General features: G+C 41.3%; 1 protein-coding gene and 1 pseudogene across 3 annotated transcripts; both read right to left on the bottom strand.

Moving 5' to 3' along the window:
• Nucleotides 1-28366: 28366 nt before the first annotated feature.
• LOC120864702 lies at nucleotides 28367-29555 on the bottom strand (annotated as a pseudogene).
• Nucleotides 29556-39047: 9492 nt separating this feature from the next.
• Nucleotides 39048-115700, bottom strand: GRAMD2B (GRAM domain containing 2B). Of its 3 annotated transcripts, XM_040241740.1 has the most exons (15): nucleotides 115463-115526; nucleotides 69285-69404; nucleotides 68415-68455; nucleotides 66259-66372; nucleotides 63914-63980; nucleotides 62887-62990; nucleotides 58801-58896; nucleotides 56655-56726; nucleotides 56462-56542; nucleotides 53676-53787; nucleotides 52889-53011; nucleotides 52190-52277; nucleotides 48703-48807; nucleotides 44750-44843; nucleotides 39048-40488 (listed from the first exon to the last, which is right to left on the bottom strand). In XM_040241740.1, exons 1-15 carry the CDS (start codon nucleotides 115524-115526, stop codon nucleotides 40447-40449), a joined length of 1323 nt encoding a protein of 440 aa, XP_040097674.1. In that variant the 3' UTR covers nucleotides 39048-40446. The 3 variants fall into 3 exon arrangements, with proteins under 3 accessions (XP_040097674.1, XP_040097672.1, XP_040097673.1); XM_040241738.1 differs by lacking the exon at nucleotides 68415-68455 and having other exon boundaries at nucleotides 52190-52280; nucleotides 66259-66370; nucleotides 115463-115700; XM_040241739.1 differs by lacking the exon at nucleotides 68415-68455 and having other exon boundaries at nucleotides 66259-66370; nucleotides 115463-115666.
• Nucleotides 115701-119295: the final 3595 nt, after the last annotated feature.

The following is a 119295-nucleotide window of genomic DNA, read 5'->3' as shown; positions in this document are numbered from 1 at the left end:
TTCCTGAAAAATCTAGAAGCATTGGTTTTTGAAAAGTTCTTTGAAATGTTTACTGGAATCAAATTTATAAGTAGGAAAGAACCAATTTATAATACTCATTTAAAAAACCTAGGTATACGGTATCTGTTGAATTCAAATATTTATCATTCTTAGCAAAGTTTATTCCTATATAATTTACGATTTTAGTTGTCAGTTGGATTTTTCTTCTTTGCTTATGTGTAAATTTTTGCAGAGGCAGTTTTCTTCCCTGGGTAGGTTAGGTGTGAAAATAGGAGGACAGATTCAGTAACTCCTCAGCGTTTGCCATTTGTTGGTCTTTTCACTGGCAGTTCTAGGGTTTTCTGTTAGAGAATTCTGGCCAGGAATCAAGTATTATCAGATAGCCTTCACGGTGTTGCCCTGCAGGTGGCGCTGTTGATCAGAGCAAGCGCCTCAGTTTGGCAGGGGTGTGATTCGTTCCGACTTTTAAGTATCCAGGAAGTCACCATGGAAAAGGTTTTGCGTTAAACTCAATGTGCTAAACTTCAGGCTGGGCTTTTCTGAGCTGCTTTTCATTCCAGCACCATTGATTACCCGCCTTCCCTACCTCCATCTGATAACTGCGCAAATCACCTTTGCTGCAATTGATTATTGTGCTTAGGTAAAATGAGGCCCGAAGTGTCAGAGGAAAAATTTAATGGCTATAATCACAGAACAGTGTCTTTACATTAAAAAAAAAAGTATTTTTCTTCCTTCCCCTGCTCCCCTAGTAAGCATATGTGTGAGTTTACTCCATTTTTAACAACTCCAGGGGACATTGTGTTTAACTTAAACTGTGATCCAGGCACTTTTCAAAGCACTTAAATATAAACCCATTTAATTCTCCACAGTTCTACAGATTAGGTATTATGATCCTCATTTTTACTGATGAGGTACAGAGAGGGGGTAAGCAACATTCCCCAAGTCTCACTGCTGATAAATGATGGAACTAAAATTTGCACCCAAGCATTTTGGCCCCAGAGTTAGTGTCTGGTTGACAGGAGTTGCAGCCCCTGAAAGTGGAGCTCTAGCAATACCTCCTTCCCTGCCTGTTTCTCGATCGCTAGCTAATCTGTCTTTTTTCTTTTGTAATGTTCTTTATTTTTTACATAATCATGAACTTGAAGAAAAATGGAAGTAACTTTCCCCCCTCTAAACTGTGAGAGTGTGTTGTTGACCTGATTCCACATCAACTCCAAGCACTGCAGCGTTTATTTCCCACAAACTACATTTTACTATGTAGCCATATATGATTGATACGTTACTAACACTGATTCCATTCACCCTTTCATTTGAGCCAGTAGAGTCTTTTATAGCAAAGGGAGTCATGTCATATATACTTAGTTTCCTTTAGTCTCTTCTTGACTGTTACGGCCTGGATACTTTGGGAACTGCAGACCACTTACTTTGCAGGGTGACCTTCAACTTGGTGTTTCCTCATGATTAGGTTCAGGTTGTGCACCTTTAGCAGTTACACTTGCAGAAGTGATGCCATGTTCCCCTATTGTGTCCCATGCGGTGGTGCGTGATTGCGTTTTATTACTCGTATTACCATTGATAACCTTGACCAGAGTGGTGTCTACCAGCTTTTTTTCATTGTGAACTATTTCTCCTTTGTAAATTAATGTCTTCTGTGGGGAGGGACTTTGAAACTACCTGTGTGTTCAGTTCGTCCTCAAACTTTCTTTTATCCATTTAGTTGTCTCATCTATTTTCCTCTTTTATACAGTGAGTTATAATCCATTTGTTTTATTACTTCTTTGGATGCTCACAATGTACCTTGATGTTCCTGATTTGGCCAGCAGAGTTCCCCTTGAGCTGACGTCTGTGTTTTTTGAATGTGTCCTTGTTCTTTAGGCACTTGCTGGCTTTTTGAATCAAGATGTCCCAGGTCGTTCTTGTAATTAATCTACCCCAGTTCTGGTATCAGCCATTTCTCCCAGGAGCTCTGATTCCTTTTAGTCAAGAACCATATTTAGGGGAATTCCCTGGTGGTCCAGTGGTTAGGACTCTGTGTTTCTACTGCAACAGGCATAGGTTTGAACCCTGGTTAAGGAACTAGGATCTTATATGCCAGGAAGCACAGCCAAAAAAATAGAAAGGAATCATATTTGGAAGCCAAGATCTGGTGTAGGTATGACTAGTGACATGAAGATATCACTGCTGCTAGGTCCTTACAGAGGATAGAGCTGGGAAATAATGTACAACCGACTGTTGAATGAATTTGAACTGCACTGGTCCACAGAGACATTCCTTCACAGACAAAGGTCTGTATAGTCTACATGAGCTATGTTTTCTTCAGTAGTCATGTATGGATGTGAGATTTGGACCATAAAGCTGAATGTCGAAGAATTGATGCTTTTGAACTGTGGTATTGAAGACTTCTGAGAGTCCCTTGGACTGCAAGGAGATCAAACCAGTCAATCCTGAGGGAAATCAACCCTGAATATTCATTGAAAGTACTGAGGCTGAAGCTGAAACTCCAATACTTTGGCTACTTGATGTGACTCATTAGAAAAGACCCTGATGCTGGGAAAGACTGAAGGCAGGGGGAGAAGGAGATAACAGGATGAAATGGTTGGATGGCATCACTGACTTGGTGGACATGAGTTGGGGCAAGCTCCAGGAGTTGGTGATGGACAGGGAAGTCTGGCGTGCTGCAGTCCACGCAGTCGTGAAAGAGTTGGACACAGCTGAGCAACTGAACTGAACTGGTCCACTTAACGCTCAGATGTTTTTCAACAGAATTACAGTATTACACAGTCATATGTTGGTTGAATCTGCAGGATCAGAACCTCGTATACAGAAGGCCAACTTTAAATTATATGTGTATTTTTGACTGCAGAGGGTTAGGGCCCTAATGCATTGTTCAGGGGTCAACTGTATACACAAGTACCTCTGTGTTTACTTCTGAATCTATCTGCTTATACTGAGCTAGGAGTTCACATCAAAACTTCCATATCCAACCCAATATCACAGGGTTCATTTTAGTTCTTTTTTTTTGGTATTTGCAACTCTGATAGTAAGAAACTGCCTCTCATTACCCTTGATGTATTTCTCACTGGAATAGCTAATCTCCTATCTTTCTGAGGACACCTCCCTCACCTACTTCTGGTTTTGAGGATGCTGGTCTCATCTCCCACATGGACTTCCTTCTCAGCCCACTCACACATCCTATACATAGCTGTCCCCAAATGGGGACAGTCTTCCAGCTGCCTAATGGTGTTAGGACTGAACTGCTCTGGAAGAAATAAAGTAGACAAAGAGTAGATTTTAGCTCCTGTAACATACTACAAAGAATGGAGGCTCAACAAGGTAGTTTCTGTGACCTTTCCTGAAATGTCGAGTCCTGAGTCAGTTAAAATGATGCTGTCCCTCACCCTGCCTGCTTGTCTGGGAGCTGAGATGCCTGGGGCTTCAGCTGGATATATAAGTGGCACAGGTCTGGGAGGTGGAGCATCTGTGTCTTTAGCACAGCTCTGCTTCTAAGAAGCTGAATGTTCTTAAGAGGAGTAATCTGACCTTTCTGTGCCCTAGCTCTCTCATCTATAAAATGAATAGGCTGGGCCATGTGGTGACCATGGGCCAAAATTGGCTAAGTGCTTGATTTATACTTAGGTGTTAGCCTTCAGAAAAAAATTCAAATTTAAATTTCTTTGGAAGGAGGCTGTGCCTGCCAGTTAGCCACAGGTGGGCCACAGCTCAGATGATCTTTCCAAGTTTCACACATTTCCTTCCAGCCGAAAGGTTTTGAGGTTTAGGCTCTGGTGAATCAAGCCTACCCCTGTCTGACCCTTCTCGGCTAAAGGCAGTATTTATACTAAGAAGAATGGAAACAGCTTATAGACTTCCAGTCAAGGCCATATTCAGGGTATGGTTTTAGCTTCTCTTTCCAAGACTGCAAAGAATGAAAGCTCAACAAGGTAATATCTCTTTCCTACTTAACAGTCCAGATGTGGGTAGTCCAAGGTGAACTGGTGACCTCCTGGTGTCTGGGCCTGAAGCTTCTGATTGTTCTGCTTGATGAAAGGACTCATCGCTACCACATACTTGGGTAGGGGAGGGCACTCTTCCTCTTAAGGGTGTGACCAGGAAGTTGCACATGTCAATTGCAACATGTCACATCATGTGGCAGAACTTAGTCACATAGCATATACAGCTGAATGGGAGGTTGAGAAACAAACCTTTATTTTTGGCAGCTGTGTACTTGGACACAACTTGGGTGTTCTGTTGAGAGAGGACAAAATGATTATTGGGGGAAAATTAGCAACTTCTACCAGAGTGTTTGTTAAAAATACTCCCTTCTGCCCACTCTGGGGAATGTCTTCTGTCACATGTCATTTTACTTCCTTAGGCTCTGATGATCAGCCAATTAAGAATTCATTTAGATTCTGCTACGATTACTTAGGGCTATGTGTCATGACCCTTCATTAAAAAATAGAAGTCATCAGCTTCCAAAAGCAGCCAGTCAGGGAAATTTCAGAGTTGGTTAGAACAGAACGGGAGGTGGAAGAGAGAAGTTTCGACAAATGGGATAGTTGGAGGTAGAGTTGACAAAGACAAGAAATCCTGCAGAGAGCCGATAGCCAAGTGGAAAGTGGGTACCTGGAGAAGTCAGTGCTGGTTTAAGAAAAGTGGGAAAACGGAGAAAGGCTGAGAACCAGATGTGAGCTTCCTCTGCATTTTCTGGTGTGGCTCAGTGGATTTCTAATCTTTTGTATCAGGGCTGTCAGAAGGGCAGGATTCCATTCTCAGCTTAAACCACACCTCTTCTGAGGCCCCTGTCTTCCTCTGTAAAATAGGCATAATCTTTCTCCAATACTTCTTTTCCCAGCACTATTGTAAAATACAAGTACGATGCCAGATGTTAGAACTTTCTAGATAAAGTGTAATAGATGCATGGTGATACTGGAAGAAGCAGTGAGCTCCCTGTATTCTGTGTGCAGCTGGTCTGGGCCAGCCCAGGGCCACTGATTCAGTTAAGAGAAGCTCAGAGATCTGGACTGATGGGGGTCACCTCTGATTCAAATGTCATTCCTTTGACAAACAGGGTCTGGGAGAGACCACACAGTGTGGAGGTTAACCCCTATTTGGCAGGTCTAGACCTAGGCTGTCAGCATAGACACATATCTGGAAAGGAGTGAGGAGGATGGCATGGTCTCGTGTATGGTCAGAAAGATGCTCCTGACACGGGGCCACTCCTGTTGTGGTGGGATTGCCAGTGCTTTCTCTGATGAGCTCAGAGCCCCTTAAGGAAGTCTTAACCGAAGACTCTTGAGGGGAACTCAAGAACCGTGGCTGGAGCCGGTTGGATATTGGACTGCAGGGAGCCACACGCCCGCACCACCGAATCTCTCCTTTGGAGCTGGCGAACTCATATTCAAGTTGGCTTTCAGCTGTGCAAAAATCTTCTGCGTGAAAAGAGGAGACATTTTCTCCAGTTTAGGGATTGAGTTTGCAATTAAAATGAGGACATTCAGCTGTGAGCCAGGAAATGCTCTTTGCTCATAATCTCAAACAGCCTGTGAGAGGAGTCCTCATGAGAGGACTGTGAGAGCGTCTTTTCCTGTGTTCTTTTTGGGGGAGGAGACGACACGTGGCCTTGTCTTTTCTGGGGATAACAGGAGGGGACAGTGTCTCAGGGATGCATCTTGTTTTATTTTGAATTGCAACTTGGAGAATGGGATGTCAGTTTTATATTACTTCCCTCAGTTATTCATTTAAAGAATGTAACCAACTGTGGTAAGAATAACAAAGATGATTCATTGAAGGTTTTTCTTTCTTTTCTTGACTTAATGATCTGCCCTAACTTAAAAGAATTGTGCATAATAATTGCAGTGTTTCCTGGTGTTTTAAATCCAGACTCTAGCTGCCCCAAAACAGAGTGATCAAATGATTTTAACCTCTTGAAATTGAAAGAACCTCTGAGGAAAAAGTACCAGGAAACTTTCTATAGCTTAGGGAGACTGTAGGAATGACCCAGTGAATTTTTTATTCTCGTAGTTTGCCCTGCACAAGGAATCAGAAAAAGAGAAGATGAATTCTCACCTCTGCCTACTTCTGCAGTCTGCCTTAGCTGCCTACTAAGTGGCAGATCATTCCAGCATCTCCTGTGAGCACAGGTAAGCTGAATTTGTGTTCCCCATTGTATTTTTTGACCTCTGCACATTTAACAAGGACTTTCTCATGACCACACTCCCTCCTTTCCTCCTTGAGGGATTTCATTTTATTCTTGCTCACGAAAGCAGAGAGCTGGCTGCTGCTGGTATTCCCCCGCCTCCCTCTCAGCCCTCTCAGAGCTTCCGCACCACCGAGGGCCCCCTCCCTCCCAGGTCAAGATGTCACAGTCTACGTGCTGCTCTGGCTAAGTGGCTGAAGTCACGACATCCCCCCAGTCCCAGATCTTTATAAAGAACCTAGTCAAAAAAAAAAAGAACCTAGTCAGTGTGCTGCCCTCGTTCTCCCCCAGCAGGATTCATCTCCGTAAAGTGCATCCTCTGAAAAAGGGAAAAGCCCGATTGTTCCCTCTGTGTTGCCCAAATGGCTTGAGGGGCTTGGATTTTTAGTAGCTTCCAGAAACAAAAGAGGCTTTTTTTAAACTGGCAATTTCCTCCAGCGAAGTCTCCCTGGCTGACCTTTGTTTACAGTTAAGCAGCATTGTGCTGGCTGCTCTGTGGCTCTAAGTCAATCACTACAGGAAATTTGCTTTAGGGCTGTTATTGAACTTACAAGGCCTACCTCTGGTTTGTTATTTCTTTCTTTCTTTTTTTTTTTTTTTTTGGTCTGTTCCTTAACAACAATAAGGAAGGTTACAGAAAGTTTCATATTATCATTCTCACCCCAGTGTTAGATCTTCTTGTTGCATCCGCACGGTTCTGATGCACCGGTAATGTATTTTTTTTATTAATTAATTTATTTTGGGCTGTGCTGTGTCTTCACTGCTCTGAGGGCCCTTCTCTAGTTGTGGAGAGCAGGGGCTACTTTTTTTGTGGCAGTGCACGGGCTTCTCATTGCAGTGGCTTCTGTTAAGGAGCAGGGGCTCTAGGTTCACAGGCTTCAGTAGTTGAGGCTCGCAAGCTTAGTTGCTCCAGGGCATGTGGGATTTTCCCAGATCAGGAACCGAATCTGTGTTTCCTGCATGATCAGAATTCTTTACCACTGAGCCACCAGGGAAGCCCGGCACCAGTAATTTTTTAATGTCTGCTTCCCTCACTAAAGGAAAGCTCTGTGAGGGCAGGACCTTGCCGAGCTTAACCAAGTTTTCTGTCTCTCCTCCCACATAGTATGGAATCAGTAAATATTTGTTGAATAAAGAAATAAATGGATACTCTGTGGAGGGTTTGACTTCTATTTGTATGTGTGGGGAAGGAAAAAAAATTCTTCCTCACTCTTATGTTCTTTCACTGAGACCTGTGAATTAAACTGAGAAAAAGATTAACAGAAGAAAAGAAATACACATTTTAATATTATTTTGTGTACACAGAGGGGACTTTCCTGGTGGCTCAGAAGGATCTGCCTACAATGCAGGAGACCTGGGTTCAATATCTGGGTTGGAAAGATCCCTTGGAGAAGGAAATGGCAACCCACTCCAGTATTCTTGCCTGCAGAATTCCCATGGACAGAGGAGCCTGGCAGGCGATAGTCCATACAGTCCCTGGGGCCCCAAAGAATTGGACATGACTGACCAACTAACATGCATGTACACAGAGGCCGTCTTACAAATGAAGTGAACCAAGAAGTAGTTACTGTTGGAGACTTACATTCCATTTTACCAAAGGGCAATGAATGGTGGAGGATTGAAAAGATGAAGTTAAGGGGGTTTGGGTTTCTAGGTAGTAAGTTTGGGGATGTTGAGTATACGGGGAAACATAATGGAAGAAAGGGTTACCTGTCAATAGTAAGGTTTAGTTTCTGCATACTTGTCTGGGTGCTGTCTTAAGCTCTGGTGATAAATGTTGTTCTTTCCTTCTGGGTGTGAGAGAGGAGGACATCTTCAGAAGGCAAGTTAAGCTTTTAGGCTAATGGGGGATGAGCAGAGAGCTTTTTCTGCTTTTTCTCAATTGCCTTCAGCTCAAGAATTCTTATGCCAAAGTGGCATATTTGGGGGCGGCATACTGTGATCCCTTTTACGTGTTTGGTAGAATTTGGATCTGGTAGAGACAGCTCATTTCCTACTCCAGCATCCATTGTCTCCTTCTTGTGGAGGGTGCATGAGTGCCTGGATAAAGACAGATAGCATCTGCTAGTCTTTTACAGCAAGGTGTGGCCATGTATTAACATAGCTTGGGTTCCTGAGGACTTCTAGGTGCAGATGAATCACCTCTGGACTGCCAACTCCTAGGCTGTTTTGAGACAGAGAGATGACCGTATACCTTGTTTATGCTGTTGCAGTTACAGGGTTTTGTTTATGACTTGCAGCCAAACCTAATTGTAACAGGCATCTTGGCTTTTCTTTGCATTTCTGAGGAGTGATTTGGATTAGAAATCTGAATCTAGCTGGGATAATCATAGAAAACCATGCCAGTTAGAGTTGTTCTGAATCTTAGGACAGCCTCAGCTGAGGGTATTTTCTTTGGTGGTGGTGATTTAGTCGCTAAGTCATGTCTGACTCTTGAGACTCTATGGACTGTGGCCTGCCAGGCTCCTCTATCCATGGGATTCTCCAGGCAAGAATACTGGAGTGTGTTAGCATGTTCTCTTCCAGGGAATCTTCCCGACCCAGGGATCGAACCTGGGTCTCCTGCATTGCAGGCAGATTCTTTACTGACTGAACTATAAGGGAAGCCTATTTTCTTCATTAATTTATTTCATAAATATGCTCACCAAAATGGAGCATGTCCCCTCTTACCCTTTGGATTAGAAATGTAAATAACAAATCAGTACATTAAGTATTGACCTATTGATTTGTCCTATGAGGCTGAAAGTAGCTACGCATCTACGACTGGCAGCAAAGCAAAAAGTCTGGTATGCCCACCTTGGTATTTTTTGCTCTTAAGTATAAGAGAGTGCAACCAATCGCTTGCTTGTTCTTTTTTTTAAGATTTTTTTCCCCTATTATGTTTATGTCATTGGAAGCAACTTTTGTTTCCTGGTGTCCTTTATTAGATTTGAATTTCTTTATTGCCTAGTCTAATTTAGCTCACATGAGTAAGAACTTCTTGACAATGACACGTTTCCTTATCTTTTAAACTAGTTCTTTCCTACGTACACCTAGTTGTCTAAGCTGTGTTTCACGTACCTTAACCATAAAGGAACAAGGACATTCTGTCTCTTTTCAAGCAATGGTGACTGTGGTGACGTGCAGACAGTGGGGAGGAGGCAGTCTGGGAGCTATGCCTCTGGATAACAGGTTTGTGAGCCATGGCTGTATGAGAAAAGGCTTTCCCTTCAGTTTTCAGTTTATAATATGTTTTTTTTTTTTTTCCCCTCTAGAAATTCCCATTAAGGTTAGACAGTCATGAAGTTGGGAATTTTATCAATCTGATTGGAGTCATGTGACATGAAAATAAGCACTTTTAGCTCTGCGTGCCCCATGCCCTGAAAGCAGATTGGATCATCAGGTTGGCCTGGTGGAAATTTTTGTTCTTAATCTCTCTTTTGTCCATTCAGTCCATAGGCTCCAGAGCCACAGAAGCTGAGAAGATGGAGGAAAAGGTTCTTCTCCAATAGGAAAAAGGTTGGCACATAGGACAGACTTTCTAGAAAGAGGTGGGTAAGACTGGTGTGACCGGCCCGGAGTGAGGGAGGGCATGTGTGCTGGGAACATGGTGCACACTTTCATGAGACTAGGAAGAGAGCTAGAATTCTGACCCACGGGGATATTAGTTATAGATGTAGTTTTAAAAGCAAAAATGGAAGAAGTCTGTGTCCCTCATGATTTGTAACTTACTCTTAAATTATCAATACTTACGGTTTGGGTCCAGAGCCTTTTTGCTGCGGCAGGGTCCTTACCTGCCTGTTTCCTGCTCTGTCACTGCCTTTGTAACCTAGGGAATTAGACTAGCTCTTCCTACCAATGTAACAGGAAAACTGCCCCTTACCTGTGTATGGAGCTATGAAGCTTGTTTCCCTGGAACTGAGTAAAAATTCACAAGTGGGCCTTTTCCTGAGGGGAAAAGATCCTTTTTTGCTATTGGCCCATCTCCTGCCTTCTCTGAAGCCCAAATAGAGGATAAAATTGAATTTGTACACAGTGTTAATACTATTAGTTAAATTGTAACACCCTGTATTGTCTATTGTCTACTTTAATATTCTTCAGAATATCACATAACATAACTTGATATTTAGTCAGAGTAATACTCTGATTTCTCTGAGAAATTAATATGCCCCTCTGCCTTTCAGGTGGTAGATCAGTGGGGCATTTGGGGAGATACTGTGTTTGCTTTACATCACTATCCTCTTTTGGGTCATCATCACTCTTTTCAGTTGATAATCACCAAAAGGGAGACAGGCACTATGGTGTGTGCCCATCTGACATGAGTTACTTTCAGAGTTTCAGTGCTGAGAATCTCAGTATCCAGTCCTGACTAGTCAAACTTCATAGTGAAAGAGACAATGTTTTAAGAGGCATGTATGGCAAAAATGATTGGCATATTCTGGGTGGTACTTGATGGCAGTCTTACTCAAAACAAAAGCAAACAAAAAGCCAAGGACACTTTTTTTTTTTTTTTTTTTTTTTGCAGATGGGCAATTTCTCAGGGTTTAACAGGGTGTTAGAAAAGGGAGATTCTTTTGACGTTTGTCTGTGCTTTGGAAAGCTTAGCTTGGTGGATGGTGAGAAAAGGACACCTCCACATTCGCACACACCCAGTCTGAGGGAAAAACCCCACCCACAATCCCCACCCAGCTGAAATTTCCCACTTGATCCACTTTTTGGTGAAACCCGAGATCTGAGATGTGCCAGCTGCTTCCAGCTGTAGTCTCAGGAGCCCAGTGCATTCTGGGATTGGTGTGTTCGTGGGGATGGATGGGGGGGTGGCCTCATACATTGCAAATTCATACCAGACTCAGATTTAGAGGATTTGGGACCATTATTCTTGGCATTTATTTTCCATCATAAGGAAAACAAATCAAATTAATACAAATACGTTTTTGCTTTTAATGGATTTTCTTTATATAAAAGTTAAAGTTCCTGGTTGTCTGTCACATGCAGAGGGAGTAAGACACTTGAAATGTATTTTATTAAGCAATCTGAGGCCCAGAAAGAAGACAAAAGACCTGCCATTTGTATGATTCTGAGTCCAGGGACACTGTGATTCCCAAATGAGCGCCCTTGGGTGCAAAATTTGAATGGATAGATGGATGGAAGCCAGAGCGTGGATGTTCTCCACTGAATGGCTTCCAGGAGGAGACTTTACTTAGTTTGGGATAACTTTTCACTGGCCCTCGATATCTTGAACAATTTAATAGGTTTACTCCCAGGTGACTATAAAGAAATGGGAAGTTTGGGCCCCTGGAGCTCCTGGGTGTGAGGCATGAATGAGGAGCAGCTTTGGATCCTTATGTCTTTGCTTCCAGGGCACTGGGTGCTGGCTGCAATCCTGGCCACAGAGGGAATTAGACGAGGGTCCCGGGCTGCTGTGGAGGCCAGGGGTGCCTGCACTGACCTCCAGAGCTGGAGCCAGACAGCAAATGGCCGGTGGACTTGGTTCAGCCTGAGATGTGATGAAAGGCCCCGGGGGAGCCCTTGTGCAGCTTTCAGCTTTCGTTTCCAGGGCTTTCAGTTCTGTTGTCCCCTTTCCGTAAGGAGGAATTTTCTAGAAATGTTTACTTGTAGGAAAAAAATTTAAGATCCTGAGACATGTTGCCAAGTCTACTAAGAAAATCTTCACCCAGTGATACAGGACTATTTACCTGGTTTCTCATTCAGAATTTGGCCTTGCTTGGTTCTAGAGAATGGAAACATGCATCAGGTATTCTAAGATTTGAGGGACCTAATGAAATAGAGTTGATTGATGTTGTACTATTAAAAAGAATAGTGACCAGACATAGAGAATGATTTGTGGTTGTCAAGGGCTGGGGGTGAGATGGAAATAAAACAAGAAATAGTGATCATTTCAATTATTCCACATCGTGGGCTCAGGAGTCATTCTGGATGTATGATTTTTATTTTAGTTTTTTAGACTGCTCTGTAGTTATCTAGGCTTAAGAAATGCTGTCCTAATTTTGGTGGTTTATGAGTGTAGTAACTGTGCTTTGATGGACATCTCCTGAAACTATTATAGAGTGCCTTTTCTTAAATGCTGTATTCCCAGTGAAGCACATGCAGTCGTCTGTTAAAGACAATGTTGTGAATTTTAAACAGTTTCTGAAGGTATGAAAAATGTAGGCTTAGACAGGAGACAGCCTATAGCATAGTGCTCAGCAGCATGGCTTCTGAAACCAGAGCATCAAAGCCTTGGTTCCTCTACTAATTAGCTCTGACTTTTCAGAAGTTACTTAACTTCTCTGTGACTCAGTTTCACCACTTATCCAATGGGGTGGGGGAACGTGGTGGTCACTCAGCTGTGCTTTGCAGATCTCTGGCTTCAGGAAACATGACTGACCAAGGGCGCCAGCTGCGATACTCTGACATCCATCACCAAGGTGCACTGAGGCCAGGCCCCCATGGCTGCTCCTAGCCCACTGTGCATGGTAGAATGTGAAGACAGACCCAATCGTGGACCGCTTGGAGCTCCTTTCTTTGCCCCTTTGGCCTAAGGACTTCTTGATGGCTTTGCCTAACCCACCTTTCATGATGTTTTCAGCCAACCTCTCTGTCTCCTCCCTGGGCTTAGACTTACAATAAGGTCTGAGGGTTCTCCTTGCCTGGTCTGGCTCCCAGCCTTCCCCACAAGGTGACAGTGGGAACTGGTTGCCCGCAGGCTATGTTCTGGGTGCAGGTGCACACCCTGCTCTGGTGTTGGCACTCACAGTGCTCGTAGAAGCCTGAGTGACCCATTCAGAGAGGCAGAGCCCCTCAGAGGGATGCCTCTACTCTCTTTAAGTGGATGCTGCCTGGCTCCCTGACCCATCCTGTTTTCTCCTTATCAACAGCCATTTCTCATTTCCTTTGCTCTTTTTCTCCAATCATCTTTTATTTCCCCATTGTTTTATGACCTTTATACAAAGGGCCAGGCCTGGTCATCAGAAAACCAGAATTTTGCCTTCTGACAACCTCCAGAAGTTGTGTGTTCAGTTATTCTTTGGGCTGTTTCGCTTTTAATTGTTTGGTTAACTTTTGCCTTTTTATTACTGTTTCTTGCTTTCTTTTATTTGGAACTATCAGAGTATGAGATGCTCTGGTTGCTTGAGAATTCTGGAGGGTTGAAATCTGGATAAATGAGGTGATGTAAATGAATTCTGTAGGAGCAGAAATTAATGGAGCAAATGAACAATTACATTGAAATCTGGAAGATGTAGAAACGTTTTTAAGCTCAAAAATGCCCTGGATGCTTGGAATAGAATCTGGGTGTTTAAATCTTAATGTGTTAGGACTAGATTCATATGAGATATTTGATACCAGTAATACATGAATTGGTTTACATTACTGTCAAGGCTGTATATTGTCACCCTGCTTGTTTAACTTATATGCAGAGTACTTCATGAGAAATGCTGGTCTGGATGAAGCACAAGCTGGAATCAAGATTGCTGGGAGAAATATCAATAACCTCAGATATGCAGATGACATCACCCTTATGGCAGAAAGTGAAGAGGAACTAAAAAGCCTCTTGATGAAAGTGAAAGAGGAGAGTGAAAAAGTTGGCTTAAAGCTCAACATTCAGAAAACGAAGATCATGGCATCTGGTCCCATCACTTCATGGCAAATAGATGGGGAAACAATGGAAACAGTAACAGACTTTATTTTTTGGCTCCAAAATCACTGCAGATGGTGATTGCAGCCATGAAATGAAAAGGCACTTGCTTCTTGAAAGAAAAGCTATGACCAACCTAGACAGCATATTAAAAAGCAGAGACATTACTTTGCCAATAAAGGTCCGTCTAGTCAAGGCTAAGGTTTTTCCAGTAGTCATGTATGGATGTGAGAGTTGGACTATAAAGAAAGCTGAGTACTGAAGAATTGATGCTTTTGAACTGTGGTGTTGGAGAAGACTCTTGAGAATCCCTTGGACTGCAAGGAGATCCAACCAGTCCATCCTAAAGGAGATCAATCCTGGGTATTCATTGGAAGGACTGATGTTGAAGCTGAAACTCCAAAACTTTGGCCACCTGATGTGAAGAACTGACTCATTGGAAAAGACTCTGATACTGGGAGGGACTGGGGGCAGGAGAAGAAGGGGATGACTGAGGATGAGATTATTGGATGGCATCACTGACTTGATGGACGTGAGTTTGGGTGAACTCCGGGAGTTGGTGATGGACAGGGAGGCCCAGTGTGTTGCAGTCTATGGGGTTGCAAAGAGTCAGACACAACTGAGCAACTGAACTGAAAGTCCAGAGAGTAGTAATTTCACATTATTATGTGGACTTCAATTAGTTCTTATCAAAGATACTTTTGTAATGAATTTTTCCCCCCTTAATAGCAGCCTTGTATGTGCATTAAACTTCTTTGTAATGATAAGTTACTATGGCAACACCATAGTCACAAATACTGGCCATACAATTGAACTTAAACTTCAGGTCTCAGTAAAATTGAAGGATCGTTGCACTAAATGAATTTTGAAAGGTTAATGGGCCCAACATTTTGCCCTTAAGCAAAAGAGTGTTGTTCCCACAAGATCAAAATCAAACTTATTTCAGAATTTCTGGGTAAAGTTTGCATAACTTGAGGCAAAATGTAAATTCTTAAGCTACTGTTATATTTTACAAAAAATGCAAACTGAGTTATTTAAAGAATGGCTGTATTAATCTTGTCCATATAATAGCTGGTTTGTGACATGTGACATCACATTTATATCAATGAAATGTGATATAACATGAAGTCTACAATAATTTTAATTTTGAGAGTCTTTGGGGATTATTTTTTTTTCCCACCCTATTGGTTAGGAGAGTTTTCAAAGCACTGCAGTGTGGATTTAGGACAAGCTTATGAGGCAGTGTGTGGTAGGAAGAGGATGGGATTTTTGAATCAGAGCATCTGGGTTCAGGTGTATTCCCCTGCCATTAGTCCCTTAGTAAAGTCATTTAGTTTCTCAGAATTTAGCTTCCTCATCTATAAAATTTTAATATTGATATGGGAATAAATTCTTTTTTGGCCAGATTTTTCTGTGGCTTGAAGGCATATTATATATATATATATAAAAGAGCTTTGTAACAAGTTCCTGTTACTATTTGTGTGAGAAAGGCAATGTTCATGTAATTTGTGACTCATAAGGAGAAACCTCATATGTTCTTAATTGCATTCTATGATGAGATACTCAGTTCCAACACAAGTGATCCTTAATTAAGTAAAAATAATCATAAAGGGGGAATTTTGCATATAATATCCCTGGAAGGTGAGGCTCAGACAGATTCTCTTCCCAGATTCTCTTGCTCGTTATTTCATTGAATGCTCCCAATAAACATGCAGAACTGTGAGTCACTGTCTCCACTGTAGGCAATGAGATGAGTGCCAAAACGACAGGGAACTTTGCCAAACCTCAGTGTTAGTAAGTCACTGGAAAAAAAAATTGAATGTAGCAATTTGGGTTCCAGAGTCTATGGTCTCGACACTTGCTAACTACTTCTGAGCGCATAAGTCACTAGATTTAGATATTGGTATATCACTTCTTCCAGAACTCCTGGGAATATCAAGAATATCTATGTCCTTTGGCTGGGCCAGTTCTAATCTAAAAATAGAAAATTCTTCTTATTGTTGTTCTACTAGATGAATGTCACAAATTTCCATGGACTTTACTTGACATTGTAGGGGAGGAAATGCTTTTCCTCCATCCTCTTATGTTCAGTTCTGTGAGACCTGCAAATTAAATTGATAAATGGCAGTTTCACAGCAGAAAATCTATACAGATTTTACTGATATAAATAATTTTATGTGTATGAAGAACTTCACAGAAAAGAAGTGAAAACCCCAAGGAAGCAGTAACATAGTTGGAGTCTTATATACATAGATGAATAGGAGAAAGGGAGGGAGAGAAAAGGCACTTAGGGGAAAACAAATGAAGGTTTGGAAAGGTAAGTGGTCTCAGGAGACTAAGGGGAAAAACGCTAGTCGTCCAACAATGTCTGTTTGGGTGTGATGAAATTAGAATTCTTCTCAGGGAGTGGACTTATGACAATTGAGTTCTGTTGTGAGCCTCTGCTTTTTGGTAGATAAGAGGTTTCATGAACTCAAAAGCCTTCAGCACAAAGTAATTCTATGTCCAAATGGGATAGCATATTGTGATCCTTTTTAGTACATTTGACTGAGAATGAAGTTCTTAAGTTACCTAATAAATGTGATATTTAGATTTACTGTCATCTGTTGCAAATGTAAAGGAACTCATGGTTCACAACTAGCATGCATTTGGATTTAACCATTTTACTCATTTAGAAGACTAGATGCTCAAACCCATCACCAGAAATTTTAATTCAGGAGATCTGACGGGGTTTCAGGATCTGCCTCCCTGGGATGCTGAGGTTGGCATTGACCTTGTAGTTTTGGTGCGAGGGCCATGCTTTTATTTTTTATTTATGTATTTATTTTTAAGCTATTAGTCTCTGAACTTTATTTTTTAAAATTTTTTATTTTTTTATAATTTTTTTTTAAACTTTACAATACTGTATTGGTTTTGCCATACACTGACATGAATCCGCCATGGGTGTACATGAATTCCCAATCCTGAACCTCCCTCCCACCACCCTCCCCATGTCATCTCTCTGGGTCATCCCAGTGCACCAGCCCCAAGCATCCTGTATCCTGTATCAAACCTAGACTGGCGATTCATTTCTTACACGATAGTATACATGTTTCAAATTCCATTGTGAGTTTATCCCAGAGAAATGCAGAGTTGCTAAATAGAATGGCCCAATAATCAAAGAATTCCTCCTCAGACTGGGCCTGTAGTCACAGAATCAGATTGAGAAGAGAGGCAGATAAGAACACTTCTGTTGCAGCAGGCCTGTGCTTTTTCCAGTGCCAGAGTAAGTTAGGAAAGCTTGAAGATAGATGAAGCCTAAGTACCTGGGAAAATGAGCTGCTTGAGTTGAGTGTTTCAAACTCAGGCAGCGTTTGTGTCCTAGCTGTTCAAACTAGTCTCATCAGGGAATTGCAGCGTCTAGTGGTAAGGTCTGGTGCCAAGTTTCAGTAAATAAGTAATACTATTAAACATGAAATATAATGTTCATGGGATCCTAAATGCTTAATGAAAATCAAATTCATGCAAAAAAACACTAACTTCTATGCTTGCTTACTTCCTGAAACCAAGGTCTAGATAGTGTTGTACACTAGCTAAGTCGTATCCAACTCTTTGCGACCCCATGGATGACAGGCTACTCTGTCCTTCATTATCCCCTGGACTTTGCTCAAACTCATGTCCACTGAGTTGCTGATGCCATCCAACCATCTCATCCTCTGTTGCCCCCTTCTCCTCCTGCCCTCAATCTTTCCCAGCATTAGGATCTTTTCCAGTGAGTCGCCTCTTCGTATCAGGTGGCCAAAGTGTTGGAGCTTCAACTTCTGCATCAGTCCTTCCAGTGAATATTCAGAGTTGGTTTCCTTTAGGATTGATTGGTTTGATCTCCTTGCTGTCCCAGGGATTCTCAAGAGTATTCTACAGCACCACAATTGAAAAGCATTAGTTCTTTGGCACTTGGCCTTCTTTATGGTCCAACTTTCACATCTGTACATGACTACTAGAAAAACTATTATGTGTGTGTGTGTGTGCCTAGTCGCTCAGTAATATCCAACTCTTTGCGACCCCCTGGACTATACAGTCCATGGCATTCTCCAGGCCAGAATACAGCAGTGGAAGAAAAGGAATATCCTTTTCCTTCTCCAGGGGATCTTCCCATCCCAGGGACTGAGCCCAAGTCTCCTGCATTGCAGGCGGATTCTTTACCAGCTGAGCCACAAGGGAAGCCCTAGCTTTGACTATATGAACCTTTGTCGGCAAAGTAATGTCTTTGTGGTTTTTTTTTTTTTTTTTCAGAACTGATTTGGGTAACTGACTGAAGGAGTCTTGTTTGTAACCAAGATGAAATTCACAGTATGTTGTTATACTCACACTTAAAAAAATATATCTCTATAGGAATTTGCAAATTGATATAAACATACATTACTTCCAAGTACAATTCTCCCTTTCTCGCTGGAGGAAAAAGATTAGAGCCATCCAAGCAAGGCAACCCCTTCAAAGTAACTTGAACACAAACGATGTTGGTTATTTCTGGTTTTTAATATGCTGTCTAGGTTTGTCATAGCTTTTCTTTCAAGGAGCAAGTATCTTTTCATTTCATGGCTGCAGTCATGATCTGCAGTGAATTTGGAGCCCAAGAAAATAAAATCTGCTGTTGTTTTCACTTTCCCCCGTCATATAGGTGTGTATTAATAAAAACGTCCACATGACTAGCTCCCAGATTTGAAAGGAAACTGAATGGTCTAAAGTAAATCCCCTTGGTCAGTTCTAGGTGCTTGGCATCCAGAAAATTATTTAACCTCACTGGCTCACGTAGTGTTTGTGACATTGGAAGCAAAGAATGTGAGTGATTTATTTTGTTCTTTATGAACACCTGGGTTGATTTATTCACATTTATCCAAAGGCCAGGAAGTCTTTCAAATGTAAAAACCTGATGGTACTGGAATAAAAGAAGCTTTTGCGCAACAAAGGAAACTATAAGCGAGGTGAAAAGACAGCCTTCAGAATGGGAGAAAATAATAGCAAATGAAGCAACTGATAAAGAATCTCAAAAATATACAAGCAGCTGCTGCAGCTCACTTCCAGAAAAATAAACAACTGAATCCAAAAAAAATAGGCCAAAGAACTAAACAGACATTTCTTCAAAGAAGACATAGATGGGTAACAAATACAAGAAAAGATGCTCAACCTCACTCATTATCAGAGAAATGCAAATCAAAACCACAATGAGGTACCATCTCACACTGGTCAGAATGGCTGCGATCCAAAAGTCTGCAAGCAATAAATGCTGGAGAGGGTGTGGAGAAAAGGGAACCCTCTTACACTGTTGGTGAGAATGCAAACTAGTACAGCCACTATGGAGAACAGTGTGGAGATTCCTCAGAAAACTGGAAATAGAACTGCCATATGACCCAGCAATCCCACTGCTGGGCATAAACACCGAGGAAACCAGAATTGAAAGAAACACGTGTACCCCAGTGTTCATCGCAGCACTGTTTATAATAGCCAGGACATGGAAGCAACCTAGATGTCCATCAGCAGATGAATGGATAAGAAAGCTGTGGTACATATACACAATGGACTGTTACTCAGCCATTAAAAAGAATACATTTGAATCAGTTCTAATGAGGTGGATGAAACTAGAGCCTATTATACAGAGTGAAGTAAGTCAGAAAGAAAAACACCAATACAGTATACTAACTCATATATATGGAATTTAGAGAGATGGTAACGATGACCCTGTATATGAGACAGCAAAAGAGACACAGATGTATAGAACAGTCTTCTGGACTCATGGGAGAAGGCGAGGGTGGAATGATCTGAGAGAATAGCACTGAAACATGTATATTATATGTGAAACAGATCGCCAGTCCAGGCTTGATGCATGAGGCAGGGTGCTCAGGGCCGGTGCACTGGGATGACCCAGAGGGATGGGATGGGGAGGGAGGTGGGTAGGGAGTTCAGGATGGGGAACACATGTACACCCATGGCTGATTCATGTCAGTGTATGGCAAAACCCACTACAATATTGTAAAGTAATTAGCCTCCAATTAAAATTTTTAAAAATAGAAATAGATACAGTCTTCTCTTTTTCCAGGAAGACCACATTCTTGTTTCTATACATTGGGGCTTCCCTGGTGGCTCAGATGGTAAAGAATCCACCTGCAATGCGGGAGACTTGTATCAAACCAGGATTTGATCCCTAGGTTGAGAAAATCCCCTGGACGAGGGCATGACAACCCACTCCAGTATTCTTGCCTGGAGAATCCCCATGGACAGAGGAGCCTGGCGGGCTACAGTCCATGGGGTTGCAAAGAGTTGGACCCAACTGTATGACTAAGGACAGCACACCTCATTAGCAGACGTGGTCATGGGGAGTATTTGCTTGGAGCAGAACCAGACAGAAAGTTGACAACCTTTCACACAGATCTATTCAGGCCACTAAGGTTACTCACCGCTGAAGAGGCAGCCCTGTAAGTGCCATCATCTTATGACAGTTTCTATGTCATTTTATAGCTTCAGGGGCTTTTCAGGTGTCCTTATTTCATATTCATCACCACTTCCCCAGATGACATTTAGCAAACTTTAAAAAAAAAATTGAAGGATAATTGACCTACGCACTATGTTAGTTCCAGTTGCACAACACAGTGATTCAGTATTTCTAAGCATTATAAAATGATCACCGTGGTAAGTCTAGTTACCACCTGTCAGCCCACAAAGTTACTACAAAATGACTGTATACCTGTGCTGGGTGTTACATCTCCATGACTCATTTATTTTATAACTGGAAATTTATGCTTCACCTCTTTCATTTTTCCCCACCTCGCTCCCCTCTGGAAACTACTCGTTTGTTCTTGTATCTATGTCTGTTACTGTTTTGCTTTGCTGTTCATTTATTTGTTTTTAGATTCCACATATAAGTGAAATCATATGGTATGTCGCTTTCTCTGCCTGACTTATTTCACTTAGCTTAATACCCTCTAGGTCCATACATGTTGTTGCAAATGGTAAGGTTTCATTCTTTTTTTTTTTTAAATGACAATATTCCAGTGTATCTGTGTGTATATCATCTTTTTTTTTTTTTATCTATTCATCTATCAATGGACACTCAGGTTGCTTCCATATCTTGGCTAGTAAATAAAGCTGCAGTGGGGTGTGTATTTCTTTTTTAGAGTTTTTGTTTTCTCTGGAAAAATACCCAGGAGTAGAATTGCTGGGTTGTGTGGTAGTTCTAATTTTTTCCAGAAACTTCATATTGTTTTCTATAGTGGCTACCCCAATTTACATTCCCACTAACAGGGTGTGAGTCATTGTGGTGCTTGGGCTTAGTTGCCCCATGGCATGTGGAATCTTCCTGGACCAAGGATCGAACCTGTGTCCTCTGCACTGGCAGGTGGATTTTTCACAGCTAGACCACCAGGGAAGTCCAAGTTACAGTATTCCTAAACTCTGTTTGGCTTTTCGTTTTAGTTTTAAACTCTTTGTTAAACTTCTCACTGTATTCATTCATTCTCCGGAGTTTATTGAGTACCTTTACAATCATTACCTTGATCTCTTCATTATAATTGCTTTTCTTTGTTCTTTTTCTGGAGCTTTTTCTTATTCCTTTGTTTGGGATATTCCTTTGTCATCTCATTTTGCCTAATTCTCTGTTTTTATTTTTCTGTGTTAGGTGGATTGGTTATGCTTCCTAACCCTAGAGAAGTGGCTTTACATAGAAGATATCCTATGGGACCCAGCAGTACTCCCTTCTGGTTACCAGATTTATATGCTCTAGTTGCCCCATTCTAAATCCAGCTTGAACATCTGGAAGTTCATGTTTCACATACTATTGAAGCCTGGCTTGAAGAATTTTGAGGATTTCTTTGCTAGTGTGTGAGATGAGTGTAATTATGTGGTAGTTTGAACATTCTTTGGCGTTGCTTGTCTTTGGGATTGGAATGAGAACTGATCTTTTCAAGTCCTGTGGCCACTGCTGAGTTTTCCAAACTTGCTGGCATGTTGAGTGCAGCACTTTCACAGCATCATCTTTTAGGATTTGAAATAGCTCAGCTGGAATTCCATCACCTCTACTAGCTTTGTTCGTAGCGATGCTTCCTAAGGCCCACTTGACTTTGCATTCCAGGATGTTTGGCTCTAGGTGAGTGACCACACCATCATGGTTATCTGGGTCATGAAGATCTTTTTTGTATAGTTCTTCTGTGTATTCTTGCCACCTTCTTAATATCTTCTGCTTCTGTTAGGTCCATACCATTTCTGTCCTTTATTGTGCTCATCTTTGCATGAAATGTTCCCTTGGTATCTCTAATTTTCTTGAAGAGCTCTGTAGTATTTTTTCCCATTCTATTATTTTCCTCTATTTCTTTGCATTGTTTACTTAAGAAGGCTTTCTTATCTCTCCTTGTTATTCTCTGAAACTCTGCATTCAGTTGGGTATATTTTTCCCTTTCTTCTTTGCCTTTCACTTCTCTTCTTTTCTCAGCTATTTGTAAGACCTCCTCAGACAACCATTTTGCCTTTTTGCATTTCCTTTTCTTGGGGATGGTCTTGATTACTGCCTCCTGTACAATGTCATGAACCTCTGTCCATAGTTCTTCATGTACTCTGTCTATCAGATCTAATCCCTTGAATATATTTGTCACTTCCACTGTATAATCAAGGGGTTTGAGTTAGGTCATGCCTGAATTTTCTAGTGGTTTTCCCCTCTTTTTTCAATTTAAGTCTGAATTTTGCAATAAGGAGTATTTTGCAAGCTGGATTTAGAAAGGGCAGAGGAACCAAAGATCAAATTGCCAACATCTGTTGGATCATTGAAAAAGCAAGCGAACTCTAGAAAAACATCTACTTCTGCTTTATTGAGTACGCCAAAGCCTTTGACTGCATGGATCACAACAAACTGTGGAAAATTCTTTTTTTTTTTTTTGGACTCTTTTGTTGACTCTGATGGCAAGTCCATTGGAAAATTCTTAAAGAGATGGGAATGCCAGACCACCTTACCTGCCTCCTGAGAAATCTGTATGCAGGTCAAGTAGGAACAGTTAGAACTGGACATGGACTGGTTCCAAATCAGGAAAGGAGTTCATTAAGACTGTATATTGTCACCCTGATTATTTAACTTACATTCAGAGTACATCATGTGAAATGCCGGGCTGGATGAAGCACAAGCTGGAATCAAGATTGGTGGGAGAAATCTCAATAACCTCAGATATGCAGATGACACCACTCTTATGGCAGAAAGCAAAGAACTAAAGAACCTCTAGATGAAAGTGAAAGAGGAGAGTGAAAAAGTTGGCTTAAAACTCAACATTCAAAAAACTAAGATCATGGCTTCCGACCCCATCACTTCATGGCAAATAAATGGGGAAACAATGGAAACGGTGAGAGACTTTATTTGGGGGGGCTCCAAAATCACTGCAGATGGTGACTGCAGGTATAAAATGAAAAGACACTTGCTTCTTGGAAGAAAAGTTATGACCAACCTAGATAGCATATTAAAAAGCAGAGACATTACTTTGCCAACCAAGGTCTGTGTAGTCAAAGCTATGGTTTTTCCAGTAGTCATGTATGGATGTGAAAGTTGGACTATTAAGAAGCCTGAGCACCAAAGAATTGATGCTTTTGAACTATGGTTTTGGAGAAGACTCTTGAGAGTCCCTTGGACTGTAAGGAGATCCAACCAGTCCATCCTAAAGGAAATCAATCCTGAATATTCATTGAAAGGACCGATGCTGAAGCTGAAACTCCAAAACTTTGACCACCTGATGTGAAGAACTGATTCATTTAAAAAGACCCTGATGCTGGGAAAGATTGAAGGCAGGTGGGAGGAGAAGGGGATGACAGAGGATGAGATGGTTGGATGGCATCACTGACTCAATGGACATGAGTTTGAGTAAGCTCTGGCAGTTGGTGATAGACAGGGAAGCCTGGCATGCTGCAGTCCATGGGGTCACAAAGCGTCAGACACGACTGAATGACTGAACTGAACTGAACTGAACTGAGTGCTGCCCCTGCGTGGGCTGTATGGGCCCATCTACTGTGGTGTGGCTGACTACTGTTGGCCCACGGGTAGGTAGGGGTGGGCCCTGGTCTGGTTGGCTGCCAGGCCCTGCCTCATACATAAGCTGCTGGCCTGCTGTTGGGTAGGGTAGGGTCATGGCTTTGCTGGCTGCACATCCCAGGGAACCCTGGGGCTGAGGCTGGCCTATTGGTGGACAGGGCTGGGTTCAGAGGTAAGGGGGCTACGCAGTCTAGGGTTTTCAGGACTGGTTCTGACCCAGCTGGTGGGCAGGTAAGCCCTGGCACTAACAGGTTGGAGAGAGGACTCCAAAATGGCACTTTGCAGGACCAGTGTCCTTGTGGTAGAACAAGCTTCTCAAATGGCTGCTATTAGTATTTATGTCCCAAGGGGAATCCCATTTGCCTCCTCCCACTCTGGGAGGCTCAGAGGGGGTCTGATCAGGCTCCTTTCAGATTACTGCCTCTGTGTTAGGTCTCTGAGCATATGAGATATTCATGTGAGCCCTTAAAAGTGGAGCTCGTTTCCTACAACCCTCTGACTCTCCCAAAACATCTGGCCTTCAAAGCCAGATGTTTTGGGAACTTGTCTTCCTATTGCAGGACTCTGAGCTGGGGGGCCCAATGTGGGGCTCAAACCCTCTTTTGAGAAAACCTCTGCAATTGGGATTACCCTCCTGTTTGTGGGTTGCCTAGCTAGGGATGTGGACCTTGACTATACCTCATCTCTATCCCTCCTGCCCGTCTCACTGTGGTCCCCTCCTTATGTCTTTGGTTGCAGAGAATCTTTTCTGCTGGTCTTCAGGTTGTTTTCACCAGTAGTTGTTCTGTAAATAGTTGTAATTTTGCTGTGCAGGAAAGTGAACCTAGGGTCTTCCTACTCTGCTGTCTTCATCTGAAGCTAGCAAACTTTTAACCTTCACTTAGGCTCCATGCAAAAATGGAAGAGTCTAGTTCTGGTTGGAGCCAGGCATGTTCTTTCCTTACCTGACTAAACCCTTCTTCTAGAGACTACAACTTGACATAGGTGGATTCCCATCCAATTTAATTATCTGTCCCTCAAATGGAGAAATGAATCAATTGCTCAGAAAGGTTTACAGTTGCTTCTTAGGCCAAATTCATCTAATTTTTGGATACTGGTTTTCATATTATTTGTTCTCTGAAACTAATATTGAAAGTACAAGGAAAAAGATCAGGAGTCTTAAGGAAGCTCAGTCCACTCAAAAAGTCCATAGACTGTGTTATTTTTTTATATATATAAAACTTTATTTTTAAATAAAGTTTTAAATAAATCCATTTGGGCAGTAAGATCATACAGTCACAAGCCTACAAAACAGACTTGCCTTAAGTTGAATTTCACGTTCACATTAAAGAAAACAGTGTTGGAGGAAAGCATCAATATCATATACTACTCATTGTTCATACGGAAGGATGTAAAAATCCACTTGAAAACCTCTCTTAAGGATTCCTAAGAGTTAACAATGACAACAAAGGATGTGTATGGTGACCCAGAGCTTATTTGCTTCTTTTATTAAGATTGCTAGTCAGATTCTGCTCATGGGGAGGAATTTGAGCCCAGATGGAGACTGAGACTGTGTTTATTCCCCCTGTTTTTTATCAACAAGATTAGTCACTTTTATTTAAAAGAAACATTACAAATAAGTATGCAAAATTGAATTTCATGATTAATATACAAAAAGTAACATGAAATCCACATACAAAGTTAGTTGGTTACATGACAATAAAAACTGGCCAAACTGAGAACTTACTGCTGCACATTTTAAATGTTTGCAACCTAAAATCAAAACCATAGAATTAAGTTTTTTAAGGGAATTTAAGAAAATTAAATATATACCTTAAGTAGTACTAAGAAAATAAGAGTTCATGCCTATTTTAGTTACCAAAGGTAAATAAATTTTGGGGGAGATACAAGTGGAAATCACCCAGTATTTCATTTCTAGTATTTCTTTCTCCTTGTTATTTAGTTTTCTTTACTCCGGGATGGCTTCAGGATTTACACAGCGTTGTATTCTGTTCAGCAGCCACTCGGCTTTGATTGTGCAATCAGTACTCTGCTTTCATTTTTCTTCTGTCAGTAAACTCTACCTCTCTGGAATAGCTGTGTGGCAAACAAATTGGGTCACATATGCTTGTCTGCAAAGCCAACAGCGTATCACAATCCTCCATGCAACGTTATACAGATCAAGCGTCTCAGAGCCCCAGCGTTATCATGTAGCTGTTGTCCTTATTTCTTTGTTGAGCAAGAAATGGTTTAATTTCCCCGTGGGCAGCTTTAACCCTTGAATGGAAATTTGCCCCAGCCTTGAAAATGAGGAAGTGTGCCATGAAAGAGAGATGCAGCTGGCTTACTCACCGCTCTTCTCTCCTGAGGTAGCCAGCAGAACCATACAAAGCCAAGCAACCTGGAAAATTTTTTCACACTTCCCTGACAGCTGACCATCTTGGCTTGACTGCCCAACTAGGCATCCACTTAATAAACAGCGTTTTAACAAGTCCAGTGCTGGTGGGGAGGCAGACCGGAAACTGTGATTATCTCTGTTGTTTGAAAGGGTGACCCTAAGGGCTAGAGTCCTTGTTTAATCTATTGTAAAATAGCACATTCAGATGTTAATCTTGAAATAGGGAATGAATATTGATTGTCATGAAGTTTTGTTCTAGATTCAACCACACAAAGTTCCCTTCACCAAGGATGTTCCATCTGAGTGCCTAACCTGGCAACAACCTTTGATATAACATTATTCCTCTGTGAACCAGCCATCAACTTGGTGGCAAGACTGTTGCTCGGGACCTCTTCCAGGGTGGAGGGGAAAGATTTCTCTTTGGAATAGATACGTGTTCTCGATATGGATCTGCCTTCCTTGTCTGTGTTTCTGTCTTACTCACCATCACAGTGTTATGCCCAGAGTCCAAGTCCCCAAAACTGAGAGAATAAGACGTCCACAGCAATGCAAAAGCATAAAGGGGTTTATTACCAGCTCGAGCCAGGGCCCAGGTTTCATCCAGCACAGTGGAATCCGACAAAGACCCTGAGCTCTGAATCACATATACTTTTATACAGACGGTTCTTTGTTTCTGTAACAGCATAGCTGATTGGTTAAACCATACGCACGCGTGGGACTTTTAAACCTCGCATCCCTATCTGGATTGGCTCGGGTCTGGCGCAGGCGGGGGCTATGGGGATTTTTCTGATTGGTCGAGCTACACTGCCTGCGGGAGTTCCCAGAGCCTCAGCTTTTCTCGGGCCTAGCCTGCCCCTGAGTGTCTGTCCTGGCTTCCTGGCTTCCGTTTGGTCCTAACAATGGTGACTTCACTGCATGCCACATTGCTTTTGATCAAGAACTCATTTCATGATACAGAATTTCAGCAGAGGGCTAGTGCCCACAGAATCCACTGGTTTTTTCTTTTTCTTTTTTTTTGCCACCTACTCCATCACTCAGAAGCTGCTAGCTTAATAAGATAGAGCATAGCCTCGTAAAGGGCCTGTTAGGCTACCAGTTAGAAGAGACACCCTGAAAGCATAGGGTTCTATCTTACAGGATGAAGAAAGAAACTAACATATGCGTGCCTCTCCTATAGGCACAGGCCCAAGAGTCAAGGTTAGAGTTAAGTGTATCTCCTTTCAATATTTTTCAAAACTAATTAATTTTTTTTTTGGCTGCACTGAGCCTTCATTGCTGTGTGTGGACATTCTCTAGCTGTAGTGAGCTGTGGCTACTCTTTGGTGCCGTGCTCAGGCTCCTCACTGCAGTGGCTTCTCTTCTTGAGGAGCACAGGCTCGAGGGCACATGGGCTCAGTGGTTGCCTGGCTTAGTTGCCATGCAGCATGTGGTTCCTGGACTAGGGATTGAACCTATGTCCCCTGAACTGGCAGGCAGATTCCTAATCACTGGAGCCCCAGGGAAGTCTTCCTTTCACTATTACTATTTAATAATAATCTACTTGGGATTCTTGCCCCCCAACCCTGCAATTTTGAACTCTGCTGGTTTGGAGCAGACAAATGTTTGTCCTAATGGACAAATGTTTCTATTGAATTGGAAGCTAAGACTGCCAAATATCTGTTTTGGTTTGTTCATGCCATTGAGCCAGTACACAACCACCAGCACTACAACAAAAGGTGTTGGGGAGAAGAAGAAAGAGAGAGAAAGGCTCTGGGAATTCAGACCCTTCAGGAATAAAGATTTGAGTCACCTTGCCAGGTAAAGAATTCTGATCAGCTCAGGTTCTTTCTGAGGTCAAAGAAAAGATGTAAGTGGAAGATGGAAGGAGATTATCAATTTGTTTTTGTGATTACAAAGATGAAGGCTATTGCAGCTATGTGTATCGTTTCCTGTGTATATGTGTGTGTGTTTGTATGATTTGTATTAATATTTGTTTATAGTAACAGTTTTTTTTCTTTTTCCTATCCTTAATATTCTACACTGTTTTGTTGGAAGCTAACTTTACAATTTAGTCACTAGAGAGCAGAATATTCAGATGGCACTATGACCAAATTTGAGGGATAATGAAAAATAATTTTATTTATTTTAAATTAAAACTCTTTGGGGAGCTTTGAATTCTTTATTTTTCTCATCTTTGGTCCAGTAACATACAGAAATGTCTCCTGGAGTTACAAGACTTGGGGACAGGGCCAGATACCAGGGAGAGAGAAGGAGGTGGCTGGCGGTGCTAGAGCCCTGGGGAAGGGGCCACTCCTTCCTGTGGGGGGAGTTGGGACAGGTGCAGGTGTGGGATTGCTTCTGCTGCTTTAGGTAGCCAGCTGCCTTCTTCACACCCTCCCTGAGACCAGAGGATGGGGCACTGGGATCTCCCTGAATCAGCGTGTACATGCCATCCTGGTAACCCGGCAGAGCTGCAGGCTTGCCTTCTCCTTCTGCAGCCCTGGGTGAGAAGCTCTGAAGCTTAGCTCAGATCAGCAGGGGTGGGCCTTTCCTCCTTTTCCTCTCCCTGACCTCCTGTTTCCCAAGACCCCGATTTAGCCTGTATGACTCTGTCCACATCGATGCCAACTCACCGATGTGGGTAGGCATGAGGCCTGCATCTTCTTCCTGGGAAAAGCAGTCCAAGAGGGCAAGTTCAGCCTCACCGAGGGGGCCTCAGCTGGTGCAGTGGATGCCTCCTTGGTGCGTCCACAGTTAAAGGTGGGCAGAGCTGGATAGTGAGGGTGTGGGGTGGGGGATGGTCCCTTGGCACTTTCAACACCTCAAGGCCCCTCCTCTTCTGCAGCCCTCTTCTCTGAGAGTTGCTGGTGCAACCAGGACTCAACAAGGACCGGAGCCCAGGCTCATCAAGGGGATGGTGTGGGGATCAGAGAAGGTGGCAGGATGCACAGGTCCCTGGACACTTCAGAGGACTCACCTCCCCACCCCAGAAGAACTCATTGAGTTGGGAGCTGTCATTGAGCACAGATACGTGCACTATGGAGCATATCGAGTTCTTAGCCCATTTCTGAGGCACCTCAACCACTGAGGCTTTGAACCACCAAACACCTGTGCATGTGGTGGGTTGGGCTGGGAAGGGGGAAGTGAGGAACTCATAGAGGAGGTGGAGGAGGTTGGGCGGAGGAAGTAGTCTGGTCTCCAAGTAGCTTGTGGAAGGTGCTGGATCACAGAATTGGATACAACCAGCATCAGGACTTTGCATCTCATCATTTTCAGGTAAGGATGAGACTGCCTGCCTTTGCATGGAGTAGAGTTGCATCGTGTTAGAGACAAAGTTGTGTTTCTTTTGTGAGAGTTCAAGTGTCTATAGAAGGGATGTGTATGGATGCTGCATAGCCCGAGGGGTGCCTCATAGCCATTATTAAGGGATTCTTTCTTAGCTTAAAGCCCTTCCTTCGCCATCTGCTTTGTGCTGCTAAAGTTGCAACTTTTCAAACCATATTTCTGTTTTGCCAGCTGCTCCCTGTTAGATTCTGCTAACATAGGGCTCTAGGGAGAGCCTGTGAGGCTGGACAGGAAGAAGGGATTGCGCCTCGTTCCGGTTTCTTAACTTCTTCCTGTTACAGTGAGTGTTATCTTATTCTCCTGGCTTTGGCTTGGCACTGGCAATTTGTTCTGGAGCAGCAGGTGGATCCGGTTTCCAGTTTATCCAGCATTTGCAGAACCAGCCTCATTATGCCCCGTCTGACACATTACTGGCCCCTGATGTGCCCCTTCTGCAGAAGGCTGAATTTCAGCTCTACCCAGCCTGTCCCCAGCTTCTAAGCTCGGATAGTTTCAGCCACCTGACTCTTGTTCCCTCCAAACCTGGGTTTGCTATTTCCACGCTGTCTTTGTGTTCTGATTCCCTTACTCTCACTGTTACTGAACCAAACTTGGGTCCACTTGCCTGCTGCAGTAAAGTCAATCTAGTGATGAAACAGGTCGTGGTGAAGGAAAGTGCAGCTTTTATTGCACCAATCAAGGAGTTCAGGCAACTAATACTTAAAAGGCCCAAAGTCCCTAAAGGCTTTCAGGGAAAGGTTTTTAAAGACGGTGAAGGAGGGGGTCGTGAGGTGTGTGATCAGCTCACGGACATTCTTTTGATTGGCTGGTGGTGAGGTAATTGAGAGTCAACATCATCAACCTTCTGGTTCCAACGGGTTGGAATTCTACTGTGCTTGTGGGCAGCTTACAGTTAACTTCTTCCACTTGGCAGTGGTTTCAGGATCTGCAAAACAGCTCAGAGGACATGGCTCAGAATTTTATCTGTAGCCCTTGAGGAGGAACAAAAGGTCCTTGATTTTGTTTAATGGCTAAACTTTTATTTCATCTTGCTTGACTGTTTTCCCTTCCTTCTGCATTTTCTCAGTTCTCTGATTAAATTTACTCTTTGGAACTCAGGGAATGCCTACAAGGTTAAGGTTTTTCTACAGACAAGAGACAGGCAGAGGACATGGGGAGGTTGGAGTTTGTTCTGAGAAGGCTTCATAGGACCCTGCTTGGTTACATCATCAAGTTAACAATTCTTTTGAAGTATAATGGATTTACAATGTGTTAATTTCTGTTGTACAGCAAAGTGGTTGTTATACATGTATATAATTCTTTTTTTAAAATATTCTCTTCCATTATGGTTTATCATAGGACACTGAATATAACTCTCTGTGCTATACAGTAGCATGTTGGTTTTTATCCATTCCATACGTAATAGCTTGCATCCACTAACCCCAACCTCCCACTCCATCCCTCCCCCTACCTCCTCCCTCTCGGCAACCGCTAGGCTCTTCTCTATATCTGTAATTCTGTTTTTGTTTCAGATAGGTTCATTGTGTATCATATTTTGTGATAGTGTGGTATCATGTGGTATTTGTCTTTCTTTTTCTGACTTCACTTAGTATGATACTTTTCAGTTGCATCCTTGTTGCTGCAAGCGGCATTATCTCATTCTTTTTCATGGCTCAGTAGGAGTCCATTGTGTATATGCACTCCATCTTCTTTATCCAGTCATCTGTTGATGGCCACCTCATGTGAAGAGTTGACTCATTGGAAAAGACTCTGATGCGGGGAGGGATTGGGGGCAGGAGGAGAAGGGGACGACCGAGGATGAGATGGCTGGATGGCATCACGGACTCGATGGATGTGAGTCTGAGTGAACTCCAGGAGATGGTGATGGACAGGGAGGCCTGGGCGGGCTGCGATTCATGGGGTCGCAAAGAGTCGGACACGACTGAGCGACTGAACTGAACTGAACTGTTGATGGATGTTTAGGTTGTTTCCATGTTTTGGCTATGAACATAGGAGTGCATGTATCATTTTGAATTACAGTTTTGCCTGGAGATATGCCTAGGAGTGGGACTGCTGGATTATATGGTAACTCTATTTTACAGGCACCTCCATGCTGTTTTCCATAGTTGTTGTACCAACTTACATTCCCAGCAACAGTGTTGAAGAGTTCCCTTTGCTCCACATCCTCTCCAGCATTTATCTGTAGAATTCTTAATGACGGCCATCCTGACTGGTGTGAGCTGGTACCTCACTGTAGCATTCATTTGCATTTCTCTAATACTCAGCAATACTGAGCATCTTTTCATGTGCCTTCTGACCATTTTAATTTCTTTTTGGGGAAATGCCTATTTAGATCTTCTGCTCATTTTTGAATTGGGATGTTTGTTTGTTGTTGTTGTTGTTCAGTTGTATAAGCTGTTTGTATATTTTGGAAATTAAGCCCTTGTCAGTCACATCATTTGCAAATATTTCCTCCTGTTCTGTAAGTTGTGTTTTCATTTTGTTCATAGTTTCCCTTGGTGTGCAAAAGCTGGTAAGTTTGATTAGGTCCCATTTGCTTATTTTTTGTTTTTATTTCTATTGCCTTGGGAGACAACCTAAGAAAACATTGCCATGATTTACGTCAGAGAATGTTTTGCTTATGATCTCTTCTAGGAGTTTTATGGTATCGTGCTTATGTTCAAATCTTTAAGCCATTTTGAGTTTATTTTTGTATATGGTGTGGGGGTGTGTTCAAGTTAACAGTTCTTTCTACCTATTTCACAGTACTTGAGATCAAATTTCTCTGGTTTGGGAATTCTATTTCCACTCAAGATGGAGTAACACAGCTAGATTTGCTGTCTGTGTGTCAAAAGTTCAGCAACAACTGAAGTAAAATCAGTGACCCACTGAAGTGGTAATTAGTAGAAGTTGATTGTGCACACACCAAAAAGACAGCCCATGAACTGGGAGCACTCAAACTAAACATGGGATGAGGCTCATGCTATGAGGCTCAGGGGTATATTGTTATGGAGCAGCTTACATAGTGGAAAGGCAGTAACTGTTTAATTTTCAGTTATTGGTTATCATATTAGGCTTTTCCTAACCGATAGGGAAAATTGCTCAGGATATATACCTCATATGAACCTTGGGAAACACTTCAAAGTTTTGGCTATGATTTCCAGAAGCATGAAGAAGAAATGACCCAGGTCAACTGAGTCTTATAAAATAAACTACATTGAATTTCTCTTTTATGTCCAAACTGGTTTTGTCTGCTCAGGGAATTTTCAAAGAATCTCCATTTGATTTTGATTTTACCATCCCAATGAAGAAAATCCAGAAAAAATGTATAAACAATGGTTTTCAAGATGCTGGAGATTAGGTACTGAAGGACAGTTAATCCTGAGAGAAGAGAAACAATGGAGGTGAGATTGCTCCAGCTGACTTCCTGGAGAGAATGTTCAGGCTGCAGGAAGGGAACCCAGGCAGAATGAGGGTTGTAGAAATGGAGGTAGGAGAAAAACCCAGGTGGCTAGAATTGGCAGAGCAGAGCATTGGAAAGGAGAGCTTTCTTTGAGAGACATAAAGAGAATGAAAAGACAAACCACAGCCTGGGAGAAAATATTTGCAAATCACATGGGTGATGAAGGACTTCTATCTAGAATATATAATGAACCCTCAAAACTTAAGTAAACATCCCAATTAAAAAAATGGATAGAAGACTTCTTATCAAAGAAGGTATACAAATAATGTCAAATGGCACATGAAAAAACACTCAGCATCAGTAATCATTAAGGAAGTGCAAATTAGAGCAACAGTGAAATACCATAACACAGTAGAAAGTCTAAAACTGCTATAGTAGAAAGTCTACAATTTCAAAGACTGATCATGCCAAATGCTGGTGAAGATACAGAGGGGCTGGCACTCTCATGCCTTGCTGATGCTGATGTTCAGCGGCACATTTGGGGGAAAGTTTGACACTTTCTTAACAAGTTAAACATATACCTGCCATATGACCCAGCCATTCCCTCCTAGGTGTTTCCCCAAAAGAAGTGAATGGGTATATCTACACAGAGGCTTTATAGAAATGTTCTTAGCAGCTTTATTTGTAATAAATAAAAATTAGAAACAACCTGCATGTTTATCCACAGGCTGATGGGCAAACAATTTGTGTTATATATATATTTCATTATATGTATATTATATATATATATCTCAAAAATATATGTATTACATATATACCTCAAAGAGAGGTATATATATATATATATTTCATTATATGTAAAATATATATATTCACACATACAGTGAAATAGTATTAATAAGATATATATGATATTTCACTTATACATACAGTGAAATACTATTAAATAATAAAAGGAAATGAGTTATTGAAACATGCAAAAAGTAGATAAATCTTACAAGGATTACTTTGAATAAAAGAATCCAGACAAAAAAGTACAGACTCTAGAGTTCCACTTATATAAAATTCTAGAAAATACAGTAATATAAAGAGACAGAAAGCAGATCTGTGGTTGCCTGGGGAGGAGGCTGTGGAGAGGGGCATAGAGAGAGCTCCCAGAGAAATTACTTCTGGGCTGATAGATATGTTTCTTGATTCTGTGATGGTTTCACAGGTATATACTTAAAACCTGTATAGTTTACTATATACATACATTATATCTCAATAAACATGTTAAAAACTGGAAACACTATTTACAATAGCTAGGACATGGAAGCAACCTAGATGTCTATCGACAGATGAATGGATAAAGAAGCTGTGGTACATATCCACAATGGAATGCTATTCAGCCATAAAATGGAACACATTTGAGTCAGTTCTAAAGAGGTGGATGGACCTAGAGCCTTTTATACGAGTGAAGTAAGTCATAGGAAAACAAATATTGTATATCAGTACATATATATGGAATCTAGAAGGATGGTACTGATGAACCTGTTCGCAAAGCAGCAGTAGAGATGCAGACATAGAGAACAGACTTACAGACAAGAGTGGGGGAGAAGTGGGAGAGAGTGAGATGAATGGAGAGCAGCATGGAAGCATGCACGCTAACGTATGTAATCGAGAGCCAATGAGAATTTGCTGTATGACTCAGGGAACTCAAACTGGGGCTCTGTAAGAACCTGGAGTGGTGGGAATGGGCGGGAGGTGGGAGGAAGGTTCAAGAGGGAGGGGACATATGTACACCTATGGTTAATTCATGTTGATGTATGACAGAAATCAAACCAATAGTATAAAGCAATCATCAATTAAAAATAAATATTAAAAAATTGAAGAACTATTAGGATGCTGCTGGTTAGACAAAACTGCACAAACATTCCTTTGGCAGCCAGCAAAACTGTTACTCTCCTACTTCTACTGCCTTGAAGGCATCTGACTAAGGTCACTTTCATCCAGGGGTAAGCAATCCCTCGTGCTAGGTCCCGGGGAAGATTTCTGTGAGTTCCTACTGTGGCCCATGGCTGTGCAGACAAAAAGGAATAGAGTTCACAGTCGTAATCTTTGTATGGAGAAAGGCTGAAGGGGCAATGGGATCACTGCCTGGCCAGGACCAAGAATGAGGGAGGGCAAGAGCCTATACTGCTTGGGTCCAGAGATTACTGGCTATTCACAATTCCACCACTGTAATAAAACAAGTATTCTCATTACTCTGTATTTCCTTCCAGGGATTTGTCCACAAAGCTGAATGTTTTTATGTAGAAGTTGCCATATAATTTTGCACTCAGCTGTTTTCACTGAACATTATAACAGCAAATATATCTTGGTGGCTTTTAAAAATATTCTTTGAGGAAGAATTCTCTGTTCTCTACAGGAGACAGAATTAAGACCTAGAACAGCCATTTAGGAGATTAAAAACAGACACTGAAAAAGAATTTTGCCTTAGCAAGAGTAACTAAAACCAAAATTTTTTTTTTTAAAAATTGAGGTATAATTGACATATCCCATATATTAGTTTCAGGTATACAACACAGTGATTCGATACTTGTATATATTGCTAAATGATCACCACAATAAGTCTAGTTAACATCAGTCACCATACAGAGTTGATTTTTTTCTTGTGATGAGAATTTAAAATCTACTCTAGCAACTTATAATTATGCAATACAGTATTATTAACTATAGTCACTGTGCTGTATGTATATTACATCCCTATGACTTATATCATAACTGAAAGTTTGTACCTTTTGATCTCCTTCACCCATTTCAACCACCACTTCCACCCCACCTGACTCTGGCAACCAGAAAACTGTTCTCTGTATCTATGAGCTTGGTTTTTATTTTCAGTATTTTTTAGATTCTGCATATATATGAGATGATAGATATTTGTTTTTCTTTGATTTATATAACTTAGCATAAGGCCCTCAAGATCCATCCATAATGTCATAAAGGGCAAGATTTCATTCGTTTTATGGGTGTGTGTGTGTGTACACACAGCACATATACTACATTTTCTTTATCCATTTATCTTATATAGACACTTAGGTTGTTTCCATATTTTGGCTGCTGTAAATTATGCTGCAGTGAACATGGGGGTGAATATGTCTTTTTGAATTTGTGTTTTCATCTTCTTAATATAAATACCAAGAAGTGGTATTGTTGGATTCTATGGTAGTCCTATTTTTAAGTTTTTGAGGAACCTCCATACTGGTTGCATCAACTTACATTCCCAGCATCAGTACACAAGGGTTGGTTCCCTTTCCTCCAAACTCACCAGCATTTATTATTTCTCATCTTTTTGATAACAGACATTCTAACAGATATGAGGTGATATCTTATTATAGTGTTGATTTGCATTTTCCTGTTTAGTGACATTCAACATCTTTTTATGGGCCTATTGGCCATCTGTATGTCTTCCTTAGAAAAATGTCAATTTAGACAATAACTGTTTTCAATCCATTTTTGAGTGAATTTTTGTGTATAAGATAGAGGTGTAATTTCACTCTTTTGCATATGGCTGTCTTGTTTTCCGCTCACAATTTATTGAAGATACTGTCCTTTTCCCATTGAATCTTCTTGACTCCTTTGTCATAATTGGCCATATATGTGTGAATTTACTTCTGGGCTTTCTATTCTGTTCCATTGATCTATGTGTCTGTTTTTATGCCAGCATCATACTGTTTTGATTACTGTAGCTTTGTAATTTAATCTGAAATCAGGGGGTGTGGTGCCTCAATTTTTGTTCCTCTCTTGGTTGCTTTGTTTGGCTATTTGGAGTCTTTTGTAGTGCCATACAAATTTTAGGATTGTTATTTTTGTGAAAAACGCTATTGGAATTTTGACAGGGATTGCATTGAATCTGTACATTGTTTAGAGTAAGGCTTAGCATCTGGAAAAAACAAAAGTGCTGGAAATACTAGTGGTCAAAGACGCTCCATTTAATGTCTTTGATTTTGTTTTGTAAAGTCAAGAACTGGTAAAATCATTATTAGCAAGGACAGGCTTAAAAGAAGTGCATGAGAAGTATTATATCACTGAGCTCCTTTGTAAGAAGATCAGGTTATGGATCCCAAATGACAGTATTAACTGTTACAGATGAATAGAATTCTGACTTTAAAACAATGCTTGAGAGCAGAATTCACTGGGCTGTCTATAACATGTTAGTGTCCATGTTATAGGTATCCATCCATCCTTTAGATCACCAGAAACAGATAAACAAGGAAAGTATCATCCAAATTGAAATTTTAAGATACATAAATCAAAACAGCATACAACACAATTAACATATAGGTTGGAAAAATTTCAGTCTGACTCTATGAATTTATAAATTAGGGTGAGTTGTGGAAAGGAAGGAAAAACCATTAAATAATGTGTCTGGTAGGGAATTCTCTGGCAGTCCAGTGATTAGGACTCTGTGCTTCCACTGCAGGGGGCCTGGGTTCAATCCCTGGTCAGGGAACTAAGATCCCTTAAGCTTCAGAGCACAGCCCCACCCCCCAAAAAAAATGTGTCTGGTAGAAAACAAATTTATGATTATAAGGGAAAAGGGATTGGAGAGGAATAAATTAGCAGTTTGGGATTAGCATATATAAACCACTGTATATGAAACAGACAAACAACAGGGTCCTACTATATAGTACAGGGAACTATACTCAGTATCTTGTAATAACCTAGAGTGGAAAAGAATATGGAAAAGGGTGTGTGTGTGTATATATATATATATATATATATATATATATATATATGAATAACTTTGCTGTACACCAGAAATAAACACATTGTAAATCAGTTATATTTCAATTAAAAAAGAGAGACAGGAATGCATTTATTGTTTGAAAAGATTGCTCTTTCTGCATTTGTATGTATGTGTATGAATAATTTTTATTTTCTAAATAGGCTTAATACATAAAAAAATGTGTCAGGCACATAAATGACTAGCTGGGAAATGCCTTGGAGTGTTGGGTATATTTAGGAAAATATCTTCAATATTCACAGAGCTTGAGAGATCAGTAATCATGTCTCCTGTCCATATGTAAGACTGGTAATTTCTATCCACTTAAATAGTATGTTTTTAATCACAGATTCTCTATGTAAGTCTGTTTGAAGATAGGTTCATTTGCATCATATTTTAGATTCCACATGTAAGTGATATCATATGGTATTTTTCTTCTTCTGAGTTACTTCATTTAGTATGATAATCTCCAGTTGCATCCATGTTGTACAAATAGCATCATTTTTCGTGGCTGAGTAGTAGTCTGTCATATATATGGACCACATCTTTATCTGTTCATCTGTAGATGGATGTTTAGGTTGTTTCCATGTCTTGGCTATTGTGAGTGTTGCTGCTACGAACATGGGGTGCATGTATCTTTTTGGATTAGTTTTGCCTGGATATATGCCCAGGAGTCAGATTTCTGGATCATACGGTAGCTCTAGTGTTTTGAGGAATCTCCATACTGTTTTCCATAGTGACTGCACCAATCTTCATTCCCACCAACAGTGTAGGAGAGTTCTTTTATCTCCACATTATCTCCATAATGCTTGCCTTTTAAAGTGCTATTTTCTATGCCGATTTTTGACAATGCCACTCTAAACAGTGACATAATTTAAGTGCTCTGCTACTATTCAGTAGATGTCACTAATGTTCTGCCCTTAAGGCTTCAAAGAATATTCTTGTATGTACATCTTTGAGGAAATCTCTTATTGCTTTGGGATAAATTCCTGGATAGCCTTACTAATTTAGTGAAATAACTTTTAAAGGCTCCTCACACAGTTGCAAAATTTCTCTCCAGAGGTGGCTGACACTCTTGAATCTTTAATGGTTTTAACTATAAAACACTGATGTAGAACTTTGATAACACCGGACTGTCAGATATGCAAATATTTTAAGAAAAAATGAATACGGTTCCTACTAAAAGAGTATACTTCTTGCCCTACAAGGCCATCAGCTTTAGAAAGATCATCACATTTAATTCTCACAATGACACTTTCCCTTGGTACTTTTATCCTCATCAAAATGGGGGAAAATAACCAAATATCTTGCTTATAGTCACATAATTCAAAAATGAGGACCCAGGAATCATGCACTGAAGTTCTGATAACAAAGTTCATTTTCTTTCCCCTATACTGTTGCAACACAGAACTTAAATCAATTTTTTTGCAAGTGAATACTAGGGAGGAAAGGAGTATGGGTGAGTTGGAAGTAGTAGAGAGAGATGAGAAGCAGTTAAAAAGCAGTTAAAAAGTCTTAGTTACAAGAATTTAGACTGACAAAAGACAGTGTTAGCAAGGTATTTAAACCAATGAGCATTTATTAAAAGCCAGGGGTGCACCAGGCACAATTCCTGTCCAGTAGGCTAACAAACACAAATGATGTAACCAATTCACTTATTAGCTTATCTGATTAAACAAAATACATTTCATAGAAATGATTATAAAATGCATTATAGACAAACAGAATATCTTTTATATTAACAAATCTTAGGGTGCCTAAATAATTATTAATAAAAACCAGCCAACCCATATGGTAAATAGAAGTTAGCAAACCACCAGTTATATATTTTAGTCAGCAAAAGAGAAAAGCATGCTATCATCATGCTGATGGGTTTCACCATTAATCATAGACATCCTGTTTCGAAACAAACACAGTCCACCTACAATCTTAAAAATGCAGTATCTCCCATCCAGTATCAAATCACTATTATGTTTTTTGGTTTAAAGATTAGTTTTGGTTTCAAAGTCTTAGTTTAAACTTAGTACTTTAGTCTCAAGTCTCACAGATTCTTGACATGGGGTGGGTGAGAGTCAGTCCTGTTAAGTATTAATAAGAGGAACAAAACAAAACATAAAATGGGACAGTTTAATCAGCTCTGCCTGATTTTCTTGCCAATACACGGCTGAGAAGTTAAGATACACACGTAACTTAAACCAGAACATAATATCAGAAAGGGAAGAAACCCCAAAACTCAAATGTTACTTGTTTGAAGCAAGTTTGTCCGTCAGAGGTTTTGTTTTTTTTTTTTCCCTTTTGGAAAGTCATGGCAAATTCTTTAAGAGACTGTATCGAGTTTGTTGGCACATGATATATCCCTTCCGTTGAAGGCTGGTTAAGGCGGGGGTGGATACATGAGAGAAAAGGCTGATGGGTAGGGCTGAAAAGGCTGGAGTGGAATATATTTGCTGACAGTCACAATAACCTGCTGAACCACAGTCATCCAAGTGTCCGCCGGGCCCTTCTGAGACCTCCAGAGACGGGTCTGTTTTCTTCAGGCAGCAGCACTGAAAACTTCCTCAGAGAGTCGAGGTCAACTTTTATTGCACAGGAACCAGAATTATTCCCCATTCCCCACTTTCCTGAGCCTGAGACCTCCAAGGGCAAGAGAGGCCGCCCGCCCGCTAGCTCCTCTGGCCAGCAGGGAGCACTCCACCAGAACACCCCGGGAGCACCTACTTGAAGGGAAGTGCGAGGTATGGTGTGGCTTGAGCTTCAGTCACCATTCTCAAGAAGCTTTTGTAAGTTGTTTTGTATCTTGAAATAATAGAGAGAAAAGCTCCTGTTATTCCATAGAGTGGAGTATATAGTAACGGCGTATTTGCTACGGTTCATATAATGCTTGAGATTAATCTCTTCTACCTTGGATTAAAAGCTATACATGGGTTAAATTTAGATCAGGCAAATAAATGCATCATCATGGCACAAAACTGTTTGACAGTCCACTTTAAAATGAAAAAAGATAGGGCAAAAAATGATAGAATGGCACAAAGATGACAGTGTCAGTAGAGACTAAGAGAAACAGAAAAAAAACCTTGGCAACACCAGGTGTGACCCAAATGCATTCAGAGGCAATGGGAAATTGTCCTTGACAAAGCCCATGTGATGGTCTGAATCGGATAAACACCACAATATAACATTTCCCAGAAGACAGAATTTCACAGGACATTGATGATCTGTAGTTCTCAAGACCACAGGATAGTGTTGGGCATTGAAAATGGGTTTGGTAAATGTTTGGGTAAATGACTTTGAAAGAATCCAGAGCAGGGTGTTTTTAAGGATCAATACTGTGAAGGGAATAGGGAACTCTGTGGAACAAGAGAATGAGAACATAGTCTTCTTTTGCAAGAATATTCTGTGATGTCCTACTGGTATCCACAGAGTAAATGGAGAGGAAGAGGTCTGCCAAGTATGTCCCAGGAACACCATGCATGCTCGCCTTAACCACACACATGTTCACACACAGAGGCAGGTTTTCTATGCGAAGGTAAGGGCCTGAGACACTATATAACAAGACTAGTCACAGTAGGTGGCACAGTAGGGAAAAGAACAGATATCTGACTCCATAAAAAAGGTTATGCTTTTTCTTCTGCACTGCTGCTGCTGCTAAGTCGCTTCAGTCGTGTCTGACTCTGTGTGACCCCATAGATGGCAGGCCACCAGGCTCCCCCATCCCTGGGATTCTCCAGGCAAGAATACTAGACTGGGTTGCCTTTTCCTTCTCCAAAGCATGCATGCATGCTAAGTCGGTTCAGTCGTGTCCGACTTTGTGCGACCCTACAGACAGCAGCCCACAAGGCTCCTCTGTCCACAGGACTCTCCAGGCAAGAATACTGGAGTGGGTACTGCTCCGACATTAATGCCACTTCCAGTACTAAGAAAATAGGTATTTACTTCTTTACCTGTAGAGGGCACTGCCTTCATTCCCCATATTCTTACTTCACATCTTCCCTACCTATCCCATCGGACCAAAGATAAATGGAAAAGCAGGGGTGGGAAGGGAGAAAAAGAAATGATAAAACAACAACAACAACTGATATACAAAATATTTAAAATGCCTACAAAGACAAAAACCCCAAAAGTAAAACAAAGGAGATAAGTGGGCAGTTTACAAAAGGAAATCCATAAGAAGAATATATATGAAATGATGTTCAATCACAGTATTAATCAGGAAAATGTAAATATAAACCATGAGATCTAACTGCACACTCAGTCTAGGAGGTGGGAGGGGGCCAGAATGGCCTAAGATGGTCTACATTAGAGAATCTGAGGAGACATTTGAAGATAGACTAATTAGTGAACGAAGTCTTGTGCAAGCAAAAAAAAGAGGAAGGAGTTAAAATAGTCTTCAATTTCCCACAAGAATGACTGAAAGGGCAGTGATGCCATGAACAGAAATGGGTAAGATATAAGCGGGCAGATCAGGAGGCCGAGACATGACCAGTCCCTGCAGGAGAATAAAAGAGAGTTGCTGGTGTTGAGTAGAAACAGCTGAGACGTGGCTCCTGCCTCCCCATAGCTGCGCCACCTCCGGCATGCACTGCTGTGTCGTCACCAGCCTGCCTCTGGGGAGGGCGGGGCTGGGGGTACAGCCTGCGTAACAAGCACACAGGTGTGCCCTGGTGACTGTTTTTATGCCAAGACTCCTATGAACAATGTGTGCAGCCAAGTCAACACATGCATTTTGACCCTAAATCCCCTCTTTCCCGCTTCTGCTTTGGGACACAGGTTTATGTTGGCACCCTAGCTGAGAGGCTGGGTTCTGTGCAAGACATGGCCAGGTGTCTCTCCTGCTTTCCTGTCCCTCATTACAGAAAGTGTTGTCCCTGCCAGGATCCACAGGAGAATGGGAAGAAATGCACAAGAGGGTGGCTGGGTTCTGCATGCTTCCCAGTCCAAAGAACATCACCATGTGCCAGCATGAACAAGAGAGAAAATTACCACGCCATTCTCCAGGTCAGCATGGAAGTCAAACATGTCTAAAGTGAAAGTCACTCAGTCATGTCCAACTCTTTGCGATATAGTCTATGGAATTCTCCAGGCCAGAATTTTGGAGTGGGTAGCTTTTCCCTTGTCCAAGGGATCTTCCCAACCCAGGGATCAAACCCAGGTCTTCTGCATTGCAGGCAAATTCTTAACCAGCTGAGCCACAGGGGAAGCCCAAGAATACAGGAGTGGGTAGCCTATCGCTTCTCCAGCAGATCTTCCCAACCCAGGAATTGAACTGGGGTCTCCTGCATTGCAGGCAGATTTTTTACCAACTGAGCTATCAGGGAAGCTCTAAACATGTCTAAGCATTTCATCAAAGACATTTTATCTTCAATTGTAGCAACTAATGTTTTAGAAAGGAAAACAGTTCTAGTTGCTACTCCATACCTTCTCTAGCTTGCTTATGCCTCAAAAAGAGAAAATGTCTGAGTCTGCCCACTGATACAGTGGTTCAGTGAGAATTATCTGTCATGCCTTGGTTTAGAATAGAAACCTGGGGACTCCTTTGCTCTCCATACTTCAGTGGTTAAGTGCTAGATACCATTTGGTATCACAGGACAAACTTCATTTGACTCGTCTGTGTTTTATGTTTCTTCCCAAGTAAGCATAACTGTACTATTATGGAAATCCACCAAATACCAAGCATTTGTGGCAGCAATTAGAAATGAATAATTCACTAAACCTTTCCTGAGATAAGGATCAAAACAAAGCATCAGATGGGAAGGGACAGACACGGTGAAAGGAGAGATAAGAAATGTTAACAAGGTTTAACTTCAGGATATTTCTGGCTCCCTACCATCTTCTCCTGGTTGCCTCACTCTTCAGTGACCTTATCCCCAAGCAGAAGGTTGGGTTTTGGGGGAGCAGTAAAGCAGAGGGCTTCTCAGGACAAATGTGGGAGTCAGACCTGGCTCAGATTCTAGCTCTGCCAACTTTCTGGCTCTGCCTCCTTGAGTAAGTTAACTTGAAACTTTGATCATTTTGTCAGGTGGAAACAATGACATCTACAGAAACTGAATGCAAATATTCTATGAATGGTGACAACCAGCCTGGGTGGAGCTGGGGCTCCACCTGTCTGGTCAGGACACTCCCCTACAGTATGCCTCCCCGGAGCTCCATGTCAGATATCACTTATCCTTGGGGCCTAGGACAAGAGAATAATTTCTAACCAAGGAGGAAAACCACAACATCTACTATTAATAACAGGGAAAATGAGCTGAAACCTATTTCTTTGTGGAAAATCCCTTGGCGAGGTTTAGCCATTTCAATGGCCTGTTGCACACCCATGTGTGTGTAACCCCTGCCCTATGGTGGTAGGGGGCCTATAGTACCAACATAAACCTGTGTCCCAAAGCAGAGGCAGGAAAGAGAGGATTCAGGGTCAAAATGCATGTGTTGACATTATAAATAGTCATAAGCTGCATACATTGTTCATAGGAATCTTAGCATAAAAACTGTCACCAGGCAGTAAGACCAACCTAGACAGCATATTAAAAAGCAGAGACATTACTTTGCCAACAAAGGTCTAGTAAAGGCTATGGTTTTTCCAGTAGTCATGTATGGATGTGAGAGTTGGACTATAAAGAAAGCTGAGCACCGAAGAATTGATGCTTTTGAACTGTGGTGTTGGAGAAGACTCTTGAGAATCCCCTGGACTGCAAGGAGATCCAATCAGTCCATTCTAAAGGAAATCAGTCCTGAATATTCATTGGAAGGACTGATTCTGAAGCTGAAACTCCAATACTTTGGCCACCTGATGCGAAGAGGGGACTCATTTGAAAAGACCCTGATGCTGGGAAAGATTGAGGGTGAGAGGAGAAGGGGACGACAGAGGATAAGATGGTTGGATGGCATCATTGACTCAATGGACATGAGTTTGAGTAAGCTCTGGGAGTTGATGATGGACACGGTGGCCTGGCGTGCTGCCGTCCATGGGGTCGCAAAGCGTTGGATATGACTGAGTGACTGAACTGACTGACTGAGGCAGTAAGTACAGTGACTGCCCCAACACAGGAAAGAAAGCACTCACCTTTTCTAATCTCATTATGTTAGCTGTAAGCTCTTGACACAGGGCCTCCACATTTAACTGTACTTGTGACCCCAGGCCAGATGGTGCTGTCTGTCTGAAGAACCAAGAGAAAAATTACTGTGGGCAGGAATGGCAAAGAAACAAGTGGAATGAACACATTTTAAATTTATTTGAACAGAAAACTAGGTTATAATAGAAGACAGTGTGCATTTAACCTGCTAACATCAGAAAGGCCCTGAAGTAATCCACAACTCCAGACTAGATGTTTAGGAGACTAATTCTACAAAGATCAGCTAGAAATCTCTTAAGCTATTTTTGTCTAAGTGGCTGTGTTGTACCTTGGCTTCCAAACAAGAATCAATTATTCTCAAGCATGTGGTTTCTTAGACTCCTTTTATTAACTGCTGATTACCTTCTCTCTGTCCATGATGGCATGCATTTTTAAGGAGTATTGCTTTTCTCAGTCATATTCGTACTGTTTATGGGAGAAGCAATCATTTACACTAGAACTTTCATAAGGTTTGGGCTTCCCTGGTGGTTTAAACAGTAAAAAATCTGCCTGCAATGCAACAGACCCAGGTTCAATCCCTGGTTGGGAAGATCCCCTGGAGAAGGGAATGGCAACCCACTCCAGTGTTCTTGCCTGAGGAATTCCATGGACAGAGGAGCCTGTCTTTAATCAAATTTCTGTTGATGTATGGGACTTCTGTATTTCCTTCCTTGAGACCTGCCATATAAATGTAATTGCCCTTGTCTAGTAATATAACTAATGTATTCACTATTAACCACTCGAGTATTAAGGGCATGGGCTCTTACTCTGGGGTCCACTGGGGTCCTATACCAGCTAAAACTGTAGGACATTTAGAGAGATGTATACATTTTCCTGGAGAGCTGCTCAAAAACCACTGATCAGATTTTCATGTTAAGGTCAAGCACCATGGTTTGTATCTCCTCTGTTTCTTGGTTGTAATTTAATTTAAGCTGTGAAGTTTTTTTTTTTTTTTAATTTTAGTTCAAACCTCAACATGAATCAACCATAGGTATACATATATCCCCCTCCCTCCCAACTCCCTCCCCATCCCACCCATCTAGGTTGATACAGAGCCCCTGTTTGAGTTTTCTGAGCCATACAGCAAATTCCCATTGGCTACCTATTTACATATGGTAATATGTTTCCATGTTACTCTTTCCATACATCTCACCCTCTCCTCCCCTCTCCCCATGTCCATCAGTCTATTCTCTGTGTCTGTTTCGCTACTGCTGCCCTGTAAATAAATTTTTTGGTACCATTTTTCTAGATTCCATATATATGTGTAGAATATGATATTTATCTTTATCTTTCTGACTGACTTCTCTGTATAATAGGCTCTAGGTTCATCCACCTCGTTAGAACTGACTCAAATGCGTTCCTTTTTATGGCTGAGTAATATTCCATTGTGTATATGTACCACAATTCTTTACCTATTCACCTGTCGATGGACATCTAGGTTTCTTTCATGTTCTAGCTATTGTAAATAGTGCTGCAATGGACAATGGGATACATGTGTCTTTTTCAATTTTGGTTTGCTCAGGGTATATGCCTAGGAGTGGGGATGCTGGGTCACATAGTGGTTTTATTCCTAGTGTTTTAAGGAATCGCCATACTGTCCTCCATAGTGGCTGTATCAATTTACATTCCCACCAACAGTGAAAGAATGTTCCCTCTTCTCCACACCCTCTCCACCATTTATTGTTTGTAGACTTTTTGATGCCATTCTGACTGGTGTGAGGTGATAGCTCATTGTAGTTTTGATTTGCATTTCTCTAATAATGTGTGATGTTGAGCATCTTTTCATGTGCTTATTATAAGCTGTGAAGTTTTTAGATGGCATTAACTGGTCTAATTTATTTTACATAGGATCCATTTTTGAGCCATAGATACTTGGTAACTTATTGATGATTATCTAAACGTTAAGAAAGCAAACATGTTTTTCATTGAGCAGAGGTGAAATAGTTTTTTCTTTAACCTTGATCCATAGTGTCAAAGTCTTATATCCCAGAAAGGAAACTGAGTTTAAATCTTTAAAAAAAATTTATTTGGCTGCTCTGGGTCTTAGTTGCAGCATGTGGGATCTAGTTCCTGGACTGGGGACTGAATCCAGTCCCCTGAGTCGGGAGTGTGGAGTGTTAGCTACTGGACCACCAGGGAAGCACCTGGCGAAATCTTTTGGTCTCTAAACGAGGGATCTGAGACTCAAGGTACTGACTTATCCACATGGAATTCTGACAGTCCACAGGCTGCGAACCCACTAACAAAGCTAGTACAATGTATATATTAAAAAAATGGTTCTCTACCAATGAAAGCAGATTACAAGTGTGGATTTAGCTACCTGGGCAGCATGGATGGATGACCCTGGATGAAGAAAGATACAGAGGAAATTCAGGTTCTGTTAAATTACTCTATTAACAGACTCTCCCATCATAGATGTTCCCTGACCTCATGTCATATGTGACCTCTGTGATTTTCCTTTTAAATGATTGTTTTCCAGACTGTTACCTCCTCTTGGGTTGACTAAATAGTAGAATAAATATTCCATTTGACGTTCATTAATAGAATTTCCCCCTCATTGTCACCAAGTTAATTAAATGATAATAGGACAGGAGGTACATTTCTCTAATAAAATCACTTATATCACTTATATGATAGTGAACTAATACTAATAGTTTACAGTAATGTAGAGTCACCTCCTAGCTCTAGGTGTATTATTAACATTCTGGACAACGCGGGAGAGAGTAAGGGCAGGGTATAAATCTATCCCAAACCATTCATTAGACTTATTATTATTGGTTCAAATGTATGTTCATGATATAAAAATAATCTGTGTAACAGCATACACATAAGCCATAGAACAAAACTTTTAGGTAACTGTTAAGAGTGTCAAGAAAGGCCCCAGAATGGTATAGCATAATAGTTCTTAGACCCCAGACCAGCACCAGAAGCTTGGAGAATGGGCCTTACAGTTTATTTTAATAAGCTGTCCAGATGATTCTGATACACAATGAAAATATACTGACTCACTTCTCAGCTATTCCTTACATGCAAGGAACCACTGGTAGACTAAGTTTCTATGGTCATATAGACCTGAATCCTGATTCTGTTTTTTTTTTTTTTTTTTACAAACTATTTCTCTGAGTCTCAATTTTCTCATCTGTAAAGGAGGGAATAACACCTATCTTTTAGGGTTATGGTGAAGATATAATAAGGGAACATTGTTGGTGTGTGAAAGTGTCTATTGCCAACAATGTCTCTAGCACATGGTACATACTCTACAAAGAAATATCTCTACTTTTAAAACTTCAGCTAGCAGTATGCTTTTATTTTGGTTTTTAGGGAATGTGTCAAAATCTGCATGTAAATGGGTTTATAGGAAAGACCATTATGTCAATAGATTTAATTAGTTGGGGCCTATTAAAAATACTGTGGTAGAAAATCTTTACAGACACATTCAGCTAATTACTGGTCACATGGATCTTCATAGTGGTCAAGAGTTTTGTAAATAAGTGAGTTCCTATAAAGAGCTATAAATGATGACATGTGCTAAGTTACTTGAATTGTTTCTTTTTTTATGAATGACTTGACTCACTGCCATTTTACAAAGATAAACTTGAATATTTTAATAAATGGGCCAAGGTCACAGTGGAGCTTAGGATAAGAGAACAAGATAATGTAAAATTAGGCTTGTTTCTTGCCTTCTTGCTGGCCACACTATAGCAACTCAAAAACATGCAGAGTCAGGTCATTCATTTTTTTCTCCAAGGCCCACCTACCTCTTTATTTTCTACATGTACACTTAGCAAAACGTCTCATACAGAATGCATCCGCAATTAATGCTTGCCAGGATGCCATGCTCAGGTCAAACATTATACCAATGTGAAAGGCAAGCAGAAGACAGCACTGGAGGGAACTGTCTTACTCAGTCTGATGGGTGTCCACAATGGAGGTAAGTGACCCCAGCTGCTCCTCCAGAGTATTAATTCTGTATCTCATGTAGAAGGTCGAGATGATCAGTGCACAGACACTGGAAAGGGATAAAAGAGAAATCAGCAATAGGTTAATGGCCAGGGCCTGATTGATGTTCGTAAAGCAATAAATGTAAACTCTGTACATTTGAGGCAAGGTATTTACCAAAATAACTTGGCTACAGAGACTTTAAAAAGGTCATTTTTTTTTTTTCAACAGACTGATGCTGCACCAAACTTTGTAACTAGGATATTAAATTCTCTAGTCCCTCAATTTACAAATAATGGCCATTTAGGAGTCTTACTCAAAGCCAGCCAATGTAGATTGTCAAGCTGGGGCTCCTCCTCCCACCAGATACTGTCAGAAGTCCTGGCCAGTGAGTATCTGGTTTTGTGACTCACAAATTCCCTGCTTTATCTGAAAACCAAACTGGGCACATCCTCCCCGGTTGTGAGGAACAGCCTAGAACTGGGTCAGGCTATTTTCAGAAGAACAACTGGTTACAGAGTGGAAGCTGAGGGGGAAGTTAAAAAAAGTCAGTGCCTAAGTTTTTATTGAAGGGGGTTACTTTTCTAAAAATTGAACTACAGTTGAGTTACAGTGTTGCGTTAATTACTGCTATACAGCAAAGTGATTGTTACACATATATTTATATTTTTAGAAAGTCTTTAATACTATTTTAAAATATTCTTTTAAAATATTTTCCATTTTTTAAACATTCTTTTCTATTATCTTGTGGTTTATCATAGGATATTGAATATAGTTCTCTGTCCTATACAGTAGGACTTTGTTGTTTCTCCTATACAATTATATTTTATCAGTTCATTTCAGTCACTCAGTTGTGTCCGACTCTTTGTGACCTCATGAATTGCAGCACGCCAGGCCTCCCTGTCCGTCACCAACTCCCGGAGTTCACTCAGACTCACGTTCATTGAGTCAATGATGCCTTCCAGCCATCTCATCCTCTGTTGTCCCCTCCTCCTCCTGCCCCCAATCCCTCCCAGCATCAGAGTCTTTTCCAATGAGTCAACTCTTCGCATGACGTGGCCAGAGTATTGGAGTTTCAGCTTTAGCATCAGTCCTTCCAAAGAAATCCCAGGGCTGATCTCCTTCAGAAAGGACTGGTTGGATCTCCTTGCAGTCCAAGGGACTCTCAAGAGTCTTCTCCAACGCCACAGTTCAAAAGCATCAATTCTTCAGCATTCAGCTTTCTTCACAGTCCAACTCTCACATCCATACATGACCACAGGAAAAACCATAGCCTTGACTAGATGGACCTTTGTTGGAAAAGTAATCTCTCTGCTTTTGAATATACTATCTAGATTGGTCATAACTTTTCTTCCAAGGAGTAAGCGTCTTTTAATTTCATGGCTGCAATCACCATCTGCAGTGATTTTGGAACCCCCCAAAAATAAAGTCTGACACTGTTTCCACTGTTTCCCCATCTATTTCCCATGAAGTGATGGGACCAGATGCCATGATCTTCGTTTTATGAATGTTGAGCTTTAAGCCAACTTTTTCACTGTCCTCTTTCACTTTCATCAAGAGGCTTTTTAATTCCTCTTCACTTTTTTTTTCTTTTCTTTCCTCAGTTATATTTTATAACCGTATATAATTTGCATCTGCTAACCCCAACCTCCCACTTCATCCCCCTACCCTCTCTCTCTTGGAAACTACCAGTCTGTTCTCTGTGTTCATGCTGCTGTTGCTGCTGCTAAGTCGCCTCAGTCGTGTCCGACTCTGTGCGACCCCATAGACGGCAGCCTACCAGGCTCCCCCGTCCCTGGGATTCTCCAGGCAAGAACACTGGAGTGGGTTGCCATTTCCTTCTCCAATGCCTGAAAGGGAAAAGTGAAAGTGAAGCCACTAAATTGTGTCTGACTCTATGTGACCCCATGGACTGCAGCCCACCAGGCTCCTCCATCCATGGGTTTTTCCAGGCAAGAGTACTGGAGTGGGGTGCCATCGCCTTCTCCCTGTGTCCATGAGTTTGTTTCTATTTCACAGATAGGTTCATTTGTGTCATATTTTAGATTCTGCATATAAATGATATCAGTATGATATTTGTCTTTCTCTTTCTGGCTTACTTAGTATGATAATCTCTAGTTACATCCATGTTGCTGCAAATGGCATTATTTCATTCTTTTTTATGGCTGAGTGTTATTCCATTGTGTGTGTATACACCGTATCTTTATACATCACCTGTTGATGGACATTTAGGTTGCTTCCATGTCTTGGCTACTGTGAATAGCGCTACTATGAACACGGGTGTGCATGTATCTCTTTGAATTATAGTTTCGTCTGGAGATATGCCCACGAATGGGACTGCCGGATCCCATGGTAGTTCTCTTTTAGTTTTCTGAGGAAACTCCATACTGTTTTCCACAGTGGCTGCACCAGTTTTCATTCCCACCAGTGGTGTAGCAGGGCTCCCTGTCTCCACACTCTCCAGCATTTCTGGGCTTTTTACCAATGGCCATCCTGACTGCTGTGAGGTGGCACCCCACTGTAGTTGTGCATCGCAATTTTCTAATAATTAGCAGTGCTGAACACCTTTTCATGTGCCTCTTGGCCATATGTAGCTGTTCTTTGGAGAATCTATTTAGGTCTTCTGCCTCTTTACCAATTGGGTTGTGTTTTTGTTGTTGTTGGGTTGGATGAACTGGTTTGCATATTTTGGAAATTAAGCCCTTGTTGGTCACATCGTTTGTAAATACTTTTGCCCAATCTGTGGGTTTTAATTTTGTTTACAGTTTCCTTTGCTGTGCAAAAGCTTGTAAAACTTTGACTAGGTCCTATTTGTTTATTTTTGTTATTATTTCTATTGCCTTGGGAGACTGATTTAAGTAAACATTGCTAAGGATGTTTTGCCCATGTTTTATTCTAGGAGTTTTATGGTGTCATGTTTTATGTTTAAGTCTTTAAGCTATTTTGAGTTTAGTTTTGTGTATGGTGAGATGGTGTGTTCTAACTTCATTGATTTACTTGTAGCTGTCCAATTTTAAGGGGATGACATTTTAAAGTTGTTTTGATTACTAACCAGAGGACGTTAGATAGACAATAAAATAAACAAGAACAAAGATGCATCATATTTCAGGCAACAATTTCTCTACTAAAAGTATCTACTCAGAACTTAGTCCTCTGCTGGATCTGGCATATTTTGCTCTTCTTTCTTCCCTTCTCCACTATTTATTTAAACAAAAAGGGGTGAATATGAAAATGTGACCTAAGTTTAAGGAAAAAATGTTGAGGAAAAATGTTGAAGTAGGAGATGAAAATTGCCCCTGGAAAGATCTGGGTCACATTAGAGGCATTAGAGATTCATGGCTCTTGACAACGTGAAGAGATTTTTCCTTTAGTGAAATGAATCATTTTCTTAAGTCACTCATTAACAGTAAAATATAAGTCTTAAGTCATTCACAGTAAATACATTTACTTACACAACTGCATAGAATATAAGAATATGGTGGAGAGTTGGACATTTCTCAGACTTTACTCTGGGTGTGAGTCCAGTGGTTTCTGACTGACCTGCTGAATAGAAAACAAAATACATGTTTTAAAGTGATAACATATCTCCTTCATGCAGCAGTATCCCTATAGGGAAGAAGTACTTGAGAGACAGAATTATTTCCAGGCAGTAGGAATCAGAGAAAATACTATCTGAAGCCTTCCAGTTTTTATTTCAATCAGTGGTTACAATTCCTTCCCACATGTTTCATTCAATACATATTGGTTGAGAGCCTTCTCTGTGCCAAGCCTTGAGATACAGTGAGTGACTGGTGAACAATACAGACCCCAGCCCTGATCTCCTACCGGGACAACCTGTGACCAGTTATGATAATAATCAGTAAATAATAATTAAATAATTTAGTTTTATGGGTAATTTTTGAATCACAGTCTCAATGTATTCAGAATGATGAAAGGTCCTCTACAGAAGCTATTCATCTTTGCATCCCTTACAGTAAAGCACACAACTGGGTACTGTCTGTTGAGTGAATAAATGAACTAATATGCAAAGACCTACAGCAGGAAGGGAGGAGAGGCAACAGGAAAGGCAGTCATAAAGTGAAACATGAGGACTATTAAAGTTCCAAGCAGATGACCCCACTACCTGCCTGCCATCATAATCCATTCCTTACCATGCCCAGGGAGACTCTTGGCTTTTCCCTCAGGTACCCTGTTCACAAGGGGATCTGCCCGAGTTGGTTTTGCTTCTCCCTTGGAGACATTCAGAACTGTCTGGGATTCTGTCACATGGAAATCTACCAAGATGAAACAGGGCTGGGTAAGTTTTCCCTCCAGTACATTTACACACACAGGATCAACCACAAAGCAAATCAGTCCCTGAATACATACATAATGGTCAGGAATATAAATGGATCTTCTCACAAGCTGGTTGACTGGTTTGGGGATGAAATCCCATGTTTAAGCAAATAAGAAATAAAATGATACAAAGCCAGTTTGTCCTTATCCCACTGACTCATGGGGATCATTCAGCCATAATAATTAATAATATTATAAAGAGGAGGTAAGAAAATATTGCATTTTTCTGTCTTTCGACCACTCCAATATTATGTCTATTTAAGAGATGATTTCCGCCCCCACCCCACACCACACAGCTTGTAGGATTTTGGTTCCCCAACCAGGGATTGAACCTGGGCCCTCTGCAGTGAAACTGTGAAGCCTTAACCACTGGACCCTCAGGGCATTCTCAGAGACATTTGTTACATGCATATAAAGGGAAATAGGTTTTTACCACATAGGCAATTTGTTTCCCTTGAAATTTCAAACTACCCTTTGTTTAGAGTCTCGTTTTAACTGTAAGCGCAGAAGATGTGTTGTTTATTGGTTGGTTTTGTTTTTGGTTGAGGTAAGGATGTTTTGTGGAGAATTAAGTTTCAGTAAAGATACAAAAATCTCCCAGACCTCGAGAGTTCTCAGATTCAGGGGTCTGAGAGCCAGAACTGCTGTATCCTTCCATGTCTTGCCTTCTTCGCCGCACCACTCCATCCAGATCTGAGAATTCATCGTTGAAATCCTGAAGGGAGATAACGAAATGCAAAGAGGCCCATTATCCTTTATTCAACATGTAGGCCTTTCACTTAGGCCTGACCTATAAAATACAAATAAGGAAGGATTACCCCATAACAGATCAAAGTATCTGGTTACTGATTTTCTGGGCAGTCAGAATTCTGTTAACACACAGTGGCCAACTTGTTTGAAACAACAAATGTCTACAGAAAAAACTGGAATGCTGATGACAGAATAGCTTCCAGGTAAAGCTGGAGAAGTCTCATTTGCATTTTGTAATGAGAAAAAGTGACTGAAATACATATATATAGCAAAAAAGTAGCTAGAAAGTTCTAAATGTATGTTCTAAATGCAGAGTCCTTTGGAAAGCAAGGAGATCAAACCAGTCAATCCCTTAAGGAAATCAACCCTGCATATTGACTGGAAGGACTGATGCTGAAGCTTCAATATTCTGGTCACCTGATATGAAGCGCTGACTCAACGGGAAAGACCCTGATGCTGGGAAAGATTGAGGGCAGGAGGAGAAGGGGATGACAGAGGATGAGATGGTTGGATGGCCTCATCAACACAATGGACATGAGTTTGAGCAAATTCCTGGAGATGGTGAAGGACAGGAAAGCACAAAAGAGTCAGATGTGACTTACTGACTGAACAACAGCAAATGTAGAGAAAGGTTTTTTCAAATTACAGTTTTAACAGAGGTTTTGGAAACAGAAAAGGGAAAATGGCTTAAGCAAACTGGACACTGAGGGAAAGTTTTAGCTTTTTTCTTCCCTCAAACAAATCAAAACAGGGTCAGTAACATACTTCTAAATGACAGAAGGGTTATACAGGAATGTGGAGTTGGGAAACAGTGGGATGTTTTTGCTGTGTACCCTACTTGTTCCCCAAAGTGCTTAAGAAATGAAGAGACAAGAGGCATCACTAAAATGTGCCAGTGAAAGTACAATTAAGCGATTAGGCAAAAGTACAGTTAGGTGAGCTTTTCGCAATTTATTTAGCGACCAAGAAAAGGAAACATGGCCTGCAAGCAAATTACCAACATTTCACCTTCAATTAGCTGTTTCTTGATCATTTCAACGGCCATTGCAACATAGGGGAAAGAAAATTAAACAATTCAAATCTCCCCAATTTAATGAGTATTAACGGAATGCCTACCATAGATCAGGCAGTATGCAAAGCTCCATACATATGATTTCATGACTGCATTTAATCTTCACAACCATGGAAGGAGCTTGGTATTTTACCAGATGAAGAAACTGAGTCAGAGTAATTAAAGAGCTTGCCCGACGGCACAGCGCAGCTGGCTGGAACCGAGATTTGAAACCAGGTTCGATGGATTCCAAATCGTAAGTGTTTTATCCTATTTCTCACTGTTTTTTTAAGGTAGATTTTTTTAAAAATTGAGATAAAATTCACCAGTTTAAGTATACAATGTAGTGGTTTTCAGAATAATTACATTATTGTACAACCATCACCCCTGTCTTATTTCATGATATGCCCATCTCCCCACCAGAAGAAACTCTTTATCCATTATCAGTCACTCCAATTTCTCCCTCCTTTCATCCTCTGGTGACCACTAATGCATTTTCTGTTCCTATGGATTCATCTATTCTGAACATTTCATATAAATGAATCATACAATATGTGGCCTTTTGTGTCTGCCTTCTTCCCCTTAGCATAATGTGTTCAAGATTTATCCATGCTGAATTATGTATTGATAGTTCTTCCTTTTATGGTCAAATAATATTTCACTATATAGATATATTACATTTTATTTATCCATTTATCAGCTGATGGGTATTGGGGTTGCTTCTACTTTTCGGCTGTGATGTATAATGCAGCTATGAACGTTCTTGTTTTTGTGTGAACATATTTTCAATCCCAGTACTTTTTAACAGCTCTGAAAAAAAAATAAAGATGTGTAGATGTCGAAACTCTGGGTTCATCTCACTTCACCAAAGGTATTAAAACATTTAACAATCATCAATTCGGGAATAACCATTTGAACAATATGGCTGGGACTTCTTGGGCTTATATTATACCATCTTAGGTATAAATCTTATACAAATGGGGGGAGCTATTTCCCATTAGAGATTTACTCTATAGTCAAAAAGTCTAAGGGAATCAAAGAATCTCTCTGCCTTTCACTTGGGCATTACAGCTTTCTTCTTCCACAGTTATTTCTAGTTATCCCTCTTCCACAATTCTGGATATCCCTCATCATCTACTAAGCTATAAAATCTTTGAAGGTAAGAACTAGTTTTGATTTTTCCTGGTGTCTTTATGGGTATACTATGCTAACATGGTGCCTTGAACACAGAAGATGTTCAGTGACTTGTGGGACTGAATCATGCCCTCCCCAAATAAATTGGTGAATCCCTCTAAACAACGCTGATAAATCCATCAAGATTTGATGAATACCTTTGTGGACCTGTAACTGGCCAAGTCAGCCAACTAACATGGTTCTTTTCTTTTGCAGGATGGCTCTTCAATTACCTGAATAAGTTTATGACCTCCTATGGTCCTCTCTGCTTCAGGACAGAAATGCCCTCTCCAACTCTGCCTCAGATACCATGGTCCTAAGTTCCTCCCACACCCTGGTCATGGTGTAAGGAGCAGTGCCATTGTGGGACCTTCTCACTTTCTTTTGCATTTTGATCATTTTGTAGGCAACTCACCAGAGGCAGAGATGAAGGGCGGTCTGCCCGGAAACTGTTTTCAAGAGAAGATGGACTGGGACCATTGCCAATACCTGTATTCTGAAATTATTGAAACAAAATTATTTTTACAAAATGGAAAAACCAGATCAACTCCCAAACTAAGAAATACAGAAGAGAGACAGCAATTGAGGCTCAGAGATGTCATACTCACTTCTAAGTGTCCACACACCGATTTCAGTAGTTTGTAAGTTGAATCTCTGGAGAGTAAGGAGACAAATATGTACTGAAAAACAAAATAATAATATAATAATAATTATAATAATATATAATAATAATATAATTATAATAACAATGATAATACATTATATAATTATATATAATAATATAATAAATTATTATAAATATAAATATTATAATATAATAAATAATTATAAATAATATATAATATATTATAATATAATAAATAATTATAAATAATATATAATTATAATAATATAATATAATAATAATAATTATTATTATTAACAACAGATACTGCTTGACTAGAAGTAACAGTTAAAAATTCTATCTATCTATCTATATTTTTTCAAACAATGTAGCCTATTTCTATATAGAGTCTATACTCTCATTCCTGTCACCCACACATTGAGTTTTTATTCCATTCCTAGAATAAAGTGAGTATGTTCTTCCACAATAGCAACAAAACTCTCAAACTCAACTTAAATAATAGAGAAACGTATAGCAAAAGGAAAGCTCTGATACCCTAACCTTGGTGCCCCAGACAAGCTTGGTCAGGAAGAGGCCTGAATAGCAAAGAAAGGCCCGTGGTGTTTTTGCCAAGTCCTCTTTTAAGTCCCTCTCTCTCCCCTCCCCACCTCCTTTTGAGAAGGTATTTAACAGTTCCCAAGGGTCTGCTGTCTTTGCTCTGACCTAGATTTCCATTGAAAATTTCCCAGCCGCTCTAACAGGCTCATTTTTTTTCAAGCCGCTTCCAGAGTCTTTCTTGTACAAATACGGAGATTTTTCCTAGTGGACGCTTATAAGTAAGTTATGAGAAAGAAGTAAAGTCAGAGCTAGACAAGTCATTTGAGAGACAAATAACATAAGGAAAAGTGATTTTACCATCAACCATATGTTAACAATAAAAAGGCTCACTCTTTTTCCATCTGTTTGAATCACACCATCTTTTTACACTCGCTTTCCAAAGTTTGTGACTACCCTCTCTTGCTCACCCATGAAAAAACTTGATATACTTTCCAAGCAAATACTGTATTCCAAAGTAGTTAACATTATGGGTTCTGGCAGTAGATGGACCGAGTTGCAAATTTTGGCTCCTTTACTTACCAAGTGGGTGACACTGGGCAAATTGCTTACTTAATGCCTCTTAGTTTCTGTTTTCTTAACAGTCCCTACCCCTCATAGTATGGCAGTGTGGAATAAATGTGTACATACAAGGAAAGTATCTTGTGTACATCTGACAAGAAGTACCATTAGTATTAAAAAAAAAAAAATCTCACAATAGGTATCAGCATATTTCCTAACTCATCAGAATAGCTTCTTTTAATCTTCCCTTCTCTTTTCTTCCCTCTTTAAGTTATTCAGTAGGGTTAGAAATTAGCTTTTATGCTTTCATAAAAACAGCAGGGAAAAGATTAAAAAAAATTTTTTTTCAAGTGAAAAATGAGTAACCAAACCATTTCATTGCCTCTCTCTTGCCAAGATGAAAGAAACGCTGCCCTCCATGCAAATATTTCAGGTTGTCCATGCCTGGGGTAGCCCAAGGCCAATGACAACTCCAGAACTTCTGTATCGAAGAGGGGTAGTTAAGGCAACCTGGAAGCGGAGAGGGCCTAGACTGGGCCTGAAGCTGCACCCGAATAGCAGACCCCACTTTTATGTGTTCAGGTTGGCTCTGGAGAGGCACCAATGGAGGTTACAGGGAGACTGGCCACCCCCACCTCAGGGACTCCTCCTAGCACCCTGCCTCACCCTGTAAGCAAGGCAGAGGTAGTGTTTTAAATAAAAATAAAGAAATGAAATATATCCCTTTAGCCTCACTTGACCTGATAGATGTTAGGGAAAGGGAAGTTGGGAAAGAATTTTAATTTTTTGGACCTTGGTCAAGCAAGTATAATGAAGTCAGCGGGAAATTCAAAATAGGCAATGATTAGAATAAATCACCTCGTCAGGGGAAACCACACTATACAAATGTCTGAAGGCTGTGATTTTAAAAATTAGTCTTGTAGAGTAACTCCCAATTCATGGTATTTATGGTTCAGGGTCTTGGTACTTGGCAAGAGGCCCCTAAGGCAATGAAACCCAGAGCAGGACAAAGCAGGGTGCCCACGCGTACTCACCCTGTCTGTGACTGTCGCTATAATCAGGGCATTTGGCACCAGGAGGGCAGTTTTGGTTTTCTTTATCAAGGTTACTGAGAAAGCTGGAATCGAGATCTGAAACAGAATCACTGAGTTAACATGGGTTCAGGCTTCACAGAGCAGCATTCCAAATCTTCACGTTAAAGGAAAACGAAAAGATAAAACCAACAGCCAGCTCTTCAGTCTCCATGAAGAAAAGGGAATCTTAGAGTGGCATGGGTGTGTCACTGAGGTCTCAACCTGGTATTTGCAAAGCAGGAGGATAAGTGTGGATCATTGAGTCTGTTGAAGGGTTTGGTGGGAAACCTTTATCTTTAGACATGGGAACAGAATGCAAAATGTACAGTCATTTTAAAGGTGATCCTAAGACCCTAAAGAAGTTACGTGCTTGTGGTTACCCACTCTGAGCTCATCTCCAACCACCCTGCTCTCCTCTGTCCTTAGGGGAAAAGGCTGAAAGCACTGGTGTAGCAGACCCATTTGGGGACAGGAATCCTGGGACCTGAATTCTCAGTTCTGTTACTATCTACATGACCTATCCAACCTCGTAAGCTGTCCTTTCTTGGCCTCAGTTCCCTGACTTATAGAGACAGTCTTAACTACTTCCCAGGATTTTCTGTGAATTAAATGAGATAACAGATGGAAAATACCTAGCACTCAATAAAAATATCATTCATCTGTCTCTTAACAAAGAGGATGGGTGAAATAAAAGAACTCTTAAGTTCTTTTCTGATTCAAACAATAAGAAATAATGACAATTACAGCAGCTACCATTACAATACCTATTCACTAGATGACAGTTTCATTTAATTATGACATTCCTATAATATAGATATTCTGAGACAAGGATGTTTGTTTAGAGAGATATGTGACTTTCACCAGGGCTTTCCTGGTGGTTCAGATTGTAAAGAATCTGCCTGCAAAGCAGGAGACCTGGGTTCGATCCCTGGGTCAGGAAGATCTCCTGGAGAAGGGAATGTCTACCCACTCTAGCATTCTTGTCTGGAGATTTCCATGGGCAGAGGAGTCTGGTGGGCTACAGTCCATGCAGTCTCAAAGAGTAGGACATGACTGAATGACTAACACACATGACTTTCTCAGGGTCATAAATAAGTTACAAAGATAGAGTCTGAACCAATCTGATCCAAAACAGGGGTTCTTTTTTACACAATGTACTACAAGAATGTACCAGATGCCACAAATAGTAGATGTTCCTCATATTTTAATCAAACCGGGTTGATTCTTATGAGATCAACCAGGTTTGATCTCAAAGGAAAAGGGATCACATCACTTTGATCCCCGAAAACAGAGGCACCCACAAGGGCCTGAATTCGCCCACGGGTGCACACACTCACGCGAACATACATTTTGTAAAAATGCTTTATATATTCTGAAAGAAATCAACAAGGTCAGTTAGGGGGGAGGAGGGCCTTATGCTAGTACTTCCAGCTTGAATGACCAAAACTGAACTTGTAGTTTTCTTAAGCTTAAATGTAGGATATTTCTGTTCATACTGAGGCTTACAAGACGGAGTTGTTCTACTGCCCCTGATGGGAAGATTATGAAGAAAGAGGGGCTGATCTAAATTAGACACTAGAGGAAAGAAAGCTATTTCACCAAAGAACTCTACCCACAAAACTTTTGAAGTTGGGGAAATAATTCAGAAGTGATAACCTGGGATTACTTTGGAAAAAAGAACTTAGTATCTTCCAAGAAAGATGATAATATAACAATTATATTGAGTCTAATTTCGATTCTCAGCAGCAACACAAATACACAGTGAAAAGACCTATAAATTTGGATTTTTGCAGAATCTGAGGCATGGAACACCCTTAAGATGGGGTTTTCAATCAAGTGCTTCATTAGTATAAAATGACAACTAGATAACACTGGAGAAATAAAGCATGAATCATTTCTCTGTTTGAGCTTAGATGGAATGCGATACATGCCTTTAATTTTACTGGCATCTGAAAATACACACAGGCTGAAAAGGTCTTGATTAAATTAAGGTTACACTTTATTATTACATTTCTCCAGGGTTGGAGAAGGAAATGGCAACCCACTCCAGTACTCTTGCCTGGAAAATCCCATGGATGGAGAAGAGCGGTAGGCTACAGTCCATGGGGTCACAAAGAGTCGGACACGACTGAGTGACTTCACTTCACTTCTCCAGGGTAGAGTGCTTAGAAAATTCCCCTTCCTGGTGCAGATTGTTTGACTCCTTTTAGTTCATGCTAGCCTGCATTGGGCCAAGGTCTGTTGGCAGGGAGCAAATTCTGCCAGAGGACTGAAGCCCAAGTTTCCATGACACCACCCTCAGTGGGGAAGGAATGTTTGAGTCACTATTGTGGTTCTTATCTTCCCACCCCTCTTAGATGAGATACAGCACAGGCAAATGCAACCCATGTGTCCTTGTCTTGAAAAAAACACGTCAATCCTTTTTTTTTTTTTTGGTCAGTACTTTCTTAGCTAGAGGAGGGATTTTGAAACCATTACTAGAATAATATTAGCTTGAAAACCACTTACTGGCTTTGTGAATTTCTCATCCCTTAACAAAGGCTAATTCTTTGTTCTCTAATGTTTTCAATCCCTGCTGCTTTGGTCAGAGGTGTTGGCTTTCGCTATTCCTGAGAATCATCTTTATCTCACAGAACCAGAAATCAGTCCCCTTATCCACTCTATGCACAAGAGCTTATAATCCAGAAATCTAGAAACATGGTGTGATATTACTCAATATCGTTTTCCATTATACCGATTCAAATAATACTGTGAATCTAAACTATGTTTATCTCAACACAACTCTCTACAATAAAAATTACATGTTTGATGCTAGTCTGCTGACTCAACACCAACATAAAGAATTTCCACTATATTTGTTAAATGGCTTTTATTTATAAGACTGCCAGTAGCTTCAGGGAGAGTATTTAAATAAAACATATCTACCAGTCAAAACAAAAGGAGTTTTTAATCAGCTACTTCATGAATATAAAAGTTGCTTATTCATAATCATGAATCAGAATGATTAAAAACTCACCAAGGTCACGCAAACCCCAGGTGTTTCTTTGCCTCCCTGTTCTGGTGGCCTGGCTGAACTGTGTGATGTTACGTCATAGCTCAAAGGGAAAGAATGTCAATGGGAAGGAATGAGCTTTTTCCTTTCTTATACCAAACTCCCAAGGGCCTTGTTTAAAAGGCGGTGCCCTGTGAAAACTACCAACTCCTTTAGGCTCCTCTCCTTAATGGCTCAGGTATCATGGGAGTCTGCTCCCCCAAATCTGTATTTAGTGAGAAGGAAAAGATGTCAGTCTGCATCTACTGGAGATTGTATGTGACTCCCAGACCAGGACCAAAATGCTCCAAAGCCTGCTCATTTTGTACTAGTGACAAAGGGAGCTCTAATAAGTAGCTTATTTATAGGCCTGTTTGCCTAGATTTCTCATGGTAACTGTGTGAATATGGTGTCAAATTTTTTTTGTAAGAATTGTTTTGGGTTTAATGTATGTCTTTGAAACAAATTACAGCACACCCTCCATATGAAGAACTTTGAGTGTGCTGGTGACATCTTGGTAAAAAGGATTTAAGGCAGGATTTTAGGAGGGATATATGTATGTAAGGAAAAGAATGAAAAGAGTGCAGGTTAGGGAAAAAGAGAAGTTTGTGTCATCTAGAGGCATTTAGGGGGCTTCCCAGGTGGGGCTAGTAGTAAAGAACCCGCCTGCCAATGCAGGAGACGGAAGAGACGCTGGTTCTATCCCTGGGTTGGGAAGACCCCTTCGAGAAGGGCATGGCAACCTACTCCATTATTCTTGCCTGGAGAATCCAATGGACAGAAGAGCCTGTCAGGCTACAGTCCATGGGGTCACAAGGAGTCAGACACGACTGAAGAGACTTAGTACTCATGCAGAGGCATTTAGAACCTGCCGTATTTGGGACTACAGTAAAGGAAACTTGGTATAAAGGTATCATAATGACACAAATATTTATAAACATTGCTACATTTAACAATTAATATTAACAATATGTAAGAAAATGCAGGGTTAGTTTTCTTTTTAAAAAAATACTAACCTTAGTGTCTTTTCCAAAGACCTTGGAATGAAAACAAATCCAGTTTTCTGATACAAAGAGCTTCCCTTGGTATAATATTTCTTTCTGTAGAGCACATGTAAAACCTGGGAAGATATACACAGGTATAACATCATTTACAACTTCCATTTAAGATGAAAATTGTGTATATCTGTTGATGACCCAGGGATGGGCAGAGATAACACCCTCATATGCTCAAAAGATCTCTCCCCTGTTTTTCAGTCATCTTTAGTGGAATAAAGCTATGGAGATGAGAGTTTGTTTTTTAATTCCACGTCTTACAAACTTCAGTATAAACATCAAAATAGAAAGGCAAGTGTGTCATTGCAGATGAGGGTTCAGAATGATGTTTCAAAAATCTGTTTGGGAAGGCGTATCACCCTTGTGCTAATGTTGACACTGCTGCCTGCCCCTCCTTCCCTGGGATGGTCATAATGACTCTTTTGAAATAGATGGTCCTCATTGTGGGAAGAGCACATGACCCACACCTTCCTGTGTGGAGATAATGGCAGGAACCCAGCACGCTGCCTTAGTATTTGTGTACTGAGGGAGGCTGGAATGGAACCCTGGGTCCCTCTGCTCCCAGGTGGAGCCAAGCAGCTGCTGAATGGCGTGCTGAGTTGGGTGTTTAGGCGTGACCGCTGAGCCCTGAACAATGCAGGGGTCAACATGTCTGTCGACCTAGGTCTGTGTTGCCTTCTTCCGGTCTGGTCTTGCATGGTCTTGTTATCCTAAAACAGCACAGTCCAATCACAATGCATGTTGGCATGAATATGGAAGGCGAGGACATTCTGGAAACCTCTGGGATAACTCTGTATCACATGGAGGGAGTCAGTTCCCCATTCTACTCTCTTATCTCTCAAGGTGCTGGGTGAGAGCTGAGTGAGGTCAGCATTACGGTCACATCATGACTTTCAGAAACCTATGCCCCTTGGTGATCCAGTCCCCAGACTCTTTCACCCCCCAAACCAATCAGCATCTTTTCAAAGTCAAGCAGGTCAGAACTCACTTTGTCTCAGGGGTTCCTCCGTGGGGACATCTAGAAACAGTTTGTGGAAGTGCATGTTCGCTTTGTCCTGCAAGGAAGACAAAACACAGACAGAAGTCCCTGCTCTCAGCGTTCTTGTCAAACACAAGCAAATTTTAACTTCAGTTGAAATCATATAACAAGTCTCCCCACTCTTAAATAAAGAATCTTTAGGAATTCCTTCTCCCTGATCTTATAGTCTCCAACACAGTCCTTCAGGGAAAAACAGTGGAGGTCACAAAGGTTTCATTTTCCAATGAGATTAGTGACCTGATGACTGGACATGTTGCTGGTGGGCAGCCTTCTGCAGAAGTGGCTGGACGAGGGTAATAAGAAATAAGGTAGAACTGACGGAAATCTCACCAGGCAGTGAATCCCAGGGCACTCAAGATCCCAGTGAGTACTCTCAGAAGAGGGTAGTGGTTAAAAGCTCTGTATCAGATAACCCTGAGTTTAAGTCTTGGCTGCACCTCTTCTGTGGTATGTGATCCTGCCCTAGGAACTTAACCTCTCTGGGCCTCGGTTTTCTGTACCTGCGTCAGAAGGATGTCCTAGGGCTTAAATGGGGTGCTATAGCTCCAGGACCTGCTACTGGGTTTGTCCCCATCACTATGACCACGGTGAAGGTATTTCCTTAACCAGTGTTGGGGGAGCTGACAAATAGGATTTCGCATGAAACATTTAGCCCTCCAGGGCAGTAGAAGGCCCGAGAGTCTGAAATGCTACAAATCACTTCATCTTCCAGGCACCTGCTTCCAGTTATGATAATAATGTACAGATAGCACTTTACAGCCTGTAAAGGGCCTTCACAAAACACCACTCTCAGCTCCACAATAACCTGGGGACTGTTGTTCGTACTGCACAGTTCAGGGACCTATGCCTCGGGGATACCTGGGGACTCAACTGGCTCCACGCATCTACTAGGAGGTAGAGCTGGGCCCTCTGTCCACAGGATCACTCTTCTTCAAAAGCATCCAGCAGGCAGAATATTATGAGCAGAAAAGAGATACCACAAATTGGCCCTTGATGATTTATTATCTAAACTAGAAGTGGTCTCAGTGTCATAAATGGTCCTAGTATTGCCACAAAGGTCGTTCATATGACAGGCAGTCCCCTCAAGACAACTAATCCACGGATGAACACTTCACATAAGGTAGGTTAGCTCATGCTGCTCCTTGGAGTACGTCTGGCATCCAGAAAGTTCCCTCTGATTAAAGCTAGATGTTGTTCTAAAACTTACGATTACCAGTGGGGAAAGTGGGGGTGGGAGGGAGGCATAAATTGGGAGATTAGGATTGATATATACACACTATTATAAAGAAACAGATAACTTAATAAGGATCTACTGTATAGCATAGGAAACTCCAATACTCTGTAATGGCCTATCCGGGAATAGCATCTAAAAAAGTGGATATATGTATAACTGATTCACACTGCTGTTCAGCAGAAACTAACACAACACTGTAAATCAACTAAACTCCAGTAAAAATTTAAACAGCTAGGTGTTCTCTCAGAGCTTTGCTGAGATTTTCTTGTTAATGGCTATAGTGAGTCTTGGCTGCATGCTTGATTTAAAAATATCCTCCTGGGCCAAGAAATCTTCAAAAATGTGGATAAAAATCAAATTTTAAAAAGGTAGGGACTGATCTAAATTAAACATGACATGAAGAACAAATGCAGTGCATGGCTCAACTGGATTCTAGAGAACAGGGGAAAAAACCTCTCAAAGACATTGATTACTGGGACAACTGTGGAAATTGAAAATGGATTTTACACTAGTAATATTTTCATAAATTTACTATTTAGTTAAATTTCTCGGGTGAGTCAACAGTTTCTTGTTCTAGTTGTTAGGAGACACATATTCAAGTATTTTAGGGGTAAAGTGTCAAAAATCCCCAAACTGTTGACCCCAGTATGTCATACTCTATGACACAGATCTGTCTGGGTATATTCTTCTGGAGAAGAATCAGAACCCTGTTCCAGGTTTTCCTCCTCTGTGTGCACTTGGGAGGCCTTCTATTCACACAGATGCCTTATAAGACTATAACTGCAGGGTAAGGATGTCACAGTTCTGCTGGACTTGGCTAGTTATTAGACAGGCACATGAATCTGGGTTGGCCCCTGCTCTCTGGGCGCTTGTCAGGGTACAGGGCCACAGTGTAGGACTTACTACCATTCAGCACCTGCTGGAAGGTCAGCTGGGAAATCCAGTGTTCTCTAAATCTGTACCTGCACTAGGCCTGGCCCTTGCATTCCTTCCTCCAGCTGGCTTCAAATCAATGCCCCTTTCGCCCTCTGAGACGATACACATCTCATTCCTAAATTACCTGGCTTGAAGATGAGGACTTTTTCCTTTCAATCTTAGAGTCATTCTTGCTTTCAGTTTTACAGTCGCTTTTCTCATTTGCTAAAGGGGCACCATCGAAACTGGATTTTGACCTGAGGAAAGAAAATCCAGGGAGTCTATAAAATGAAATTTTTTATGCTACCCACTAATTTTATTACTACATCTTAATTATCACGCCAGCTCACAACAAAGCCTTTCATTGGTTTTTCTCTTCTAGATATCAATGATCACTCAGTACTCTAAGGGCATTTACCCAGCATGTGATGTGGGTGACGGGGTGATTTCAGCAGCTGGTCATCCCAAACTGCAGAAATCATATCTCATGGAAGAAAGAAGTATTGATCGAGCTGTAAAAGTAATTATATCATCTCAAAAGTACTTCAAGCAGTATACAGAGTAGTACTGGAGGCCAATAATAGAAGCTGCAGCTATAGTTCAATCCAGGAATATTTGGTTTCAAAATTCTGTCAATGCTTCACAAGTGTTAACTGAGTGAGGTGTTGCGTTAAATGCATCAGAACAGACAAGACAGTCTTTATCCTTGAGGAGCCTGTGCACACATCAAGTACCTCTTTAAAAAGGCAGTATGTGATACAGCATCAAAAAATGCCTATCACAGGCGTTAGGAGGAGATACAGAGACGATAAGTCCAACAACAGGTAAGAGAAGAGACCAACAGGACAACATGGGTTTAATATACTGGGCCTAACAGTATGAGCAGGAGCCAGGTATGAGGAAAAGAGAGACAGATCATCACAGAGTGGGAATAAAGAAGTGAAATCATGATAAAAAAGACCACGTTTGGAAGTCCTTCCTTCATTCTCATAAGGGCAGAGGTCAGAGCTCCCCGACTTCTTTTCAAAACAATTCCAGTCCTGCTTCTCCATTTGGGTAGCATTTGCATCTTCAACCATACAGCAAAACACAGCCATGTCAGTGTGGATTGAGTGCATGACTTTTAGAGGTATAAGTTTCATGATACAATTATATAGATTTTTTTTCTGTTTCTTGGGGGGAATATGGCACATGAAATTTATGATTCCACAACAGGATTCTTTAGATCAAGGTACAGTTAAAAACCATGTTTGGTTCAAAGTGAATTTAAGAAGACTCTTAAGCAATTGGGGTGGCATATGGGTGTGACACAGAAACAGAAATGAAGTTAGAGAGACTTTAGGCTCTGGTTTTCTCAGCTATGAGGCTATGGACCATGCAACGTCCCAGACCTCTGCCAGCCCCAGTAGTTTGTGTCCAAGATACCTATCATTCAATTCAAGGCACAGAGATTTGGATTCAACTACTGGCCACTGAACCAATTTATGGATATAAATGCCTTTAGAATTCTAGGAATCACTTAAAAAAAAAAAAAAACTATGAGTAAACATTTGTACTCTACTTGAAAATAAAACTGTTTTTACAAATGTCAAATTATCTATTATTTATGTTAGCCACTAATTTGAATTTATCACCTCTATTGATTCAAATTAATAAATGTTAATGGTACTCTCAAGGCAATGATCAGACCTTTCAAAGAACTACGGGCTGTAAGCAAATGCGACAGAAGGGCAGCTGTGCCCTTGGTTTCAAGTGGCACAAGCAGAAAGGTTTGTCTGCACAGCACTGGCCTGAAGTAAGGGTGGGAGGGATGTTCATTTACATACATTATTTCTTTGTGCCTTTTCAACTTCTCACTTCTTACAAATGACTATGAGCAGGACCTGAAGCCTAGTGCGAACATTTTTATTCAAAAATTCAGAACTTCCAGGCAGTGAGAGCAGAGCCTTCAACCAAGTGCAGAGCTCTCTGCACTACACAGATCACACGTTGGAGAAGTTTCACAAGCCCTGGTGCTTGGTGTAAGATGATGAGTGTATTAGTCTCATATAAAGCCTGGGGAAGGTGGAGTTACATGTGTAGTGCATTTCAGAGCACCTGTGGCAGCCAGTCAATGGTGCTGAGAGTGACAAGAAACAACAGGCTTTATGTCTTTGCTGAATAAGGCAGGATGCTCTGACAGGAAAACAGCTGTAGAAACGGTTGAAAGTGAGATGCATCAAAACAGACTTGCAGAAAAGATGGAGAGAGAATTGGGAGTGATAGAAAAGAAAAAGCAGGGGGCAGAGTAAAGACTTATGCTTGGTCCTGAGCGAGGAATAGATTAGCAGAGAAGACGTGCGCTGGGGTAGCCAGGAAGGAAGGGAAAAGTAGGAGTTATGGAATCATCCTTTAGCAGAGGCCCAAAGTCGTAGAAGGCGGCAGTTCTGACAGTTCTAATAAGGGGAAGAGAGCTATCACTCCACTCGGTGTAGATGAATGGCCAGAGTTACTTGTGATTGATCGTTGGCTTAACCATTCTCCTTTAAGGGCAGAAAAGCAACTTGAAATTTCTGCTTCTTCCTTCCATGTGAAAAAAAGCACATAATTGGTGCCCCTGAGAGTAATGGGAGCAGAGGTCCACGTCTCAAACCTCCTCTCTCCTCAGAGCCCCATGATCAAACTGAGCCTGGTTTCCAGCACTGGCCCCTGGAAACAGGCAGTGCACACCCTGCCCAGGGATCCCAGGCAAGGTTTTTTCCCCTCCTCTCATTTCTGCAGCTATCAGGGAACTGAGACAGCAGCTGTGCACACCCATAGGCTGAGCACACAATTCAGCCGGGGTGGCCTCATCAGTAATCCTGCCAGTCTTTCCAGGTGCTTTCTAACTCTGTGCCAGGGAGGGGGCCACCCGGGCTTTATCACGTAGCAAAATCAGTGCTTAAGAAAGGGGCAGAAAGTTTGCAGAAGCCTGGGGCAGGAAGGAGAAGAGCTAGGAAGAGCTCAGAGAGAAAGCAGATGCCAGTGCCTGGATGTGAAGGAAAAACACCTCACTTCTTTCTCAGGGGTGTTCCCTGCCTGTAGGAGAGCTTCCGTCTTAGCCACCACCATAAAACTAGAAATACCAGCTCTTTCCAGCAACCCCTCCCTCTGAAAAGCCAAAAAAATGGAGGGGGTCACGTGAGGACTCACCGCAGGGAAATGGTTCTCTTCTGGTCCTGGGACTCAGCCTCGCTGGACGGGGTGGGAGACAGCGCTGCTGGGGACCTGCATACCTTCTTCTTCTCCTCCACACCATTCTCAACCTCTGAGCTGGGGAAGAGAAAACGCTTCACCTTAGGCATCCAGGGTGGGGAGGATGCAAAGACGATGACGTGACCTCACTTTTCTGAGAGTGGAATGATCTTCAATCCTGTGACAGGCTGAAGTCAACAAGGACAGCTGTGCCCTTCCCATCCCTCCATTCTGGCCCCTCCGCTGGTGCCAGAGGAGGAGGAGCTCTGGGTCACGCTGGCTTCAGATACACCTGCAGGTTTATGTGAGGGTAAATGTCCGGCTTTGAAGGGACTCGCAGGCTCCCAGGTCTGTGGCCCATGAGCCCTGTACTGCCCGGCTTGGCCCTGCCCAGCACGGAGGTGGCAGATCACCTGGAGGCTGGGAGGGCCTCCTGAACCTGCTCACGAGTGGCCTCCTGCCAGCTGTGAGTTGTCCCCCGGGAGCCCCCACCCGCTTTGTTTGCACTTACGTCACTTATCACCTTTTGTTGTAGTCCTATAGGACTTGGCTTGGGTGGGTGCTAATTTCACCAAGTGCCTCTCTCAGCAATTACTATCTCTAATCCACACCACCACCTAGGCTAGGTGGGAATTACTACCCCCATTTCACAGAGGAAGAACCTGAGGCTCTTACATGGTGAATTACTCTCCCCAGTTCATAGAACTGGCAGCTGTCTGAGTTGGGATTCAAACTCAGGTCTGTCCATCTGAGAGGTCTTTGTGTATGTAGAAGGCCATTCTCAAATTTTCTTTCTTTGCATTCATCCACTCTCCCAGTTCAGTTCAGTTCAGTTCAGTCGCTCAGTCGTGTCCGACTCTTTGCGACCCCATGAATCGCAGCACACCAGGCCTCCCTGTCCATCACCAACTCCCGGAGTTTACTCAAACTCACCTCCATCGAGTCGGTGATGCCATCCAGCCATCTCATGCATCCCCCCAACCACCTATCTATCCTCTGAGCCCTCTTACTAGTTCTGTGATGTGGCAGCCCCTGGCTGGGGTGAAAATCTCATTGATCTTTATATTGACCTCAGGGTCTAGGACAGTGCTGGTATGTAATCATGTTTAATGGGCTTTTGGAAAACTAGGTCTGACCTTGGTGAAAGAGGGAGAAGAGGGGACAGTAAGTCAGAGGGCTGCATGCTGAACCATTAATGGATGGAGGAGGGCCAGTGTGGTGAACACAGGAAAAAAGTTCCCACAACCTAGTCAAGGAAATTGAATAAACCAAAAAAAAAAAAAAAAAAAAAGAAAAAGAAATCCACTTGAGAGTCCCTCTTGAAGTAGGGAGACAAAGTGTGTGTGGAACTTCAATAATCCACTTCAGCATTCCTTCAAATATTTACCAAGTTCTCTGAAGGGTCAGATTCAGGCCCATCCTGCACAGCACCTTTGTGGACTCAGAAAAGAGCCATGCCCAGTCAAAGGCACCCAGGAAAAGGTGCTGTCTGTCTGACTGTAGCCCTGTGGACACGTGGCCTGCCAGAGAAACGGTGCCCCTTGCTCTGGGCAGAAAGAGCCCAGTGCCAAGATGTAGAGGAAGCATTGTGCTTACTGTGGTCGCTTGCGGTGTTGATCAATATGGGATTGACAATTATTGATTCTGTAATGTCTAAAGCGGAAGTGCAATTCATCTATGGGCCAATTCAATTTGGGGTTTTTGTTTACTCAAAGACGCTAAGGAAACTCAAGCAAGCTAATTCCTAACACTGGTGAGATGATTCTTGGAGGCACCCCTTATCCCAGAGGTCGTCTTGTCAGCAGCAGACTCTAACTGCTAGAATCTGAAAAGCAGAGACTTGCCTGTGCTTGAGTGAGGAGGGCGTAGGGGAAGAAAGAAACCACTTCCTCAGTGCCTCTCAGGCACTATAAAGTTACCGTCAGTGAAGCTAAACTCTCACTGGCAAGGGAGGTGAAATAACAGGTCTCACTTAAGTCATGAAAACAAGGAAATCAGTTTAAAAAACAAAACAAAACAAACAAACAAACCAGAAACAAGAAGATAAGGTTCTTTCAAGGACACTGACTATAAGAATTAACCAAAAAAAAAAAAAGCCAAGTCAACGATCCTTTTCTCTCAACAAACGCTTGTTTATGGGTCCCTCCTGGCCCTGCTGGTGAGACGGATAAATGAGCTTCAGTTTTAACAAAGCAGAGGAGCGGGAGATGATGCTGGGAACAGGGATCCATCTTCACCTGGTATTAGCAGGTTATTTCTTCTCCAATCTCGAACCCAATTTAAGCATCAGTTATGGGCCCTGAAAGCTTCTCAGTAGGGAGTTTCTGAGCAATTGCCATCTGATAGACAAGGGTGGCAAGGCTTGGGAGATAAGACAGACATATTTATACTAACCAAGCCTGACTTTACCTGCTAGGCAATAGCATTTGTATTACCAGCTACCACACTGAAACCAGTGATGGTTTCAGTAATACACTGCCACACACTGTTACACAATCTATAAATTAAAAAAACAGGTTGACAATCCCTATCAACAGTCTGATATTCCTTACTTCCTAGACCTCATTAGTTTGATGAAGAGTTGATTCAGACTTCACAATGTTTCAGAATTAGAATTTTTATGTGGAGTCCACTATTATTCCTCCTGGAAAGTCTCTCTCTGAGTTTAGAGTAAACTCAACACCTCTCTCCTGTTGTATCTATCTCCCAGGCTCTTTGCCTCTCCTGCTGGGGCTGTGTTGTACTCAGGCACCATCACATCTCAGTGATGATTAGGTTCTGTCTCAGGTGAATGATTATACTGTATCTCAGATACATGCAAACAAGTGCCTCACTTTGGTTCAGTCCAGGAAGCTGTGTTCCTTCCTAACTACAGTGATAAACCTGTGTTTGTCTCCCTTCAAGTTAAATTAGTCTAAGCTTGGGCATAAAAAAGGTCACTAAATTCCTTTATGGTAGTACCAGTGAGATAGTTTTATATCCACTATCATTTAAAAAACTCCCTGATTATCATTTCTCGAAACCACAGTCTTGCCCAACAAAGGTTGAGAAGTGACTTGAAGATAGCATATGTTTCACCAGAAAATAAAACCCTGGAAATCGGACGGTCATGATTAAGGCCAGGTCTGTGAAAGCACAGTGATACTGAAAACCTGTGCTGAAAACTAGGCTGCCCCTGGGCTTGCCAAGATCTGTAGCCTCAGACTTGTTCCCGGTATGCTGCCTGCTTGGTGACCCCGTGGCCGGTGGGCAAGAGTGGCAGTACTTGGGAAGCAGAGCAATGGGCTGTAGGGACAGAGGAGGACTCTGGGGACCCCTGGGCAGCAGCCATACGGCAAACAGAGCATCTCAGTAACCGCAGCGGAAAGCAGCATGGGGTACACAAGACGCAGGAGCTGGTGATGGAAACCAGTACCTCTCCAAGACCTCTTAGCCTCTCCCAAGTGCAAAGCAAACTCAGTCTAGTCTGGGAGCAAACTAGATTTTTGTAGGTCAGGAAGAATGGTCTTTCATTTACAATTCTGATGTAAGTATATCTTTATCTGGAAACTTTACATTGTATTTATCTATTGACATATTTATTCCCGAAGAGGTACTAGAAGCACAACAATACAATTCAAAGTTACAAATGGAAAAACAAATCTCCCTTGTGCCCACCCGTTTCGTGGTCACCCTGTTTCTCTCCAGAGGCACCTACTGTTCTCGGCTCCTGTGTATCCTTCCAGGAAATCTGAATGCATACGAGTGTGTGTGTGTGTTTTAAGCACAAGTGATAGCATGCTATGCTATACCCCTGACCCCTTTCTTTTCAACTTACGATACTTTGGTACTCTTTTCCTATTAGTACCCATATAGCTTCCTCATTCTTTTTAATGACAGCATAGAGTTCCACTGTAATGGCTGACTTAAATTTAACCAGTTCCTTATTTATGGGCATTTGGGTGATTTCAGTCTTATCATAAATACAAACATTACTAAGAATGTCCTCATATGTTATGGGTGAATACATCCATGGGATGATTTCCTGGAAATGAAACTGCTGTGTTAAAATGTACACAAAAAATTTTTTACAGTTATTGCCAAACTGCCTTTAGTAAAGGTTTTGTGACTCACACCCATAATATGTATCAGAGTTTACACATTTCTACCAAAGTGTTAAACTTAAAAAAATAATCCAGAGTGCCTAGCAGGTACCTAGCACAGAGAATAACAACTTTACCAATGACTAAGTTTAAATTTTTGATCTCTACAAATGTGAGGTTAAAAAAAAAAATCCCATTACAGTTTTGATTTGATTTACATTTCTCTTCTGATGAGTAAGGTTGAGTGTATTTTCATATGTGTGTTCTTTATTTCCTGTTTTGCAAATTAGCTGTTTGTATGTACATTTTGCCAATTTTTCTGATGGGCTGCTGATAAAAACAATTCTGATCATAACTGCATAAGCAAATTCTTGGCAATATCCTAGAATTGACTTTTTAAATAAATAAACATTTAGAAAAGTTAAATGGATATTAGAGGTCAGCATAATGTTAAAACATTAATGACAAATTAACTTTTCCTTTTTTCTTGATAGGCTTACTGGCAGATTTCAGAAAGAAAAGCCAAAAATATAGTATTCTTTGGTTTCAGCAAAACCTGTGATGAAACCTGACAGGCTTCCAGTTCAGGATGGAGAACAGGAGCACAGATGTTTGCCTCTTCTTTCTGAGGCCTGTTAAATGAGAAATAATAATCCTGCTTACAATGATGGTGGGAGACTATCCACAGAAGAGTGATTTCCCCACATATCTGGAAAATGAAAGTGAAGTGAAGTACAATATGAACTCATGTGGCAAAGCAGAGGCAGTTGCATTTTAGAATTTGGGCACCCATGGAAGACAAGAGAATAGTAACCTGTTTCTCAGAGTCCAATAAGGTGCTATAAGAGGAGGATGTAAGAAGTGTGGAAAACATTAAACAAAATTAAAGGTGTGTGTGTGGGTGCTCAAAATCTCTGCCCATCCTCCACCTCGCTACCACCTTCTGCCCGACCTCAACACCAAAATGTCAGATAGTCAGCTACTCAGCTTGTGAGAAAAAAAAAAAATTAGAAACGTTGTCAATTTATTTTTTTAATATAAATTTATTTATTTTAATTGGAGGCTAATTACTTTACAATATTGTATTGGTTTTGCCATACATTGATGTGAATCCACCACGGGTGTACATGTGTTCCCCATCCTGAACCTCCCTCCCACCTCCCACCCATCCCATCCCTCTGGGTCATCCCAGTGTACCAGCCCCAAGCACCCTGTCTCATGCATCGAACCTGGACTGGCGATTCATTTCACATATGATAATATACATGTTTCAATGCCATTCTCCCAAATCATCCCACCCTTGCCCTCAAAGGTTGTCAATTTAAAAAAATGAATAACTTAGCAGCAGAAAATCAGGGTACCTAGTTTGCAGGCTGAAACCCCAGAATAAATCCCTTCTCTTCTTTCCATTTTGAACAAAGTGGTCCCAAGCTAAGTACCAATTCCCTATCCATGTTCTACTGAACTACTCTAATTCCTAATCTGACCCCCTACCACCCACCAGTCCCTCGTTCTTACATATGAAATGACAGTAAAGGATTGCTAGACCCTTGAAGAAAATCTGAAGTCTTAAAGAAAAGACCAGGATAAACTAACAGGAAGGTAAAACTCCTAGAAAACTGACTTCAGAGAACAAAAGAAAATAAACAAGCAAACAAGAAAAACAGAAACCCAAAACCTTCTCATTAATATCTTCTGAGAGAAGGCAGAACTCATAAAACAGACCACAGTATTATGCAAAAGGACTGAGTTCAAATCCTTAATAGCCTACAAAGCACTTCTAGATCTGCCCTCTCTGCCCCTCCGGATTCCTTGAACCCCCTTTTCTCAGTTTATGCTCCCACAAGAACATCTGTCCCCTGGCTGTTCCCTCTGCCTAGAGTGCTGTTGTCCCCATAAGGGGCAACACACGATTTTCTCTCTCCTTTTCTTTCAGGTCATTACTCAAATATTACGTTCCCAAGAACCACCTGGAGTAACAGGTAAATTTGGCCATGGAGTACAGAATGAAACAGGTCAAAGGCTAATAGTTTTTCCAAGAGAATGCACTGTTCATAGCAAACACACTCTTCTAAGAACACAAGAGAAGACTCTACACATGGACATCACCAGATGGTCAACACTGAAATCAGACTGATTATATTCTTTGCAGCCAAAGATGAAGAAGCTCTATACAGTCAGCAAAAACAGGACCGGGAGTTGACTGTGGTTCAGATCATGAACTCCTTAATGCCAAATTCAGACTTAAATGGAAGAAAGTAGGGAAAACCACTAGATCATTCAGGTATGACCTAAATCAAATCCCTTATGATTATACAGTGGAAGTGAGATATAGATTTAAGGGACTAGATCTGATAGAGTGCCTGATGAACTATGGACGGAGGTTCATGACATTGTATAGGAGACAGGGATCAAGATCATCCCCATGGAAAAGAAATGCAAAAAGCAAAATGGTTGTCTGAGGAGGCCTTACAAAAAGCTGTGAAAAGAGAAGCGAAAAGCAAAGGAGAAACGGAAAGATATACCCATCTGAAGAGGAGCTAAAAAGCCTCTTGATGAAAGTGAAAGAGGACAGTGAAAAAGTTGGCTTAAAGCTCAACACTTAGAAAACGAATATCATGGCATCCGGTCCCATCACTTCATGGGAAATAGATGGAGAAACAGTGGAAACAGTGTCAGACTTTATTTTTTTGGGCTCCAAAATCACTGAAGATGGTGATTGCAGCCATGAAATTAAAAGACACTTACTCCTTGGAAGAAAAGTTATGACCAACCTAGATAGTATATTCAAAAGCAGAGACATTACTTTGCCGACTAAGGTCAGTCTAGTCAAGGCTATGGTTTTTCCTGTGGTCATGTATGGATGTGAGAGTTGGACTGTGAAGAAGGCTGAGCACCGAAGAATTGATGCTTTTGAACTGTGGTATTGGAGAAGACTCTTGAGAGTCCCTTGGACTGCAAGGAGATCCAACCTTCAGTCCATTTTGAAGGAGATCAACCCTGAGATTTCTTTGGAAGGAATGATGCTAAAGCTGAAGCTCCAGTACTTTGGCCACCTCATGTGAAGAGTTGACTCATTGGAAAAGACTCTGATGCTGGGAGGGATTAGGGACAGGAGGAGAAGGGGATGACCGAGGATGAGATGGCTGGATGGCATCACGGACTCGATGGACGTGAGTCTGAGTGCATTCTGGGAGATGGTGATGAACAGGGAGGCCTGGTGTGCTGCAATTCATGGGGTCGTGAAGAGTCGGACACGACTGAGCGACTGAACTGAACTGAACTGATACCCATTTGAATGCAGAGTTCCAAAGAATAGCAAGGAGAGATAAGAAAGCCTTCTTCAGTGATCAATGCAAAGAAATAGAGGAAAACAATAGAATGCGAAAGACTAGAGACCTTTTCAAGAAAATTAGAGATACCAAGGGAACATTTCATGCAAAGATGGGCTCGATAAAGGACAGAAATGGTATGGACCTAACAGAAGAAGGTATTAAGAGGTGGCAAGAATACACAGAACTGTACAAAAAAGATCTTCACAACCAAGATAATCACGATGGTGTGATCACTCATCTAGAGCCAGACATCTTGGAATGTGAAGTTAAGTGGGCCTTAGAAAGCATCACTATGAACAAAGCTAGTGGAGGTGATGGAATTCCAGTTGAGCTATTTCAAATCCTGAAAGATGATGCTGTGAAAGTGCTGCACTCAATATGTCAGCAAATTTGGAAAACTCAGCAGTGGCCACAGGACTGGAAAAGGTCCATTTTCATTCCAATCCCAAAGAAAGGCAATGCCAAAGAATGCTCAAACTACTGCACAATTGCACTCATCTCATACGCTAGTAAAGTGATGCTCAAAATTCTCCAAGCCAGGTTTCAACAATACGTGAACTGTGAACTTCCAGATGTTCAAGCTGGTTTTAGAAAAGGCAAAGGAACCAGAGATCAAATTGCCAACATCCACTGGATCATTGAAAAAGCAAGAGTTCCAAAAAACATCTATTTCTGCTTTATTGACTATGCCAAAGCCATTGACTGTGTGGATCACAAAAAACTGTGGAAAATTCTGAGAGATGGGAATACCAGACCACCTGACCTGCCTCTTGAGAAACCTGTATGCAGGTCGGGAAGCAACAGTTAGAACTGGACATGGAACAATAGACTGGTTCCAAATAGGAAAAGGAGTACATCAAGGCTGTATATTGTCACCCTGCTTATTTAACTTATATGCAGAGTACATCATGAGAAATGCTGGGTTGGATGAACCACAAGCTGGAACCAAGATTGCCAGGAGAAATCTCAATAACGTCAGATATGCAGATAACACTACCCTTATGGCAGAAAGTGAAGAAGAACTAAAGAGGCTCTTGATGAAAATGAAAGAGGAGAGTGAAAAAGTTGGCTTCAAGCTCAACATTCAGAAAAGAAAGATCATGGCATCCAGTCCCATCACTTCATGGCAAATAGATGGAGAAACAGTGGAAACAGTGGCAAACTTCATTTTGGGGGGCTCCAAAATCACTGCAGATGGTGAGTTCAGCCATGAAATTAAAAGATGGTTACTCAATGGAAGGAAAGTTATGACCAACCTAGACAGCTTATTAAAAGGCAGAGACATTACTTTGCCAACAAAGGTCCATTGAGTCAAGGCTATGGTTTTTCCAGTAGTCACGTATGGATTGAGAGGTGGACTATAAAGAAAGCTGAGCACCAAAGAATTGATGCTTTTGAACTGTGGTGTTGGAGAAGACTCTCGAGAGTCACCTGGACTGTGAGGAGATCTAACCAGTCCATCCTAAAGGAAATCAGTTCTGAATATTCATTGGAAGGACTGATGTTGAAGCTGAAACTCAAATAGTTTGGCCACCTGATGTGAAGAGCTGACTCATTTGAAAAGACCCTGATGCTGGGAAAGATTGAAGCTGGGAGGAGAAGGGATGACAGAGGATGAGACGGTTGGATGGCATCACTGACTCATGGGCATGAGTAAACTCTGGGAGTTGGTGATGGACAGGGAGGCCTGGTGTGCTGCAGTCCAGGGGGTCGCAAAGAGTTGGACACAACTGAGCGACTAAACTGAACTGAACTGAATGAGACCTACTTATGTAATCAAAGGGCTGGAAAATAGCATCAAGATACAGAAATTTGAAAAGAGAAAATGTAAGAGGGAAAAACAAGACATGTTTAAGCCAGGTACTTCTATATCAAATGAACAGGAATTCTAAATAGAAAAAAAAAAAAAAAAGGAGAACGTATTATTAAATAAAAAAATATGAGTGATAAAGAGGTCAAAGAAGGGCAGAGGTTCCTAACTTCTTATTCTAAAAAGTTGGGAGTCAAATTAACTTCACAAGATATTTTGGTCAGGGTGTTTGTTTTTTTTTAAGAGGCAAATGCATGAAAATAGGAAGGAGAAAGTGATATGCAGGAAGAGAGGCAAGCAGGGAAGTAAGTATAAATGAGTTGACACTTATGTTCCATCAAAACAGGAAGCTGAGAGAGAAAGTAGAGAATTAGTAAGCAAGAAAGAACAGGATGCATACATTTTTATAAATAATGAAGTAACACTACCACTAAAATCAAACACAGTTAAAAGTTATTGGGGAGGCAGATGAAAAACTTAGCAGTTTGTTTTTTTTTCTGGAGTAAGGCAGCAGAAAGAAGCAAATTAAACTGTTGTTAAGTTTGGTTCTTAATGAGAGAGGGCTGTGTTTAGACTTTGTTTAGTTGGCAGTGGGGATTAATCAAAGATTTCTAGACAGAAGGGATGAAACAATGAAGATGAGATATTACTCAGTGCTTACTCTTCTGGCACATACAAGGGGCCTGATGATACACATGCTCATGGAGGGTTACACTTGCATCAGTGTACAAGAACAGAGAATGGGCGCAGGTGGGGGCTGGAGACAGTGAGAACACAGAAAGGCAGATGGGGGAGGAGTTTGACCTCCAGAGAGGCAGACACTAGAGAGACAATTGAGAGATAACACCAGGTCGAGTGGGAGAACAAGCAATGGAGAGGAACATCCAAGATAACCCAAAGCTTATCTGGGGAGTGGAGAAGATCAGCACCATGAAGGCTAGTTACAGGGAACACAAGAACTGTAGTTTTGTGGGAGTGATTTTGCCAATCTAGTTTGCCATATAATACCAATACCATCTATTGGTAGCAGGTAAAAAACTATATATGAAAACCAGCAGAGCCCAGAGAACAACAACAAAAAGATACTGTCTTCACAGAGGAAGGTTTCTGTCAGTTGGAAATGATTTCTGTTGAGTCCCAAGCACACCGCCATAGGGAGCGAAAGTGAAAGATGTTCAGTCGTGTCTGACTCTTTGTGGACCCCCATGGACTATACAGTCCATGGAATTCTCCAGGCAAGAATACTGGAGTGGGTAGCCTTTCCCTTCTTCAGGGGATCTTCCCAACCCAGGGATCAAGCCTAGGTATCCTGCATTGCAGGCAGATTCTTTACCATCTCAGCTATCAGGGAAGCTCTAAATCTTAGCTGCAATATCAGGGCTGGAGGGATGGCTGAGTACAGACCACCAATGGGCCCCAACATGGCCCTTTAAGCTGGTTCCATGAACAATCATATAATTCATTCCTACCTTTATATCTACTCCCAGTTCTATTTTCAGCATTACTCATTGGGGCATAGACTTGGATTACTGTGATACTGAATGGTTTGCCTTGGAAACGAACAGAGATCATTTTGTCGTTTTTGAGGTTGCATCCAAGTACTGCATTTTGGACTCTTGTTGACTATGAAGGCTACTCCACTTCTTCTAAGGGATTCTTGCCCACAGTAGTAGATATAATGGTCATCTGAGTTAAATTCACCCATTCCAGTCCATTTTAGTTCACTGATTTCTAAAATGTTGACGTTCACTCTTTCCATCTCCTGTTTGACCACTTCCTATTTGCCTTGATTCGTGGACCTAACATTCCAAGCTTCTATGCAATATTGTTCTTTACAGCATTGGACTTTATCTCCATCAGCAGTCACATCCACAACTGGGTGTTGTTTTTCCTTTGGCTCCGTCTCTTCATTCTTTCTGGAGTTATTTCCCCACTGTTCTCCAGTAGTATATTGGGCACCTACCGACCTGGGGAGTTCATCTTTCAGTTTCCTATCTTTTTGCCTTTTCATACTGTTCATGGGGTTCTCAAGGCAAGAATACTGAAGTGGTTTGCCATTCCCTTTTCCAGTGGGCCACATTTTGACAGAACTCTCCACCATGACTGATCTGTCTTGGGTGACCCTACATGGCGTGGCTCATAGTTACACCAAGTTAGATAAGGCTGCGGTCCATGTGATCAGTTTGATTAGTTTTCTGTCAATGTGGCTTCCTGCCAGGAGCCAGCACAGGAGATCCCATCCATGACAAGGTCATGCAGGACTTGAGGGACTCCCTGGGCCATCCCACCCATGACAAGGTCATGTGGAAGAGTCCTGACAAGCAAGGCCTCAGGACTCGATGGACCCCCTGGACCTGCCCGAGCATCCTACCCCAAAACCAGAATCTGTCTGTCTTACTATTTTATGTCTTTCACCAACTCTTCTGACATTAACAGGGGGCTGTCCCCGACCACCTTTCTCTGGAAAGGGTTAACTTATGGCTTTAGTTAATAACTCTCCAGGACAAGATAAGAGTGTTTCAATTCAACCCCCCTGTTAGCATTCTAGCTTACTTGGCAGGTTTATCCAGACTCTTGCAACATTGTTAAGCCAATACTTGCTGCCAAGTTCTCACATCCCTTATCCATTGTGTTCCTGGGAGTGCATATATTCAGGATGTAGAAAAAACAAGCAGTAGCCTTAGCATTAGCAACATTAGACTTTAAGTTAATAAGTTCTTTCTTTGCTGTAACCCAGTGAATCTTTGCTCCATAAAAATGTAACTGTACTTTAAGGGTGAGGCAGGCTAGGAATTTAAGAAGAAACACTTCAAGGGGAAATTATTGTTCTGGCTGACCAACGTTTATCAAAAAGAGGTCATAAAATATCAACAGGCCTCTGGGCCAGAAGATAATGTACAAAAAATAAGACTCTTGCAGGAAAGAACCTGGTATCGATAAAAGTTAATACTGATGGAACATTGAGTTGACTCTCATTTTTCACCTTGCTGTATGTACAACTAAGGGTATAAAAGCCCTCTCTGAAAATAAAGTAACGGGCCTCGCTCACTGAAGCTTGGTCACCCCGTGTCATTCTTTCCTTATCTCTTTCTCTATCTTTCATCATTTGCCGACATCGTCCATTCTGAGGATATCCCTGGACTCTGCTGAGGCTGGACCTCAGCAGCTTCCCAGGTGGCTCAGATGGTAAAGTGTCTGCTAGCAACGGGGGAGACCCAGGTTTGATCCCTGGGTTGGGAAGATCCCCTAGAGAAGGAAATGGAAACCCACTCCAGTACTCTTGCCTGGAAAATTCCATGCATGGAGGAGCCTGGTAGGCTACAGTCCATGGGGTCACAGATATGACAGAGAGACTTCACTTTCACTTTCTTTCTTTTTGTGATTGTGGTTTTCATTCTGTCTGCCCTCTGATGGATAAGGATAAGAGGCGTCTGGAAGCTTCCTGATTGAGGGGGACTGAGGGAGAAACTGGGTCTTGTACTGATGGGTGGGGCCACATTCAGTAAATCTAATCCAATTTTCTGATGGGCGGGGCTGTGTTCCCTCCCTGTTGTTTGACCTGAGGCTAAACTATGGTGGAGGCAATGAAGATAATGGCCGGTGCAGGCACTGCTGCACTCACTGCCCCCAATCCTGCTCAGGGGGGCCACCACTGACCCACGCCTCCACTGGCGACTCTTGAACACTCATGAGGAAGTCTGGGTCAGTCTCTTGTGGGGTCACAGTGCCTTTCTCCTGGGTCCTGGTGCACACAAAGTTTTGTTTGTGCTGTTCAAGAGGCACAAGATTTAGAAAAGGCAGAGGAACCAGAGATCAAATTGATCCTTTGGATCATTGAAAAAATAAGAGAGTTCCAAAAAACATCTACTTCTGCTTTATTGACTATGCCAAAGCCTTTGACTGTGTGGATCACAACAAACTGGAAAGTTCTGAAAGAGATGAGAATATCAGACCACCTGACCTGCCTCCTGAGAAATCTGTATGCGGGTCGGGAAGCAACAGTTAGAACTGGACAATGGAACAACAGACTAGTTTCAAACAGGAAAAGGACTACTTCAAGGCTGTGTATTGTCACCCTGCTTGTTTACCTTATATGCAGAGTACATCATGAGAAATGCTGGGCTGGAGGAAGCACAAGCTGGAATCAAGATTGCTGGGAGAAATATCAATAACCTCAGATATGCAGATCACACCACTCTTATGGCAGAAAGTGAAGAGGAACTAAAGAGCCTCTTGATGAAAGTGAAAGAGGAGAGTGAAAAAGCTGGCTTAAAACTCAACATTCAGAAAACAAAGATCATGGCATCTGGTCCCATCACTTAATGGCAAATAGATGGGGAAACAGTGACAGAGTATTTTTTTGGGCTTCAAAATCACTGCAGATGGTGACTGCAGCTATGAAATTAAAAGATGCTTGCTCCCTGGAAGAGAAGCTATGACCAACCTAGGCAGCATATTGAAAAGCAAAGACATTACTTTTCCAACAAAGGTCCGTCTAGTCAAAGCTATGGTTTTTCCAGTAGTCATGTATGGATGTGAAAGCTGAGCGCTGAAGAATTGATGCTTTTGAATTGTGGAGTTGGAGAAGACACTTGAGAATCCCTTCGACTGCAAGAAGATCCAACCAGTCAATCCTAAAGGAAATCAGTACTGAATGTTCATTGGAAGGACTGATATTGAAGCTGAAACTCCAATACTTTGGCCACCTGATGTGAAGAACTGACTCATTTGAAAAGACCCTTTTGCTGGGAAAGATTGAAGGTGAGAGGAGAAGGGGATGACAGAGGATGAGATGGTTGGACAGCATCACTTATTTGATGGACATGAGTTTGAGCAAGCTGTGGGAACTGGTAATGGACAAGGAAGCCTGGCGTGCTGCAGTCCATGGGGTCGCAAAGAGTCGGACATGACTGAGTGATTGAACTGAACTGAATTCTGTTTTCCTTTTCTTTCAAAGCCTAAGGCAACTCACATAACTTCAAAATGTGTTCAAATATTAAGATTTTGATTCTGAAGGAACAGAAGCCCAACTCAAACTGGCTTATGTTTTTATTTTTTAAAAAGCCACTCACAAGGGCTTCTGTCACTGCTTTAAGATGAAGTTAACAGTAGAGAAGAGCTGCAGCTGCAGACCTGTCCCCTCAACCTTGGAGACACACAGCGGTGATCTCCGGGGTCTCCCTCTCCAAGTCTTCTGGGACATCAATGCCCCATTCATCCCCCTGAGACACTGCCTCCATTATGTCATGCCCCTGTTCCAGAACTAACAACAGCTTCCTATTGAGCATCAGAATGAGGCATCTGGATGTGAGTCAAGACTCTCCAGAGTTTTGCAGCCTCTCTCTACTTTCTAAAATGATTCCTCCATTCCAGCCATGTTGGTCCTCTCACTGTGGTGGTTTAGTCACTAAGTTGTGTCTGACTCTTGTAACCCTGTGGACTATAGCCTGCCAGGTTCCTCTGTCCACGGGATTCTCCAGGCAAGAATACTGAAGTGGGTCGCCATTCATTTCTCCAGGGGATCTTCCCAACCCACAGATAGAACCAGGGTCTCCTGCATTGCAGGTGGATTCTCTACTGATTAAGTCACCAGGGAAGCCCATAGCCTTGCTTATGTGTTTCATCCCTTTCCTGGGTATGGCTCTTGGCTCGTCTAGCCTAGACTGTCCTTTCTGCTCCTTCCTAACAACCCACAACTATTCATTGCTCCATGCCCAGGACATGTCCCTCTTGATAGTAGCCCCTATCTCTTTACCTCTAATGTCTGGACATAAAAAAATTTTGTAATTAATATTCATTGACTGGACAATTTTGAGTATGTATAGAGTTCAGAACAATAATCAGCATTGGAAAAGGGACTTGAGCTTAAATTTAATCTCAAGAACTATGTACAAAACTCATTTCCAAGTGTGACTTTAAATCCTGTTGGAAGAGGACCAGGCTGAAGGTGGAAGAGGGGAGAAAGAAAGTCATCTTTTCCTTTCATTGATTCAGCATTGTGTGCAAACTTATCTTTCAAACTGATCCTTAGTTAGGTGAGTAATAATTTGAAATATATGAAAACTGACTGTCTTCATTGTTGGAAGAAACAATTGTAAGCAAAATCATAACTGAACTAAATAAATTCTTGACAGTGGTATTCTGAGGCTAAGCACAACTGGAAAACAACAAAAGAAAGGGACAAGAAAATGCATCAAGGAGACAGCAACTGACTTTTCCAACTTCCAGGAAAGGTAGATTGATGCTGCTGATAGCTCTGTTCTGTTATTTATACCCTCAGCATGTAAACAGGATTTTGTATAGTACATTGCTCATGCTAACAAAGTTTCTAAAATATATATATCTCCTTCAAACTAATAATCTTCCCAGGGGCAAGGACTTTAAATATTTTTTTGTATTTCTATCTCTACTTTTGTTTTGAAAGTGTTCTTCCACCAACTGACACTTTTAATATACCTAAGATATGTTAAAGGAAATCTATTTAATTAAGGCTTTGGCCAGAAGGAAGTGTTTGGGAACAACCTAGATTTTTAAAAGTGTAATGAGAAACTTACCAAAACAGAAAGATAAGAATGAAAATTTCAGGTAGGGCATGAAATTCAGGAAATCGCAGCCCACTCCAGTATTCTTGCCTGGAGAATCCCATGGACAGAGGAGCCTGGCGGCCTACAGTCAGTGGGGTCACAAAGAGTCACACACGACTCAGCAACTAAACAACAACCCAGGATTAACAAATTTTCAGCTATTATGGCAAATATTCAAAAAATCATAAATATCAAATAAGATTGGAAATTACTCAGGTACTGTAGATTCAGTCAGTTCAGTCGTTCAGTCGTGTCTGACTCTTTGTGACTCCATGAACTGTAGCACGCCAGGCCTCCCTGTCCATCACCAACTCCCGGAGTCCACCCAAACCCATGTCCATCGAGTCGGTGATGCCATCCAACCATCTCATCCTCTGTCATCCCCTTCTCCTCCTGCCTTCAATCTTTCCCAGCATCAAGGTCTTTTCAAATGAGTTAGCTCTTTGCATCAGGTGGCCAAAGTATTGGAGTTTCAGCTTCAACATCAGTCCTTCCAATGAACACCCAGGACTGATCTGCTTTAGGATGGACTGGTTGGAGCTCCTCGCAGTCCAAGGGACTCTCAAGAGTCTTCTCCAACACCACAGTTCAAAAGCATCAATTTTTTGGTGCTCAGCTTTTTATATAGTCCAACTCTCACGTCCATACATGACCACTGGAAAAAACACAGCCTTGACTAGACGGACCTTTGTTGGCAAAGCAATGTCTCTGCTTTTTAATATGCTGTCTAGGTTAGTCATAACTTTCCTTCCAATGAGTAAGCGTCTTTTAATTTCATGGCTGCAATCACCATCTGCAGTGATTTTGGAGCCCAGAAAAATAAAGGCAGCCACTGTTTTGCCATCGATTTGCCATGAAATGATGGGACTGGATGCCATGATCTTAGTTTTCTGAATGGCAAACCACTTCAGTATTCTTGCCTTGAGAACTGTAGATTAAGCACACACAGAAGAAAACTAAACCCACTGTCAAAAGAACCCCATTAAAATCCGGAATATAAAAAAAAAGATCTCTATTTTGGGTTTTTCAGAAGTAAGTGTAATCTTTCTCACAGCAGATCAGTTTGGAACCCCATTTTAAAGGAACAGAGGATCAAGAACTGAGAGGATGAGGATTGCAGGCAAAGTCATAAAAACTTTACAGTATGCAAAGAAGGAGGAAAAAAAAAAAAGAACAAGTGCTTTGTACACCAGGAATGCCCATGAGAAGGTATCCATAGTGTTAGAATCTGGGAGGTGAGTAGGACTACAAAGAACTGAGTGTCTGAGGTGCTGTCCTTAAGCCTGGAGGGATGAGGGTGCAGCTGAGCAGAGGAGTTCTGAGTTTGCAAGAGATTAACAGAGCCCTGCCATGGTCTCCTGAAATGAGGCTCAGCTTTATGAAAATGCTACTCCTAAGAAGATTGATGTGTATTTTCTGATACATGGGTGCTGGAAGAGGATCATGTTAGGGAGTTCCATTTTAGAGGCACTCTTCCAGGAAAGAGAAGGAATGAGGACCAGGTGGTAAATGGGAAAAGGAAGAGGAGGGAGAGACACCCCAAAGGGATGGAGTCTTAGTAAACTGCATTGGTAGAACAGTGTTTTATGTTCACGGAAATTCCTTTTGAGTTAGACTTCCTTTCTCTTGTTACCATACCTACAGTAATAACTTTTATCTGGAGAGCAACAGAGAGACAAAATGTACCATGCCAGAAATGCATGTATTTAGCCAGAAGGGAATGTTTTACCAATGAATAGCACAGTAACTTTTAAGGTTAAAGAAAACTGTAAAACTACAAGGCCATTTAGAAGCCCACTTGGGAAGAGAGAAACATTTGCTTTGTTTTCAGGAATCCTGGTCCCTGTGGAGACCAGCTGTGCTCCTCCGGCCCTTAGCTATTGCAGGAGGTGTTTGGACTGGAAGCACTGGAGATATGAGCTGTCTCCTACTACCCTGGCGCCCATCTGTGATGACTTAAGTGTGTTCTTTCCTCTTATACCCTTCATTTCCTGGAACTCTCTCTCTTTCTGTTTCACGTAGGGGAGGAGGAGAAAAGATCAAACGTGAGAGAGCTGAAAGACCAAGGTATGTAGGCATTGCAGCAGAGTTAAAAGTTGCCACAAGAGTCCAAAATAGTACCAGAGAGCCATCTAGAAACTTATTTCTCCTTTGATCCCCCCACTTAAAACTGGCAGAACCACTGTCTCACTGTCCTGTATTCTGATCTCAAGGTGCAGAACTACATGTGTATGAGGACAGCTCGGGATGGAGCACACAGGAATTTCCCAGAGGTCACTGGGAAATGCCACATCATCCCCAGTGAAGAAAATGGACATGGGACTTTATGGATGTCGTTACCACAGATGAAAATTCTCTCTGCTTGAACACTAGATAGTATTACTGAAACTCAGGATTTCTTCCTAATGAAAAAGTAATGGGACTCAATTTCTAAAGAAGAGAAAGACTATTGCGTTTTAAAAAATGGGAAAACTCTATATTATATATTACAGAAAACAGTTTTCTGTAAAAGGCTTTAGTTTAACCAAAACACTTCCAAACTAGATATACTTAGGGGAAGAATAGTTCATGCTACCCTATGGTGAAAATAAAAGAGTACATTTTTAGTTATTTCAATATGGAATTCCATAATTATATAATATATATGATATAAGTAGCATATATCAGAATATTATTATCATAAAATATAAAAAGAATACCTGTTATATGCTGTATAATATCATGTATTATATAATATATAATTGATATATATATCAAAATATGGAATAATTGTAGAACTAGCAACTCTGTTGAAGAGAAATGCTTATAATTATAATTAATGTAATTTACACATAATAATGAGTACCTCTTTCAAGGAAATAAACAGTAAAAGTCTAATAAATCTTACATCTGATATCCTTATTTCCTATCCTTTATCTCTCCCACTACATATATGCATTTTCTCTACCTGTGCTAAAACATATATTGCTTTGGAAAACATCTATTCTTGGCCCCTCCTCTCTTCCTGGCCACACCCTCCTAGTGGATTTTCCAGATGATTTTACACTTGCATTGTTCTTAAAGAGCATTCACGCCCACACCACCATGCCATACTAGTCCTCATGCCAACCTTATGAGGCAGGTATGTAAGACAGGTGTTATCCATATTTCACCAATAAGGAAACTAAGACGAAAGCCTTGAGTAACCAAAGCACAATCTGAGTGACTGGACCCTCCACAGTTCTAATACTCTGACTATCCGTCTCCTACCAAAGCTAGTCATACACCAAAACCTGGGGATTTTACATCCTTAAAATGTTCCAGTTATGACCCCTCCTGCTCTTTCCCAGTTCGACTGGGTTAGCTAGGGTCCTCAGCGTCTCCTGTCCAGACCCCTAAACTTCCCCACCTCATCTGAATGATATCCAACACTTTCTCCTTCCATCTGTGCGGAAGATCACATTGTCCTGTGATATTTGAAAAGCCCAAATACACTATAATATTCACACCATCTCCCCAACCTCACCTCATTTAAAAGCCTTTTTGTTCTCCACTGCCTACAGGATAAAACTGAAGTTGAGTACAGGAGGCATTCTGCAATCTGGAGCCTGCTCACTGGCATTCACCCTTTTGCCATGTTCTGTCCAGCCCTATGCCAGGGCTACCCAAGCCTTCTTTCGTGGTTCTGGCAAGCACTGGTCATCTTCCAGGATTTAGCTCTGGCTGGGGTCTCCTCCTACAGGAAGCCTTCCCCAGTCCTCTCTGTGCCCTGAGGACCAACCCTCTTTTACTTAATGATTCTCCCCAGTACCCTAAAAGGTATGACTGCCATGGAAGCTGTATGCTTTAATACAGTTTAATAACTATAAACGGGCTATTATTTGTTCACCTTTACTCTTAGACCGTAACCCCTAGAGGGCAGGGCCTGGGTATTATCTCTGTGAGGGGGGGACTCTATTCACTTCATGTTCCTTATATCACAACTGAAGCCAGGTATCTTATTTCTAGCCCAGAACCCTTTTTAACTATACAGACCTTATAAACAGCAATAAGAAGCGATATACTCCACTGTGAATTCCTGGACTCAGGAAAACTGGCATGGGAAAGATCAGGGAACTTTTCTGCTGGAGGCTAGATTATATTTGGCAAACTTAGACTAAAATTAATCAAGAGCAGTTTCAGTGAGGCCATGGCCTGCCTTTCCAAGCCTGCCAGACAAAGATCTGACAAACTGAACCTGCAAATGTTGGGGGCAGAGAAGAAATATTTCCATTGAGGAAGCTTCACCATTCCTTCCTCCCAAACTGGGTGAAAGGTAATGGAGTCAGCCTTAGAAAGGGTAAATGAGCTGTCATACAGCTGGGAGGGGCTGTTACACCTTAAGTGGCTTTACTTTAAGAGTTTAAAGGGCAATGCTTGGTTATTGCAGATTCTAAGAAACAGAAAGAGAACAGGATTGCTTTTCTTCATTTTATACCTCTGAACTGGATAAGGCTCAAGGAGAGGAATCAATGCTGTGACTTTCTAAGAGTAACCGCGTGGTTTCTGGGAGTGGCATCTTCATAAGGGGTATTTATCATATTTCAGTGTCTTAATAAGAGTCTGACTTTCTCATCTCCACACCAGATCCTCCCTTCCATGGCATGTGTTATAAGCAGCACTGTACAAAGCTGCTCTCTGTCACATCAAACTTTATTTTAGAAAACACATTGTTTTCACTAAAAAAAAGCGGGGGGGGGGGGAGGTGGAAATAAAGGAGTTTAAATGAAACTAGGTGGCACTGACAAGAGGAATAGTGGCAATTTTTGAAGATCAGGCATAGATTTCATCAGAAAAATCTGGACTCTCTACTTCTTGGGGTTAAAAATTTACATCATGTGTTGTGCTGTGCTTAGTCACTCAGGCAAGTTCGACTCTTTGAGACCCCATGGACTGTAGCCCACCAGGCTCCTCTATCCATGGGGATTCTCCAGGCAAAAAAACTGGAGTGGGTTGCCATGCCCTGCTCCAGGGGATCTTCCTAACCCAGGGATCGAACCCAGGTCTCTCGCATTGCAGGTAAATTCTTCACCAACTGAGCCACCAGTGAAGCCCAAGAATACTTAAGTGGGTAGCCTATCCCTTCTCAGGGGGTCTTCCTAACCCAGGAATCGAATCAGGGTCTCCTCCATTGCAAGCAGATTCTTTACCAGCTGAGCTACCAGGAAAGCCCAATTTACATCATAGCTGAATAATTAAAGCTACCCTTTCACTTACTTTCATAAATGATTGCAAAAATTTCCAACCACCTACTATGAAAATTTTATGAAATACAGTAGGCAGAAGAATGATTATCTACTCATAGCTCAGATGAGTGTCTTGTTTCACCTGTATCTCTGTCCATTCCTCCCACTTCATATTTTTGTGCAACAAATAACCACATTATCTTCACATCTGTAATTAATACATAGCTGTAAAAGATAAGCACTTTTTCAAAAAAGATCAACACAATACCAGTAACACTCAAAAAAGGATTAATTTAGTTAACTAATTGTAATTAACAAAAAACACGTGAAATCTAGCTGTTCTTCAGGGAAGGTTTTGGCATTACAAATTATTATTTTTTAGAATAAGCACATTATTATTTCAGGGTGGAAGACAATTTCTTTCTTTCTTTTCTTTTTTCTTTTTTTGCCACGCTGTTCAGCATGTAGGATCTTAGTTCCCTCCCTGACTAGGGATTGAACCTGTGCCCCCTACAGTGGAAGCACAGAGTCTTAACCACTGGACCGCCAGGGAATTCTCTAGCATTTTGAATTATTGAAGAGTAGCAGAGCATGCTACCCTAAGAGATGTCAATTTAGTATTATATAATGATTCTGAGCTACTTTTAGGTACCTGAAGAACAGCAAATGCCAGGAGGGGCTTTCTCTGAATGTTTCATGTCTGACATATTCTCCCAGAGGAACTCAACTGTCATAAATCCCCTCCCCAAGTCTCATCAACCAGGGAGGACTGACTTTATCAGAGAGGAGACTAGGAGCGTATACCACACCCAGACAAATTCTGTTACAACTATAATACCTCCCCTTTATTCTATGGGCCCTTCATCTTTCCTAAAAATCATTTACTCTCTCCTCTTTCTTTATTAAGATGGTATTTAATTCCAAATTCTACAACCACCTGGAGTTGCTCCTTTTCCCCTGGGGAATCTCCCAGGTATACATGAATTCTACCTGTTAATAAACTTCTCTTTGCTTTTCTCTTGTTAACCTGTCTTGTATTATAGGTGTCTCAGAACCTATATATATAAGCTAAGAACTCAGAAGGGTGGAGAGAAAATTATTTTTCCTGCTCTCCAGTATTTAGGACTGTAGGAACTGAATCATCTCTAAACAGAAATGGATATTTGAACACCCAATATGAGATCTGGGAGAGTTCACATTTCCTGTATGAGTCCATGTGGCTGTCACCAGCTTGGCAGTAGAAGGTACCCACCTTGGTATCTTTACTTGCTAGGGGTACCTTTTCTCTTGGGAGCCTAGCTGCCCTGGCTACTCTGGGGAGAGTAAGAAACAGACATGAAATTCCCTAATCTCAATATGTGGGCCAGATTAGGTTTTCTTGGAGGTGAAGGAAGATTCAAAATTACATGGGTTAACATGAAGCAAGCTGTAATTATGGGCAAAGAGCATCCAACTGAGTGAGCTACCGTAACTCTAGGTGGGACCACGGAGTGACACCTGTAGTCTGCCTGAGCCTCATGCAGCAGCTGCTCCTCTCCAACCTCCCCCCGCTCACATCCAAAGGACAGCCTAGAGAGAAACCTGAGCAGAGAAGACACAGGTGGTGATGTGATAGTGCAGCTGCCATTCCCTCTGGCCCATCAACAGTAGGTGTGAGCAAAGCCTCGGGCTATCCTGGCACCGAGACTGACTGGCCTTTCCCTCACATCTGGTCCTCTGCCTTTGAGCATTTACAGGGTTAAGTCACACCTCCTGAGCACAGAACAGTGTCAATTCTGCACCATATAAAAAGCAAGCAGGATGTAGGTTTGAAACACAATCTGGAGTTCTAGGTGCAAAGAGCAGCACTCTCAAAGCATTAGATTCTACCTCGCACAGGTCAGAATGGCCATCATCAAAAAAGCTGCAAACAATAAATGTTGGAGAGGGTGTGGAGAAAAAGGAACCCTTTTGCACTGTTGGTGGGAATGCAGACTGATACAGCCCCTGTGGAGAACAGTATGTAGGTTCCATAAAAAACTAGGACTAAAACTACTCTATGACACAGCAATCTCCCTACTTGGCACATACCCTGAGAAAACCATAACTGAAAAAGACACATGCACCCCAATGTTCATTGCAGCATTATTTGCAATAGCCAGGACATGGAAGCAACCTAGATGTCTACCGATAGGTGAACAGATAAAGAAGTTGTGGTACATATATACAATGCAAAAAACTCAGCCATAAAAAGGAACAAATTTGAGCTGAACTGAGGTGGATGAACCTAGAGCTTGTTATACAGAGTGAAGTCAGTCAGAAAGAGAAAAACAAATATCATATATTAATATATATATGGAATCTAATCTATATATTAATCTATATACAGAATTCCACATACATATGTGTATATATATATATATGTGTGTGTGTGGAATCTAGAAAAAGGGTACTGATGAACCTACTGATATGTGAAGTAACTGAGGGCGTCTCTCCACCACAGCAAGGTCAAAGTCATTGCTGTGTCAACGTCTCTGCAGGGACAGCAGTGGGTGACTGGGTAGAAGGTGTCTTTGGAAACACAAGAGAAGAGAGATGTGAAAGAAGATGTGGGAGGACTCTGTGTCCTCAGGGTTTTGCCTGGATCCTATTTTCTTTTAACTAACTAATGGAACCCTGGGCTCAGGACACAAATATACAGACTGAAACAACACGTACCAAAACCAAGACTGAGAAGACAAATTAGGCTAAAAAATGCTTCTCTCCTCCAGGGTGTATACTTTAGGTGTTCTTGAGCCATACAGCTTCTGGTAAGATCAGTCTGTGAATTCCACAATTTAGTGGTTCTCAAAGTGGGACCTAAGGATCTTCTATCTCAGACCCATCTGTGGTGAGGGGAGGGTCTTGTAAAATTGCACATTCTTAGCCCACCTTCAGACCCCTTGAAGTCTTATAATCATTAAAATCTTGAAACTACTGAGCTGAGTGTCAACCAAGCCAAGATTACTGAGCTGAGTGGAAAACAATTGACTTTTTTTTTTTTAAACCAGCAATTGTATGATGAGGACTGGAAGAGAAGTGTTAATTTATCAGCACAAAACAAGTACTTCTGGAAAAATAATCTCCCTTACTGATGAATGTGTAATGATACTTTAGAAATGAAGTTTCTATGTTAGTTAAATGCACTATCTAAAATTCTTTGGTAGACACAATTACTGGTTGTTTTTCTTTTCTTTTCTTTTGCTTTGATTTATGTTTTTTTTTAAAAAAAAAAAAAAGCAAAAATAAGATGGAGAAGCTCCATACAGTCAACAAAAACAAGACCAGGAGCTGACTGTGGCTCAGATCATAAACTCCTCATTGCAAAATTCAGAATTAAACTGAAGAAAGAAGGGAAAACCACTAGATCATTCAGGTATGACCTAAATCAAATCCCTTAGGATTATACAGTGGTAGTGACAAATAGACTGAAAGGATTAGATCTTACAGACAGAGTGCCTTAAGATCTATGAGTAGAGGTTTGTAAAACTGTACAGGAAGTGGTGATCGAAACCATCCTCCCACAAAAATGCAAAAAGGCAAATGGTTGTCTGAGGAGGTTTTACAAATAGCTGAGAAAAGATGAGATGTGAAAAGCAAAGGAGAAAAGGAAAGATAAACGCATCTGAATGCAGAGTTCCAAAGAATAGCAACGAGAGATAAGAAAGCCTTCCTAATTAAACAATGCAAAGAAATAGAGTAATACAACAGAATGGGAAAGACTAGAGATCTCTTCAAGGAAGTCAGAGATATAAAGGGAACATTTCATGAAAAGATAGGCATAATAAAGGACAGAAACAGATCTAACAGTAGCAGAAGAGATTAAGAAAAGGAGGCAAGAATACACAGAAGAACTATACAAAAAAGATCTTCATTACCCAGATAACCATGATGGTGTGATCACTCACCTAGAGCCAGACATTTTAGAGTGTGAAGTCAAGCGGGCCTTTGGAAGCATCACTATGAACAAAGCTAGGGTGATAGAATTCCAGTGGAGCTATTTCAAATCCTAAAAAGATGCTGCACTCAATATGCCAGCAAATTTGGAAAACTCAGCAGTGGCCACGGGACTGGAAGAGGTCAGTTTTCATTCCAATCCCAAAGAAAGGCAATGCCAACGAATGTTCAAATTACTGCACAATTGCACTCATCTCACATGTTAGCAAAGTGAAGTGAAGTCGCTCAGTCGTGTCCGACTCTGTGACCCCATGGACTGTAGCCTACCAGGCTCCTCTGTCCATGGGGTTTTCCAGGCAATAGTACTGGAGTGGGTTGCCATTTCCTTCTCCAGGGGATCTTCCCGACCCAGGGATCAAACCCAGGTTTCCCGCATTGTAGACAGGCACTTTACCGTGTGAGCCACCATTTGCTGGCAAACTAGTGCTCAAAATTCTCCAAGCAGGCTTCAACAGGATGTGAACCGAGAACGTCCAGATGTTCAAGATGGATTTCGAAAAGGCAGAGGAACCAGAGATCAAGTTGCCAACATGTGTTGGATGATAGAACAAGCAAGAGAATTCCAGAAAAACGTCTACTTCAGCTTCATTGACTATGCTAAAGCCTTTGACCGTGTGGATTGCAACAAACTGTGGAAAATTCTTAAAGAGATGGGAATAGCAGGCCACCTGACCTGCCTCCTGAGAAATCTGTATGCAGGTCAAGAAGCAACAGTTAGAACCAGACATGCAACAATGGACTGGTTCCAAACTGGGAAAGGAGTATGTCAAACCTGTATATTGTCTCCCTGCTTATTTAACTTATATGCAGAGTACATCATGTGAAATGCCAGCTGGAAGAAGCACAAGCTGGAATCAAGATTGCCAGGAGAAATATCAATAACCTCAGATAGGCAGGTGACACCACTCTCATGGCAGAAAATGAATAGGAACTTATTATAATCATAAATGTTGTTTGGGCTTCCCTTGTGGCTCAGCTGGTAAAGAATCCACCTGCGATGAGGGAGACCTGGGTTCAATCCCTGGGTTGGGAAGATCCCCTGGACAACGGAAAGGCTACTCATTCCAGTATTCTGGCCTGGAGAATTTCATGGACAGTTAAGAGTCCATGGGGTTGCAGAGTCAGACCTAACTAAGTGACTTTCACTAAGATATTGTTTAAAAGTTCTTTACATCTTAAATAGGGTTTTGAAGGAGCTTATTTCAAAATGATGACTGATGTAAATACTGAGGTAAAGAAGGCAGCTGAATATGAGATTAGGAGTTAATGGGTTAATATGGTAAATTTAAATCCAATAGCTTGACAATACATCAGGGAGACAAGTTATGAGCCTTTCTTCTGTCATGCAGATTTAGGCTGGATATTCTTACAGGCTTATCCTTTCAGAAGAATTTTAGAATCATTCTGTAATTTTAAAAAAACCACATTTATTTGGCTGCACTGGGTCTTAGTTGCGGCACAGGGGATCTTTCAGTTATAGCATGGAAATTCTTCGTTGCTGCGTGTGGGATCTAGCTCCCTGATCAGATATGGAATCCTTCTCCCTGTATTGTCTAGCTATTGGACCACCCTTAATGTTTCTTAAGAGAGTCACTGAGATTCTGTTTGGTTGTACTGAACTTATAAATTTAAGGAATGAAGCTATCTTTATAATGTGAAGGTTTCCTTTCAAAAGGAGGTAAACCTCTCCATTTAAGTTGTCTCACTTAGTAGGTATAATTCTGGGGTTGCAAACAGTCAGACATGACTGAGTGACTTTCACTTTCACTTTAGTAGGTATATAGTTTTACTTTAAGTCCTAATATCTATTTCTGGGACTTTTCAGCTTTCAGGGTCTTTTCTTACTCCAGTTTACTTTTCAAATTAGCATTGTTAGAAAGCAATGGATTCTTGAAAAACATTTTATTGGCTTATAGTTGACTTAAAGGGCTTCCCTGACAGCTCAGCTGGTAAAGAATCCACTTGCAATGCAGGAGACTGGTTCAATTCCTGGGTCAGGAAGATCCGCTGGAGAAGGGGTAGGCTACCCACTCCAGCATTACTGGGCTTCCCTGGTGGTTCAGTCGGTGATTTGCCTACAATGCGGAAGACCTGCGTTCAATCCCTGGGTTGGGAAGATCCCTGGACAAGGGAAAGACTATACCCACTCCAGTATTCTTGCCTGGAGAATTCCACGGACTGTAGAGTCCTCGAGGTCACAAAGAGTCAGACACAACTGAGCAACTTTCACTTTCACTATAGTTGACTTAAATGGTGTGTTGGTTTCTGCTGTTAATTTTTTAAATATTTCAGATAATTAACTTATTGAATACTCTTGTTTCTAAATTTGTTAGCTTACTTGATTTTAAAAACTAAAATTAATTTTTACCTGTGCTCAGCATACAGATGATCCAACCTTCTGTGAGTTACACTGACCTAGTTCCTTATTGCTTTCATCCGCTAACATACTGGTCATGTTCTGTTTGTCAAGAATGTTTACACCTTGATCCTTCAAAGTCCAATGTTCAAGAGGGACAGCATCCAACAACTTGGCATTAAGTCCAGTGACCTTTATTTTCACTTCACAATTTCCCAGTGGCTCTGTAGTAAAGAATCTGCCTGCAAAGCAGGAGACATGGGCTAGATCCCTGGGTCAGGAAGATCCCCTGGAGGAGGACACAGCAACCCACTCAAGTATTCTGGCCTGAAAAATCCCATGGACAGAGGAGCCTGGTGGGCTACAGTCTAAAAGGTTACAAAGAGTCGGACACGGCTGAGCAGCCACACACAGAATAGAATAGAATAAACCACCACCAGTGTCTTGCTTTCATCATTATTCAGATTGCTCCATTCAGAAATTAGGACATCTCTAACTTTCTACTCACCCTGTAATCTCTCCAGTTCTCACCTCATGTACTTTTTGGCCTCACACAGACTACAGTCCTTGATATTTCTATGTTCTTCCAGTTGAATCAATCCCTTCTGGATTTATTTCTTGCAGCAGCTCAGACCACATATATATATACACACACATGACTGATCACTTTTAGTTTCCAGTTATGCCCATTCTTTTGCACAGCATTCAGCACAACTACCCCAAGACCAGCTCTGCACACTGTTAAAGGGGGAGAAATCAGCCCTTATGGTGGACTGGTACATTTGTTGTCAGCTGAGCCCTTGGCAGTTCTCTCCTATAACCACAACTTGTGTGCCAAACATTCTCCAGGCTCTCAAGTCCCTAACCAAACACAGTTCATACCTTTGGATGAAACGGTTACCTTAGCACTGTGCTGAGTCAATTGAAAACTGAAGTATTCAGACAAGGGCATGTCTTCCCCTGACTACAATCACCTAAACTTGCACCTAGAGCATCATATATTCCTCCAGTTTCAGAAGAAAGTTTCTCTCTTCTTGATGTTCAAGCCCACTTTCTGATACCTCTGGGCCTGTTCTATTAGTTATTCTATTCTCCTAATTTATATACAGGCTCACAAAGCTCTCCATCAAAAAAGCCAAAATCTTATTTAGTTCTCACTTCCTAAGGTTACCTTCCTGTCTTTCCTTCAGTTCTTAGCCAAGGCTGTCAAAGCCAGTCTACCCATGTTGGGTCTGTTTCCACATTTCCCATTAACTTACTCTCCTACAGTCTGGCCTCCATTCCCAATGTTTCTCTGGCAAAGTTCACCAGCAATCTCTACACTGCTAAATGCTAATGGCATATAAGGAGTTCGCTCAGTGCTGCTATTGGTGGCACCTCTCACTGTTGACTGCATCTTGAGATTTCCCTTCTCTTGTTGTTTTTTTCCCCCTCCTGCTTCTATACCATTCTGTTTGTTTGCTTTTGCTTTATTTTCTGCTATACCATTTATTCTCTATCACTTTTGCAGCCCTTCTTTGACCTTTATCTCAACGTAGCATGATTCCTAGGTTCTCTCTTTGGTCCTCTTTGCTCCACTGGGAATCCATCCATTCCATCCACTGGGAAATTCCATTCACTGGGAAATTCCATCCACTGGATTTTAACTATCACTTCTATGCTGCATTTCCCAGCTCTGACCTTCTGGGGTATTTTCTGACACCAACAACCAACTCTCTGATTCTCCAGATACCAACTGGATATCCAACAGTCCAGTTCAATTCTGGCACTAACGACCCACAGTTGGATCCAGTCTCATGGGTTAAGGGCTTGACTGCCTCTGCTTCAGATGCCAGCTGCAAGTCCCAGGCCAAGTGGCTATAAATCAGAGGTTTCCAAGACACCTCTCTCCTCCCCCATTAGGTTTGATACTTTGCTAGAATGGCTCATATAGAACCCAGGGGAATGCTTAACTTACATTTACTACTTTATTACACAAGACGACTCAAGGATAGCCAGATGGAAAGTTGCATAGGGCAGGGTATGGGGGTGTGTGAAGTTTCCATGTCCTCTCTGGGTGCACTGCCCTCCTAGTATCTTGATGTGTTCGTTCACCAATCAAGTGCATCAAATCTTATTATACTGCTTAATCTCTTGGTGCCCTCCTCTCCCAGGAGGCCAGGGATGGAGCCAAAAGCGCCCAACCTCTAATCACCTGGCCTTGCTGGTGGCCAGCCCCATCCTGAGGCTATACAGGTGTACTGCCCTAAACCATCTCAGTAGCATAAACTCAGGTGTGATCAAAAGGCATCATTATGAATAAGAAGGGACACTCCTTCCTATCAGGAAATTCCAATTCTGGGACTCTGTGCCAGAAACTGGGGATAAAGACCAAATATATTTATTACAGCACAGACTTCCATCCCAATCTCTCTTTTCCTATGTTCCATGGCTTAATTAACAGCATCACAATCCACGCAGCCTTCCTGGAGATGGAAACTAAGAGTCTCTCTACCTTCCTTCTTCTGTCAATCCAATCTATCACCTGGTTCTTCTGATTTTATCTCCTTGACATTTCTCAAACCTGTTCTCCCATTTTCCTACTAAATCAATCTCATTTGGATTGTTTCACAGACAGCTAATCCTTGCTTCCTATTTTGTTCTCCATCAAGCCTACCTTAAACCTTGCTACTGGACCTGAAAAACTAAAATTTGACTTTATCACATACCTGTGTAAACCTTTCAGTGACTCCCATGTCTTATAAGTAAGTCCAAGCTCCTTCTCATGGCATACAAGGTCATCCTCTGTGACCTTCCTTCAGTCCATTGCACCTGCCCAGGTACTGCCACTGAGTATATATTTTATGTTCCAGTAATATTAGTTCCCCATAATCACCAGACTGTTTCACATTACTCTCCATTCATCTAGGCTATTCTGTTTGGATTAAATGACCTCTCTAATTTTTTTTTTTAGCTAACTCCTATTCCTCCTTCAAAATTTGGGTATCATCATTTCTTCTAAGAAGGCTTTTACACAATCCCTGCACTGGGCTGGTTGGTTCTCCACTATCCTCTTAAAATGCCCATACAATATTCTTATTATCACAATAGGCTGAAGTTGGTATTTAGCGTCATGGTAAGATACTGCTCAAGTTATAGTGAAACCTGCTGTGATGTTCTTGAGGGCAAGGTCCACATCTACTATATCCTAATATTCCTATAACACACTATGCTGCTGCTAAGTCACTTCAGTCGTGTCCGACTCTGTGTGACCCCATAGACGGCAGCCCACCAGGCTCCCCCGTCCCTGGGATTCTCCAGGCAAGAACACTGGAGTGGGTTGCCATTTCCTTCTCCAATGCATGAAAGTGAAAAGTGAAAGTGAAGTCGCTCAGTCGTGTCCAACTCTTCGAGACCCCATGGACCGCAGCTTACCAGGCTCCTCTGTCCATGGGATTTTCCAGGCAGGAGTACTGGAGTTGGGTGCCATCGCCAGCACACTACAGTGCTTGACAATAGTATCAAGTGCTTAACACAAAAACTGTGCTAAATTCCAACTACTGCTACAAACAAAAGTACTTGAAAGGATACAAAGTGTGTTAAAATGCTGTGTGTGTCTGTGTGTGTGTTAGTCAGTTGTCTCCGAATTTGCCACCCCATGGACTATAGCCCGCCAAGCTCCTCTGTCCATGGAATTCTCAGGCAAGAATACAGGAGTGGGTTGCCATTCCCTTCTCCAAGGGATCTTCCTGACTCAGATACCAAGTCAAGGACACCAGCTTACCCTTTCCAATTAAAACGCTGTAATACTTATTAATTGGAAAGGATAAGCTTGTATCCTTGACTTTGTATCCAAGGAAAGGGCTTTTTAACTTTAAATTGTCTTTTGTATTCAAGTGCAATATATGATTATTTTCAGATGTGAAGTAGAAACCTGCAGTTCCGTTGATAATGAATTTGCTCCCCATTTGTGTTATAGGTTTTACATCGTTACTTGCTTAGACCTTTCTACTACAAGTTGTTCAGAAGGCATTGTGGTCCTGTCACCAGGAGCCAAAGGGCAAGCCAGGGTTGTCCAAAAGTGACATGGATGCTGATGTGTATCTATAAATATGTAAGAGGGGACTTGAGGTATGTTCCAGAGGCAGTCTGCGTTAACCAAGTATAAGTTAACCAAAAAGAAGGGGGGAAAAAAAAAAGAGGCCAGACCTAGTAAGAAAGCAAGGATTCTATTCTTATTCAAAACACTTTCCTCAGGGTGTTCAGTCTGATAGAATTCTTCACACAAAGGCTACAGAAGAGCACAGAGAAGTAGGGCAGTTTCTTCAAAGAACTCATACTCTTCAGGTTGGAAGGGATTGAACAAATCAGGTCACTCAGCCCTCTCTCTTTATAGAGGAGTTAATTGAAGACCAAAGAAAACAGCTTCCCCAACGTTCCAAAGAATCAACAGGATCGCCAAAGCCAGAAGCTAAGTGCAGAGAGCCAAGCAGGGGAATTCTACTGGTAAAGGGGGCTCCAGGTCCTCCCCAGTTCTGCTTTCCTGCCCCGACCAGTCAACAGTCCAGCCACAGCAGACCTCTAAGGATTCATCAAAAACACACATTTGAACTTCCAAGCTTGTCCTTGTTCATCCCTCGCCTGGAATAATTTTTCCCTTAGCTGAGGACAAATTCTTTCTTGTCCATCAGCTGCACTTTAGATACCAGCACTTAGCTCAGCTCACCTCAAAAAAAAAAAAAAAAAAAAAAAAACAACAACACACCAAAAAACCAGAAACAAAACCCACAAACTTTTCAGAAGCCAGGCACAGAAGTGAGATGGAAGTCTCCTTACTGTGGTGCCCCCAATTCAGTGACGAATCTAGGGTACATGACATTCAAAGTCTCTAAGGGAGCTGTTTGGAGGCAATGAGCTATACCATTCCTATTAGCATTTGAGAATCACGGTGGAATTTTTATCACATAGTATTGCTTGTGTGTGGGGGGTGTGTGTATGTGTGTTCCATCCTCCTCTCCCCGGACTGAGAGCTCCTAAAACTCTCACTCAGATGCACTGTCTACATCTCACTCAGTTGTGCATTCCCAGCACAGAGTACATGATTAAGAATGAGGTCCCATCTCATGCTGGTCAGAATGGCTGCTATCAAAAAGTCTACAAACAATAAATGCTGGAGAGGGTGTGGAGAAAAAGGAACCCTCTTACACTGTTGGTGGGAATGCAACCTAGTACAGCCACTATGGAGAGCAGTATGGCGATTCCTTAAAAAACTGGAAATGGAACTGCCATACGACCCAGCAATCCCACTGCTGGGCATACTCACCGAGGAAACCAGAATTGAAAGAGACACGTGTACCCCAATGTTCACTGCAGCACTGTTTACAATAGCCAGGGCATGGAAGCAACCTAGATGTCCATCGGTAGACGAATGGATAAGAAAGCTGTGGTACATATACACAATGAAATATTACTCAGCTATTAAAAAGAACACATTTGAATCAGTTCTAATAACGTAGATGAAACTGGAGCCTGTTATACAGAGTGAAATAAGTCAGAAAGAAAAACACCAATACAGTATATTAACACATATATATGGAATTTAGAAAGACAGTAATGATGACCCTATATGCCAGACAGCAAAAGAGACACAGATGTAAAGAACAGACTGTTGGACTCTGTGGAAGAAGGCGAGGGTGGGATGATTTGAGAGAACAGCATTGAAACATGTATATTATCATATGTGAAATAGATCGCCAGTCCAGGTTCAATACATGAGGCAGGGTGTTCAGGGCTGGTGCACTGGGATGACCCTGAGGGATGGGATGGGGAGGGATGTGGGAGGGGGGTTCAGGATGGGGAACACATGTACACCCATGGCTGATTCATGTGAATGTATGGCAAAAACCACCACAATATTGTAAAGTAATTAGCCTCCAATTAAAATTAAAAAAAAGAAATGCTTGCTTAATTACACTGAATTAGAGAAGAGTGGAGATATGTTACATAGAAGTTACCAAACAACCCAAGATACAAATCAGATCTGAGATATGCCATGATAAGGAATCCATTCCAATTGAAAAGCCAGAAAAGGGAATAACAAAATATGCTTGTTTTTAAGTAGGCTCCAGGACTGGTAGGTAGTAGACCAGTCAGCTCACAGATATTAACTGCTGCTGCTGCTGCTGCTAAGTCGCTTCAGTCGTGTCCAACTCTGTGTGACCCCATAGATGGCAGCCCACCAGGCTCCTCCGTCCCTGGGATTCTCCAGGCAAGAACACTGGAGTGGGTTGCCATTTCCTTCTCCAATGCATGAAAGGAAAAGTGAAAGTGAAGTCACACAGTCATGTCCGACTCCCAGCGACCCCATGGACTGCAGCCTACCAGGCTCCTCCGTCCATGGGATTTTCCAGGCAAGAGTACTGGAGTGGGTTGCCATTGCCTTCTCCGCAGATATTAACTAACAGGTGCTGCGATTCATGGGGTCGCAGAGTCAGACATGACTGAGTGACTGAACCGAACTGAACTGAACAATTAGAATGGAAAAAAAAAAAAAAGAACAGAAAAATGGAAAGCCTCACAAGCTTCATAGCTAATTGATTGCTATCATATGGGAAAGGCATGAGTCACGCCTTGAATACACCAGTGGAAAAGTCCATTTGGTATAAACTGAGGATATGGGGAGTGGACCTGAGAAAATATAATGTGTATACAAATTCCCATAGTGTGTAATGAAGCAGAAGAGAGAACAAGATGATTGTGAGAGCTGAGCCTTTCACTTACGTCACTGTCTAAACTCACGGAAATGTTTTTCAAAAGCTGTTTCTGTTTTCCATTATTCGTATGTAGGGCATACTCCTCAAGAAAAAAGTAATCGCCTGTTACATTTGAATCCTGAAAGTATTTTTAAATGCCTATCACAGGCCCAACACCTACATGAAACATGATTTTAGAACAGAACAATAAGTAGAACATTTTACTGTTTTCATAATGAGGTGACAAAGTAATAAACCTAAATTGGGTGTACAAATTGGTTTGTAAGTCTCATCAGAAATTCCGACTTATTATTTTATAGTCACATCTTTTTGGATCAAAAATGATCTTATCCATAGACTGGTTTAAAGGTGTTTAAACTATTCTTATTCACCAAATTTGGTTTCAGGCTGTTTCCCAAAATTGAATTCATTCTCAAACAAAGAGGATTTGCCAACCTCATGACTATTCAAAGAATGAGCTCCAGGCTCTGAAAGTAACTTCACAAGAATTTCAAGACGATTCTGTGCAATTGCAGAATTTTTACAAAAGTTCTTGGTCCCTTTGGCAATTACTTAAAAAAAATTCACATGGTTTTAAAAACAAAATCGGTCACGTTACAGAAACACTATGTACTTCTGCAAAGAAGAACCTAACCGTGGTTTTTAAAAATCGGAATCTGAATGACTGCTATGCGATTCACCATGTGAAGCTGGAACTGAAACAATGAAGTTTCAGGTCTATATAGTCAGGTCTGAGCTCAGATGGAAATAAAAGAATCCAGAAAGGCACCTGTGTCTGACAGTACACAGAGCACTAGCTCCCAACTGGCAGCTACAGGTGCTCTCTCTCCTCTGGCCTCTATAAGACCGTTAGAAATCCTTTCAGTGTTAGAACTGCAGAAAGAAAGGAAATGAGTCTTGGTTTTACAGTTGAGAAAGCAGACCTATAAAAGTTAAGAAATCCAAACTGGGCTGCACAGATTTAATGGGAGCCACTTCGCCTTCTGCATTTTTTGCTTTTCCCAACGCTACTGAGCCTGTAGAATTAATGACTTTAGGAGCCTGGCTCAGATTAGACTGCCTATATTTGAATTCTGGCTCCAACATTTCAACAGCTATTATAAACTTGGGCAAGTCACTGTGTCTCTGTTATGCATAAAAATGTGATGGTAACTGTCCCTTCCTTTGTACATGTATATATATACAAGTACTTTGAAAAGGGTCTAGCATATAACAATGATATGATCTCATCTCATCTAAATATATCAGCTGCTATATTTGATATACATTTTCTGGAACTACTTAGTTTCTTCTTTGAAAGAAATCTCAAAAAAAATATTCCTTTCCTTTACTCTTTTTTGTATGGGCAAAGGCCCCGTCTTCATCTTGGTGACTGCCATGACTCTCAGCACAGTGCCCAATACACGGAACTCCTTAATAAACGTCAGCTGACAACATGAGCAAATCTCTCTGGTCCTTATCAACTGTTAAAATATTGCCTTTCTCCTAGCTCATATACTATTTTACTCTTTCATCTCAGGTTCTGTTGAAAAGTATGACATTTGGTGATTTCAGAATCTGAATGTAGAAAATGTGTTGTGATTCTTTGTATATAAAAATTTCAGAAAAGATTCTGATCAAATCAGGAAAAAATATAAGCTATCTACCAGCTTCATGTCAAAACTAGTTCATATGGCAAAACCAATACAGAATTGTAAAGTAAAATAAATAAAAAACAAAAAACAAAAAAGAAAAACTAGTTCAACTTCAGAGGAGTGGAAGGGAAAGAGGGAGGGAAAAAACATTCTTAACAGTTTATATAGGCTCTCAGAGGACCACCTTACATGTTATACAAACATTTAAGTTGTTAAGATCAAATGAGGAACGATTTTCCTATGAATTACAGAAACAGTACAGTGATAATAAAAGTTGTCATGATGAATAGTTTTCCTTCACTGTTGATATATGGCAACTCAACTCACAATGCAGCTTTTATAGCTCTACACATTAGATGTTTCAAAATAATCTGTAGGATCATAAGATAACTGTTTTCAGATAATAATCCTTAACAGTAAAAGACACAAAAATTAGAGTATTCTGAGTTCTTCCCATTTTTTAACTCATTGAACAGGATGCAAGACACAATTTGAAAAATCTAGAATAAACATGGATATAATAATAAACCTGACATATACAGACTTTAAGAAAACACCCACACTTGTACAGAGATTAGCATCTCCATTAGGGAAGGAGAGGCATGTCAGCCACCCAGCTCAGTGCCTGGGATTTCAGTGGTAAGACACAGAATAGCACAGGGAGAGACAAGGAGGAGCATCTTCCAGGAGAGAAGGGGGAGATTAGATAGGTCAGTGAAGTACCATTTGTTTTTTCATCCTTTCAGTGTGACTCAATCTTCCTCTCATCTTTCTAAAACTCTCCTATTCTCCCCATCTGCTTACTCATTGCCTCCTTACACATTTCCATTTCTCCATTCTGGTCTCTGCTCTGCTCAGGTCTCGTCACTACTGTGACTTCTATCTAGTTGTTCACTAGGTGGTCCAGATTTCTTGCTGCTTTATTTGACTAGAACTCTTTCTAGGCTCATCCAGGTAGGACAGAGGCATAGAAAAGATTAGAAGATGAACTGGTAACTTGAGGATGGGTCAGTAGGACATCAACTCTTCCATCTAACACTTCAAGTCTACCTGGCTAAGGCAAACCTCTGTTCTCATGGGTTTATTTATTCATCAGTATTTAAACCCTGTATGTCCTCTTGCTCGTGCTCAGCTGCTAAGCTGTGTCTGACTCTTTTCGACCTCATGGATTGTAGCCTGTCAGGTTCCTCTGTCCATGGGATTTCCCAGGCAAGGATACTGCAGTAGGGTGCCACTTCCTTCTCCAGGGGATCTTCCCAACCCAGGGATGGAACCTGTGTCTCCTGCATTGGCAGGCGGGTTCTTTACCTCTGAGCCACCAGAGAAGCCCAGGTCACCTAGATAATTAATTATTCTGCAAAGAAGTTTGGGAAAAGTTGTTCATGAGAATAATGGCTGCTGTTTACTGAGCTCTTACAGTGTACAGTCCAGATACTGTAGGATCACACTTAATCCTCCTGACAACCTCACGAGATGCTTCATTGTGCCAAGTACAGCACACTCAGAGTCATACTGGGAGGTGGATATTCTAAAGAAAAAGAACAATCAACATAAAAACTTGACTCTGGCTTTAAATGACAATAGCATAAGAACAAAATCCAAAGGGACTTCTCTGGTGGTCCAGAGGCTAAGACTCCATGTTTCCAGTGCAAGGGGAACAGGTTCGATCCCTGGTCAAGGAATTGGATCCCCCATGCTGAAACTAAAGATTCTGATGCTCCAACTAAAAAAGAGAGCCTGCATGTTGCAACTAAAAGATCTTGCCTGCCAGAACGATCGGTGATCTCAAGTGCCGCAACTAAGAGCCAGCAGCACAGCCAAATAAATAAATAAAATACATTATATATATAAAAAAAGAACAAAACCTGAACCCTTGGCAAGTGGTTACCTTTGAGACAAGCAACTGTCAGGTAGAAGAGAGGAGGAATACCTTCACTTTTCATTTTATCCCTATCTATACTGTTTTAATTTTTTAGCTTTTGAATATGTTAGCACATATGGGGGAATATTATAGTCTCGTTCAAAAATGTCTTCTTTGTAAATTTCATTATTAAAAATAATCCAGTAATAAATGTTACATGCAAAATTTTAAGAGATTACAAAAACAGGTCCCAAGTATGACAGCCTGAGTTATCTTTTTAACATTGTAGTTTGGGGGAGTTTTCAAAATCGTAAGTATTAACGTCGCTCAGTTAACAACACAACAGATATGTGTTATGTTATTAAATGTAAGGTACTGACATATCTTTAAGGTGCTTACAGTCTTGTTTCCCTGCTATGTGAAAGCACTTTCTGTTAAATCTAACCACGGGCCCTCGTACACTGCTAGTGGGCATGTAAAATGGTGTAGCTGCTTTGGAAAATAGTTTGCCAGTTCCTCAAAAAGTTAAAACATAGAGTTACAATATGATCCAGTAATCACATTTCTAGGTACATGCTTGAGAGAAAAGAAAACATATATCCACAAAAAGACTTTCACACAAGTATTCAACACAGCATTACACATTGTGTTCATGAACAGGTGGACATACAGACAAATGGTCTATCCACATAGTGGAATACTATTTGGCAATGAAAAGGAATGGGCCACCGACAGATGCTACTTTATGGATGAACCTCAAAAACATGATAGTAAGTGAAAGAAGACAGATACAAGAGATCACATATTATATGTGACTCTATTTGTATGAAAAGCTCAGAAACAGGAAATTTAGAGAGACAGAAAATAGTGGGGCCGGGGATGAATTTTGACTATTTTTAAAATTACAATTTATGTCATGCTAATGGGAATTAGTATAAATGGGCCCAATAGATCTTAAAGGGGAAGTGTGTGAAATGTTCTAAAACCTGGTATAGTGATGGTGCACCACTCAGTAAAGTTACTAAAAGTCACTGAACTGTCTACTTGAAACAGGTAAATTTTATGATGTGTAAAATACGCCTCAATAAAGCTGTTAAAAATTACCAGCATCTTCGGTCATCACGCCCCATCGTGAATGTGGGAACCTCTGGTACGTGTGGAGTGACCAATGAGAGCATATTAATTACTTTGTTAATAAATTAGGGACTGGAGTTTAAGTTGGTTCTGCTTCTCTTCTAAGGGTGAAAGTGAAAGTGAAGTCGCTCAGTCGTGTCCGACTCTTTGTGACCCCGTGGACTATAGCCAGCCAGGCTCCTCCATCCATGGAATTCTCCAGGCAAGAATACTGAAGTGGGTTGCCATTTCCTTCTCCAGAGGATCTTCCTGACCCAGGGATCGAACCTAGGTCTCCCACATTGCAGGCAGATGCTTTAACCTCTGAGCCACCAGGAAGCCCCAATAATCAAATTTAGGCATAGATAAAAATACCCTCTTTTCTTTAAGGAGTAAGAATTCACTTTAAGTTATTCAAGTGGCAGTGGAGGAGTTTCTCTCGAGGACCTGTGCTTTATGGCACTTGAAAATGTGTAAAATGCCTAAAGCTGGGCACTTAAAGAATTAGGAAGATGCTGAAGGACAAGTCTACTGAAGTTTAGCAAATGGAAACAACTCAGCAGCTTATTTGAATCAGTTCTGATGAGATGGATGAAACTAGAGCCGATTATACAGAGTGAAGTAAGCCAGAAAGAAAAACACCAATACATACTAACACATATATATGGAATTTAGAAAGATGGCAATGATGACCCTGTATGCAGGACAGCAAAAAAGACACAGATGTGTATAACAGACTTTTGGACTCAGTGGGAGAGGAAGAGGGTGAGATGATTTGGGAGAATGGCATTGAAACATGTATAATAGTATGTAAGAATCAAATTGCCAGTCTATGTCCGATGCAGGATATGGCACGCTTGGGGCTGGTATGCGGGGATGACCCAGAGAGATGTTGTGGGGAGGGCGGTGGGAGGGGGGTTCATGTTTGGGAACGCATGTACACCCGTGGTGGATTCATGTCAATGTATGGCAAAACCAATACAGAATTGTAAAGTAAAATAAAAAATAAATTAAAATAAAATAAAATAAAATAAAGATGAGGAGCCATGAGGCAAAGCTTCCCCACCTGCATCTCTTACAAGCGTCCTATATTAATCAATCTATTAATACTGCTTGCCTATCAAAGGAAAAAAGATGAGGAGCCATGAAAGAAAAGCTCAGAACTAGGACGCAGGATGTGTAAGTCAACGGGTCAGAGAGAAATGCACTGACAATAGGTGCGTGCGTGAGTGTGTGCTCAGTCTTGTCCGATCCTGTGATGCCATGGCAAGAATATTGGCGTGGGTTTCCATTTCCTTCTCCAGGGCATCTTCTTGACCCAGGGATCAAACCCTCATCTCTTGTGTATCCTTCATTGGCAGGCCGATTTTTTTACCCCTGAGCCACCTGGGAAGGCTTGATAGAAGAGGGGAGAACACCAGATCAGTAAGCAACATGGAAATGAGCAGGCCACTGAAGAGTTAGGGCGTGGGATCCTTTTAGCATAAAGTAAAAGCCAAGCTGCCAAGTTGGATTCATGGAAATGTTTAGTGGCTATCATGAGTGCCAGATAAGTCCAGTTGCTAGAACAGAGGCTTACTTAGCAGGACACTGGTACCTGCGACTGTTAGAGCTAGGCCTTTTGAATTTTGACTATTAGTTTTACCCCACAGCATGTCCCAGACCTTCAACAGCAAGCACGACCACATGGTTTCTGGAACACTAACCATTTCAGGAGAATCCCATGGACGGAGGAGCCTGGTGGGCTGCAGTCCACAGGGTCGCAAACAGTGGTACATGACTGAGCGACTTCACTTACTCACAACCATTTCGGGAACTAGGTGAAATGAGTTTCTGACATTTCCCAGTTAAACCTCAAAGTAAACCTATATGAAACAGCTGACTTTATTTATTTTTTGCCGTGCCATGGGGTTTGTTGGATGTCTCCCGACCAGGGACTGAACCTGTGCTCTGGGGCAGTGGAGGCTTGGAGTTCCAACCACGGGACTGCCAGGGAATTCCCACAGCTGACTTTATTATTCTTTATATAACAAAGCTTGGAGGTGCTAAGTAACACCGCCAGGGTCACATTCCTAGAAGACAAGAAAGTCATATTTCAAATCCTCGTTTTCTAGAGCCTGCATTCTTAATCTTTTTTTGTACTGCCTTGACAAATTAGCAGTTTCTAATGACATTTAGCCATGGAGTTGATTTGGGTCATTAAATTTCTTTTCAAAATAGTTCAAACTAGAACACTGTTTATTTTTCTCCATTTTTTCAAACTCCTCAATTAAGCACTGTACCTTAATATAATTTAAATATTTTCTAATATGTTGTAATTTTTTCCTCTTATCCAGAAGTTTATATTAAAAAGTAGCATGGATAACCTGTCAGAGTTACCTGAAACTGAGAATTAAAAAAGAAAAAAAGTATACACACCTATGGGAAGATATATAATATACAGATAATTATAGAGATTTTCTTACTAAATAGGCACTTTCAAAGTCTGGAGTTAAGAAAGCACTAAGAAATCAAGCTATACTCAATAAGTATTCATCTTTACTCCTCTTGCTTCCAATGCAAGATCAAGCCCCGACTGCAACCCTTATTCTGTTTGTCAAGTACCCACAAGGACAGTGTAAATGGAAGACAAATGCCTTCACCACAGGTAATTTATTTTAACTTGAATTCACTATTTAAAGTTAAAGTATATCTTTAAATTATATTATTAAAATATATCATTTCTTGATAATCCCAGAGAACTTCCTTTTAAGGTAAAAATGCTTATATTGCATATGTCCCTGGTAGCTCAGAGGTTAAAGAGTCTGCCTGCAATGCAGGAGATCCAGGTTCGATCCCTGGGTCGGGAAGATCCCCTGGAGAAGGAAATGGCAACCCACTCCAGTATTCTTGCCTGGAGAATCCCATGGATGGAGGAGCCTGGAAGGCTACAGTCCACGGGGTCGCAAAGAGTCGGACACGACTGAGCATTTACCTTCTTTTTCTCCACATATAAGAAACTGAATACATTTCTAGAATTGTTATGTCCTAAGGTATTAAAGCTTAAATGCTTAAAATTCAAACTGCAGGGACTTCCCTGGTGGTCCAGTATTTAAGAATTCCCTGTCAATGCAGGGCACACAGGTTAGATCCCTGCTCATATGGGCATGCCAAGGAACAGCTAAGCCCACTGCTTTAGAGTCTGCGCTCTGCAACAAGAGAAACCACTACTGCAATGAGAAGCCTGCACATTGCAACTAGGGAGTAGCCCCTGCACGCCATAACTAGAGAAAGCCTGCACGCATCAACAAAGACCCAGGGCAAAAATAAATCAACAGCTGTGTACTAAAAAAATTAGTATTAAAAAAAACAAATTGTATTACAAGTATATGTTATATGTGATATAATTCATTATTTGAAATATGAATCAACTGCCCAGAATTATGTATTAGTTTTAGACACTTTTTGAAATTCACTAAAAGTAACTAGGCCATTACTAAATTAGATCCATCAGAGACTTTAAGAAATAAAAGTATATCTAAAAAAGTTAGTCTATGTTAGAAATATCTATGTATCGTGAACATGAAAGAAATCAAGAATGAAAAAGATAAAGCAGAGAAAAACTAGGCTCTCAAAAAGAAATATGCAGCAAAAACTACCAATTCTTGGTTTAAAAAAAGGGGTGTGTGTTATTTTTTAAGTCAAATATGTACTTTGGTGGTAAGTAAATGTGCAGTCTCACTTCTAGCACAAAGATGAATAAATAAGCCACAGCTCTCGGGCAAGCAAAGGTATCTAAAAATTTTCCTGCTACTGACAGAAATTTGATTAAAAGTATAATTTCCCCTGAGATAGTCAAACTGAAAGTCAGCTATGAGCATATTACATACCTTAAGTAGGTGGGATGGGTCTTAGCCTTCATAGCTCATCAACAGATAGTTACTGAAAGTGGTTATTTGCCAAGTTCTTTGAGAAATTCAATACAAAAAAAATGTGACCGGAGTTTGCAATTTATTTGAGGACAGTTAACTAAGGTACACTGGACTAGTGTCTGAACTAATATATGTTAACAAAGCAGTACTCTGTACATACTAAATGTTACATAAACATTAACTATTAATAAAAATTAATAACAATAGCAGCTCACGTCTCTGGGCTGACCACATACATACAAAGTGAGCACTGGTAAGAAAGAGGAGACTGTGGCCAGTGATAGGAGAGGCTTTAAATGAAGGAAAGCTTGAGCTGATTTACAGAAGTATCTTGAGAAAGAAGAGAGCACACTGTTTGAGCAAAGTAATAGACCTGAGGAGAAGGGAAGGATGAGGAAGCTTGATTCAGTACTACGACTAAATACTATTTATTCTTCTGCATTATCACCTCTGAATTACAGAGTTGCTCCTGTGATCGTTGGCTGCAGAATCGGTGCAAGCTTTCTGTGCAAGCTGACTAGTACTAGGAAATGTGTATTAGAAAATGGTCTATGTGTCTCCAGATCATCAAGGATCTTAAATTCTTGGCAGAGGAGCATGTTTCTTAGAGTAGGTCATAGAGGGCCATCAAAGTTTCCGCAGTATAGGAATGTACTATACTACTCAAGTTCAGGCTCTAGACTTAGAGGAGTCCTGGACTTGAATATGAGCTGTTCTCTTATTAACTGTGTCTCTGCCTGCCTAGTTACTTCTCAGAGTCTCAATGTTACTATTTAAAAATGGCGATAATCATAGTGTCGATCTAAATTTGTATGAAAAGGACTGTGAAGTTTTGAGCACATGGCCTGTAACATAGCAGGCATTCTCCATAATTGGCATCTATTATTAATTAAGAGGCTAAGGTCTTAGGTGATGAGGCTCATGTGGGTGAAGTTACAGATGCAGAGACTGGGGAGGGAGCAAGCCATTCTAACACTCTTGAAGAAAATGTCCCTTGGGACACCAGGTTTCAACAACTTGGAGTTTAGTGATAATTAATCTAAAATAGGAAATTCAAACTAGAGAAGTTAGACTGAGTTTCCAAGCATAAAAATGTCACCATGATTTCAAATATGGAATTATCACACCAATATCACTGTGATAGTATAACTACCTATGTCTTTAAATGATATTTATTTTGTTACCAAAGCAAGAGGTTAAGAGCTCAGAATAAAATGGTAAATCTTAGACTGAATCAGAAGTGACTTCAATGGATCTAGGAATTACCACTTTGTTGGGAAAAGCAAACCAAAATCCCAATAAACCAAGGACTGCCAAATGGATAAACATCCAAACTGTGGAGAAGATTCAGTCGTAGGCCAAACTTTTTATAGATTCTTTTGTGTTTGACGGTAATACACACATGTGCCTCCCCTCAACGCTACTCTTGGAGGTACAGAAAGATGGATACCAAATCACATTCATTCTTGTATTCCCCACTATTATTGAAGAAACAGTAAGTATTCTAATATTTATAGAACTGAAATGAATTTGTGCAATGGAATGTTCCAAAGGAAGGAGCTGGCCATTTGGGGCCTTGAGTTTCAGTGCTGTTGTGCTTATATTCTACATAATTATTTTCTCAATATCTAAAGAGTTTTAGTTTAACTAAATTAGTCTAAATAGCAGATATTTAGTCTATAATAGATATTTTCAATCAATCAGAATGAACTCCTTGACTGAGTACCTAAAGGACTGGGAATGTGACAACTTTAAAACTTGAGATCTGTGGGGTAGACTTGACTCATTCTGCCTTGTGTAGCTGGAAATAAATACTGCCTTTGGATGAGTTCTGAACTCGGAGTTTAGAGTTCCAGTCTACCCTGTGCCAATTACCACCTCAGACATATATGAAATGGTGACACCTCTTATTCAGGGAAGTAAAGTTTATAAAACAATGATTAAATACAAAGGAAATCTACATCATTTGCTAGTTCATCTTTTTCTTGGGTTTGAATTATTAGTATAAAATAAGGATTTTATTTTGGGGTGAGGAAACAAGAATATGTTGTGAGAGTTATACCTATAGGAAAATTTCCCTCAATCATCTTTTTTCAATCAGTAGAGAGGAAAGAACATCAGCTTAAGCTGACAAAGATGAGGGGAAAATGTAAGAGAAGCCAAAGAAAGCAGACACTGGAAGAGAATGTGACCAAAGCTTTTGAAACCACAAATCAAAGCAGTGAATAAAAGCTATTCTTTTTTCTAAAAGGTCAGCTCAAAGTTCAATAAATAGGTGGGATATGCTTTTGCAAATGCACATCTTTATGTTGAACCAGGGTGTGTTTTTAAAAAACCAGTAAGTAATGAATGATGGGGATTGGATTTTTAAAATCTTCTCTCTTTTTTGGATTGAATCTTTACTATTAAAAAGTGTATCATCTTTTTATATTAGTATCAATAAAGCATTTTAGATACCCAACAGCTTGGTACCATAATAAGTAAAACTGGGCTTATTTAGATATTTACTCCTACTTAATGTTATAGTGATGTAGAAAATAAGCAAATAAAGATTCTTCTCCTTTTTAAAAGAAGAGTTTGGGAATAACAATCATACAACAACCATACTTCTGGATTTTTTTTTTTAACTACACGCGATAAACGTTACACGAAGCCAACCCTTGGGATCAAATATTTGAGTTTTCAGTTTCTTAAACCAGAAGAGTTTACAGGTCAAACGATGTGCAAATCCTATTACCCACCACAGTCCTTTAAGAGGGCAGTCACCGTCCAATGTTTGTTGTGTTTTATTTTGTTATACTTTCATTGTGCTTCCCGACCTCACCCCCGCACCCTCCCTTTTTATACAGTTTTTAAAAGTGTGTAACAAGTTTGCGTTAAGTATCCAACAAAGGCAGGCAGTCTTTGAGGGGGGGAAATAAAAGGTGTTTCATGTTTTCCACTATTTTTGCGGTCTCTAGAGGGTAAACAGGGACGGGGATGAGGGAAAAACACCCTCACGTCCCAATCAGAATGACAAAATACGCATCGTTGTGAAGCTACTGATGAGATGCCATCTACGGGACAGCCGCATCTCCACACGCGTCATTAAGAAGTAAGACAATTAGAATAAATGTGAAGCGCTGTTTCTCGACTTGGCTTGGAAATCTGAAAGTTCGCCCCAGACCTCCCTCGGGATTTATAAAACACCAACGGTGCTTTCGGCTCAAATAATTCCCAGCCCCGCGGGAATGCACGCTGCAGTGCATTCCAGAAAACTCTGCCATGCCTTTCCTCTACTATAGAATCGGGGGCAAAAAAACTCTGCCATGCCTTTCCTCTAGTATAGAATCGGGGGCAAAAAACTCTGCCATGCCTTTCCTCTAGTATAGAATCGGGCGCCACAGAAAGAGTTCAAGCACAAGTCTGTCCACGTTTAAAGCTCCAGAAAGCCGTGTCCGCTTCCAACTCGCCCCTGGCGGAGAAGTTTGGGCAGCGCGCGTCCTCCCGCCCCGGCTGGGTCCAGCGGGGGATACTTACTGGGCTGAGCCAACTTTGCTCTCCCTCTTCCCGAGCACTTTGGCAGACTTTGTGTCGTCCACATCCTGCTGTAGTTCGGTCATCAGGGCCACGTCTGGAGGGCACCTTCACGCCGTCTCCTCCCCGCTTCCCCGGCTCCCACCGTCCGGGTTGCAGGCCCCGCGAGCCCGCCGCGCCCTCCCCTGCGCCGTGGGCCGCTCGGTGCATCCGGGCCGCCCGCTCCGGGGGCCGCCAACCTGGACACGTTCGGGCCGGCGCGATTGGTCCGGGCGAGAGGGGCCGAGCCGGGAGGGAGGGAAGGGGAGGGTCGAAGCGAAGTGACAGCCTCTCCTCCCAACCCAGGAGGCAGAGGAAGAGAAAAAGGAAACCTGTAGAACTCGTCTTTCTGGGAGAGGAAGCTAATTGGCCAAGCAGGTGAAACATTTGCCTAACCCGGCGCCCTATAAGCAGCCTCCTAGGAAACTGGACCTTTTTTTTTTTTTCTTATCTGGACTAACTACGGAGGTTGAACAGTGGGCAACCAGCTGTAGATACAGGAAACCATAGGGTTTTTCGCGCACGGATGCGCTGGGTGGGCTGGCCTGTTCCCCAGCCCAAATTATTCAAGCAGGGTGTAGCCTTCTTGAGGACTGCCTGACAGAGCTCAAGCAATAGGTCGGTAGTGCAGCAGAGGTGATATGAGCTGGTTACCTGGTTAACCCTTCCTTGTTGATGAGGGCAGAGAGGAGGATGGAGAAGCGGCCATCGCAATCTCACCAGCAACTTGCCTACTATGCGCCCAGCCAATGAAATGAATGCCTCTTCTTCCCCATCTTGCTGATTCTGTCTGAAGTTTTGTGTTTGGAGCATCCACTTACTCATTTAAGGAACTTTGAGAGCTACCGTGTTCCAGGCATTATTCTAAACATCCACTTAGTAGAGAGAGGAAAGAAAAAACTTTCCTCTGCCCTTCTAGGTTCTTTGGCTAGTTGAAGAATTACACTGAACTGAGATAGATTAACAGGATAAGATCAAATTTAATTACCTGCGTTCAGGGAACGACATGTTAAGCAATTGAGGCTCATGAGCCACCTGAGAAAAGAGAATGTGGCAGGCAGGGATTTGGGACTTCAAAGTGTCATCTGAAAAAAAAACACAAAACCTGCACAACCTAAAAGTTGAGAATTATGTTTTATTTGGCAGACTTAAGCCCAACAGACAGCCTTTCAGATAGTACTATAAGACTGACCTGAAGTAAGGGAAGAGCCGGGATGTATAGGAGTTTTGGCAACAAAAACCTTAAAAGATGACTAGTAATTAAAGAATAATTGAACTTCCCAGGTGGCGCTAGTGGTAACGAACCCGCCTGCCAATGCAGGAAAAATAAGAGAGGTGGCTTCCATCCCTGGATGGGGAAGATCCCCTGGAGGAGGGCATGGCAATGCACTTCAGTATTCTTGCCTGGAGAATGCCATGGACAGACGAGCCTGTCGGGCTACAGTTGATAGAGTGGCAAAGAATTGGACACAACTGAAGTGCCTTAGCATGCAAAGAAAAAACAGACATCTCAGTTAATGAATTTAGCACTGTTCTATGTATGGGGGGAGGCAAGACTCTGTGTTTATTGAAATCGTTCCTTGATATCCACCTTAACTGTCTAGGGCCAGTGTCCTTTTTTCCATCCTAAATCCCATCAGGATGCACAGTTGTGGGTGCCAAGTGGTTGATGACTTGATGGGGCTGTAATATCTGTTGTTTACTGATACGGCAGGCAACATTCTTATCCACAAAAGGGAAGGAAGGCGATTCACAAAAGATGAAAATGAGCAAATGTTTGATAAAATGTTTGCTGGGCCAAACAGAAACAATGGAACACAGAGAGGAATTTTAACAAACAGACTCTGCTTAGGTTCCTCCCTGTGTACATACCTAGTTTGCATTATACTGTAGTAATCTACAGTGACAAGTCCCTTCCTGGATCAGGTCTTCTAGATAAATTTTTTTTGGCAGTTCGATGAGAGGTCAAAGATTCTTCTCCGATCTTTTGAGCCTTGATTATTTTTAGCTTGAAATAATCTGCATGCCAAATGGATACATTTCAGAATGGCAAATTATAGTACTATCTGAAAGGCTGTCTGTTGGGCTTAAGTCTGCCAAATAAAACATAATTCTCAACTTTTAGGTTGTGCAGCAGAGGTGATATGAGCTGGTTGCCTGGTTAACCCTTCCTAGTTGATGAGGGCAGAGAGGAGGATGGAGAAGCAGCCATCAAAATCTCACCAGCAACTTGCCTACCATGCGCCCAGCCAATGAGACGATAGCAAATAATGTATGTGTTGGTAGATTTCTGATTTACTACAGAGTAGTTAGGATTAAGAAAAACTAATATAAAACCTTATTGTTGGAGGTTTAACTTTATGGCTGGGGAAAAAAAAATGACTGACTCTATGCTCTGGGGCTGCTTTCAATTTTTCTTTTAAAAATGATTTTAGATTTAAGAATAATTACAAAGAATAGGCAACCATAGCATTTATTTGTGGAGGAAAAATGTCGCCTGCCAACAAGCCACTGGAGCTACCCACCACTGTGCACCCTGAAGGGATTCACGATAGAGAAAAACAGGATACTGGCCTTAGACAGTTAACATGCACATCAAAGGTATTATTTCAATAAACCCAGACTCTTGCATCTTCCCTTACATAGAAAAATGCTAAATTTATTAATTTGAAGTTTCTGACTTTCTTTACCAGTAATCTTTTGGTTAAACTACCTGTGTTGCTAGGGCTTTGTTTTTGTTTTTTGCAAAAACTATAACCTGGCTCCCCCTTACCTCTTTGGAACAGTCCCTCAGAGCAATCCGAGAAACAGTCTCCCATTCCATGGAATACAATATAATTCTCAACTTTTAGGTTGTGCACTTCTTTCAGTCAACAATGTGTGTATAAGAAAAACAAAACCTACCCTTCTAAATAACCTCAAACATTTTGAAAGTGAAAGTCCTTTTCGAAGTTTTCCTATTCCCTCTATGTTTAGTAGTTGAGAGGACAAAAGCATCTTTTTGTGACCTTCTTGCTCCAAAAATGACTCTCATGACACTTGAAAAGTAAGTAAAAGAAAAAAGTTTACAGAAATTCCATTTGAGTTGGCTTGGTCAGATCTCTCTCTCTCCCTGTTTTTTTTCCTCTGCACGAGCCTCGCTGGGCAGGGTGGGGAAGGCTCTGGGTGACCCAGAGGCTTGGAGATATTACTCATGCCTTCAGGCTCCCGGTCCCTTCTCTAGTTCACCATCGTACTTGGGATGGGAGTGGATTTAGAATACAGAGGAGGTTGTCACCATCCCGAACTCTGGGTAGTGACTCTCTCATTAAAACTCAGGTGTACTTCAAGCCACCCTCACTGCAGGATTCAGATCAGAAATGACTTTTCAGCCCCCTCAGTAATTTTTTTTATTGCTGTTAAAGCTATGTAACATAATATTTTAAGCATTGGTAAGTGTACAATTTAGGGACATTACATTCATGATGTATGTAACCATCACCACCATCTAGACCCAAAACTTAAAAAAATCGCCCCAACATAACTATATCTATTCAACAATAATTCCTCCATCCCACCTTCTCCCAGGCCTTGGTAACATCTATTCTATTTTCTGTCACTATGACTTTCTCTATTCTGGGGCCTTCATGAAAGTGGAATCAGACAACATTTTTCCTTCTGTGTCTGCTTTATTTCATGAAGCATAAAGTTTCCAGGTCCATCCAAGTTGTAGCATTTATTAGTATTTTATTCTCTTTTTTGTTGTTGTTAATTAATATTTGATTGTATATGCATATTCCACACTTGTTTATTCATTC

The sequence above is a fragment of the Oryx dammah genome, unplaced genomic scaffold, assembly GCF_014754425.2.
Source record: "Oryx dammah isolate SB20612 unplaced genomic scaffold, SCBI_Odam_1.1 HiC_scaffold_5, whole genome shotgun sequence".
NCBI classification, from domain to species: Eukaryota; Metazoa; Chordata; class Mammalia; order Artiodactyla; family Bovidae; genus Oryx; species Oryx dammah.
Note: the sequence above shows the minus strand (reverse complement) of the source record. Positions and strands in the feature narration are given on the sequence as shown.

What these genes read in the sequence shown, in the direction of transcription:
- GRAMD2B (XM_040241740.1), bottom strand. Translation starts at nt 115,526, where the DNA reads ATGTGGACGACACAAAGTCTGCCAAAGTGCTCGGGAAGAGGGAGAGCA. An exon ending in CGGTGTGTGGACACTTAGAA is followed by an intron (nt 56,543 to 56,654) that starts GTGAGTATGACA and finishes CAATAATTTCAG; the next exon opens with AATACAGGTATTGGCAATGG. An exon ending in ACATAATGAGATTAGAAAAG is followed by an intron (nt 40,489 to 44,749) that starts GTGAGTGCTTTC and finishes TATTATTTCAAG; the next exon opens with ATACAAAACAACTTACAAAA.